The 142298-nt window shown below is 46.8% G+C and overlaps 3 protein-coding genes across 12 annotated transcripts; all 3 read left to right on the top strand.

Annotated features, from left to right (window-relative positions):
- Nucleotides 1–31442: 31442 nt before the first annotated feature.
- Nucleotides 31443–46456, top strand: CNBP (CCHC-type zinc finger nucleic acid binding protein). 7 transcript variants are annotated; one of them, XM_004036274.4, is made up of 5 exons: nucleotides 31443–31720; nucleotides 44170–44307; nucleotides 44403–44495; nucleotides 44664–44862; nucleotides 45371–46456. In XM_004036274.4, exons 2-5 carry the CDS (start codon nucleotides 44184–44186, stop codon nucleotides 45486–45488), a joined length of 534 nt encoding a protein of 177 aa, XP_004036322.1. In that variant the 5' UTR covers nucleotides 31443–31720; nucleotides 44170–44183; the 3' UTR covers nucleotides 45489–46456. The 7 variants fall into 7 exon arrangements, with proteins under 7 accessions (XP_004036322.1, XP_004036323.1, XP_018878844.1 ...); XM_004036275.4 differs by having other exon boundaries at nucleotides 31466–31720; nucleotides 44170–44286; XM_019023299.3 differs by having other exon boundaries at nucleotides 31526–31720; nucleotides 44170–44286; nucleotides 44661–44862.
- Nucleotides 46457–58431: 11975 nt separating this feature from the next.
- On the top strand, nucleotides 58432–90659 carry ISY1 (ISY1 splicing factor homolog). The gene is made up of 11 exons (XM_004036273.4): nucleotides 58432–58822; nucleotides 60620–60642; nucleotides 61235–61286; nucleotides 62873–62938; nucleotides 63118–63160; nucleotides 73934–74046; nucleotides 79316–79433; nucleotides 84874–84996; nucleotides 85633–85754; nucleotides 89197–89283; nucleotides 89636–90659. Exons 1-11 carry the CDS (start codon nucleotides 58820–58822, stop codon nucleotides 89741–89743), a joined length of 858 nt encoding a protein of 285 aa, XP_004036321.4. The 5' UTR covers nucleotides 58432–58819; the 3' UTR covers nucleotides 89744–90659.
- A 7324-nt stretch (nucleotides 90660–97983) lies between these two features.
- Nucleotides 97984–132206, top strand: RAB43 (RAB43, member RAS oncogene family). 4 transcript variants are annotated; one of them, XM_019023294.4, is made up of 3 exons: nucleotides 97984–98501; nucleotides 124600–124783; nucleotides 128426–132206. In XM_019023294.4, exons 1-3 carry the CDS (start codon nucleotides 98298–98300, stop codon nucleotides 128674–128676), a joined length of 639 nt encoding a protein of 212 aa, XP_018878839.1. In that variant the 5' UTR covers nucleotides 97984–98297; the 3' UTR covers nucleotides 128677–132206. The 4 variants fall into 4 exon arrangements, with proteins under 4 accessions (XP_018878839.1, XP_055237491.1, XP_063560212.1 ...); XM_055381516.2 differs by lacking the exon at nucleotides 128426–132206 and adding an exon at nucleotides 127173–127677; XM_063704142.1 differs by having other exon boundaries at nucleotides 98122–98501; nucleotides 124606–124783.
- The last annotated feature ends 10092 nt before the right edge of the window (nucleotides 132207–142298 follow it).

Genomic DNA, 142298 nt, shown 5'->3' with positions numbered 1-142298 from the left:
GCCCAGCTAATTTTTTTGTATTTTTTTTTAGTAGAGATGGGGTTTCACCACGTTGGCCAGACTGGTCTCAAACTCCTGACCTCCAGCAATCTGCCCGCCTCAGCCTCCCAAAGTGCTGGGATTACAGGCGTGAGCCACCATGCCCAGCCAAAAATACAAGTATCTTAATCACAAGGAGTATTGTCAGGATTAAATAAAATAATGTCTATAAAGCGCTTAATACAGGTCTAGTAAATTAAGTATTTTTAAATATTTTTCTCCAAAATTTTAAATGGCTGTAGAGCATTTCATTGTTCTGATATACTGGCATATGTATAAATAAACATACATTTACGTACTATAAATGTGTTTAAATATTATTTATGTTATATATTACTTATATATGATATATCTGACATGTATTGATATATTTATATACTGATATATGTATTAATCAAGATTTCATATACATTATATAGTTTATACACACACACACACACACACACACACACACAAACCGATTCCTTACCTTTAAGCATTTAGGTTGTTTGTTCTTTTTCAAGATTATTAAAAAATCCAGGCCAGGCACAGTGGCTCACACCTGTAATCTCAACACTTTGGGAGGCCAAGGCAGGTGGATCACGTGAGGCCAGGAATTTGAGGCCAGCCTGGGCAACATATGGAGACCCCCATCTCCACAAAACAATAAAATTAAAAAAAAAAATAGCTGGGTGTAGTGGTTTGCACCTGTAGTCCCAGCTACTCAAGAGGCCTAGGTGGGAAGATAGCTTGACCCCAGGAGCTCGAGGCTGCATTGTGCTATGGTCACACCACTATACCCCAGCCTGGGCAACACAACCAGAACACATCTCAAAATAAATAAATAAAATCATATCTTAAATATTTGTCCAGTTATATATTATATTTCATTTTATTATTTTTTTTAGAGACAGGGTGTCAGCTGTGTAATCCAGACTGGAATATAATGGTGCAATCATAGCTCATTGCAGCCTCCACCTCCTGGGCTCAAACGATCTTTCCACCTTGGCCTCCCAAAGTGCTGAGATTACAGGTGTGAGCCACAGTGCCCAGATTCATATTGTATTTTAAATACCAAAGTGTTGGCCAGGTGTGGTGGCTCCTGCCTGTAATCCCAGCACTTTGGGAGGCCAAGGTGGGTGGATCACCTGAGCTCCGAAGTTTGAGACCAGGCTGGCCAACATGGTGAGACCCTGTCTCTACTAAAAATACAAAAATTAGCAGGGCATTGTGGCATGTGCCTGTAATCCCAGCTACTCAGGAGGCTGAGGCAGGAGAATCACCTGAACCTGGGAGGCGGAGGTTGCAGTGAGCCGAGGTCGCACCACTGCACTCCAGCCTGGGCGACTGAGCGAGACGTTGTCTCAAAAAACAAAACAAAACAAAAAACTAAAGTGTTAACCCAAATTGAAATCAGGAAAAACATCATTGATTATATTTACCCATTTCTAAATGTTTTATAAAGGGAGTCATATAGCGTGTATGATTGTGAGACTCATTCATGTTGTTGCAGGCAGTTGTGCTTAGTTTGTTTTCCTTGCTGTATAGTATTCCATGATCCTACCTGTTTCACCACCTCCTTTTAGTTGCTTATAAAATTTTTAAAAATTGACATGTAGTTTCACTACATTGCCCAGGACAAATTCAAAGTCCTGGTCTCAAGTGGTCCTCATGCCTCAGCCTTCCAAGTAGCTGGGACTACAGGTGCATGCCACCAGGCCTAGCAGTTGCTTCTGCATTTAACTATGTGTTGCTAATATCCAGATTCTACTAAAAGTCCTAGACTTACATTGATGAGCTAAGGCCAACAAGAATAACCATCATTTTCCTTTGGGTAATTTATTTTGTGGAAATCCTAATAACGTAACAAACACTAAAATTCTTGACTAAGTCAATATTGAAACTCTTAATTTTGGTGAGTTAAAGATTTTTTTCAGCTGAATGCAGTGGCTCACGTCTATAATCCCAGCACTTTGGGAAGCCAAGGCAGGAGGATTTCTTGAATCCAGGAGTTCAGACTAGCCTGGGCAACATAGTGAGACTGCCCCCTATCAAAAAGAAAAAAAAAATTACCCAGGCGTGGTAGTGCACACCTGTGGTCCCAGCTACTCAGGTAGCTGAAGCTGGAAGATCTGGTCTTCCTGGGAGGTTGAGGCAGCAATGAGCCATGATCATGCCATTTGCACTCCAGCCTGGGTGACTCAAAGAGACTGTCTCAAAAAAAAAAAAAAAAAAGATTTTGTTTCCATTTTTCTCTCAAGAAACTTTAAAGACTGCCCCAATAAGAATAAAATCGTCAACTGAACATTTCAGGAAGGCTTTCTCCTCTGAAGAAGGTTACCTCTATCCTGCAGTTCTTTGCTACCCAATTTTAGTCACAAAACCCTGGAATGGGCCAGGCACGGTGGCTCACACCTGTAATCCCTGCACTTTGGGAGCCAAGGAGGGCGGATTGCCTGAGGTCAGGAGTTCGAGACCAGTTTGGCCAACATGGTGAAATCTCGTCTCTACCAAAAATACAAAAAAATTAGCCGGGGGTGGTGGCATGTGCCTGTAATCCCAGCTACTCAGGAGGCTGAGGCAGGGGAATTGTTTGAACCAGGGAGATGGAGGTTGCAGTGAGCCAAGATCGCGCCACTGCACTCCAGCCTGGGCAACAGAGAGAGAATCTGTCTCAAAAACAAACAAACAAAAAAAACCTGGAGTGAAAAACACCCTTGCAATCCCAGTCCAGTCTCTCATTTTGCAGAAGAGAAAGCAGACTCAGAGGGAGACAGGGCCTCTTCCAGGGCCACCAATGAACTGGAGGCAGAGACGCTAAGTTCTACCACCTTCCTGACTAATGCAACTCTAGTCCTAAGGCCTGGCCATGGCCAGCCCTGCCTCCACCTGCTTGGCTTCCTCTCCTGGTCCTTATGATAACTGAGCAGAAAGCCCTGGGCAAGCCCAGATGACTCAGAGCTGAGGGTTAGGAGGGTCAGGGTGGGGTAGTGGGTGGTGCAGGAGTGCCTGGTTACTCACAAGAGGGAGAAAGGCTCTTAGAACGGGAACCTGGGAAGACTTCATGGAGCAGGACCAGTCGGCTTTGGACTCAGGCCAAGAGCAGCCTAGAAGCTGCACCGGAAGGATCTGAGGAGGCAACTGGTGGGAAGAGAGGGCTGCAGAGGCCGAGCGGAGCCAGCATGGGGCCTCCCTGACAGTCATGGGGCTGTGGAGTTTTCATTCTGCAAAGCTACAGAGACACTGAAGGGCTGGTTGGTTTGTTTTCTTTTTTATTTTGGTGGCCAAATGTATATAATAAAATTTGCCATTTTAATCATTTTTAGGCAGCAATTCAGTGACATTAATTATATTATTGTGCAACTATCACTGATAACTATTTCCAAAACTTTTCCATCACCACAAACAGAAACTCTGTACCCATTAAGCAATAACTCTCACTTTCTGTCTCTATGAATTTGTCCCCTTTTATTTATTTTTTTAAGACAGGGTCTTGCTTAGTCGACTACCCAGGCTGGAATGCAGTGGTGCCATCACAGTTCACTGCAGCCTCAAATTCCCTGGATTTTGCCTATTACAGATGTTTCTTATAACTGGAATCATACAATATTTGTCCTTTTGTGCCTGACACATTTAACCTAGAAATGTTTTTAAGATTCATCCGTGTTGGCTGGGCGCGGTGGCTCACGCCTGTAATCCCAGCACTTTGGGAGGCCGAGGCAGGCGGATCACAAGCTCAGGAGATCGAGACCATCCCGGCTAACACGGTGAAACCCTGTCTCTACTAAAAATACAAAAAAATTAGCCAGGCGTGGTGGTGGGCGCCTGTAGTCCCAGCTACTTGGGAGGCTGAGGCAGGAGAATGGCGTGAACCCGGGAGGCGGAGCATGCAGTGAGCTGAGATGGTGCTACTGCACTCCAGCCAAAAAAAAAAAAAGATTCATCCGTGTTGTACCTACCATGTATCAGAATTTCATTCCTTTTGGTTTTTGGTGGGGCTGAATATATCATGCTTTTTTTTTTTTTTGAGACAGAGTCTAGCTCTGTCGCCCAGGCTGGAGTGCAGTGGCACAATCTTGGCCCACTGCAGCCTCTGCCTCCTGGGTTCAAGTGATTCTCCTGCCTCAGCCTCCTGAGTAGCTGGGACTACAGGCGCCCACCACCACGCTTGGCTAATTTCTGTATTTGTAGTAGAGATGGGGTTTCACCATGTTGGCTAGGATGGTCTCGGTCTCCTGACCTCCTGATCCGCCCACCTCGGCCTTCCAAAGTGCTGGGATTACAAGTGTGAGCCACCACAGCCAGCCAATATCATGCTTTTGTTTGTTTTTACTGTGGTAAAACATACATAACTTAGAATTTATCATTTTAACCATTTTTACATGTAAAATTCAGTGGCATTAAGTGCATTCACATTGTTGTGAGCCATCACAACTCTCCATTTCCGGAATTTTTCATCTTCCCAAACTGATACTCTGTACTCATTAAACACTAACTCCCCATTCTTTCTCACCCCAGCCACTGGCAACCAGTACTTTCTGTCTCAAGGAATTAGACTATTCCGCATACCTCATATAAGTGAAATCTCATTTGTCCATATGTAGTTGGTTTATTTCACTTAGCATACATTTCTCAAAGTTTACCCCTGTTGCAGCATGTGTCAGAATCTCATTCCTTTTCAAGGCTGGATAATATCTCATTGTGTGTGCAATAATACTCCATTCTGCATTTTGTTTATCCATTAATCCATTGTTGGATGTTTGGGTTACTTCTGCCTTTCAGCTATTGTAAATGATGCTGGTATGATGACTGGTATACACAAAACGTTAAAATCCTTGCTTTTGATTCCTTGCAATATATACGTAGAAATGAAATTGCTGGATCATATGGCGGTTTGGTTTAAATTTTTAAGGACTCATCAAACTGTTTTCCAGAGAGACCCACCAGCAATGCATGAGGGTTCCAATTCGTCCACATTCTTGCCACCACTTGTTATTTCCTATTTTCATTCCATTTTAAGGCCAAGTAATCTTCCATTGAAGAGTATATACCGTGTTTTGTGTACCTGTTCATCTATTGATGAACATGAGTTGTTTCTGCCTTTTGGCTGTTGTGAACAATGCTAATGCTTCAATGACCATTGGTGTTTGTGTCCCTGTGTTTAATTCTTTGGGGTATACACCTAGGAGTAGAATTGCTGGGTCATATGGTAAGTCTATGTTTAACTTTTTGTTTTGTTCTGTTTTGTTTTTGAGACAGAGTCTCGCTCTGTCGCCCAGGCTGGAGTGCAGTGGTATGATCTCGGCTCACTGCAACCTCTGCCTCCCGGGTTCAAGTGATTCTTCTGCTTCAGCCTCTCGAGTAGCTGGGATTACAGGCACCCACCACCACGCCCAGCTAACTTTTGTAATTTTAGCAGAGACGGGGTTTCACCATATTGGCCAGACTGGTCTCAAACTCCTGACCTCAAGTGATCCACCCACCTCGGCCTCCCAAAGTGTTGGGATTACAGGCATTAGCCACTGCGCCTGGCCTGGTTGGATTGTTTTCTAGAGACACCAGCAGTTATTTCTTTGACTTCGGTTTGATTAACTGACGACTAGAAGAGGTGATAAAATTACTGTACTTAGAAAATATTATATGAAATATATCTATATAGGAGGGCTGGGTGCGGTGGTTCACACCTGTAATCCCAGCACTTTGGGAGGCTGAGGTGGGCAATCACTTGAGGTCAGGAATTCAAGACCAGCCTGGACAATGTGGTGAAACCCTGTCTCTACTAAAAATACAAAAATTAGCCAGACGTGATGATGGGTGCCTGTAATCCCAGCTACTCAGGAGGCTGAGGCAAGAGAATAGCTTGAACCCAGGAAGCGGAGGTTGCAGTGAACGGAGATCGTGCCATTGCACTCCAGCCTGGGTGACAAGAGTGAAATTCTGTCTCAAAATAAAATAAAATAAAATAAAAATAAAAACAAAGCTTAGCTAGGCATGGTGGCGGATGCCTGTAGTACCAGCTATTTGGGAGGCTGAGGCAGGAGAATTGCCTGAACCCGGGAGGCAGAGGTTGCGGTGAGCAGAGATCGCGCCAATGCACTCCAGGCTGGATGACAAGAGCGAAATTCCATCTCAAAGAAAATAAAATAGGCTGGGCACGGTGGCTTACACCTGTAATCCTAACATTTTGGGAGGCTGAGGCGGGCAGATTGCCTGATCTCAGGAGTTCGAGACCAGCCTGAGCAACATGGTGAAACCCTGTTTCTACTAAAATAAAATAATAAAAAAATAAAATTAGCCAGGCATGGTGGCATGCGCCTGTAGTCCCACCTACTCGGGAGGCTGAGGCAGGAGAATTGCTTGAACCGGGAGGCAGAGGTAGCAGTGAGCCGAGATCGTGCCACTGCACTCCAGCCTGGAAACAGAGTGAGACTCCGTCTCAAAAATAAAATAAAATAAAATAAAATAAAATAAAATAAAATAAAATAAAATAAAATAAAAAAAATCAGCTGGCCAGGCATGGTGGCTCACACTTGTAATCCCAACACTTTGGGAGGCCAAGGCGGGCAGATCACCTGAGGTCAGGAGTTTGAGACCAGCCTGGCCAACATGGAGGAACCCTGTCTCTACCAAAAATACAAAAATTGGCCAGGCGTGGTGGCATGCGCCTGTAGTCCCAGCTACTCGGGAGGCTGAGGCAGGAGAATCGCTTGGACCCGGGAGGTGGAGGTTGCAGTAAGCTGAGGTCGCGCCACTGCACTCCAGCCTGGGTGACAGAGGGAGACTCCGTCTCAAAAAAAAAAAAAAAAATTAGCTAAGCGTGGTGACAGACGCCTGCAGTCCCAACTACTTGGGAGGCTGAGGTAGGATAATTGCCTGAACCCAGAAGGCGGAGGTTGCAGTGAGCCGAGATCACGCCACTGCACTCCATCCAGCCTGGGCAACAGAGCGAGACTCCATCTCAAAAAAAAAAAAAAAAAAAAATATATATATATATATATATATATATATAGTAGAATATTAAAGTATAAGAACAAAACATAAAATATTTTATGTATTGCTAGTTTCATATAGACTACAAATGTCCTTGAATCAATTAATGCATTCCTTTTATAAAGATTTATATAATGCTATAAAATCCATGATTTATATTTACTTGGCTTGTCCTAGGCTGGGACAGCCTGAGATATTTTGTACGTGGACTCTGCCAACTCATTTGTGTTTATTTCTCAGAAAGACAGTTCCAGAACACAAGCTGATTATCTGAAAGCCTGCTGGATAAAGTAAAATATTTAAAAGCAAACAATGTTTATAGTTGCTCTGATTCAGCACAATTTAGATTCCGTTTTGGCAAAGAAAACTTAACGTTCTGCTACTTCTCAGCCACCATCAATAGGGAGAGCTTCAAGCCCCTTATCCAAGTGACCATCCTTGCAAAGGCAGCCTCTGGAGACAGTGGCTGGCAGCCAGCATGGACAGGCCTCTCAGGCTGCATCGTGCCTTTATGTCACTTTGGCACATTTGTTTGCAAAATCAGGGCTGACTTGTGTTGTTTTAATTTGAAGCGAAATGAAGGGATAAGAATTCAACTAGAGACTTAAAAAGGAAATAAATTCTGAGCATGAGCTACAACATGGGTGAACCTTGAGGACATCATGCTAAGTGAATAAGCCTAAAATACTGTATGGTTCTACTTACATGAGGGCCCTAGAGTAGTCAAATTCATAAAGACAGAAGGCAGAATGACAGTTGCTAGGGGGTGGGGGAGGGAAAATGGGGAGTTAGTGTTTCATGGGGACAGAGTTTCAGTTGAGGAAGACAAAAAAGTTCTGAGATGGATGGTGGTGATGGTTGCCCAACAATGTGAATGTACTTAGTGCCATCGGACTCTTCACTTAAAGTGGTAAATTTTATGTTGTGTATATATATATATATATATACACACACATATATATACACGTATATATATATGTATATGTATGTGTGTATATATATATATATATATTTTTTTTTTTTTTTTTTGAGATGGAGTCTCACTCTGTCGCCCAGGCTGGAGTGCATTGGCGCCATCTCTGCTCACTGCAAGCTCCGCCTCGCGGGTTCACGCCATTCTCCTGCCTCAGCCTCTCCGAGTAGCTGGGACTACAGGTGCCTGCCACCACGCCCGGCTAATTTTTTTGTATTTTCAGTAGAGACGGGGTTTCACCTTGGTCTCGATCTCCTGACCTCGTGATCCGCCCACTTCAGCCTCCTAAAGTGCTGGGATTACAAGCGTGAGCCACCGCGCCCGGCCATTATGTATATTTTACCACAATAAAACATTCAGATAGAGAATCCACTCCAAAGCTGCAGAAGGCCTTGGCTTGTAAAACAGAAATCTGCTAGCCAAGCATGGTGGTATATACCTGTAGTCCTAGCCACTTGGGTAGCTGAGATGGGAGAATCGCTTGAACCCAAGAGTTCAAGGTTTCAGTGAGCTAGGATTGTGCCACTGCACTCCAGCCTGGGCAACAGAGGGAGACGCTGTCTCTAAAACAACAACAACAAAAACAACCAGAAATCTGTTTAGTCTTCCTTTAATGAACACTGACCCTTTTTAAAAAATCAACTTAAAATGTAGTGAGGTGGGCAGGGCACAGTGGCTCACATCTGTAATCCTAGCACTTAGGGAGGCTCAGGCTGGGGGATCACCTGAGGTCAGGAGTTTAAGACAAGCCTGGCCAACATGGTGAAACCCCTTCTTTACAAAAACACAAAAATTAGTTGGGCATGGTGGTACATGCCTGTAGTCCCAGCTACTCAGGAGGCTGAGGCAGGAGAATTGCTTGAATCCAGGAGGTGGAGGTTGCAGTGAGCTGAGATCATGCCACTGCACTCCAGCCTGGGCAACAAAGTGAGACTTGGTCTCAAAAAAAAAAAAAAAAAGTGGTGAGGTGGAGACTTAGAAATTAAAAAAAAAAAATCCTTCCAGATTAAAGTTCTAAGTCAGACTCGGTGTCAGATGCAGTGGGCGCAGGGGGTCAGTATCCAGGGCCATCATCCTGCCACATATACAATGTAGCCAGGCTGATGACGGGCTCAGCCTGCCTTTGTACACTTGTCCCTTTCAATTTAACAAATGGCTGTAAGCACCTACTCTAGGCCAGCACTGGGGAGACAGAAAATACTTGTGACCCAGTCCTGTCCTAGGAGCAGCCATCCTGGTGGGGAAGCCCCCATGTGTTTCTGCAGAACCTTTCAGCCCAGTACATAGTATACCTGATGGAGTGGGGGCGGGGCTCTGCCAGGGCATCTCCTCCTGAGGGTGTGTGGGTCACTGCCTGCAAAGACTGTGACCCAAGGATGCGTGGTTCACCTGGGAGTTGGCAGGAAGGGCAAGCACAAGAGTGGTCCAGGCAGAGTATGTGCAGGGCATGAAGGCAGGAAACTCCCGAAAACTCTCCACAGCCCGTGTGGCTGCAGGGAGAGGCAAACCTAGACCACAGAGGCCCACATGGCTTTAGTGTGTCCTGGCGTCACAGAATACTCTGCTTGTATGGTAGGCTCTTATCATTTGTAGGCTGAAGCAGTCTTAGTTTGGCCTGTTCTCTGGTGACCCTGAAGGCCCAGGACAGTGTTACTTGGTCATTCTGCTAAGGCATAGAGTTGGGCTTTTCTTGGCTGAGAGCGGGAGAACTTTGTTGTTGCTATTGTTTGCTTACCTCACTACGTGGCATTCTCCCGTTGGCAGTGTTTGTGTATTTATGTTTTGGCAAAGCTCTCTCTAAACACAACCCTGGTAAAGTAAACTCCATAATGCTGGGCACAGTGGCTCACACCTATCATCCCAGCATTTTGGGAGGCCAAGGTGGGTGGATTGCTTGAAGCCAGGAGTTCGAGACCAGCCTGGGCAACATAGGGAGACCCTATCTTTACAAAAAATACAGAAATTAGCTGGGATTCACACTTGTGGTCCCAGCTACTGGGGAGGCTGAGGTGGGAGGATCATTTGAGCTTGGGAGGCAGAGGTTGCAGTGAGCGGAGATCATGCCACTGCACTCCAGTCTGGGCAACAGAGAGAGACCCTGTGTCAAAAACAACAACAACAACAACAACTCCATAAGCCAGATGATCCTCTGTGTCATCGGCAGTGCCTGGAACATGCCTGTCACACAGTAGGTTCTCAATAAATGTTTGCTGAGTGTACTTTTTTTTTTGCAACCCTATTAACTGAAGAATGAATTATTGAATCATTTGCCAGAGTTCTACTGCATTTGGTTCTGTATTCTTCTCTATTGGAGTGTAGCCTGTGGGCAGGGACAGTGTCTCTTTAGTAGGAGCCGAGAATTAAATGAATCCTGTTAAATTACCATGTTACTTATAAGCAAATGCAGGTTCAGGGCTGATGCAGAAACAGAATTTTTGCTAATGTGATTTGGGCTATATGTTTTTTACATTCATTTACATACCAAAATTCGGGTAATATCTACTTTTTAATTCTAAATTTATTCAGTTATTTAGTTTATTTAATTAGTTTTTCTAAAGTTTCAACTAATTAAAATTTCCTAGCTTTATTTTATGATTTTGATCAGAATTTGTATATTATTCCTACCTATTCAAACTGTGTATAAAACCGTATAAAACAGCTTTTCACATGAAGAAATATGATGTCTATTTTAATGCCTCTTTTGTTTTTTGTATAATATAGGTACAGGGGGAATGAAACTAATAATTATTCAGTGGCCAGTAAATACTAAGCTCGAGCTGGGCACTTTTACATATGCAATCTCATTTCATTTAAGCCTCACAAAGTCATGTGAAGATGATCTATGTTTTGGAGACAAGAAAACTGAGCTCACAGAGGTTGAAGGACTTGCTCCAAGATAAAGTCCTGATTCAAACCCTGTTCTGACTGTTTTCAAAATGTATGCTTTTTTGGTATTTCTATAGCACTCAGTAATGGTTATTGGACTGTAAGCAACAGAAATTGTGTATTTAAGGTATGAGGACACTCTGGGCACAGTGGCTCCTGCCTGTAGTCCCAACTACTCAGGAGGCTGAGGCAGGAAGATTACCTGACTCCTGGAGTTTAAGGCTGTAGTGAGCCATGATTGTACCACTGCATTCCAGCCTGGGCAACAAAGCAAGATCCCATCTCTAAATAAATTAACAAAAATTTAAATATAAAGCAACTATTATCAATATGTTAAAGGTTACAACAGACATAATGAATGAAAAGATTAGTTATTGCTGGAGAGAAATGGAAACTTAAAAGTAGCCAGGCTGGGCATGGTGGCTCACACCTATAATCCCAGCAGTTTGGGAGGTCAACATAGGAGGATCACTTGAGGCCAGAAGTTCAAAACCAGCCTGGCCAACATGGTGAAACCCCGTCTTTATTAATAATACAAAAATTAGCTGGGCATGGTGGCATGCACCTGTAATCCCAGCTACTTGGGAGGCTGAGGCAGGAGAATCACTTGACCCTGGGAGGTGGAGGTTGCAGTGAGCCAACATTGCGCCACCACACTCCAGCCTGGACGACAGAGTGAGACTCCATCTCAAAAAAAAAAAAAAAAAAAGAAAAGAAATACCTGAGACTGGGTATTTTATTGAGAAAAGAGGTTTAATTTCTCACAGTTCTGTAGGCTGTACAAGCATGGCACCAGCATCTATCTTATCAGCTTCTGGGAGGCCTCGGGGAGCTTTCACTCATGATGGAAGGTGAAGCAGTAGCAGGCACATCATCACATGGTGAAGGCAGGAGCAAGACAGTGTAGGGGGAAGGTGCCACACGCTTAAACAACCAATCTCATGATAACTCACTCACCATTGCAAGGACAGCACCAAGCCATGAGGGATCTGCCCCATGACCCAAACCCCTCCACCAGGCCCCACCTCCAACATTAGGGATTACATTTCAACATGAGATTTGAGTGGTGACAAATATCCAAACTATATATCGTATGCCCTTAGGGAATTGCAAATTAAAACAAAAATGAGATAGTATTACACATCTATTAGAATGGCCAAAATCTAAAACACTGACAATATCAAATGCTGACAAGGATGTTGAGCAACAGGAACTCTCATTCATTGCTCAGGGGAAGGGCAAATGATACAAATTTGGAAGACAATTTGGCAGTTTCTTACAAAAATTAAATATACTCTTACCATATGAACCAGCAATTTGCTTTGTGGTTATTTAACCAAGTGAACTGAAAATATGTCCACAAAAAACCTGCACACAGATGCTTATACCAGCTTTATTCATGATTGTCAAAACTTGGAAGCCACCAAGATGTCCTTCAGCAGGTGAATGGATAAACTGTAGTACATTCAGACAATGGAATAGCATTCAGCACTAAAAAATGAACTATCAAGCCATGAAAAGACATGGAGGACCCATAAATGCGTATCACTAAGTGAAAGATGCCAATCTGAAAAGGCTACATACTGTGTGATTCCAAATACTGTACATAACAGTCTGGAAAGGCAAAAATACGGAGAAGTTCAGGTTGCCAAGGATTAGGAGAGAGTGATGAATAGGCAGAGCACAGAGATTTGGGGGGCAGTGACAACCACTCTGTATGATACTACAAAGGTGGATACGTATCGTTATACTTTTGTCCAAACCCATATAATGTATCGCACCAAGAGTGAACCCTAATGTAAATTATGAACTTTGGGGGGTAATGATGAATCAGTGAAAGTTCATCGATTGTAACAAATCTATCACTCTAGTGGAGATGCTGATCCTTGTTTATGCATGTGTGGGGGCAGGGAATGAATGGAAACTCTGTACTTTCTGCTCAATTTTGCTATGAACTTAAAACTGCTCAAAACAATGTTCTGGGCTGGGCACCATGGCTCACACCTGTAATCTCAGCACTTTGGGAGGCCAAGGCACTTTGCATCACTTTACTCAGGAGTTTGAGACCAGCCTGAGCAACACAGTGAAACTCCATTTCTATCAAAATTTTTTTAAAACCCAATGTTCTGGAATTAGTGATAACAACTAATTTGATGTCATGGCACTATGAATGTACTAAAACCTACTGAATTGTACATTTTAAAAGGGTGGCTTTTATGGTATGTCAATTATATCTCAATAAAGCTGTTATTAAAAAGACACTATTTCACAAGATTATTGTGTGGATTAAACAAGATCATGTGGCATTTTGTATATGTCTGTTATAATACTTGGTAAATATTGTTTTGTAAATACTTGTTGCCTTCTACCCATAGACATTAACACCTGCAGAGCCTGGCCTGGGCTGTCTTTTCAACTTTAGTTTTATTTTTATATTTTACTTTTTAGAGACAGGGTTTCACTCTGTTGTCCAGGCTGGAGTGCAGTGGCACGATCATGGGTCACTGCAGACTTGACCTGTTGGGCTCAAGCAATCCTCCTGCCTTGGCCTCCTAAGTAAGCTGGGAGTACAAGCACCCACCACCACCACTGGCTAAGCTTTGTATCCTCAGTGTCTAGCATAATACCTGGCATTTGGTGCTTAAGGAAGGAATTGCAGGTGAGAGACAAAGTAGAGAGAAGGACCACAGATGACTCCAAGGCTTCTAATCTGGACTAACAGATGAGTGGTGGCTGACACAGACTTTAAAATGATAAGCTGGTTTTGTTTGCTTGTTTGTATGTTTGGTAAAGTACATTGTAGTTTAAATGAGTTGTATTTGAACAGTGTGTGGAAATGCCCGGTTTAATCTATCCAAATTTGAAGTAAAGATACAAGTCCCAAATTCAAAAAGGAGGTGAGGGCTGGGTGTGGTGGCTCACACCTGTAATCCCAGCACTTTGGGAGGCCAAAGCGGGTGGATTATCTGAGGTCAGGAGTTAGAAACCAGCCTGGCCAACATGGTGAAACCCCATCTCTACTAAAAAAAAAAAAATACAAAATTAGCTGGGCGTGGTGGCATATGCCTGTAATCCCAGCTATTTGGGAGGCTGAGGCAGGAGAATTGCTTGATCCTGGGAGGCGGAGGTTGCAGTGACCCGAGATTGTGCCATTGCACTCCAGCCTGAGCAACAAGAGTGAAACTCCATCTCAAAAAAAAAAAAAAAAAGAGCGAGAGAGAAAGATGTGAGGGGTAAAGCTTGAAAATGTGTCATCAGTTACCAGCGGTCTGTGGGCAAAATCCATCCAGCTAATGGGTTTCATTTGGCCAGAACAATCTTTTAAATAAGTTGCCAACAGTTGAAAATTAGAAGATTCTCAAAAATATCAAGAATTTTAACTTCTGCCAAAAAGTCAGATATCTGGCAACGCTAATCTCGTGTTCCCTAAAGGCAATGACCAGCTGCCCTGAAGCGAGCTTAGTTGGCTCCTTTCATCTTAGATGGGAGTTGAAACGAAGATTCCGGAGAGCAAGGAGGGACACCACAAAGGACAGATCCTTCAGAATCACCAGCAAGTGGCCGGGCACGGTGGCTCATGCCTGTAATCCCAGCACTTTGGGAGGCCGAGGCGGGCGGATCACTTGAGGTCAGGAGTTCGAGACCAGCCTGGCCAACATGGTGAAACCCTGCCTCTACTAAAAGTACAAAAATTAGCCAGGCGTGGTGGCTCATGCCTGTAGTCCCAGCTACTCGGGAGGCTGAGGTAGGAGAATGGCGTGAACCCGGGAGGCGGAGCTTGCAGTGAGCCGAGATCACACCAGTGCACTTCAGCCTGGGCGACAGTGCGAGACTCCGTCTCAAAAAAAAAAAAAAAAAAAGAAACACCAGCAAGTACAGATGAGGAGGTGAAAGCAGGCACAGGGTGGCAGGTCTTGCATTCTCTGGCCTTTCTATCTCCTTTTCTGGGTCGCCAATGTTTAGCCTGGCTTCTTGTCTTGTTGCTTCACCATCAAGAATCTCAACATAGTTGACTTTGGAGGTCATGGACCCTTGTACTTGAAACTCTTTTCTACTCTATCTCTTTTCTCTTTCCCAGCAGAAGGCTAATGGAAACCAGAAATTAAAAGTAGCTCTACTCTTCCTATTTATTCTGGCAAAACTCTTGGACTGAGTAGTATGGGTAATTGAGATACGAAGTTTTGAGATATTTTGCCAAAGTGATTAACTGACCAAAAATGTTGAGAACCATTGCTTTGTCACATAGGATGAACGTGACTGGAATCATTATTATTTATAAGGTCCTGTGGGTTGTTTTCTGATATAATAATAACAACAAAACATTTGAGTAGCACATTACAGTGTAAAAAGTACTTCTTATATATACTTGATTCCAAACTCACAGACCACTTGTGGGTAAGTGATAACTTCCTCATTGTATGGCAGTTCCATTTAGAAACTATTCATATTGACATCGATTCCGGAGATTCCAGATTCCATTTGCTGTATCATTGCAAAGGCCAGCATAAAATACAAGCCAATTGCTGTTATCAGCAAATCAAGGTTGGAAGGTACTTAAAAAACAGGAAAAGCCTGTGGAAAATGCCTTGTCTTAGCGACTCTCAAATGCAATGTAATAAATGCTGACTCTGAGGACAACGTACAAATCAGGCAATCTGAGGTGTGATGCCAAGAGGGAAAATAAGGATTCATTCAATAATAGTTCATTGGCTGGGCGCGGTGGCTCACGTCTGTAATCCCAGCACTTTGGGAGGCCAAGGTGGGCGGATCACGAGGTCAGGAGATCGAAACAATCCTGGCTAACACGGTGAAATGCCGTCTCCACTGAAAAAAAAAATTAGCCAGGCGTGGTGGCGGGTGCCTGTAGTCCCAGCTACTCGGGAGGCTGAGGCAGGAGAATGGCGTGAACCCGGGAGGCGGAGCTTTTAGTGAGCCGAGATCGCGCTACTGTGCTCCAGCCTGGGCAACAGAGCGAGACTCCATCTAAAAAAAAAAAAATAGTTCATTGAAGGCCCATGTGCCAAGTACGCTATTAGATACCAGGACCTTGTCTACTCTGGGCCTGTAGAGTCTGCTCTTAATTTATTTTATTTTAGGGACAGAGTCTTGCTCTGTCACCCAGGCTAGAGTACTCTAGGTATGTGCCACCACACTCGGCTAATTTTTATTTTTCAATTTTTTTGTAGAGACAGGGGTCTCACTTTGTTGCCCAGTCTGGTCTCAAAACTCCTGGCCTCAAGTGATCTTACCTCAGCCTCCCAAAGTGCTGGGATTACAGGCGTGAGCCACTGCACCCAGCCTGCAATTTAGAAACATATAATGAAATGATGAGATTTGTTTTCATGAAATGATGAGATTTGTTTTCAAGACCTTCTATGATTTTAGTTGGCAGAGTTAGCTTTTTTTCCTCTCTACTGTGAATCCTAAGATATAATTTCACCTTTTATGCCCCTGTGTAACAACCCAGTGTATTCTCCTTCACATAGAAATATATTGCTTGGCACAGGGGCTCACTCCTGTAATCCCAGCACTTTGGGAGGCCGAGGCGGGCGGATCACTTGAGGTCAGGAGTTCGAGACCAGCCTGGCCAACATGGTGAAACCCTGCCTCTACTAAAAGTACAAAAATTAGCCAGGCGTGGTGGCGGGCACCTGTAGTTCCAGCTACTCAGGAGGCTGAGGCAGGAGAATCACTTGAACCTGGGAGGCAGAGGTTGCAGTGAGCTGTGATCATGCCGCTGCATTCCAGCCTGGGCGACAGAGCGAAACTCTGTCTCAAAACAACAACAACAACAAAATTAGCTGGGCATGGTTGTGGGTGCCTGTAATTCCAGCTACTTGGGAGGCTGAGGCGGGAGAATTACTTAAACCCAGGAGGTAGAGGTTGCAGTGAGTCAAGATCGTACCACTGCACCACTCCAGCCTGGGTGATAAAGTGAGACCCTGTCTCAAAAAGAAAAAAGAAAAAAAGAAATATATCAAAGTAGGTATTAGGAGAAAGTGAGTAAGGGTCTATAGGTCTGATGTGAGGAAACTCAAGGAGACTGCTCCTTGGCTTCTCTAGGAAATCTACCACAAGAGATTTAATGCGGCCTTCAAGAAAGACCCTTGGAAGAAACCCTGGAAATGCTAAGACCTTGGCCAATGTCCCCTAACTTCTCAATGGGAAGTTATTTACTGGTTCTTATTCAGCTGAGACCACAACCTATGAGTACTGGAAAGGTAACAGGAAGGAAGGGGAAAGGGAGATGTGAAAAAAGAGACAGAAATTAAAGAAAAATTCCACGCTTTAGTTGTGCCTTAGGTCTCCCCGAGTCCCAGTCAATACCCTGGGGCTTAATCCTGCTGCATCATTCTTCCAGTTTTCTATTAATAAAGGAAGTGCAAGGTGCTGTGTGCAGCTGTGAACATGCGGTGCGTACACACACACACACACACACACACACACAGTTGGATTGTTGTTCAAAACTTGGGATGTTGCCTGTGTCTATCCTGAATTTTTCAGACATACACACCTTCCTCACCTGCTGCCAAGCAGCCCTATAGACAGTCTCCTGGGAATAGCAGGCCAACAGGAAAAGCTTGCTGAACTGCCAATGTGCAGACATTCACATGTCCCAGGCCCCAGCCCTGCACTCCCTAGGGTTCTTCTGCTCTAACACCACACAGAAGGAATATGAAACAGAAACTTGCTTCTGTCCTCTTTTCTTCTCCCTGCAATCTAAAAAACATTAATTCTCAAGGATATCTGGCCAAAGCATTGATTACTCTACAGAGTTCTTGCTATATTCAAGGGAGGAAACAATCTTGTGTTTTACTTTTAATGGCAATAGTGTATTTCTTGAGAATCTTCTCTTCCAACAGAATTAGCACACAAATCATCCGACAAGTGACCCTCAAGCCTGTAAGATGCCAATATTTCATTACGTGAGAGGCCCTGAAAATGCTGCCCCATCTCCTGCGCTTCTCTTTTACCACCGTTAAGCATTCCTTTAGATTATTCCAAGTATGGATTCCCTCACTTGGCTACACTTGCATGCCATCAGCTCAGTTTTTGCCAAATCTATTGTTGTGCACCATCTTTCTAAATATTTACAACAAAATCATAGTCCCTGATGGATTGTGGCAGGTCAGTCTTGGAGAGAGAAGGAAATGACCCTTACTGCCCTAGGACGTCCCAAGGAAACTAGCTGTGTATTTGAAGTATCCAAAAGGAAAGAAAAGGGAGGCACAGAAAGGATCGTATTAGCCACCATTTCAGTTTTGTTCAGAGCTAGCTTTGAATTCTGTCACCCAAAGCAAACCTCACTTGGGATAAATCTTCAACATCAGTAACATTTAGTCCCTTGAGAATATTACCTCAAATGGGGAAGTCAAAATCTCAAAAAGAAAATTACTTTCAATCATTATTTGAATACAATAGAAATTCTATGATTGCCTATTCACATGTCAAAAATATTTCCTTATATGTAATAAATCAGTGTAGACTTGATTTCATGATTGGATGTATGAAACTGACAGAAACTGATTTTAAAAATCTTTTATCTTGGTAAAACATTTTGGAATTCACAAAACATTTTCATATATTATGCCTTATTTAATCCTCACCACAGGCCTTTGAAAATATCCAAAGCCCGTTTTCTTTAACATTGTTTGTGGGGCATAGATATAAATTCCATATTCCCAGAAATCCTAGTACTTCCCTTCATGTTTTTGTTATGGTTTGAAGGGAAATTATAAGAAACATTGTATATCAGTTTCTCCATGGCTAATTTGGGGTAACTGCAAAATTCATATAAATAAGCTACTCAAGGTAATCTTGGTCAGTGAGTGTTTTATAAGGTAATTTATTGAAATGAGAGCTGAAGTTTGAATTGTTAGCTCAGCTATGCAGACGGCTTCACTGTGAGCATTGCACCACAGCCCGGCTCTCTCAGTGTAGATCAGAAGGACAGTTCACTGAACTCAGTAGGGCAGTACTGGCTGTGCCAGCTAGTACAATTCACAGCTTTATGGCCAGGACTGTAGAATCATGGCTTCCACTTCCCATCAGGGGAGAAAGCAGCAGCATCTGAGCAGATGAGAAAGTTAGAAAAGAAAAGCTGGGCTATTATCTGAAATTGCACTGGCTTTGACTTGTCCAAAAGCTATTTCCCCTTTCAAAGTCACTTCGTGAGCACTGACTGTACCAGAATAATCAGCATTCTCTGTGGCTGGCTGAAGGGTGAGTCAGGATTCTAAATTCTAGCTGCAGTGCTGGGGAAAATGGAAACACCAGGCAAGGAGTACATCATGATGTCAGCAGTTTCCGAGGGCTGGTCAAAATGCCAGAAAACATGGCTGGTTTTACAATGCAATAAATGTATCTGAATGTTCCAAAAAAATGAGGCAAAGGATCTGTGCTCGTGACATCTGCCCTCAAGCAGGTAGATGTTTTGATATGGTGCGCCTAGAACCTAACATGCCACCAATTAAAGTATATCGCTGGCATGCAAGGATGCAAAGAAAACACTGCTACATGTAAGGTGCAGCAGGCCCAAAGCTCCACAAGGTGGGCAGCCCCAAATGAAACCCCTTGGTCACTTCATCAGTGATCCAAATTCAAGTTTCAGAAATCATTCATCTATTCCTAAACTTTACGGCACGTTGAGAAACAATGACCACCAAAATGTCAACACAATTTCACGTAACTGACAAAAGATTGCTATGCAGAACATATAAAGAACTTTTAGGCTGGGCACGGTGGCTCACGCCTGCAATCCCAACACTTTGGGAGGCTGAGGCAGGTGGATCACCTGAGGTCAGGAGTTCAAGACCAGCCTGACCAACATGGAGAAACCCTGTCTCCACTAAAAATACAAAATTAGCCGGGCATGGTAGTGCATGCCTGTAATCCCAGATACTCAGGAGGCTGAGGCAGGAGAATCGCTTGAACCCGGGAGGCGGAGGTTGCAGTGAGCCGAGATTGCACAAAACTCCGTCTTAAAAAAAAAAAGAACTCTTACAAAGTAGTAAGAAAAAGACAACCCAACAGAAGAAATAAGCAAAATAGCAAAGAGGAAACCTGAATAGTCTACAAATATATGAAGAGATATTCAACCCCACTGGTAATCTGGGAAACGCTAATTGAAAAAAATGAGACACCAAATGGAAATTAATGTTCGCACAAAAAACCTATACATAAATGTTAACAGCAGCTTTATTTGTAATAGCCCAAACTTGGAAATAAACATAGGTCCTTCAGTGAGTGATGGTTGAACAGACTGTGGTCCATCCATACCATAGAATACCAACAATAAAAGGGATTTTTTTTTGTTTTTCTTGGTTTTTTTTTTTTGAGATGGAGTCTCGCTCTATCACCAAGGCTAGAGTGCACTGGTGCAGTCTTGGCTCACTGCAACCTCTGCCTCCTAGGTTCAAGCAATGCGCCTGCCTCAGCCTTCCAAGTAGCTGGGACTACAGGCATGCACCATCACGTCCAGCTAATTTTTGTATATATATATTTTTTGAGATGGAGTCTCGCTCTGTCACCCAGGCTGGAGTGCAGTAGTGCAATCTCAGCTCACTGAAACCTCCGCCTCCCAGGTTTAAGCAGTTCTTTGCCTTAGCTTCCCAAGTAGCTGGGATTATAGGCGTGTGCCACCACGCCCGGCTAATTTTTATATTTTTAGTAGAGACGGGGGTTTCACCATCTTGGCCAGCCTGGTCTTGAACTCCTGACCCCGTAATCCACCCGCCTCTGCTTCCCAAAGTGCTGGGATTATAGGCGTGAGCCACCGCGCACGGCCTACTTCTTGTATTTTTTTTTTTTTTTTACTTCTTGTATTTTTAGTAGAGACAGGGTTTCACCATGTTGTACAGGCTAGTCTCAAACTCCTGGCCTCAGTGATCTGCCTGCCTCGGCCTCCCAAAGGGCTAGGATTAAAAGTGTGAGCCACTGTGCCCGGCCTTGGATTACTGATACATGCAACAACTTGGATGCTGAATATGCTGAGTGAAAAAAGCCAATCTCTAACGGTTACATACTACATGGTTCCTTTTATACAACATTTTGTTTAATTTTTATTTTTTTTCTTTTTAAGTTTCCACACACAATATTGAATACAACATTTTTGAAAGGACAAAATCTTTTTTTTTTTTTTTTTTTTTTGAGATGAAGTCTTGCTCTGTCACCCAGGCAGGGGTGCAGTGGTGCGATATCAGCTCACTGAAACCTCTGCCTCCTGGGTTCAAGCGATTCTCCTGCCTCAGCATCCCAAGTAGCTGGGATTACAGGTGCCCACCACCACGCCTGGCTAATTTTTTTTTTTTTTTTAGATGGAGTCTCTCCCTGTCATCCAGGCAGGAGTGTGGTGGTGCAATCTCGGCTCACTGTAACCTCTACCTCCTGGGTTCAAACAATTCTCCTGCCTCAGCCTCCCTAGTATCTGGGACTACAGGCACGCGCCACTGTACCTGGCTAATTTTTGTATTTTTAGTTGAGATGGGGTTTCACCACATTGGCCAGGCTGGTCTCGAACTCCTGACCTCGTGATCTGCCCACCTTGGCCTCCCAAAGTGCTGGGATTACAGGCGTGAGCCACCGCGCCTGGCCTAATTTTTTATATTTCTTTTTTTTTTTTTTTTTTTTTTTAGTAGAGACGCGGTTTCACCATGTTGGCCAGGCTGGTTTCAAACTCCTGACCTCAAGTGATCTGCCTGCCTTAGCCTCCCAAAGTGCTAGGATTACAGGCATGAGCCACCTTGCCCAGCCTGAAAGGATAAAATCTTGCAAATGAAGAACAGAGGTTAAAAAGAAGGGGGAGGCCAGGTGCAGTGGCTCACACCAGTAATCCCAGTACTTTGGGAGGTCGAGGCAGGCTGATCACTTGAGGCCAGGAGTTCCAGACCAGCCTGGCCAACATGGTAAAAACCCGTCTTTACTAAAAATACAAAAATTAGCCAGGTATGGTGATGCATCCCTGTAGTCCCAGCTACTTGGGAGGCTGAGGCACAAGAATCGCTTGAACCCAGCAGGTGGAGGTTGCAGTGAGCTGAGATTTTGCACAACAGGAAGATCCTTGTGTTTTAACTGTTCTGTATCTTGAGTGTGGAGGTGGATACATGGACCTACATATGACATAAAATTATATATAATTAAATGCATTCACATACACATAAAATGAGTCTGAGTAAAACTAGGGAAACTTGTACAAAATTGGTGGACTGTGCCAATTTTGATATTCTGGTTGTGACTATACTTTTGCAAAGTATTATCATTAGTAGGATCTGGGTTAACGGTATGCAAGTTCTCCTTATTATTTCTTTCGACTACATATGAAATCTACAGTTATCTGAATAAAATCTTTTTTTTTTTTTTTGAGACAGAGTCTCGCTCAGGGTGGAGTGCAGTGGCACAATCTTGGCTCACTGCAACCTCCGCTCCCAGGTTCAAGCGATTCTCCTGCCTCAGCCTCCTGAGTAGCTGGGACTACAGGTGCTCACCACCATGCCCAGCTAATTTTTTGTATTTTTAGTAGAGATGGGGTTTCGCCACGTCGGCCAGGATGGTCTCAATCTCCTGACCTCGTGATCCACTCGCTTTGGCCTCCCAAAGTGGTGGGATTACAGGCATGAGCCACTGCGCCTGGCCTGAATAAAAATTTAAATAAAAAGAGACACCATGTTTCACCCATGAGATTGGCAAACAAATTTTAAAATCTCACAGTATAAAGTTCTGGCAAGGGTGTAAGAAACATGAAGCCTTCATCCACTGCTACTGAGAGTATAATTAGCTATGGCCACTTTTGAGAGTAATATGACAAGCAACCAGTGGAATTTAAAATATCACCCTTCATTGCTCAACATTCACCTTCTGGGGCATATATACTCTAGAGAAATGATTCTGCATGGGCCTGAAAAAATTTGCAAATTTGCATGTAAGGGTTTATGATAGCAAAGGAGTGAAAATAATGTAAATATCCTCTAATAGGTGAATGAACAAATAGAACATAGTTTATTTATAATATAAAGCAGCATAAAGTAATGAACTAGATGAGAATGAACATATATATATATATATACACACACACACACACACGCAGATAGATCTTAGAGACACAATATCAAATTTAAAAAGCAAGTTACGGACTGATATTTACTTATTCAACAAATACTTGGGTGCTTACCATGTGTCAGGAGCTGTTCTAGGAGCTAGCAGTACGGCAGAAAACAGACAAAGCAAGATAAAGTCTCTGCTTCACATATCTTACATTCTTGTACAGGAACACAAGCAAATAGACACAATACTATTTATGTAAAAATGTTAAGGGTGCATGTATGGTTTGGAATATATATCACATGTATACACATACACATACATATGTTAATGTATACATACATTTTTTAACTGCTCCTTGTGGAGCAGGGGTACTCTAAAAGCAGTGTGCCTAGGGAAGCCATACTTTTAAAAAAATAATATTTAAGGCTGGGCATGGTGGGTCAGGCCTGTAATGACAGCACTTTGGGAGGCCAAGGCAGGTGGATCACCTGAGGTCAGGAGTTCAAGCCCAGCCTGACCAACAAGGTGAAACCCCATCTCTACTAAAACTACAAAAATTAGCTGGGCGTGGTGGTGTGCACCTGTAATCCCAGCTACTTGGGAGGCTGAGGCAGGAGAATCACTTGAACCCAGAAGGCGGAGGTTGCATTGAGCCAAGATGGCACCATTGCACTCCAGCCTGGGCAACAGAGCAGGACTCCATCTCAAAATAAATAAATAAATAAATAAAATCTTAAAAATAATATTTTAAAATGGACTAGAACGATATACTTAATTTTTTTGAGACAGGGTCTTGCTATGTTGCCCAAGCTGCTCTTAAACTCCTGAGTTCAAGGGTCCTTCCACCTCAGCCTTCTGAGTAGCTGGGACTACAGGCACATACCTGTGCCCAGTTTATACCATTTTTATGCTATTGGGAGGAAGGAAAATAAGTAGGACTTGGGGTAAGGGTGGTTGAAGGGAACGTTAACTATATCTGCAATATTTTAATTATCTAAAAGCCATTCTTTGGCCAAGTATAAACACAAATGTTTTCTTTTGTAGTTACAATTAATGCTTGAAAGATATATATATATATATATTTAGATGGAGTCTCACTCTGTTGCCCAGGCTGGAGTGCAATGGCAATATATCGGCTCACTGCAAACTCCGCCTCCTGGGTTCACGCCATTCTCCTGCCTCAGCCTCCTGAGTAGCTGGGACTACAGGCGCCCGCCACCACGCCCGGCTAATTTTTTGTATTTTTAGTAGAGACGGGGTTTCACCGTGTTAGCCAGGATGGTCTCAATCTCCTGACCTCGTGATCCGCCCGCCTCGGCCTCCCAAAGTGCTGGGATTACAGGTGTGAGCCACCGTGCCCGGCCATGAAAGATATTTTTATAGTATAAAAATTTAGAGTCTAAGTTAATATTTCATAAATTGAGGTCTGAGCACATTTCTCAAGATTGAAAACTACTGACGTATTTATTGATTCATCCTTGCCAAACTCACGAGTGACTAATTTATAAACTAGAACGGCCATTTGTGTTAATTTTTTTTTTTTTTTTTTTTTTTTTTTGAGACGGAGTCTCGCTCTGTCACCCAGCCTGGAGTGCAGTGGCGCGATCTCCGCTCACTGCAAGCTCCGCCTCCCGGGTTCACGCCATTCTCCTGCCTCAGCCTCCCGAGTAGCTGGGACTACAGGCGCCCGCCACCACGCCCGGCTAATTTTTTTGTATTTTTAGTAGAGACGGGGTTTCACCATGTTAGCCAGGATGGTCTCGATCTCCTGACCTCGTGATCCGCCCACCTCGGCCTCCCAAAGTGCTGGGATTACAGGCGTGAGCCACCGCGCCCGGCCTTGTGTTAATTTTTAAAGGGGCTAGAGACTCAATGAACAAATGGGTAGTATTAAAACCTAGGCTCTCCTTTTCTTATCATCACTGCAATTAATTGCATTAATCAGGCATTAAGCCCCTTATGAGATGTGGCTGGCACCCTAGTTTAGATCACGTTCAAAACATTTGCTCTTTTTGGGATTTGTAGGAACTCTTTGCAACTCCGTAAGTCTCCTTTTTTCATTTAAAATGAATGGATTAGGCTAAATATCTGAGATTAGACTAAATACTTTTCTGGATCTTAGCTTCTAATTCACTCAATTATATAGTAGTTCTTTTTCAACTTAATCTTTACAAATTTGTTATTATTATTATTATTACTATTTTTGAGATGGAGTCTCACTCTTGTCTCCCAGGCTGGAGTGCAATGGAGCGATCTCAGCTCACTGCAACCTCCCACTCTGATTCTCCTGCCTCAGCCTCCTGAGTAGCTGGGATTACAGGCGCCAGCCACACCCGGCTAATTTTTGTATTTTTAATAGAGACGGGGTTTCCCCATGTTGGCCAGGCTGGTCTCCAACTCTAGACAAATGGCTAGAAAGTACTAGAATCAGGATTTCTTTTTTGTGTGTGTGTGAGTCATCAGCGCCAGGCCACAGAGGCTTTTGTTAAGAGTTAAATGAGGCTGGGCGCGGTGTCTTACGCCTATAATCCCAGCACTTTGGAAGGTGGAGGAGGATGGATCACCTGAGGTCAGGAGTTTAAGACCAGCCTGGCCAACATGGTGAAACCCTGTCTTTACTAAAAATACAAAAATTATGGCCGGATGCGGTGGCTCACGCCTGTAATCCCAGCACTTTGGGAGGCCGAGGTGGGCAGATCACCTGAGGTCAGGAGTTTGAGAGCAGCCTGGCCAACATAGTGAAACCCTGTCTCTACTAAAATACAAAAACCTACATGGTGAAACCCCATCTCTACTAAAAATACAAAAATTAGGTGGGCGTGGTGGCATGTGCCTGTAATCCCAGCTACTTGGGAGGGAGGCTGAGGCAGGAGAACTGCTTGAATCAGGGAGTCAGAGGTTGCAGTGAGTCGAGATGGCGCCACTGCACTCCAGCCTGGCAAGAGAGTGAGACTCCTTCTCAAAAAAAAAAAAAAAAGAAATAGAAAAAGAAAAAAATTATATGGGGGTGGTGGAGCATGCCTGTAATCCCAGATACTCGGGAGGCTGAGGCAGGAGAATCGCTTGAACCCGGGAGGTGGAGGTTGCAGTGAGCCAAGATCGTGTCATTGCACTCCAGTCTGGGCAACAACGCGAGACCTTGTCTCAAAAAAACAAAAAGTTAGCCAGGTGTGGTGGTGGGCGCCTGTAATCCCAGCTACTCAGGAGGCTAAGGCAGGAGAATCACTTTAGCAGGCAGCAGAGGTTGCAGTGAGCCGAGGTTGCACCAGTGCACTCCAGCCTGGGTAACAGAGCGAGACTACATCTCAAAAAAATAAATAAATAAACCATACCAAAAAAACCTCATTATTTTGATATCCATTGTTTAGTTCCAAGTTTAAAATTACGTAGAAACTTAATATAAAATTACTTTTTAAAAAAATTAATGCAGCTTTTTTTTTTTTTTTGAGATGGAATCTCACTCTGTCACCCAGTTTGGAGTTCAGTGGTGCTATCTGGGCTCACTGTAACCTCCACCCTGGGCTCAGGTGATTCTCCCACCTCAGCTTCCTGAGTAGCTGGGACTGCAGGCAGGTGCCACTACGTCTGGCTAATTTTCTGTATTTTTGGTAGAGACAGGGTTTCACTATGTTGCCGAGGCTGGTCTGAAACTCCCGAGCTCAGGCAATCCACCTGCCGCAGCCTCTCAAAGAGCTGGAATTACAGGCATGAGCCACTGCACCTGGCCAGCTATTTCTCTTTTAAGGAAAAAAAGAGGATGCTCTGCTTATGGAGTAGCCCTTCTTTATTCCTTTACTTTATACAAAGAAAAAGAAAAAAAATGGGTGGTTTTACTTTCAAACTTTTTTTTTTTTTTTTTTTTGAGACAGAGTCTCGCTCTGTCGCCCAGGCTGGAGTGCAGCTGCACAGCCTCAGCTCGCTGCAAGCTCCACCTCCCAGGTTCACGCCGTTCTCCTGCCTCAGCCTCCCGAGTAGCTGGGACTACAGGCACCTGCCACCACGCGGGTAATTTTTTTGTATTTTTAGTAGAGATGGGGTTTCACCTTGTTAGCCAGGATGGTCTCGATCTCCTGACCTTGTGATCCGCCTGCCTCAGCCTCCCAAAGTGCTGGGATTACAGGCGTGAGCCACTGCGCCCGGCCTACTTTGAAACTTTTAAAACTATTTGCAAATAAAATTTTTCTCTAACCAGTTAGTTTGCAGTAGAGAGTTTCAATTCAAGGTCACAGAAGAGGAAGCCAACTAACTAATGAAATGCTCACTAAATGATTTGTCAGTGTTTCATATTTTCTTTATCATCAGTTAGCATTCCCTACACCATCACTTTAGGGAGTCAATAGAATTTTATAGGAGTAGGCCTCAGTAAGTACTGGGAGGCCAGTAGCACTGTTCAAGCACATGGGCTGTCTGTGTTTGAAGCCTGACCTGTCATTTGTTCACTTTCTGACCTTGAGCAGATTACTTAAACTCTCTCGACCTGTTTCTTCATGGGGATAATACAAGTACTTCTAGGGGGTTTGTGAAAACTCATAAAGAGGTTAAAAACATTGCCTGGCATACAGTAAGCATCCAATAAGAATAAGAAATAATATTTGTATAGTAATTATGCCAGAAACTGTTATAAGAGCTGTATATATATTAACAATTAGCTATTACTAGTATTACTAATTCCTAGTTCAGGATTTAGCTTAGTAAACTTTCTGCTTCAGAAGCAAATACAAGAGGTGAAAACGTCAATTTATTCTCCTCAGTCTTAGTTACATACTTTCCAAGTCAAGTCACAGAGCACAATTTCCTTGCTGGCAGGGACAAGACATGGGTTTACACGATATCACCTATCCCCTCAATTTAACAGCATGTACTATGCAGTTGGGCATTTAAGCAGAAATTAAGAGTTGGCAGGTATTGCTCAACTGGTACCCATTTTAGGAATAATGCTGAATCATAGCATTTTATCTGGTCTTCTCTCAGGATACTTAATGCTAATTTTTTGTATTTTTAGTAGAGACGGGATTTCACCTTGTTAGCCAGGATGGTCTCGATCTCCTGACCTCATGACCCACCTGCCTCGGCCCCCCAAAGTGCTGGGATCATAGGCGTGATCCACCGTGCCCGGACTTTTTTTTTTTTTTTTTTTTTTTTGAGACAGAGTCTCCCTCTGTTGTGCAGTGGCCCAATCTCTTGCTCCCAGGTGCAAGCGATTCTCCTGCCTCAGCTTCCCGAGTAGCTGGGATTACAGGTGCCCACCACCACACTCGGCTAATTTTTGTGTTATTAGTAGAGACAAGTTTTCACCATGTTGCCCAGGCTGCTCTCAAACTCCTGACCTCAGGTGATCCACCTACCTCGGCCTCCCAAGTGCTGGGAAGTTGTTTTTTTTTTCTTTTCTTTTTTTTGAGACTGAGTCTTGCTCCGTCACCCAGGCTGGAGTGCAGTGGCGTGATCTCGGCTCACTGCAAGCTCTGCCTCTCAGGTTCAAACGATTCTCCTGCCTCAACCTCTCGAGTAGCTTGGACTATAGGTCCCCGCCACCACGACCAGCTAATTTTTTGTATTTTTAGTACAGACAGGATTTCACCATGTTAGCCAGGATGGTCTTGATCAGCTGACCTCGTGATCCGCCCGCCTCGGCCTCCCGAAGTGCTGGGATTACAGCCGTGAGCCACCGCGCCGGGCCAGTGCTGGGAAGTTTTTCTGTGTTTTTAATAGAGACGGGGTTTCACCGTGTTAGCCAGGATGGTCTCGATCTCCTGACCTCGTGATCCGCCCACCTCGGTCTCCCAAAGTGCTGGATTACAGGCGTGAGCCACCGAACCCGGCCGACACTTAACACTTTCTTATGGCCCTTGTTATCCTGCAAGTTCTTCAAGGGCAAACTCTGTGTCTTAAGTAGTCACCTTTGTAACCCTTGCAATGCTGAGCATGAGACTGAACACTGGAGGAGAGGAGGGGAATAAAACATTTCCAGGGAAGAGGAATGTAATGGGAGCCTCTTCAAGTCCCACTGGCAGCTTATCTTTTGAGTGAGCTTTTTCCTATTTTCAAACATCTCTAGTAAAATAGGCATACCAAAGGGTATATCCAGGCAATACAAGCCATTGTAGTTAAATTCCACCATACACCTTTTCTGGCGCCTCACGATCAGCCTGGCTCTATTAATAATAGTCCTTACAGGAAGCTGCATGCCAGGTAGAAAGAGCCATTAGCTGTTACTACTCCACTGCCAAGAAGTAAAGACATTGTTTCCATTTCTTCTACTTAAGTCTTTTAAAACCTATAGAACATTATGTCCAGTATCTCTCACACTCACTTTCGTTTTCTATAGCTGTTAAAATTTGTTTTAAATATTAGGAATATTCCATTCCTGGGTCTATAATGAATAGCAAACATTTTATACAGTACTATGGTTGGAATGGTAAACAAAAATAAGTCAGAAAATATTAATTTTTGGCCGTATGGTAATTTTAACTTGTCCTCTTGGTGTGGTGTGGACGCACCCAGGTTGGACTTCATACATAGCCTCTTGCATTATATTGACTCATTGTCAGAGCTCACGAAGTCACTACCTAAGTGTCTGATTGCTACACTATACATTACTTCAAGATACTATGAAGGTTAATCAGATTACAGAGGGGAAATCTATAAAGCTGAGTAAGCTTCTTGGTAATAAAACTTTATAAATACAAAATACTGTTTTTTATTGGCAGATAATATATCATGTTTTAGCACAACACATAAGCTGCTAGGCATTTATTCAATCTGATTGGGAATGAGTTAAATTTGGTTAAAAAATTTTACCTTAGGTTGCTTTAATTAAAAAAATGTTTAAGGCTGAGTGCAGTGGCTCACACCTGTAATCCTAGCACTTTGGGAGCACTGGGTGCAGTGGCTCACACCTGTAATCCTAGCACTTTGGCCTAGCACCGCTTGAGGCCAGGAGTTCAAGAGCAGCCTGGCCAACATGATGAAACCCCATCTCTACTAAAAATACAAAAATTAGCCAGGCGTTGTGGTGGGCGCCTGCAGTCCCAGCTACTCAGGAGGCTGAAGCAGAATTGGTCAAACATGGGAGGCGGAGGTTGCAGTGAGCTGAGACAGCACTCCAGCCTGGGCAACAGAGGGAGACCCTGTCTCAAAAAATAGTAATAAATAAATTTAAAAAGTTCGGCCAGGCGCGGTGGCTCATGCCTGTAATCCCAGTGCTTTGGGAGGCCGATCACCACTTTGGGTGGGCGGATCACCTGAGGTAGGGAGTTTGAGACCAGCCTGACCAACATGGAGAAACCCCGCCTCTACTAAAAATACAAAATTAGCCGGGCGTGGTGGCGCATGCCTGTAATCCCAGCTACTGGGGAGGCTGAGGCAGGAGAATCACTTGAATCCAGGAGGCGGAGGTTGCAGTGAGCTGAGATCGTGCCATTGCACTCCAGCCTGGGCAACGGAGTGAGACTCCGTTCTCAAAAAAAAAAAAAAAAAAAGTTTAAAATATCATTGGTCCTTAAAGTTATACATTCATTCTTTGATAATTGCTATGTTGAACGCAACCTCCTAACTGCTTTACAATGATTAAGCACTAATGATTTGAACCCAGGTTTAAAGTCTGACTCTCAACACATGTGCTCTGCCTTCTCACGAACATGATTTCAAAAATCATAGCCCCCGGGATTTGGGATTGGCGGCTCATGCCTGTAATCCCAGCGACAGAGCAAGACCCTACTCTTAAAAAAAAAAAAAAAAAAGAAAAGAAAAAAAGAAAAATAAATCATAGTATTGAACTGGGAGGTTTCACTGAGACGAAACTTGGGACTCTTCCTTTTTTTTTTTTGTTTCTAATAAAGCCATTCTAGAATGAGACAAAATTCTAAAATATTTTATAGTTAACCGTTTAAATTGAGTTTAATCTTGACAAGACTATCCAGGGCTATATACAAAATCTCTTTTGGAGAAAATACCACAACTAAACTGAAGTCTATTCCTGAATATGACAGACCAGGTCAAATGGTTATCCTGGCCCTCCCGGGGGATGTCACTCATAAACGTGCTAAAAGTCACAGTCTAGGCCCCATTACCTTACATGCTCATGACCTTCCCAGGGAGGCCCCTCGCCCTTACCAGGCACTTTCATCTTGGGAAGATACATCAGTCCTGGCGGAGAAAGCAGCAAGGCCTTTCCCCGGCTCACAAAAATTAATACAAATCTCAGAGGCTGCATCCCACAGCCGTGACCAGCGTGACCTGGCATCCCCTTTTCTGCAAACTTAAATGTTATCTAGAAATCGGGCCTGGCTCTGAAAGCTAAGGGCCTGGCAGGAGCCCGAGAAAGGGGAGAAACTTTCTGCGGCCCCAAGCTAATGGCAGTCACTGCACCGAGACCGGTCCCCTGGCATCCCTTTGCTCCAGCTGGCCAAGACAGACCACCAAGGTCAGCCAGATTTCCCCCCAGTCTGGCCGGCCCCGGACCCAGCTGGGAAGGGACCGAGAAGCACCGGGACCCGGATCCCGGCGTGAAAGGCCGCGCGCGGGGCACGGCGGGAATAGACGCTGCGCACAGAAACACTCGCCCCGCCCCGCGCCGCGCTCTAGTGGGCGGCCCTCCCGCGGGCGGCTCTGATTGGACTGCCGAACCCCGCGCGCTGATTGGCCGCGTGGGCGAGGCGGAGGAGAGCCGTGCGCAGCGGCGTATGTGGGGCCGTGTGCAGACCCGCGTGTGGCGCAGGCAAGGACCCTCAAAATAAACAGCCTCTACCTTGCGAGCCGTCTTCCCCAGGCCTGCGTCCGAGTCTCCGCCGCTGCGGGCCCGCTCCGACGCGGAAGGTGAGGGCTGGGGGAGGGGCCCGGCGCTGACGGAGCCGCAGTGCGGGTCGGGTCTGTGGCGGACAGAGAGGGTAGGGAGCGGCGAGGTGGCGATGGCGGCCGCACTTTGGCCTGCGCCGCTGCTGCGTCAGGCGGGAAGCTCGGCTGCTGCCGCCGCCTCGTACCCGGGTTTCTGGCGCACCGCTGTCGGACGACACTTCTGTCCTTTCTTCGTCCTGGAAAGCTGGGTCGCCGAGTATGCAGGTCTTTCGGCGCCACGGCCGCACCCCAGGCCGCAGGCTTAGGGCAGAGGAGGCCCGCCCGTGCGCCCTTGGGGCCGAGGCCCTGACGCTTCGAGGGTCGCGGAATGAGGGACCGAGGGTGGATTTGGCGGGAACTCACTTGAAGGAGTCCGTGTGGTGGGGAAAGGCTCCCGGCTGCGGATGAAGGGGGGATGGGGTGGGTATAGTCGTGCCGGCCATGTGCTGGGGTCGTGCGCCTGGCGGGCCATGTGCCAAGGGTTTTGGGGGCCTTAGAAAAGGGTTCTTAGGCCGGGCGCGGTGGCTCACGCCTGTAATCCCAGCACTTTGAGAGGCCCAGGCGGGCGGATCACGAGGTCAGGAGTTCGAGACCAGCCTGACCAATATGGTGAAACCTTGTCTGTACTAAAAATAAAAAATTAGCCGGGCATGGTGGCGGGCGCATGTAGTCCCAGCAGCTCGGGAGGCTGGACAGGAGAATCGCGTGAACCCGGGAGGCCGAGGTTGTGAGCCGAGATCGCGCCACTACACTCCAGCATGGGCAACAGAGAGAGACTCCGTCTTAAAAAAAAACAACAAAAAAAACACAAAGGGTTCTTGAAGAAGCCTTTGTGTTTGGAGTGGCGAGACTCTGCGGGAAGACTTGGGAGCCTTTAGAGTTTATACTCCCTATCCTTGATAGTTTTCCGATTCTTGAATTTTTATCGTCATTTAAATACTAAGTTGCTTGTGTTACATTACCATTCCAAAAGGGGCTGATGGGGCTCACATTCCCTGAGTCAACACTATTTAAGTTGCTGGGATCCTTTAAAAGCGCCATTACCAGAAAAAAACACGAATTTGTCAAACCTCCAAAACCACAGCAGCGGGCGGTAGTCTGCATCATTTCTTGGATTAATGAAACAGATGTAATTACAAACGAGACACGAAATTCAACTAGCTCTCCTCCATCTAGATTTTTCCATATCGTGAGAACCTATTTTAGAATGGCATAATGGTCCACATTTGGCTTTAGGTGTTGATTTTATTATGGGTAAGGCTTGTGCTTGTTCCCACATGTTAACCACATGGCCTCAGCCACAGGGCACTTCCAAAGGAAGTGACTGTTTCTGGTCTTGGGGGTCTTGTAAAAAGAGAACATTGCTCAGTAATCGTCTGTGATTTTAGCTAGTGTGTTTCAGGCATTATTCAGAAGGACTCAGAAGAGGTAAGATAAGCCAAAACTGAATTTGTTTTTTGTCTTTTTCAAAGTGAAGGAAGTCTAATGAATATCCCCATCTTGCTTTTAAATTACATTTTTAAAAGTAGATTTTTCCCCCTTTCCTATTGTTTGACCCAATTTTGGAGTGAAACGTAACCAGTTACTATTTCCATTCGAATTTAAATTAGCAATTTTATGTTATTTGTTTGCTCAAGCAGTATAACTGGAGTGTAGAGCTTTGAGGGTTTCAAAAAGGTAAGAGATGTAGTCCTTATCTCCTGGGCTTCCCCTTCCCCCCTCCTAAATAGTTTTAAATGCTTCTAATGAGTTACTCTGGTTAAGGATAATCAAACACCTGTAAACTGCCAGGATCCTAGGTACATGCTGTTTTTAGTTTGTTGAGCCTGATTCTTGTCTACAAGAGTTCTTTGTGTATTGGAATATAAAAGGAATAATTTATTACATTCCCAAGGGCAGAATTAAAGACTTAAGTTTTTCCGATTTCATCTCTTGATAAGTTTTTCTTTAAAAAAATAACAGTTTGTGTTTTTGTGAGGAACCAAAGGTCCTCTTTTTTTTCATATTGGTAACAGGAGAGGTAATGTATTTCAGATGGTGCAGTCTGTAAAATATTTTGAACCAAATCGGTGGAAGACCAGGGGTTTTTCTTTTTTTTTTTTTTTGAGACGGAGTTTCACTCTGTCGCCCAAGCTGGAGTGCAGTGGCGCGATCTCGGCTCACTGCGACCTCCGCCTCCCGGATTAAGCGATTCTCCTGCCTCAGCCTCCGAAGTAGCTGGGATTACAGGCGCCCGCCGCCACACCCAGCTAGTTTTTGTATTTTAGTAGAGACGGGGTTTCACCATGTTGGCCAGGCTGGTCTCGAACTCCTGACCTTGTGATCCGACTCCCTCGGCCTCTCAAAGTGCTAGGATTACAGGCATGAGCCACCGCGCCTGGCCAGGTTTTTCTTAAACTGGCATTTGAACATCTGGAACAGGCAGGGAGATGTCTTTTTTAAAGTATGAATGTGTTTTGTTACATGATTTATGACAATTCTACTTGTCTTTTTTTTTTTTTTTTTTTTTTTGAGACAGAGTCTTTTTCAGTCGGCCAGGCTGGAATGCAGTGGCACAGTCTCGGCTCACTGCAACCTCCATCTCCCGGGCTCAAGCAATTCTCCCGCCTCAGCCTCCCAAGTAGCTGGGATTACAGGCGTGTGCCACCACGCCCGGCTAATTTTTGTATTTTTTATATAGACGGGGTTTCACCATGTTGGCCAGGCTTGTCTTGATCTCCTGACCTCAGGTAATTCACCCGCCTCGGCCTCCCAAAGTGCTGGGATTACAGGCCTGAGCCACCGTGCCTTGCCAACAATTCTACTTGTCTTTTAAAGTTCAATAAAAATATGTGGCATGTATATGGGATAGTACCAAACTGGTGCCTAAAAGCAGTGAAACCACCATTGGACTAATTGGAATGATTTGTCTATTGGCTGAAGATTTGACCACAGAGAGATTCTGCTTTTTTTTCCTTGCAGGGATGAAAAATTAAAAAAAAAAAAAATTGGTTCCTTTTTCTCTTCCTAGCCTCCTGACAGTAAGTAGAGAGCCAGAAGAATGATGCCAAGGCATCCTGGCCTGCTATGTGGAGAATGCTCTTTCCTTACTGTCTCACTTAATAGAACTCCTGTTCTGGCAGTGTCAGATGCTGCAGCAGCAAGGGAATGCCATTGAGTGATTGCAGTAAGCTATGCAGCATTTTCATGTTTAAAACTACTGAGATAATAAAGTGAGAACTTGAGGCCACCAAATTTTAAGTTGTAATTAGAAGGATTTTGTTAATTAGGAATATGAGAGTGCTACAGTGATCACCTGGAATGGCTCCATAAATACAAATGAGGTGTTAACTAGTGAAGCAAGTTGCCAGTGTTTGTGTGTTTGGTGAGACTCCTAAGTTCTGCCATGAAGTTAAAGAAAATATCTTTTAAGATTCAAGAAAGGTGTGTGAATGAATTCAAAATTATTATGACTGTAGATTTTTTAAAAAGCTATCAGTATTTTACTTTGATTTTTATCTAAAGAGAAATACAGAATGAATACTTAAACAGCATTACAATTCAAATGTGTGTGGCTTTTTTTTTCTTAGTTACTAGATATATAGTAGTAATACCTTTATGTAATATTTTGAAGTAGAGATTGAATTGGTATAATTCCCTACCTTAAAAATATTACACAATAGCATTTTTGTCATATATTACGATAGCATTTTTGTGTACTTTACCACTTAACTTTTTTTTTTTCTTTTCTTTTTTTTTTTTGGAGACAAAGTCTTGCTCTGTCCCCAGGCGGGAGTGCAATGGCAGGATCTCAGCTCACTGCAACCTCTGCCTCTTGGGTTTAAGCCATTCTCCTGCCTCAGCCTCCTGAGTAGCTGGGACTATAGGCGTGTGCCACCACGCCCGGCTAATTTTTGTTTTTTTAGTTTTTTTTGGAGACGGAGTCTCGCTTTGTCACCCACACTGGAGTGCAAATGGCATGATCTCGGCTCACTGCAGCCTCCACCTCCTGGGTTCAAGCGATTCTCTTGCCTCAGTTTCCTGAATAGCTGAGATTATAGGCATGTACCACCACACCCAGTTAATTTTTGTATATTTAGTAGAGATGGGGTGTCACTGTGTTGGCCAGGCTGCCGACCTCAAGTGATCTTCCCGCCTCAGCCTCCCAAAGTGCTGGGATTACAGGCATGAGCCACTGTGCCCGGCCTCAATTCTTAACAAAAGCCTTTGCAGAGGATTGAGAGCCAGACTCTTGAAATTCTGATTGTAGTACTTTCTAGCTGTGTGGCTTTGGGTAGGTCACTTGGTGTCAGATTTTTTTATTTGTTTTTTTGAGACGGAGTCTCACACTGTCGCCCAGGCAACCTCCACCTCCGAGGTTCATGCCGTTCTCCTGCCTCAGCCTCCCGAGTAGCTGGGACTACAGGCGCCTGCCACCATGCCCGGCTAATTTTTTATATTTTTAGTAGAGATGGGGGTTTCACCGTGTTAGCCAGGATGGTCTTGATCTCCTGACCTTGTGATCCACCCGCCTTGGCCTCCCAAAGTGCTGGGATTACAGGCATGAGCCATTGCCCCTGGCCAATGTCAGATGTTTAGTTTGTCATTAAAATGGAGCAAGAATACATAACTCTTGAGGTTGTAAGATTATAGATACGTTTACTAATGACTGACTCATAGATATCCAGCTGTTAAAACTCTTCAAGAAGTAATCAGGGCAGGCGGAAATGGATGTAATTAACCAAGGTCAAGCAGTAAGTTCAGGAACCAGGATAAAAATACAGAATTGCTCCCGAGTAAGTACTCTGTTTTCCATTATTCTGGCTGGAATGCAGGTAATACAGAAAGTATATTGCTTCCTTTCATTGCTTTTTTTTTTCTTTTTTTTTTCCTTTGAGGTGGAGTTTCGCTCTTGTTGCCCAGGCTGGAGTGTGATGGCGTGATCTCGGCTCACCGCAACCTCTGCCTCCCGGGTTCAAGCGATTCTCCTGCCTCAGCCTCCTGAGTATCTGGAACTACAGGCACGCGCCACCGCACCCGGCCAATTTTGTGTTTTTAGTAGGGACGGGATTTCTCCATGTTGGTCAGGCTGGTCCTGAGCTCCCGACCTCCGGTGATCCACCCACCTCTGCCTCCCAAAGTGCTGGGATTACAGGTGTGAGCCAGCGCACCCGGCCCCCATAGTTTGTTTTTATTAAAAGAATCTGGGCCATCCTGGCTAACACGGTGAAACCCCCGTCTCTACTAAAAATACAAAAAAAAAAAAGTAGCCAGGCGTCGTGGTGGGCACCTGTAGTCCCAGCTACTCGAGAGGTTGAGGCAGGAGAATGGGGTGAACCTGGGAGGTGGAGCTTGCAGTGAGCCGAGATCGTGCCACTGCACTCCAGCCTGGGCGACAGCAAGACTCCGTCTCAAAAAAAAAAAAAAAAAAAAAAAATCTGAAGTGTTTCAGTACCATGTTGGGACAGTAAACTGACTTAATGGAGCATAATAATGTGCATACTTATATACATTCAGAGGGCAAAAGCTCCAGTATGGTCTAAATGCAGTTAAGTGAACAACATGAATGAGTCAGGGATAACCCTGAGCTTGCGAAAAGTAAGCATATATGCAAATGTGAATGTGTACAGCTGTGTTAGAAAACCATATAAAGTAATAAAGATAGCCAGAATCATACCCTACTTTGCTAGTGTCATTTTTATCTCCAACTTGCCTGTTGCTACTTTATTTTAAATGTATTTTCTAGGACAGAGTTATGAACATTCTATTTGTTAGAACCCTAGTTGTTAGTCTTGACCACATACTGTTAGATTTTAGTAGTTTACTATATTTGTTTTTAGTATCAATAGTATGGTACAAGTACTGACATTAAGGAAGACAAATTTAGTATACTAACCATTTGTGGTTTCTTTAATTCCAAGATAAGTTCAAAATGTGTAAAATAGTTACACCTCTTAGTTTAGCATACATGGCTCCTCACAGTGAATCTTAAGTCTTGTCAGACCTTATCTTTTTTTTTTTTTTTTTTTTTTTGAGACAGAGTCTTGCTCTGTTGCCCAGGCTGGAGTGCAGTGGTGCGATCTTGGCTCACTGCAACCTCTGCCTCCTGGGTTCAAGCAATTCTTGTGCCTCAGCCTCCTGAGTAGCTGGGATTACAGGCACGCACCACCATGTCCAGCTAATTTTTGTATTTTTAGTAGAGACAGGGTTTCACCATGTTGGCCAGCTGGTCTCGAACTCCTGACCTCAGGTGATCCATCTGCCTCGGCCTCCCAAAATGCTGGGATTAGAGGTGTGGGCCACCCCGCCCGGCCCAGACCTTATCTTGACTGTCTTAGTCATTTCTTCTCTTGCCTGACATGCCCTGTGCTCCTACCACCCTTTAAAGTGGTTTGTGTCATAAACATTTGATACACAAAAATTGAAACTTAGGACAAATATCTTGATGTCTGGTGGTTGAAAATGTGAACTGATTCGGAAATCACCGGTGTTTCTCCTCTTAATCTCTTCTCCATTCCATTCAGGAAATAGACTGTAAGGTGGGAAACAAGTATAAGCAGTTAGCCTCACTCTAAACCTGCTATGTAATAGACATTGGACTGAGTTCTGTCTACTCTCTGTAAGCAATCCAAGGTAATTGGCGAAAGTGGAAAGAATATGTACTCAGAAGACCAAAACTTTGGTTTTTAAATTGAATATCTATTAAGCACAAGGTAACAATTCTTACCACACACATCAGTTTTATTATTTCCCTTTTACAAATAAGACAGAGATGGGCAGTCAGATGTCTTTGAGGTAACACAGCAAGTAGTTAAACTGGGTTAAGTGATTAACCCAGGTTGAGTATGGTTCCAAAATCTCTTACAGTGTCAGGCAGGCTACATCAGTGCAGTATACATATATCAGTTTTCATGAAAAATTTTTTCCAGAGAAAACACAAACCCGAGGAACCTTCAGTAAGTGGTGCCTTATATTAGTGGTTTTTAACAAAAGGAAGAAACTTAAGTGTTTTCCTGCTGCCTGACAAAAGTGAAAAACAGTATTTTGGTTTTTATTGAAGTTAGCATGTATGTCTTGTAGCTTGCATAAAATAGTATTGAAATCCAATTGATTATGAATTCTTGGACTAAGAGAACCTGGATGACAAATTAGAGGTTCTGGCCTGGTTGCTGGCTTTTTTAGTTGTCTTGGGTGTAAATTTCTCAGCCACACGTGGGGATTGTGTTAGATAATCTGAAAAAAATCTAATTTTCATGGTTTTATGATTCAGCAGCTTTCTTCCTTTGATATTTTCTAGTATTTGCTTTATTATAGATTGGAATCCTCAAAATAACATTTACAAGTAGAAGATACTTCTGTTACTGGATTTTAAAAAAAATTACATTGGGAATGTCCTTTGAGTGGTTAGCCCTAATCCCTGTCAGAAGCTGAAAGTTGTGGATCCTAAATTCATCTGGGCAGAATCTTACCTATGATTTCAGAAAGCTGAGAGTTTCAGAGTGACTGTAGTCAGTCCTTAGTGAGTACAACATTGAGAATACATCATTACTTTAAATTAATGGTGCAGTAACTCTTGTGACTGATAGCAATAATTTAGGTGCTTTGTTGTTAGTACTTGATTAGATTGGATTGGGTCAGTTAGTTTCACCAAATTGCTAAAGACACCTGCCCCCCTAGAATTAAAATACTGAGTTACATAATGGCTACTAAAAGGATAACTATATGGGGTGTTCAATGATTCAAAGGTGAATTACTTGGTCTCTACCTTCAAGGAATATGATACAAGGCAATATGGTACTGCCATTAGACAGATATTAACAAAGTGTCTTGGGACTTAATAGGAAGGGTAGTTCCAGGCTGGGAGATGTAGTCAGATTCTTTTATAGAGTTGGCATTTGAGTTGGCCCGTGAAGGTTGGAAAAAGTTGTGACAGGTGGAAAAGGAGCAGGGGAGACCAGGACAGTGCAGTGAAATTCCAGCCAGGAGCAGTCATAGGCAATGAGACAGCCTCATGGAGCCATGATTCTCAGCTGTCTTACCTTACCTTAGTTTTCCTAAGGAATATCATGGAATTCTGTAAAGACCTTTAAACTAAATAATGTTCATATGAGATGAGTGCTAGGATGGGGACCTGCTGCCTAATATAAGTAGTGTGAGTCTAAAACACTGTGGAAAGTGGTTAGTTTAATAATGTTATTAAAGAGACAAGTCTATCACAAGGGACCAGTTACCAGTGAAACTGTAGACCACCTGATTCACTGCGATAGGGTTAGCCAAAGGGAGGAGAAGGCAGATTGCATACATAGTACCTAAGGCCACTCAAAGACCTCTTTTAAAATCACGTGTCATGTTGATGACATTTGGAGGCTATTAATGTTTTTCTTCCCTTTTAAGACTTAGTGTTTTCTTTATTAGCATTAATTTACTCTAGTAAACAAAATTATGTGTGACTAAAAATGGCAAAACAGGCTGGGCGCAGTGGCTCACGCCTGTAATCCCAACACTTTGGGAGGCCAAGGCGGGTGGATCACTAGGTCAGGAGATCGAGACCATCCTGGCCAACATGGTGAAACCCCGTCTCTACTAAAATACAAAAAAATTACCTGGGCGTGGTGGTGCACGCCTGTAGTCCCAGCTATGTGGGAGGCTGAGGCAGGGGAATCGCTTGAACCCAGGAGGTGAAGGTTGCAGTGAGCCAAGATGGCGCCACCACACTCCAGCCTGGTGACAGAGCGAGACTGTCTCAAAAAAAAAAAAAAAAAAAAAAAGCAAAACATCTAAAACTTCTGTTATATTCTAGTGTGTAAAGTTCTGCCTTTGCCACTGAGATGCACATCTGTTTTACAGAATAGTTTTCTTTCTTTCTTTCTTTCTTTCTTTCTTTCTTTGAAGACGGAGTCTTGCTCTGTCACCCAGGCTGGAGTGTGGTGGCCCAGTCTGAGCTCACTGCAACCTCCGCCTCCCGGGTTCAAGCAATTCTCCTGCCTCAGCCTCTCGAGTAGCTGGGACTACAGGCGCGTTACCACCACGCCTGGGTAATTTTTTTATTTTAGTAGAGTTGGGGTTTCACCATGTTGGCCAGGATGGTCTTGATTTCCTGACCTCATGATCCGCCTGCCTCCCAAAGTGCTGAGATTACAGGCGTGAGCCACCACGCCTGCCCTAATTTTGTGTTTTTAGTAGAGATGGAGTTTCACTGTGTTGGTCAGGCTGATGTCCAACTCCTGACCTCAGGTGATCCTCCTGCCTTGGCGTCCCAAAGTGCTGGGATTACAGGTGTGAGCCACTGTGCCCATCCTTGTTTTGTATTTTCTAAAAGAGATGTATCTTGTTTAAATATTAAATTATAAGATATTCAGGCCTTGCAAATAGTCTGGATTACACTGTAAAAGTAATCATTTATGTGCAAATAATTCCTTGAGATCAATAGTTAAATGAGCTCAAGCTGATCTGACTAAACTGGAGAAGATACAGAATGAAGATGGGGAGGAAGTGGTGCCATAAGCAGCTTTTTTTCTTTGACCGTTTTATATGCCTTTTTTTTTTTTTTTGGAGATGGAGTTTCACTCTTGTAACACAGGTTGGAGTGCAATTGCTTGGCTTGCAACATCCTCCACCTCCCGGGTTCAAGAGATTATCCTGCCTCCGCCTCCTGAGTAGCTGGGATTATAGGCATGAGCCACCAAGCCTGGCTAATTTTGCATTTTTAGTAGAGACGGGGTTTCTCCTTGTTGGTGAGGCTGGTCTCGAACTCCCAACCTCAGGTAAACCATCCTCCTCGGCCTCCCAAAGTGCTGGGATTACAGGTGTGAGCCACCGTGCCCTGCCTGCCATTCTTTTTTTTTTTTTTTTTTTTAATTCTGACTCTTCTGTTGTGGAAACCAGCAAATACTTCACATAATTTAGGATGCTAATAGTAGTACAGTTAAAAGAATGATTACAAAGCAGATACTATTTCAAATTCTGTAAAAATCTGTTTTTAATATCCTTCACTGGCTGTTTCTTCTGACTAGAAATGTTTTGTACATCTGAAAGCACCAGTAACTCATAGCCAAATAATTTTTTTGGTAATATGTTCATAGGCAAGTGGCAAGAGTTAGTAGAAAGATTTCTCTAAGAATTTATCCTAAATCAGATTACACAGAGTTGGGGTAAGTGAGTATTGTGTTATTTTCTTTTGTGTATTTGACAATGGGAACTTTTTGAAACTCAACTTCAAGGTAATTTTAAGTCACTAAATTTGTCCACAAGTTAATGATTAAACAGTTACTGAAAGTGGAGAACCTTGCCATTTTTCGGACTGCGTTTTGGGTCTTTGGCACTGTGGTTAGGTTAGCTAATTCGATTATCCACTCAAGTTTTACTCAGTTGGAAATATGTTTTTTTAGATGATGGTGCCTGTGCTTAGGTTTGAGAGGATATTTAAAATACGACTTTGTGTGCTCTTGTTTGACAATGGAATTAAGGGTAAAAATATTTAGATATGGAAGTGTGAAAATATAGTTGCATTGTTTTCATTCTGTTCTATTCCATTTCATTCTATTTTAAGAGTAGCCTCATTTTTAGATTGTTACATAAGTACAAAATCCATTTGCTTTAGTGGGAGTTTTATTTTTATTTTAAAATGATAACCAATTAAAGGAGTTTATTATGAAATTCTAAGTAGCATTGTTTAAAATGTAAAATTACATTACAGAAACATTTGGAAAGGGGAGAATAAAAGAAAACAAAACACAAATGTTGCCTGTGCTGTAGGTGCTATTATTAGCGCTTTGGTGTAACTCATGGTCGTTTTCCTACTATTTTTATCATACAGTCATCTCTTGGTATCTGTGAAGTGGTTCCACGAACTCCCTCAGATACCAAAATCCTCCTATGCTCAAGTTCCCAATATAAAATAGTGTAGTACTTGCATTACAACCTTTGCACATCTTCCCATATACTTTAAAATCATCTTTAGATTACTTATAATACCTAACACAATGTAAATGCTGAATAAGTAGTTGTTAACATTGTATTGTTTAGGGAATAATGGCAAGAGAAGTCTGCATGTGCAATACAGATGCAACTTTTTCCCACTGAATATTTTTATTCCAAGGTTGGTTGAAGCCATGGATGCAGAACCCATGGATATAGAGGGCCTACTGTACTTGTACCATCTAGAGATAAGATTTGTATCTTGCATTTGTTTTAACATATCTGTTGTAAGGAATATCTCAGTCACCAGGCAAGTGCTGCAGTATAACTAGGTACTATGTCAGGTGCTAAGGTTAAGAGAGTATTTTCCTTCACTGACTCCTCACTCCGAGAATCCATTTTACAGCTTCATTGGTTTGGGTTATTCCAATTTTTTGATGTGAGTAAATAAATGACTTCTATTTGCCCAAAATAAAGCTTATATAGGCCTTATAACCATGCAAATGTGTCCATTAAGTTGGACCTGGAATGAGTGAATGAGTATTACTGCCAGTGTGTGTGTGTGTGTGTGTGTCTGCCTGCCTGCCTGCCTGCCTGCCTGCCTGTCTGCCTGTCTGTCTGTCTGTCTGTCTGTCTCACTTTGTCCCCTAGGCTGGAGTGCAGTGGTATGATCTGTCTGTCTGTCTGTCTGCCTGCCTGCCTGCCTGCCTGCCTGTCTGCCTGTCTGTCTGTCTCACTTTGTCCCCTAGGCTGGAGTGCAGTGGTATGATCTCGGCTCACTGCAACCTCCACCTCCCGGGTTCAAGCGATTCTTCTGCCTCAGCCTCCTGAGTAGCTGGGATTACAGGCGCATGCCGCCATGCCCGGCTGTTTTTTGTATTTTTAGTAGAGACGGGGTTTCGCCATGTTGGCCAGACTGGTCTCAAACTCCTGACCTCAGATGGTCCACCCGCTTCAGCCTCCCAAAGTGCTAGGATTACAGGCATGAGCCACCGTGCCCAGCCACTACCAATTATTTCTCGTAATGGATTTTCATTGACCCTAACCCTGTAAATTCCATCACTTTTATCAACGTGTATATTATGATAGGTCTATAATACCCAAGCATGTAGTTGTGTGATTATTTTATTTTTTTGAGATGGAGTCTCAATGTTGCCCAGGCTGGAGTACAGTGGCACCATCTCAGCTCACTGTAAGCTCCGCCTCCTGGGTTCACACCATTCTCCTGCCTCAGCCTCCCAAGTAGCTGGGATTACAGGCGCCCACTACTTCACCTGGCTAATTTTTTTGTATTTTTCGTAGAGACGGGGTTTCACCATGTTAGCCAAGATGGTCTCGATCTCATGATCCACCCACCTCGGCCTCCCAAAGTGCTGGGATTACTGGCGTGAGCCACCATGCCTAGCTATTTTTTTAACCAATATATATTAGCTAGCTTTTTTACCCAGAATAATTTTCCAAAAATACATTTAATAGAGAATAAAAGTTAAAAGAACTTTCAGTGGTTTAATGCTGTTACTTTTAATATTTCAAAGATCTGACTGCAGCCATGAGCAGCAATGAGTGCTTCAAGTGTGGACGATCTGGCCACTGGGCCCGGGAATGTCCTACTGGTGGAGGCCGTGGTCGTGGAATGAGAAGCCGTGGCAGAGGTGGTTTTACCTCGGATAGAGGTATTTTGTCGAATAGAAAAATTTGAAGTACTTCAGTATTTGTTAGTATCAAGACTGGTCTGACTAGCCGAATTCTTTGTCTTTGCTCAAAACAGGTTTCCAGTTTGTTTCCTCGTCTCTTCCAGACATCTGTTATCGCTGTGGTGAGTCTGGTCATCTTGCCAAGGATTGTGATCTTCAGGAGGATGGTAAGTATTTAACACTTCCTTTTCATACCCCTCTAGAGCTTGGAGAGGTGAGCACATGCAACTGTGTATAGCATTTCCACCTTTGAGGTTTTGTATTGTATAATTTAAAACGTAACACTTTGTAAAGGTTTTATAGTCTTGGCCTGTTTCTTTTCCTTATTGTTGAAGCCTGCTATAACTGCGGTAGAGGTGGCCACATTGCCAAGGACTGCAAGGAGCCCAAGAGAGAGCGAGAGCAATGCTGCTACAACTGTGGCAAACCAGGCCATCTGGCTCGTGACTGCGACCATGCAGATGAGCAGAAATGCTATTCTTGTGGAGAATTCGGACACATTCAAAAAGACTGCACCAAAGTGAAGTGCTATAGGTAAGGTGTCAGAATGTTGTTAGAAGAAAACTCATTGCAGAGATTCTTCCAGAGATGAATTAGCTATAAATGGAAGGGCCTTAGTAAATTCAGTGAAACTTAGCTGTGACCAGATAAGACCAATTTTCAGCATATGTAACTGGCAGTCTATCTGTATATAATTCTGTATTCTGCCCTGATACCCTGTGGCTTATGGTGCCTGGGCAGTTTTCACAACTGGACTTTTTTAATATATAAAAGTAAGAGTGTTATAATTTGAAACTTCCAGAGACTTCATAGAAAGCTCTGTAATATGCATAAATCTTTTATCATGTAACCAGAAATCTTTGCCTGTTTGTGACATGTAAGTGTATAATTTGATAAATGTTGTTGTGTACATATCTGTGAAACCTTAGGGGTTAATTGCATGAAAACAAAGATCAGGCGTTTTGTTCTGCATGGTGACTGTTGCTTTGGTAGACAGTTTTTTACTGAGGCCCATTGTGAAAACTTTTAATTTCTTTTTTAGGTGTGGTGAAACTGGTCATGTAGCCATCAACTGCAGCAAGACAAGTGAAGTCAACTGTTACCGCTGTGGCGAGTCAGGGCACCTTGCACGGGAATGCACAATTGAGGCTACAGCCTAATTATTTTCCTTTGTCGCCCCTCCTTTTTCTGATTGATGGTTGTATTATTTTCTCTGAATCCTCTTCACTGGCCAAAGGTTGGCAGATAGAGGCAACTCCCAGGCCAGTGAGCTTTACTTGCCGTGTAAAAGGAGGAAAGGGGTGGAAAAAAACCGACTTTCTGCATTTAACTACAAAAAAAAGTTTATGTTTAGTTTGGTAGAGGTGTTATGTATAATGCTTTGTTAAAGAACCCCCTTTCCGTGCCACTGGTGAATAGGGATTGATGAATGGGAAGAGTTGAGTCAGACCAGTAAGCCCGTCCTGGGTTCCTTGAACATGTTCCCATGTAGGAGGTAAAACCAATTCTGGAAGTGTCTATGAACTTCCATAAATAACTTTAATTTTAGTATAATGATGGTCTTGGATTGTCTGACCTCAGTAGCTATTAAATAACATCAAGTAACATCTGTATCAGGCCCTACATAGAACATACAGTTGAGTGGGAGTAAACAAAAAGATAAACGTGTGTTAATGGCTGTTCGAGAGAAATCGGAATAAAAGCCTAAACAGGAACAACTTCATCACAGTGTTGATGTTGGACACATAGATGGTGATGGCAAAGGTTTAGAACACATTATTTTCAAAGACTAAATCTAAAACCCAGAGTAAACATCAATGCTCAGAGTTAGCATAATTTGGAGCTATTCAGGAATTGCAGAGAAATGCATTTTCACAGAAATCAAGATGTTATTTTTGTATACTATATCACTTAGACAACTGTGTTTCATTTGCTGTAATCAGTTTTTAAAAGTCAGATGGAAAGAGCAACTGAAGTCCTAGAAAATAGAAATGTAATTTTAAACTATTCCAATAAAGCTGGAGGAGGAAGGGGAGTTTGACTAAAGTTCTTTTTGTTTGTTTCAAATTTTCATTAATGTATATAGTGCAAAATACCATATTAAAGAGGGGAATGTGGAGGACTGAAAGCTGACAGTTTGGACTTTTCTTTTTGTACTTAAGTCATGTCTTCAATAATGAAAATTGCTGTCAAAAGGATGTATGGGATTTAGATACTTTTGCAAAGCTATAGAAAATTCACTTTGTAATCTGTTATAATAATGCCCTTGAGTTCTGTGTTCAGTCTGAACAGGTTTTTTGGTGGTGGTGGTTTTGTTTTGTTTTGGAGACGGAGTCTCACTCTTGTCGCCCAGGCTGGAGTGCAGTGACGTGATCTTGGCACACTGCAACCTCCACCTCCCGGGTTCAAGCAATTCTCCTGCCTCAGCCTCCTGAGTAGCTGGGATTACAGGCACCCGCCACCACTCCCTGCTAATTTTTTGTATTTTTATTTTTATTTTTTTATTTTTATTTTTTGAGACGGAGTCTTGCTCTGTTGCCCAGGCTGGAGTGTAGTGGCGCGATCTCGGCTCACTGCAAGCTCCGCCTCCTGGGTTTGTGCCATTCTCCTGCCTCAGCCTCCTGAGTAGCTGGGGCTACAGGTACCCGCCACCGCACCCGGCTAATTTTTTTTTTTTTTTGTATTTTTAGTAGAGACGGGGTTTCATGGTGTTAGCCAGGATGGTCTCAATCTCCTGACCTCGTGATCCGCCCGCCTCGGCCTCCCAAAGTGCTGGGATTACAGGCGTGAGCCACCGCGCCCGGCCTATTTTTTGTATTTTTAGTAGAGACTGGGTTTCATCATGTTGGTCGGGCTGGTCTCCAACTCCTGACCTCAGGTGATCCACCTGCCCCGCCCCCCAAAGTGCTAGTGTTACAGGTGCGAGCCACCGTGTCCGGCCGATTCTGAACAGTTTTAATACCATTGCTGTTCTAGTGTTTTGTGTTTTTCCTGGGCCTTTTTTTTTTTTTTTTTTTTTTTTTTTGAGACAGTCTCGCTCTGTTGCCCAGGCTAGAGTGCAATGGTGCAATCTCAGCTCACTGCAGCCTCCACCCCCCACCCGCACACCCCGTTCAAGTAATTCTCCTGCCTCAGCCTCCCAAATAGCTGGGATTACAGGTGTCCACTACCACACCCAGCTAATTTTTGTTATTTTTAGTAGAGATGGGGTTTCACTGTGTTGGTCAGGCTGGTCTCCAACTGTTGCCCTCAGGTGAGCCACTGTGCCCCACCTTTTCCTGGGTTTCATAAGGATCTGAAGTGGTGGATTCCTTGTTTTTGCTAGTATCTCATTTAGAGTTGAGATGGACCTTAAAACTCATCTGTTTTAACTCACTTTTTAATAGATGAGTTAAACTTAATTTACTTAAGGATGTACAGTTAGAGCCTGGAACTTCAACCATTATTCACTCTCCATGCCCTGTTTCCCCCCACTTCGAAATTAAATGCAGTTAGCATCATATAGTTCATTTTCCCCCTCCATGCTGCTGTGTGATTCTTGACTTTGGGTATGAGTTTTTCATCCTTCATGCAGGGTTCTGTCAGTTCATGGTATAGTGATTCAGTGTTAAAATGATGGTGTCTCAGCTGTGCTGTGCACATTCCAACCTTGTCAAATTAATAGTCCCGAGCAAGCAAGAAAAAGAGGTAATAACATACCCATTTCTTTATGAATATAAGCTTATAATATTTTTTCATGTGCTATTTTTACTGAGCAAATTGTTTGTCTCACATGTTAACACAATAAATATCTTGACAATTTTATTTTCTACCATATGTATGAAACAGCATAAGGAAAGACTTTTTCGAAGGCATCACTGTTAGGTTGGGGGAAAGACTTATTTTTGAAGGCATCAGTGTTAAATGAGGTTTGGGGGCTGGTGTGCACATGGAGTTATTTCCCCCAAAATTCTGGGCCTCATGTAGGAAAACCTAAAACATAGCAAATGGGATATGTTGTTATGGCTCTTATGGCTCTTCAGGTCAGCTTAGTTCTCGTTAATAGTACTTTCTCCTGCGTTAATCACAGCTTTGTGTGTTGGGAAGGGAAAAAGTAAAGTGGGTTGGTTAAAATTTAGAACTCCTTTGCTTCATGCACCCATTCCTTGTGCTGAATTTGTAGTACTTTAGTTGCCTTTTGAGACCTTTTGAAACAACATAATTAAGGACCTATTCACAGGAGACCACAAAGTGTTCCTTTATAAGATAAAATTTATTTGCATTGACCTTGATGACTGGAAAGCAAATGCAACATGAAAATGTGTATTTTACAGAGAAATCCAGCTAACTAAAAGGAGTCACACTGGGCGTGGTGGCTTATTCCTGTGATCCCAGCACCTTGGGAACCCAAGATGGGTGGATCATGAGGTCAGGAGTTCGAGACCATCCTGGCTGACATGGGGAAACCGTCTCTACTGAAAATGCAAAAATTAGCCAGGTGTGGTGTCACACGCCTTGATTCTCAGCTACTCAGGAGGCTGAGGCAGGAGAATACCTCGAACCGGGAGGCAGAGGTTGCAGTGAGCCAAGATTGGCGCCATTGCACTCCATTCTGGGGAACAGACAGACTCTGTCTCAAAAAAAAAAAAAAACAACAGTACAATGAACCCCCCCCATGTGTTCTCGATCTAGAGTTAACAATAGTTTGAAAGTAAGTTATAGACGTGACACTTCACTTTATCATTGCATCTTATAATATGTTCTCATTACCACAGTACCATTATCATACTTAATGTATCTAAACATTATTCCCTAGTATCTGATATCTAATACTATATTCAAATAGCATAATTGTGTCTAAGAAGTGTTATGTAGCTACTTTTTCCAAACCAGGATCCAGTCAGCATTTATGAGTTGCATTAGGTTAATGTGTTTCTTTTTCTTATTTTGAGAAGGAGTCTTGCTCTGGAGCTCAGTGGCATGATCTTGGCCCACTGCAACATCCGCCTCCTGGGTTCAAGCAATTCTCGTGCCTCAGCCTTCTGAGTAGCTGAGATTACAGGTGCCTGCCACCAAGCCCAGCTAATTTTTTTTAGTAGAGACGGGGTTTCACACTGTTGGCCAGGTTGGTCTCTTAACTCCTGACCTCAAGTGATCCGCCCACCTCAGCCCCCCAAAGTGCTGGGATTACAGGCGTGAGCCACTGTGCCCGGCCAGGTTAATCGGTTTCTTTAGTTTGTCTTACTCTCCTAACTTAACTGTTAGGAGGCTACAACAGTTTTTTTGAATGTCCTCTATTTACTGGTTTTCCTATGGTACCGTTTAACTTGTTTTTCTATATCTCTGTATTTCCTGGTCTGGAGGCTAAATTATTAGGTTCAGCTTAAAGTTTTTGCCTTTTTTTTTTTTTTTTTTTTTTTTTTTGGGACAGAGTCTTGCTATGGGCACCCAGGCTGGAGTGCAGTGGCTCAACCATAGCTCCCTGTAGCCTTCAACTCCTGGGCTCAAGGGATCCTCCCACTTTCAGCCTCCATAGTAGCTGGGACTAGGGGCGTGTGCCACCAAGCCCGGCTAATTTTTTAATTTTTTGTAGAGACAAGGTCTTGCAGCCAGGCACCGTGGCTCACGCTTGTAATCCCAGCACTGGGAGGCTGAGGCGGACGGATCACCTGAGGTCAGGAGTTCAACACCAGCCTGGCCAACATGGCGAAACGCCATCTCTACCAAAAATACAAAAATTAGTGGGGTATGGTGGCAGTTGCCTGTAATCCCAGCTACTCAGGAGGCTGAGGCAGAAGAATCACTTGAACCCGGGAGGTGGAGGTTGCAGTGAGCCAAGATGGTGTCACTGCACTCTAGCTTGGGGGATAGTGCGAGACTGCCTCCAAAAAAATGAGGTCTTGTTATGTTGCCTGGGCTGCTCTCAAACTACTGGCTTGAAGTGATCCTCCTGCCTTGGCCTCCTAAAGCGCAGGAATTATACACAAGAGCCACTGTGTCCAGCCTAGTAATTCTTCAGTGGCATGCATAACTCTGTTTAATTTTCTTCACTTAAAATTAGCCGGGTGTGGTGGCGGGCACCTGTAGTCCCAGCTACTGGGGAGGCTGAGGCAGGAGAATGGCGTGAACCCGGGAGGTGGAGCTTGCAGTGAGCCGAGGTCCTGCCACTGCACTCCAGCCTGGGCCACAGAGCAAGACTCCGTCTCAAAAAAAAATTTTTTTTTCTTCACTTGATGAAAATATTTTTTCTAATTTGTTTTTTTGAATCAAGATCCAGATGTTCTCTATACATGTGTTTCGTAATGTCTCTTAAGTGTCTAAGTCTCTAATAGTTTCCTGTCTTTACTGAAGAAAACCTGAGGTTGATCCTATGACCTATATTTGGCTGATTGGTATCATTGTGATATTGTTTCACATGATTTTTAACCCCCGTGGTTTTTGTAAAATGGTAGATTCAGAAGGTTGATTTTACATATATATAAACCTATATACATAGGTTCTGTTTTTTTTTTTCTTTCTTTTTTGAGACAGAGTCTTGCCCTCTTGCCCAGGTTGGAGTGCAGTGGCGCTATCTCGGCTCATTACAACCTCTGATTCCCAGGTGATTCTCCTGCCTCAGCCTCCCAAGTAGCTGGGATTATAGGTGCCTTGCCACCATGGCAGCCTGGTTTTTTTTTCCTTTGTGTTGGAGTCTCGCTCTGTCGCCAAGGCTGGAATGCTGTGGGAGCGTGATCTTGGCTCACTGCAACCTCCACCTCGCAGGTTCAAGCGATATACCTGGCTAACTTTTGTATTTTTAGTAGAGGTAGGGTTTCCCCATGTTGGCCAGGCTGGTCTCGAACCCCGGACTTCAAATGATCCGCCTGCTTCGGCCTCCCAGAGTGCTGGGATTACAGGCATGAGCCACTGCACCCGACCTCTTTTTCTTTCTTTTAGACAAGAATATATCATAGGAGATGCAGTGTGCTTCCTGTTGCATCATCAAGAGGTGCAAAATGTCAGGTTTTAGTTTTGGTGATCATAAACATCATCAGTTGGTTCAGTGATTTCAGTTTTGTCCATTCATCTTGAATTTCCCCATTAATCTTGTACTAAGTGGTTTTTACGGTTTGAGAGCCATGGATGATAGATATCCTGGAAGACTTCAGTTATAAGGAACAATTAATGGAAGAATTCTAAATCATTTAAAATGCAAGACTCCCAGGAATTAATGTGTGCTCATTCTTTTCTTTTTTCCTTCCGTCCGTCTGCCCATCCGTCCCTCCCTCCCTCCCTTCTTTTTTTTTTTTTTTTTTTTTTTTTGACAGAGTCTTGCCCTGTTTCTCAGGCTGGAGTGCAGTGGCACAGTCTCTGTTCACTGCAACCTCTGCCTCCCAGGTTCATGCAATCCTCCTGCCTCAACCCCCCTAGTAGCTGGGATTACAGGTGCCCACCACCAAGCCTGGCTTTTTTTTTTTTTTTGAGATGGAATCTCACTCAGTTGCCCAGGGTGGAGTGTAGTGGTGCTATCTCGGCTCACTGCAACCTCCGCCTCCCGCGTTCAAGTGATTCTCCCACCTTAGCCTCCCAAGTAGCTGGGATTAACAGGTGTGCACCACCACGCCCAGCTAATTTTTGTATTTTCAGTGGAGGCAGGGTTTCACCGTGTTGGCCAGGCTGGTCTTGAACTCCTGACCTCAGGTGATCCACCCACCTTGGCTTCCCAAAGTGCTGGGATTACAGGCATGAGCCACCACGCCCGGCCTATTTTTTTTATTTTTTTTATTCTGAGATGGAGTTTCACTCTTGTTGCCCAGGCTGGAGTGCAATGGCGCCATCTCGGCTCACTGCAACCTCCGCCTCCTGGGTTCACGCGATTCTCCTACCTCAGCCTCCGTAGTAGCTGGGATTACAGGTGCCCGCCACCATACCTGGCTAATTCTTACATTTTTAGTAGAGACAGGGTTTCACCATGTTGGCCAGGCTGGTCTTGAACTCCTGATCTCAGGTGATCCGCCCGCCTTGGCCTCCCAAAGTGGTAGGATTACAGGCATGAGCCACCTTGCCCGGCCCGCCTGTTATATATATATATTTTTCAAGGCAGAGTCTTGTTCTTTTGCCCAGGCTGGTCTCATACTCCTGGGCTCAAGCAGTCCTGCTGCCTTGGCCTCCCACAGTGCTGGGTAGAATACTATCTCAGATCATCATGGTGGTAGTTTCTGGTTGTTTGGCTGCTAGTGTTTGGGGGGTTAGAAAATTTACATCTTCGGGAGGGTACTATTCTGTCTGGCTTCTGGCCCCCAAAGTTTCACATCCATTTCACATATAAGATGCATGTATTCTATTCCAAATTACCCAAAGTATCAGCCCATCGATACTTTCGTAAAATCTTTGATAATTGGGGTGGGGGGTGTGGAGTAAAATCTCATCTACATCTCATCAGTTCCACCTGAGGATATCCTCAGGCTCAAGCCTTTTCTTACATTTTGTCCTTTTTCTCACAGTCCAAGCTGGCAGTGTTTCTGCTGGTATAAAATTCTCAAGAACCTTGTGAGTCTCGTTTGTGTGTTGTGGGAATTCATTCCATTAGACAAACAGGAGGCTCCTCCACAAACAGATGGGATAATCTCATCTCTATTTCTGGTTTCTGCTGAGATGGTTGTGTCAGTTGCCTGGTCTCTTCAAAGAGCCCTCAGTATGAATGAATATTCTGATCTTTTGATTCTTCTGAGGCGGCAGAAAAAGGTTGTACAACTGCACCCTTGGCTTTTTCTCCAGAGCACACATTCCTTGCAGTGAATCCCCTAATTTTAGCATCTTTTGCTATATGGAAGACAGAATTTCCCAAATCAAGTACTGGTTCCTTTTGGCTTAATAGTTCTTCCCTCAATCTCTCTCTCTTTTTTTTTTTTTTTTGCATTTTATATAAGCAGTAGGAAGAAACCAGAAAACCTCCCCAGCTAAATATCCAAGTTCATTGTTTACAAGTTCTGCTTTCCTTACAACTGTAGGACACAATTCAGCTAAGTTTCTCCTACTATTTGAGGACCCCCTTTCCTCCCATTTCCAGTAGCATGCTCCTCACTTCCTTCTGAGCCTTCACTATGAGGATTTTTTTTTTTTTTCCCTCGAGATGGAGTCTTGCTGTGTCACCCAGGCTGGAGTGCAATGGCGCAATCTTGGCTCACTGCCACCCCCGCCTCCCGGGTTCAAGCAATTCTCCTGCCTCAGCCTCCCGAGTAGCTGGGATTACAGGCATCCATTACCACACCCGGCTAATTTTTGTATTTTTAGTAGAGACCGGGTTTCACCATGTTGGCTAAGCTGGTCTCGAACTCCTGACCTCATGATCTGCCTGTCTTGGCTTCCCAAAGTGCTGGCATAGGTGTGACCACCGCGCCTGGGCCCCAGCAGGATTTTTAATGTCCATATTTCTATTAACAGTCTTTATGATGATTTACATATTCTTTAACACTGTATGTTCTATTACATTTTTCCTTTTTTTAGACAGGGTCTCTCTAGCCCAGACTGGAGTGCAGTGGTGCAATCACGGGTCACTGCAGCCTTGACCTGTGCTCAAGTAACTTCCCAGTTCAGCCTCCCGAGAAGTTGGGACCACAGGCAAGCCACCATGCCTGGTAACTTTTAAATTTTTGTAGAGATAGGGTCTCCCTATGTCGCTCAGGCTGGTCTTCAACTCCTGGGCTCAAGCCATCCTCCCACCTCAGCCACCCAAAGTGCTGGGATTACAGGTGTGAGCCACCACGCACTTCTTCTGTTGTGCTTTTCATTTCCTTCAGAGTCCTCACTAGCAGAGTTGCTAACCCATACTTCTACTAATAATTAAGGCATTCTAGGCTTTTCCTGTCATCTTCAGAATTCTTCAGCCTCTGCCCATTGCCCAATTCCAAAGCCACTTCCACACTGTTAGGTATTTGTTAGAGAAGCATCCCACTTGGAGGTACCAAAATCTGTATTTCGTATTGTTGCTTTAACAACCTAACACAAACTTTGTGGTTTAGAACAATACCAGTTCTTTATAGTTCTGGAAGTCAGAAATACGTCTTATGGGACTAAAAGTGTCAGCAGGGCTATTTTCCTTCTGGAGCGCTAGGGAAGAATCTTTATCCTTGCATTTTCCAGCTTCTAGAGGCTTTCTGGATTCTTTGGCTCATGTCCATGTCACTCCAGCATCAACTTCATCACATCTCCTCTGATTCTGAACTTTGGACCCTGTCTTGTGTTTTTTTTTTTAGACAAAGTTTCACTCTTGTTGCCCAGGCTGGAATGCAATGGTGTGATCTTGGCTCACTGCAACCTCCACCTCCTGGGTTCAAGCGATTCTCCTGCCTCAGCCTCCCGAGTAGCTGGGATTACAGGTGCATGCCACTGCACCCAGCTGATTTTTGTATTTTTAGTAGGGACAGGGTTTCATCATATTGGTCAGGCTGGTCTCGAACTCCTGATCTCAGGTGATCCACCTGCCTTGGCCTCCCAAAGTGCTGGGATTACAGGTGTCAGCCACCGCGCCCAGCCTGGCCCCCCTCTTATAAGGTTACTTGTGATTGGCCGGGTGCGGTGGCTCACGCCTGTAATCCCAGCTCTTTAGGAGGGTGAGGGGGGTGATCTTCAGGAGTTTGAGACCAGCCTGGCCAACATGGTGAAACCCCATCTCAAAATACAAAAATTAGCTGGGCATGGTGGCGGGCACCTGTAATCCCAGCTACTTGGGAGGCTGAGGCAGGAGAATCACTTGAACATGGGAGGCGGATGTTGCAGTGAGCTGAGATTGCACCATTGCACTCCAGCCCGGGCAACAGTGTGAGACTCCGTCTCAAAAAAAAAAAAAAAAAAGAATACTTGTGATACTTGTGGTTGCACTGGGGCTGTCGGATAATCTGGGGTAATCTTTCCGTCTCAAATCTTTTTTGTCTTGTTTTTTATTTTGTTTTCTCGAGACAGAGTTTTGCTCTGTTGCCCAGGCTGGAGTGCGGCGGTGCAATCTCGGCTCACTGCAAGCTCTGCCTCCCGGGTTCACGCCATTCTGCTGCCTCAGCCTCCCGAGTAGCTGGGACTACAGTCACCCGCCACCACGGCCGGCTAATTTTTTATATTTTTAGTAGAGATGCGGTTTCACCGTGTTAGCCAGGATGGTCTCGATCTCCTGACCTCGTGATCCACCCGCCTCGGCCTTCCAAAATGCTGGGATTACAGGCATGAGTCATGGCGCCCGGCCTCAAAATTTTTTTTTGTTTTTTTGAGGCAGAGTCTCACTCTATTGCCCAGGCTGGAATGCAGTGGCGTGATCCGGCTCACTGCAACCTCCACCTCCTGGGTTCAAGCGATTCTCCTGCCTTAGCCTCTTGAGTAGCTGGGATTACAGGCATTCACCGCTGTGTCCAGCTGATTTTTGTATTTTTAGTAGAGATGAGGTGTCACCATGTTGGACAGGCTGGTCTTGAACTAATGACCTCAGGTGATCCACCTGCCTCAGCCTCCCAAAGTGCTGGGATTACAGGCATGAGCCACCGCACACGGCCCTATCTCAAGCTTCTTAACTGCACCTGCTAAATCCCGTTTGCCATGTAAGGTAACGTACCAACAGGTTTCAGAGATTAGGATGTGGACATTTTGGGGGGCTGTTTTTCTGCCTGCAATACCTGCTCTCCAGTGAATTCATGTTTAGTGGAGGACAACATTTGAGGCACTTACATGGATGCTAGGGGACATATATGTGAATGTTAGGCAAAAGTGCTGCCTGAAGCCGGAAAATACCTTTTTAATATTAGTTTTTTTCACCCAATTTGATGTGTTATTCTATCCCACTTAAAATACATGAACTAATAAAACCAGATTTTTTTCACCTGTGTGGTTGCTGTTCAGGAATGTAGGCTCAATGTTGTCTCACTTTAGCATCTGTATGTGAGATTTTCTAATTTTTGTAACCCGATGTAAATCATAGCAGCTTTGTTGGCCAAATCCAGCCTGCTGGCCAGTTTACAACTGCTGCTTTAGGATTAGTGATGTGATCCAATGACAGCTCATAGTTGGGATTGGAATCCCGGATGTTTAAACTGTCTCAAATGGTAAGTAGGCATCATCCAGTCAGATTAGTCAAGTGGCAGGGGGCATAAAGGACGGGGTGCTGCAGGCAAAAGGAGCATCATGAAGAAAGGCAAGATCAGTGTGAGCAGAGAAAAGAAGGCCATTTAGCAGACTGGCAAGATAGGTCTGACTCTTATTGGTTACAACCCTAAAGAATTTTACATAAATCTTCACATAACTAAAGATTTAAGTGGGCTGGAGGCAAGGCCTTATTCTCATCCACCCAATGATGTCACCAAACACTAAATCTTGTCTCCTGAGCTCTAAAGGGGCTGACAGTTGGTATTGCCTTTTGTCTGACATCCAGCAGGATCTATTTTCTCCAGCATTGCAAGCAGATCTCAAGACTCATTCTGACTAGGTCATCTTGGGTCTTAAACCCACCAGTCACTATGCCTAGGGAGATTGGATGGATGGATTAGCTTAATCTAGCGCTTGATCCATACTTAAAGCTGGGGATGCAGTTCCCTTCCCCACAACCAGAGGGCTCCCCAAATGGAACTGAGATAAGTGGGTAGGGGGAGCAGATGCTAGGACAACATAGCTAACACCTCTTGAATCCTGCTAATATGTGATCTCTGCATCCTAGAGTCAGGGACGTAATGGATAAAGGTGGTATGGACATGTTGAGAAGGCCTCATTTGAGTGAGGAATGACCCTGCTTGTTTCAGATCAGCTATTTAAGGTAAAAGTGAAGCTGCTTGAACAAAAGACCCCCAAATACAGAGGCCTTAACAAGACATGTTTTAATTTTTCTCATTTTGCAGAGCTCAGTTTTCCAGAGCTGGGAGGGGGGAACTCTGGCATCTTCACAATACTTCCATTTCTGAATTCAGGTTGGCTGATCCCATGGACACCTCTCAGTCAGCAGAGAAAGGAAAAGGGCAAGGGATGTATATTTTTGTCATGGCTTCATCTAAGTGACACACATTCCTTTGACTCGATTCTCATTGGCCATAATCATAAACCAGACAGGTGGGAGGATGGGGTCTGTAGTGGGTGGTCATATGCCCACTTAAAACTTGTCACATTTCAGGTATGATATTCTGGTGACTATTCTAAGTACTTTTCCTGTCCTGTCTGATCCTCAACCACATGTCAGCTGCTTCTCTCTTTGGCTTGTGCCTCCTGGCTGCTGCTAGGGTGCTCATCACTAGTTAGGTCCCGTGGTGGAGGGAGTCCCTGCAGCTGAGGCACCATGCTTGAAAGGGGAAAGCGGCTGTAACCGAATTTGCTGCGGGCCCTCACCTGAATTCCCCACCCCAGTTCCCCTCATTGCTGACACCATGCGGGAGTAACCATCAGAACGTCTCCTACCAGGGACCTCTCCTGTCTTCCTGGTCCTTGTCTAACGATCTTCTGGTCCCAGCGATGTGCTCAGGACAGTGACCGCACTTCTCCAGCCACCCTCCTCCCCTAAGTGGCACTTTTTGCCTGGAACTTAAATTTTTATTTTAAAAGAGGATGACCTCAAGCATTGTCCAGCTCTGAAAGGCCCCGCGATTCCAACAGACCAGCTCAGAAAAACTAGAAATGGCCCTAAGAAGTGACAAGGAAAAGTGAAGGAGTTTACGAAGCCCGGCCAGCTCCAACTCCTGCAGGACGCACACTCCAGCTCCCACTAGGGGAGCTGTCGGGGCCGTAGATCCCTCGTCGCAGAGATGAGGTCGAGTAATTTCCAAAAGGGGATATTTGCTCTAACAGAAGAACCAAGAAGGAAGCCGGTGGGATTAGAGGAGCGACAATCACTCAGCCTTCCACATAACGCGCCCAGCGCCGCCTGCTTCCGCAGTACCGATAGTGAACGCAAGACATTTAGTACTCCTGTTTCTAGAGCTAAGACCCGCCGCCTGGGCTGAGTCCGAAAACCGCCAGTCCCTCTGCGAAAGCCCGATCACACGTCTGCGTGTGATGATGATGCCTGCCGGCGCTACCGGAAGACCGCCTGACGCAGCGCCAGAATTTTCTCTCCCAATCTCCGGCCGGATCTCCCTTTCACTTCCGGTCCTCCCTTTCACTTCCGGTCCTCCCTTTCACTTCCGGTCCTCCCTTTCACTTCCGGTCCCTTTCTTTTACGTTTCCGACAAAACATCAGGCTCTGTGGGCAGTTAGAATCCTCAGTTCCTGCGAGCGTCGGCTTCGTCCGGGCACTTCCGGTACTCTCGTTCACTTCCTGTCCCTTTGTTTTACGTTTCCGACAAAACAGTGTGGGCAGTTAGAATCTTCAGTTTCTGTGAGCGTCCGCTTCGTCTGGGCACTTCCGGTACTCCCATTCAGTTCCGGTGCCTGTCTTTTACGTTTCCGGCAAAACATCAGTGTCTGTGGGTGGTTAGAATCTTCAGGTCCTGTGAGCGTCGGCGTCTTCTGGGCCTGTGGAGTTTGTTGGACAGGGGCCGCGGGGCTCCAGGACGGCGCCCTTAGCGACACCATGGTGAGTAGGGTGGGCGGGTGAGGGAGCGAGTGGATGGGCGGGCAAGCGGGGGGGCGCCCAGTCCACCTGGGGCGCTCATTCGGTAGAGGCTCAGACGTGCAGTGCTGAGGGCTTCAAGTTCCTTGGTGTAACGAGGGGATTCTCTTCCTGCCTCCATTAGCTGTCACAAATTGGAAAACTGGAAACTCGGGAGCCGCGTTACCGTCCTGGACAGTGTCTTAATCCCGATGAAGCTCTTTAGGTTAACCTGAGGGAAATTAAGACACAGAGAAGCGCTAGGTCCCTCTCCGAGTTACGGTGCATAGTGTGGGCCGGCTGTTTGTCCCTAAATACCACAGAGAAGATTAAGAGCAGTTGTGACTATATGATTCTGGGATTATTTCATTTATGTCCGTTCTCAGTCTGCTCCATAATATACAAACATCACGAGGGTAGGGTCTTTTCCTTATTGCTTCCTTAATGTCTGACACAGAGTCGTTGCAGATGTTCAATAACTATTGAATAAATGAATGGCATAGACAAAGTGTTCTATGAGGGTGTGCTCTCTGTGGTCTGGCGTCATTTGTTGGTTTCTTCATTTCTTCAAGAAGCATTTACGACGTGTAAATTTAAGAATACACGTAGTGCCGGTACAAAGATGATTGGTACCGGCACTACGTAATATTGGCTACTGTATTATTTTCATTAAGTGAAGCCCCTATAAGAAACACTGGGCGTCATGGTTAGGTTATAAGAGATATATTGGAAGCCATTGTAGATTGATGAGCACAAGCTCCCAAGAAAAAGAGAGAAACCAGTGGAATAGAAGTAGCCGTTTCGCGGGAGGCTGAGGCAGGAGAATGGCGTGAACCCGGGAGGCGGAGTTTGCAGTGAGCCGAGATCGCGCCACTGCACTCCAGCCTGGGCGACAGAGTGAGACTCCGTCTCAAAGAAAAAAAAAAAAAAAAGTAGTAGCCGTTTCTGTGAGAAGGTATATCCCAAATTACTGCGGTGTTTGCCTATCTACCAAGCATTTGCCAAGTTTGTTTCTGTGTCAGTTGAAGGGGAGAATCTCAAAAGAGATTTAAATTGAACTCGATTTTGCTGAGTGTCTATAAATTGCATGCCTGGTGTATTTGTCTCATGAAGATATCGTGACAGCTCTGTAAGATGAGGTATGATCTCTATTGTAAAGATGGGGAAACTGAGTGATAGAGAGACTACTTCTCACAGATGGTAAGTGGAAGAACTGGGAATGTAAGTCCCTGACTTAGCCAGGACTCTTTCTACCTAGACTACAACCCAGAAAACTCGTTCTCTGTCGGACACTGTGTTTCAGGGATAGTTGAGTTGACATTTAGTGTGACAGAACTTACATAAAACTTTACGAAAGGCAGTCTTCAGACTTATTTTCCCCAAATACCACTGGCAGGGAACAGGCAATTGTGATGCTGGGTGTTAAATGCCATGGTAAGTATAATCCTTGATAGAGGACACCAGCCTAACTGGGAAGAAGGGGTCACAGAATAATGTTCTGGGTGGTCATGACACAAGTAAAATTTGAAGGAAGAATAATGCAAGTTAGCCAGATACAAGGTGTTAGGGTCAGTGGAGGAGTAAAGATTTTAAGTAGAGGGAGGAGCAGCCTTGGTCACAGGATTTGGACATCTTTTGATTTTTGTTTATTGTTGTTCATATAGTACTTCAAGTGGTTTGCTTGTGATTGTATTCTTGTAAAACTTTTCACTAAAAAGTAAATGGCAAGAAAAAAATATATTTTAAACATGGGCATTTTTCTTCTCTTTTCTCTCTTTCCAGGCCCGAAATGCAGAAAAGGCCATGTAAGTATCAACTTGTTTTTGGCTGTAAATTTTTTGTAACTTAAAAACCACCATGTAACTCTTTGTGTATTTCCTCTTTTTGGTATCTGAGCCTTTTGAGAAGCTGTTTCTTTCTTTACATATGTTATGTTCTTACATATGCAAAAACATTCCTGTTTTTGCCCATTTGTTTTCTCCATTTATGTGTTTTCTCACAGTTTCCAGAACTTAAACACTGGATGAACATTTGTTCACCTGTGGTTGGTGCAGGGGTTGTGAGAGTGACAGCCAGGGAACACCATGATGTTAGTCTTTTAACACCTGGATGTATTGCTTATCACAGTGGTCTGATAAGTAAAGTTTCCCACAGTCCTTATGTGTAGTGTAAGTAAAATAGATTCTTGGGTGTTCAGGAATACAAATTGCCTCATAATCCCTACTCCTGAGAACATGGAAATCCCTAACTATTCTGTGGTTTCTTAATTACAATATATGTATATGAATGACATTAAATATGGTCATAAGCAGATCTACCCCATACAGGAACATGGGTAATGAGAAGTCCGTATGAGCAGGATCTAATGGAGTCTTTTATCTTTTATATCGCTGGTAGGACGGCCTTAGCAAGATTTCGCCAGGCTCAGCTGGAAGAGGGAAAAGTGAAGGTTAGTGTAAATCTTCCTCATGAATTGTAAAGTATCAAGAATAAATGCAGGCTGGGCGCAGTGGCTCATGCCTGTAATCCCAATACTTCGGGAGGCTGAGGCGGGTGGATCACTTGAGTCTAGGAGTTTGAGACCAGTCTGGGCAACATGGCAAAATCCCTTCTTTACAAAAAATACAAAGATTAGCTTAACCAGGCATGGTGGCGCCTGCCTGTAGTCCCAGCTACTGGGGAGGCTGAGGCAGGAGAATCACTTGAATGCAGGAGTCTTACACTGCAGGGAGCCATCATCATGCCACTGCACTCCAGCCTGGGTGACACAGTGAGAACCTGTCAAAAAAAAAAAAAAAGTAGGGTGCAGTGACTCACGCCTGTAATCCCAGCACTTTGAGAGGCTGAGGGGGGTGGATCACTTGAGGACAGGAGTTTGAGGCCAGCCTGGCTAACATGGTGAAACCCCATCTCTACTAAAAATACAAAAATTAGCTGGGCATGGTGGCAGGCACCTGTAATCCCAGCTACTTGAGGCTGAGGCAGAAGAATCACTTGAGCCGTGGAGACGGAGTTTGCAGTGCACCGAGAGCGCGCTGCTGCACTCCAGGTCAACAGACTTCAAACTTCAAAATTTCCTATTTCTTATCTGTACCTGCTGACGCTCTTGAGAGTCTGTACACTTGAATTCCAATACCTCCCCATAGCTGAGGCAGGGTGATGGATCTGGCTGCTTGTTTTTCATTTTCTTCTGTATTATGATGACTGAGCCCGGCCCTTTTTTTTTTTTTTTTTTTTTTGAGATGGACACTCTGTCGCTCAGGCTGGAGTGCAGTGGCGTGATCTTGGCTCACTGCAACCTCCAACTCCCTGGTTCAAGCAATTCCCCTGCCTCAGCCTCCTGAGTAGCTGGAATTACAGGCACATATCACCACACCCAGCTAATTTTTTTGTATTTTTAGTAGAGATGGGGTTTCACCATGTTGGCCAGACTGGTCTCAAACTCCAGGCCTCAGGCAATCTGCCTGCCTTGACCTCCCAAAGTGGGAATTACAGGGATGAACCGCCGTGCCCAGCCTGATGACTGGGTCCTTTATTATTCCAGCTCTAATATTGAATAGGGACTGGAGTATGATGTGGAGAACAGCTGTAAGCTGAAACCGGTAAATTATTTCATTTCTTAGAGACTCACCCAAATTAGAGATAATATATACCATTCTTTGGATTTTTTTTTTTAATTTTATATACACACATGTGTATGAATACACCCATATTTATGTATGTTTGTTTTAAACACTGATAGACGTTGTTTCTTAAGGTACTATAAATATGCCATGAAATAGCTATAACCTAGTTTGGCTGTCTCTCTATTGCAGGACAGTTAAGTTCTTTCCAATATTAAATACAATGCAATCATGTTTTTCCTAAGGAGACATTGTAGAATGAGGTTTAAGGCTTGATGAGGATCATCTGGAATGAAAACTTCAAATGTTTTTGGGCCATTAAATGATTTAGGCTTAAGGCCTGAATCAGTTCTGAATGTTGTATGAAACTTGTAAATAGTATAATGGAAATGTGTTATTTTTTTCTCCTTAGGAACGAAGACCCTTTCTGGCCTCAGAATGTACTGAACTGCCTAAAGCTGAGAAGTGGAGACGACAGGTATGTTCTGGGTAAATCTGATTTCAGTAGAAGTAACAAGTCTCTCATTTCTTCTTATTATCTAAATGACTGTTAGACCAAAAGTCTAAGTATTTTTAAATACTAATTTTGAATTACAGTTTTTCTGTGCTTTCTAACATATTCAAAAATTATTAAAATGTATTACTTTTTTTTAATAGATCATTGGAGAGATCTCTAAAAAAGTGGCTCAGATTCAGAATGGTAAGCAAACTTATTCCTTTAAAGTGCTTGATTCTCAAATCCACAATTAGACTTGAGGACTTCAGTACTCCTTTCAAAATAATCAATAGAGCAGGTAGATAGTAAATCAGTAAGGACATAGAAGAGCCAATCAATACGATCAGTCAGTTTGATGTAGTTGAAAGTTGTAGAATACTCTATCTCACAACACTGTACCTAACAATAAAGAATACGTCTTTTTTTTTTTTTTTTTTTGAGACAGAGTCTCACTCTGTCACCCAGGCTGGAGTGCAGTGGTGCGATCTCGGTTCACTGCAGGCTCAGCCTCCTGGGTTCGTTCACGCCATTCTCCTGCCTCAGCCTCCCGAATAGCTGGGACTACAGGTGCCCACCACCACGCTCGGCTAATTTTTTTGTACTTTCAGTAGAGACAGGGTTTCACCATGTCAGCCAGGATGGTCTTGATCTCCTGACCTTGCAATTCGCCCGCCTCAGCCTCCCAAAGTGCTGGGATTATAGGTATGAGCCACTGTGCCCGGCCTAATACATGGTCTTTTTTAAGAGCACATGGAACATTCACCAAAATAAAACATATTCTGGGCTGCAGAACAAATGTTAGCAAATTTAAAATATTTGAGGCCGGGCACAGTAGCTCACGCCTGTAATCCCAGCATTTTGGGAGGCCGAGGAGGGAGGATCACCTAAGGTCTGGGGTTTGAGACCAGCCTGACCAACATGGAGAAACCCCATCTCTACTGAAAATGCAAAATTAGCTGGACGTGGTAGTGCATGCTTGTAATCCCAGCTACTTGGGAGGCTGAGGCAGGAGAATCGCTTGAACCTGATGGGCGGAGGTTACAGTGAGCCAAGATCACACTATTGCATTCCAGCTTCAGCAACAAGAGTGAAACTCCATCTCAAAAAAAAAAAAAAAAAAAAATTGAAATTACACAGAGTATTTTCTCTGATTATAACAACAGATTCATATCTGAAAAATTCCTAAATATTTGGAAATTAAACAACGTATTTGTAAATAATTCATGTGTCTTGAGAGGAAACGGCAAAGAAATTAGAAGATATTTTGAATTTAATTAGAGTGAAAACGTAATGTCAAAATTTAGGGGATGAAAAAATTTATGGGATATAGTGCTTTAGATAAAAATGTATAGCACTGACCTGGAGCGGTGGCTCACACCTGTAATCCCAGCACTTTGGGAGGCCGAGGCTGGTGGATCACGAGGTTAGGAGATAAGAGACTATCCTGGCCAACATGGTGAAACCCTGTCTCTACTAAAAATACAAATATTAGCTGGATGTGGTGTCGTGTGCCTGTAATCCCAGCTACTCAGGAGGCTGAAGCAGGAGAATCGCTTGAACCCAGGAGGTGGAGGTTGTAGTGAGCCAAGATCGTGCCACTGCACTCCATGACTCCATCTCAAAACAAACAAACAAACAAACAAAAAATACATATATAGCACTGAAATAATAGAAAATTATGAAAGTTTTCAAATCAGTGATCTAAGCTTCTACCCTGTGAAATTAGAAAAGAAGAGCAAATTAAACCCAAAGCAAGCAGAAGGAAGGAAATAGTAAAGATAAGAAATCAATAGCATTGAAAACAAGATGAATAGAGAAAACAGACCAACAGCTGGTTCTTTGAAAAGATCAATAAAATTGCCGGTCGTGGTGGCTCACGACTGTAATCCCAGCACTTTGGGAGGCCGAGGCGGGCGGATGACGAGGTCGTCAGGAGATCGAGACCATCCTGGCTAACACGGTGAAACCCCATCTTTACTAAAAATACAAAAAATTAGCTGGATGTGGTGGCAGGCGCCTGTAATCCCAGCTACTTGGGAGGCTGAGGCAGGAGAATGGCGTGAACCCGAGAGGTGGAGCTTGCAGTGAGCTGAGATCGTGCCACTGCACTCCAGCCTGGGAGACAGAGCAAGACTCTGTCTCAAAAAAAAAAAAAAAGATCAATAAAATTGATAAACTTCTAGTCAGACTGAGCAAGAAAAAATATACACAAATTAAGAATATTAGGAACCAAATTGGGAATATTACTATAGAATCTATATACATTAAAATGATAATAAGAAAATATTACAGACAATGTTATGCCCATAAATTCTACAACTTAGATGAAATAGGTCAATTCCTTACAAGACACAAACTGCCAAAGCTCACTTAAGAGAAGTGGTCCTTTTTTTTTTTTTTTTTTTTTTTTTGAGATGGAGTCTCACTCTGTCACCCAGGCTAGAGTGCAGTGGCGAGTTCTCGGCTCACTGCACTGGGTTCAAGCAATTTCTCCCTGGGTTCACCTCCCTGGGTTCAAGCAATTTCTCCTGCCTCAGCCTCCCAAGTAGCTGGGATTACAGGCACCCTCCATCATACCTGGCTAATTTTTTTTTTTTGAGACGGAGTCTCACTCTGTCACCCAGGCTGGAGTGCAGTGGCGCCATCTCAGCTCACTGCAGGCTCCGCCCCCCGGGGTTCACGCCATTCTCCTGCCTCAGCCTCCTGCGTAGCTGGGACTACAGGCGCCCACCACCTCGCCTGGCTAACTTTTTGTATTTTTAGTAGAGACGGGGTTTCACCGTGTTAGCCAGGATGGTCTCGATCTCCTGACCTCGTGATCCTCCCGCCTCGGCCTCCCAAAGTGCTGGGATTACAGGCCACTGTGCCCGGCCAAATTTTTGTAATTTTTTAGTAGAGACAGGGTTTCACCATGTTGAACAGGCTGGTCTTCAATTCCTGACCTCAGGTGATCCACCTTCCTCGGCCTTCCAAAGTGCTAGGATTACAGGTGTAAGCCACGGTGCATGGCCGAGAAATAGTTCATTTTTGTTTTGTTTTGTTTTGTTTTGAGACAGAGTCTCGCTCTGTTGCCCAGGCTGGAGTGCAGTGGCATGATCTTGGCTCACCGCAGCGTCTGCCTTCCGGGTTCAAGCGAATCTCCTGCCTCAGCCTCCTGAGTAGCTGGGCCTACAGGCGCCCACCACCATGCCCAGCTAATTTTTTTTTGTGTTTTTAGTAGAGACAGGGTTTCACCATGTTAGCCAGGATGGTCTCGATCTCCTGACCTCATGACCTGCCCACCTCACCCTCCCGTAGTGCTGGGATTACAGGCGTGAGCCACTGCGCCCGGCCCTGAAGAAATTTTTGATTGTTACAACTGGAAGGGTGCTACTGGCACATAGTGGGTAGAGGCCAGGGATGTGCTAAGCCTCCTACAAATAATTATCCTAAATAAACTACAGTGTCAGTAATTCTACTGTTTAGAGACACAGTTCAAAAAGAAATGGTAAACCTGAGTAGTCCTATATCTGTTAAAGAAATTGGGGCTGTGCACCGTGGCTCATGTCTGTAACTGCAGCACTTTGGGAAGCGGAGGTGGGTGGATCACCTGAGGTTAGGAGTTCAAGACCAGGCTGGCCAACATGGTGAAACCCTGTCTCTATGAAAAATACAAAAATTAGCCAGGCATGGTGACGCATGCGTGTAATCCTAGCTACTTGGGAGGCTGAGGCAGGAGAATCACTTTAACCCAGGAGGCAGAGGTTGCAGTGAGCCAAGATTGGGCCACTGCACTCCAGCCTGGGCGACAGAGCGACAGTCCATCTCAAAAAAAAAAAAAAAAAAAAAAGATGGAAAGAAATTGAATTCATTTCTAAATACCTTTCTAAAAGAAAATTCCAGACCCAGATGGCTTCACTGGTCAGTTCTACTAAATATTTAAGGAAGAAATAATACCAACTCCACATAGTTTCCTCAAGAAAATGGAAGAAGAGTGAACACTTTGTAACTCATTTTATGAATTTTAGTATCAGCATTACCCTGATGCTAAAATCAGAAAAAGATATTATGAGAAATAACTACTGACAATATTTCCTATGAATATAGACAAAAATCTTTAATGAAACATTAGCATATCAAACCTAGCAATGTATGGCCGGGCGCGGTGGCTCACACCTGTAATTCCAGCACTTTGGGAGGCCGAGGTGGGTGGATCGTGAGATCAGGAGATCGAAACCATCCTGGCTAACACACGGTGAAACCCCGTCTCTACTAAAAATACAAAAAAATTAGCTGGGCGTGGTGGCAGGTGCCTGTAGTCCCAGCTTCCTGGGAGGCTGAGGCAGGCGAATCGCTGGAACCCGGGAGGCGGAGCTTGCAGTGAGCCGAGATTGCACCATTGCACTCCAGCCTGGGCGACAGAGCGAGATTCCGTCTCAAAAAAAAAAAAAAACCTAGCAATGTATAAAAAGGATAATACATCACAACTAAGGAGGATTTATTCTGGAAAAGCATAGTAGATTCAGCATTCAAAAATAAGTTAATTCATTGTGTCATTCTAAAGAAGAAAAACTGTATGATCTAAGTAGATGCAGAAAAAGTATTTGACAAAATTAGACGTTTATTCATGATAAGAACTCAGCAAACTGGGAATAAAAGGGAACTTTTTACCCTGATAAAGCACTTTTTTTTTTCTGAGACGGAGTTTTGCTCTTGTCACCCATGCTGGAGTGCAGTGGTGCAATTTCAGCTCAATGTAACCTCCGCCTCTCAGGTTCAAGTGATTCTCCTGCCTCAGCCTCCCGAGTAGCTGGGATTACAGGTGCCAGCCACCACACCTAGCTAATTTTTGTATTTTCAGTAGAGACAGGGTTTTACCATGTTGGCAAGGCTGGTCTCGAATTCCCAACCTCAGGTGATCCACCCACCTTGGCCTCCCTAAGAGCTGGGATTACAGGCATGAGCCACCACACCTGGCCCTGATAAAGTACTTATAAGAAACCCATAGCCAATAAACTATTTAATGGTGAAGGATTGAATGCTTTCCTCTTAAGATCAGGAATGAGGCAAAGACATCCATTCTCACCACTATATTCAGCGTGATGCTGGAAATCCTAGCCAGTGCAGTAAAGTAAAAAAAGGAAATAAAAGGCATAAAGATTAGAAAGTAATAAGTAAAACTGTCTTTATTGTTAACATAGAAAATCCTATATAATTTTCTTTTTTTTGAGATGGAGTCTCGCTCTGTCACCCAGGCTGAAGTGCAGTGGTGCAGTCTCGGCTCACTGCAACCTCTGTCCCCTGGGTTCAAGCGATTCTCCTGCCTCAGCCTCCTGAGTAGCTGGGACTACAGGCATGTGCCACCATGCCCGGCCAATTTTTGTATTTTTAGTCGAGACAGAGTTTCGCCATGTTGGCCAGCCTGGTCTCGAACTCCCAACCTCAGGTGATCCACCCGCCTCTGCCTCCCAAAGTACTGGGATTACAGGCATGAGCCACCACGCCCAGCCTAAAATCCTACATAATTTTCTATGTAGAAAATCCCAAGGAACCTACAGAAAGACTTCTAAAATGGATAAGTGAATTTATCAAGATCACAGAAAAGAAGTTCAATATACAGAATTGTATATATACACACACACCCCCATATATATTCATATATGTTTTTTATATATTTATATTTATATATATTTATATATATATATATATTTTTTTTTTTTTTTGAGACAGAGTCGTCCTCTGTCACCCACGCTGGAGTGCAGTGGCCCAGTCTCGGCTCACTGCAACCTCTGCCTCCCAGGTTCAAGCTATTCTGCCTCAGCCTCTCGAGTAGCTGGGACTACAGGCATCCACCACCACACCTGGCTGATTTTTGTATTTTTAGTAGAGACAGAGTTTCACCATGTTGGCTAGGCTGGTCTGGAACTTCTGGGCTCAAGTGATATCTGCCTGCTTCAGCCTCCCAAAGTACTGGGATTACAGGTGTGAGCCACCATGCTCAGCTTCAAAATTATATTTTTGTATACTAACATTGAACAGCTGGAAATACATTTTTTTAAAGTGCTATTTACAAAAGCACCAAAACACAAGAAATAACTTAGGTATAAATCTTTTTTATTTTAATTTTATTTATTTATTTTTTTGAGACGGAGTTTTGCTCGGTCGTCCAGGCTGGAGTGCAGCTCACTGCAAGCTCCGCCCCCCGGGTTCATGCCATTCTCCTGTCTCAGCCTCCCGAGTAGCTGGGACTACAGGCGCCCACCACCACGTCTGGCTAATTTTTTTTGTATTTTTAGTAGAGACGAGGTCTCACCATGTTAGCCAGGATGGTCTCGATCTCCTGACCTCGTGATCCACCCACCTTGGCCTCCCAAAGTGCTGGGATTACAGGCATGAGCCACCGCGCCTGGCCATACTTAGGTATAAACCTAACAAAATACAGTCAGGATCTGTATGCTGAAAACTAGGATGCGATGACTAAGGAAACCAAAGAAGACCCGAATGAATGGGGAGATACACTGTGCTGTTGTATGGGAAGACTTAACACAGTACAGATGTTAATTCTTTCTCTCTTCCAATATATCACAATCAAAATTCTAACAGGATTTTTTGTTTACATTGACATTCTATGTCTGAAATTTAATTGGAAAGGCAAAGGAACTAGAATAGCCAAAACAATTTTGAAAAGGAACAAAATTGGAGCGTTCATTCCACCTGATTTCAAGATGTAATAGAAAGCTCCAGCTTCCAGATAATGTGGTATTGGTGAAAGGACAGGGCACATAGACCAAAGAAACAGAATTAGAAGTCCAGAAATAGAGCCACACATAAATGGTCAGTTGACTTTTTCTTTCTTTTTTTTTTTTTTTGGAGACAGAGCCTTTCTCTGTCACCCAGTCTGGAGTACAGTGGTGCAGTCATAGCTCACTGCAGCATCCACCTCTTGGGCTCAAGTGATCCTTTTGCCTCAAACTCTCATGTAGCTGAGACTGCAGACGCATGCCACCATGCCTGGCTAATTTTTTTCTTTCTTTCTTTCTTTTTTTTTTTTTTTGAGATGGAGTCTTGCTCTTTCGCCCAGGCTGGAGTGCAGTGGTACGATCTCGGCTCACTGCCTCCAGGGTTTAAGCGATTCGCCTGCCTCAGCCTCCCAAGTAGCTGGGACTACAAGTGTGTGCCACCATGCATGGCTGATTTTTTGTATATATACATATACGTATGTATATATACGTACGTATATATACATACGTATATGTATATATATATATATATTTTTTTTTTTTTTTAGTAGAGACGGGGTTTCACTGTGTTAGCCAGGATGGTCTCCATCTCCTGACCTCCTGATCCACACACCTTGGCCTCCCAAAGTGCTGGGACTACAGGCGTGAGCTGCTGTGCCCAGCATGCCTGGCTAATTTTTTTTTTTTTTTTTTTGAGATGGAGTTTTGTTCTTGTCGCCAGGCTGGAGTGCAGTGGCGTGATCTCAACTCACCTCACCTCCACCTCCCGGGTACAAGTGATTCTCCTGCCTCAGCCTCCCAAGTAGCTGGGATTACATGCATGTGTCACCATGCCCAGCTAATTGTATTTTTAGTAGAGATAGGGTTTATCCTTGTTTGTCAAACTGGTCTCGAACTCCCAACCTCAGGTGATCTGCCTGCCTCGGCCTCCCAAAGTGCTGGGATTACAGGTGTGAGCCACTGTGCCCAGCCCTGCCTGGCTAATTTTTAAGTTTTTGGTAAAGATGGGCTCTTGTTATGTTGCCCAGGCTGGACTTGAGCAGTCTTCCTGTCTGTGTCTCCCAAAGTGTTGGGATTACAGGCATAAGCCACTATGTCTGGTTTGGTCAGTTGACTTTTGACAAAGTTATGAAAACAATTCAGTGGAGAAAGGGATGACAAATAACTCTTAAAAATTCATCGATTAGAAAATATAATTTGTTTTAAGAAGTGGGCAAAATTTTGAACAGATACTTTACCAAAGAAAATATGTAGGGTGGGCATGGTGGCTCACGCCTGTAATCCCAGCAGTTTGGGAGGCCGAGATGGGTGGATCACTTGAGGCCAGGAGTTTGAGACCAGCCTGGCCAACATGGCAAAATCCCATCTCTACTAAAAATACAAAAATTAGCTGGGTGTGGTGGCTCACGCCTGTAATCCCAACTACTTGGGAGGCTGAGGCATGAGGATAGCTTGAACCTGAGAGGCAGAGGTCGCAGTGAGGTGAGATTGTACCACTGCACTCCAGCCTGGGCAACAGAGCGAGACTCTGTCTCAAAACATAAAATAAAATAAAATGTAGATGCAAATGAGCATCTTTTCATGTGTTTAACATAATAGTCATAAAGGATATGCAGATTAAAACAACAGTGGGCTACTACACACTTAATAGAATGACTTACACAAATAGTGACCATGCCAAGTGCTGGTGAATATGTGAAGTAATGAACTCTCATAGACTGCTAGTGAGGAGGCAAAATGGAACAGTTACTTTAGAATGGGGTTTGGTGGTTTCTTATAAAGTTAAACATACACTTAACCTGTGATCCATCAATTCCACTCCTAGGTATTTCTCCAAGAGAAATGTGATACTTTTCTGTTACACAAAAACTCATACATAATGTTTATAGTAGCCCCAAAACTGGAAGCAACCCAAAGGTCCTTCTGGTGAATGGATAAACAAACTGAGGTGTGTCTATAAAATAAAATAATACTCAGTAGTAAAAACAAACATATAGGCTAGGCACTGTGGCTTATGCCTGTAATCCCCAGCACTTTGGGAGACCAAGGTGGGAGGATCGCTTTGAGTCCAGGAGTTGGAGACCAGCTTGGGCAACATAGTAAGGCCTCATCTCTGTAAATAATAATAATAATTAAAGTAAATAAATAAAATTAAAACATATGGATGAATAAATAAAAATAAAACAAAAATAAATAAAACATTTCAACTCAGCCTAATGCTGAGTGAAAGAAACAAAACTCAAAATACTGCATAATTTATGATCCCATTTATATGATGTTCTGGAAAAGCAAAATTATAGGAACAAAATAAATTGTGTTTACTGGTGGCCAAAAGTTGGGTAGGGGGAGGGGTTGACTATAGTGATGCATAAGGGAATGTTTCGGGGCGATGGAACTTTTCTGTGTCTTAATTGTGGTGATGATTACATGATTATATGCATTTGTGAAAACTCACATAATTGTGTACCAAAAAGTAATGTTTTTATATGTAGATTTTGGAAAGTCAATAAAAAAAATAAAACTTGTGATTCTTGTTTTCTCCAAGATGCCTTGGCTTTGCTTTGGGAGAGGCTTCTGGAATCCTCTCCCTTTGCTTTGGTTGAGGCCCTCAGAGGATTGGTCTGCCTTGAATTCTCTGTGTCTTTAGCACTGGAAAGTCTCACCATGGTGGTGGCAGGTCTTTTTTCTTTCTTAATAGAACAGAACGTGGGAGTGGGAGGTTCTAAAATGTATTTTTTTTATTTTTTTATTTTTTGTGAGACAGTCTTGCCCTGTCACCCAGGCTGGAGTGCAGTGGCGTGATCTTGGCTCAGTGCAACCTCTGCCTCCCAGGCTCAAGCTATTCTGCTACCTCAGCTTCCTGAGTAGCTGGGGTTACAAGCGTGCACCATCACTCCCGGCTGATTTTTGTATTTTTAGTAGAGACAAGGACTCCCCCATGTTGGCCAAGGCTGGTCTCGAACTCCTGACCTCAAGTGATCTGCCCTCCTCTGCCTCCCGAAAGGCTGGGATTACAGGTGTGAGCCACCGCACCCAGTTACAATATATTCTTACTTGACTTTTTTTTTTTTGAATGGCGGTCTCACTCTGTCACCCAGGCTGGAGTGCAGTGGTGCTATTACAGCTCACTGCAGTCTCCACCTCCTGGGCTCAAGCGATTCTCCCACCTAAGTTTCCCAAGTAGCTGGAACCACAGGCATGTGCCACCACACCCAGTTAATTTTTCATATTTTTGGTGGAGATGGGATTTCACTATGTTGCCCAGGCTAGTCTTGAACTCCTGAGCTCAAGCAGTCCACCCACTTCTGCTTCCCAGAGTGCTGGGATTACAGGCGTGAGCCACTGCACCTGGCCTGTTTGACTTTTTAAAAAAAATAGACTTTATCCAGGCAAGAATTACATGTAATAAAATTCCCCCGTTTTTAATGTAGAGTTGGATGAGTTGCAGCAGATTTTTATACCTGTGAAAGCCACCACCTCCACAAGCAGTATCCATCACCTCTAGAAGTCCTCTCATGCCCATCTTCTAGAGCATCAGTCTTAGCCGTAACCCAGGTGTAAGAGCCCTTCTGGACTTGCTGTTGTCATCCAGCATTACCTCATAAAGGCCTTGCTGTGTCTCCACTGTGTGCAAATTGTCCCTTTCAAAAGTTATATGATGTTTCATTTCAACATATTAGGGTTCATTAACCATTTTCCTACCTTCTCTGTGGTGTGATGCCCCAGCTGCACCACAGTGAAATTTGTTGTGCACATCCCTTTCAATTAATCCCTTAGGCATAATTCTTAGCCCTATAGTCCTTGCCAAAAATTTTTCCCATATAGCAATACATTGCTTTCCTGAAAACACTAAACCATCATAGAATGCTGCCATCCCTGGGTGCGTATCCCAGCCTCATTGTATCTTTGCTGGCCTTGGTTGCTGTTTCCCCATCTCTCTTAAGAGCTTATTATTTCAGTAGTTGTATAAATGGAACTGCTGGGTTGTTTGAGGGTTGTTTATATTTTTTTGGTTCCTAATGAGGATGAAGTTATTTTCAAGGATTTTTTTTTTCTTACAGTAGTGGGAACTCTGTTTATAATTCTTGTCCTTTCATTTATTTGGGTGGTTTTTCTTATCAATTTAGATGAGTATTTTTATGTAGTATACCTTTGTAGGTGTTGACATTCATTTTAAGGATATGATACTAAGTGTACGTGTTAGAGGTGTTGACATTCATTTTTATGGAATGATATTGTTAACCTTTTTGTTTTCTAGCTGGTTTAGGTGAATTTCGAATTCGTGACCTGAATGATGAAATTAACAAGCTGCTAAGGGAGAAAGGACACTGGGAGGTCCGGATAAAGGAGCTGGGAGGTCCTGATTATGGAGTGAGTACATGGCAGCCCCAGTGGTGGGTCTTGTCTAGTTTTCCAACCACAGCAGTTCCCAGCCCATTCTTGCCATAGTAGTCCCTTGATACAGGAAAGCTATGAACAGGATGGGTAGGATGATGCTGGAAGACCTCACAGCACATGCATCACAGCAGACAGGGCATCTGTATGTACCAGCCAGAAGGCCTTGTGGAAGCTGCTTCATCTCTCAGCCTCGTGTTTAAAATGACCATGAGCCCGGGCATGGTAGCTCACTCCTATAATCCCAGCACTTTGAGAGGCCGAGGCGGGCAGATCACTTGAGGTCAGGAGTTCAAGTCAAGCCTGGCCAGTATGGCAAAAGCCCATCTTTTCTAAAAATACAAAAATTAGCTGTGTGTGGTGGTGCACGCCTGTCATCCCAGCTACTTGGGAGGCTGAGGCAGGAGAATCACTCGAACCTGGAAGATGGAGGTTGCAGTGAGCCAAGATCGCCACTGCACTCCAGCCTGGGCGACAGAGTAAGATTCTGTCTTCAAAAAAAAAAAAAAAAATGACTATGGTCCTTCACTGGGTGCAGTGGCGCACACCTGCAATCCTAGCACTTTGGGAGGCTGAGACAGGATGAGCCCTTGAGCACAGAAGTTTGAGACCAGCCTGGGCAGTGCTGTGGGACCCTGAATCTACAAAATATTTAAAAATCAGCTAGGCATAGTAGCACATGCTTATAGTCCCAGCTGCTCAGAAGGATGAGGTGGGAGGATGGCTTGAGCCTGGGAGGTGGAGGCTGCAGTGAGCTGTCATCATGCCGTTGCACCTCAGCCTGGGTGCCAGAGCAAGATGCTGTCTCAAAAAAAAGATAAAATGACCATGGTTCCTCACATTCTTTGAGTGCCTTAGGAACTGGAGACAGCCATTTGTTGGCTTTGTTATCTGAGAGCCATAGAGACACTACATTCTGTCCTTTTTTTGGACTTCTATAAATGCAATACTCTAGAACCATAGCTTTCAAACTTTTAAGAACATGGCCCATTGTAAAACACACACAGAAACACACACACACAATCACAAGCCAGCACACAAAGGTGCTGAAAAAAACAATAAGTATGGTATATTTTTTATTCTCTTCTATTTTGGTTTTTAAAAATTTGATGTTTGTGACCTGCTTAAATGATTTCATGATGCACTAATGGGTCTTGGTTTTGAAAACTCCTGCCCCAGAGCCTAATTCGTTCACACTTTTGTGATGAGACCTACCTCAGATCACTGGAAACAGCATGTAATCAATGGACTATAATGTGTTATATAAGAAACACATGCAGTTTTTCTACGTGTTGATCTTTTCACCTTGTGAAAGTCTAACACATAACCATAATTCTTACCCTAGTACATACAAATGGAGTATTCAGCCTTCCCACTGCAGAAGAGGAAAGGCACTCCCATTTCTGAAGCACCTTTTGTGTCCGGGCACTGCACTAGGAGACTTCTCTTGGGTGTCTTGCCTAACTTCTTTTTTTCTTTTCATTTATTTTATTTTTGTTGTTTTTTATTTTTATATGCCAGTCTTCTCTGTATCATTCCGATTTTAGTATATGTCCTGCCAGAGTGAGCCCTTGCCTGATCTCTTCAGTAGTTGTGTGGTGGAGATTTTATTTTTCCTGTGAGGCAGCTTAAAAGCAGCTCATTAATCCACCTAGAAAAGTGGTCTCAGGTATGAAAAAATTCGTATGTGAAATGTTAAGTTCCACCACCCAAATTCAACACTATTAATATTTTTATATATTTTTTTCCAGAGATTTTTAATGCTTAATAATTTTATTTTTATTTTCTACATATAAAAGTAATATATTACCACTAAGTTCAGAAAAGTACAAAGAAGCAGAACAACAGTCAGTCACAATCCCATTACATAAGTGCAGCCACTTGAATATGCTCTTTATCTTTTTTCTCCTTCCGTTGTTTTTGTATGAATGTCATAATTGAAACCATACTCACTGTATGTACAATTTTGGTTCTGGATTTTGTTTTTCTTTTCAAAATGGTAGCTTTCATTATATAAACAGTACATATTTTTGTGCAGAGAAAAAATATAAATATAAAAATTATAAGATATAAAAAATACATGTTAGTATATACATTACAGAAATTCATTAATATTCTATGTGCTTTATTCTCTAAACTGTATAAGGAATACAGTTTCGTGTCAATAAATAATCATATGATAGATATGTATATTAAATTGTTTTATTTTATTCTAGTTTAGTTTTTTTTTTTTTTTTTTGAGACAGAGTCTTGCTTCATCACCCAGGCTGGAGTGCAGTGGTGCAATGTTGGCTCACTGCAACCTCTGCCTCCTGGGTTCAAGCAATTCTTGTGCCCCAGCCTCCAGAGCAGCTGAGATTACAGGTGTGCGCCACCACACCTGGCTAATTTTTATATTTTAGTAGAGTTGGGGTTTGACCATGTTGGCCAGGCTGGTCTCAAACTCCTGACCTCTGGTGATCTGTCCGCCTTGGTCTCCCAAACTGCTGGAATTACAGATGTGAGCCACTGCACCCAGCCTCTTAGTTTTTGAGACAAGATCTTACTCTGTCACCCCAGGCTGGAGTGCAGTGGCACGATCATGGCTCACTGCAGCCTTGACTCCAGGTGCAAGTAATCCTTTTACCTCAGCCTCCCGAGCAGCTGAGATGACAGGTGTGTGCCACCATGCTCAGCTAATTTTTTTTTTTTGTGATGGAGTCTCGCTCTGTCACCCAGGCTGGAGTGCAGGAGTGTGATTTCGACTCACTGCAACCTCCCCCTCCTGGGTTCAAGCGATTCTCATGCCTCAGCCTCCAGAGTAGCTGGGATTACAGGTGCCCACCACCACACCCAGCTAATTTTTGTATTTTTAGTAGAGACAGGGTTTCACCATGTTGGCCAGGCTGGTCTCGAACTCCCTACCTCAGGTGATCCACCTGCCTTGGCTCCCCAAAGTGCTGGGATTATAGGCGTGAGCTACCGTGCCTGGCCATGCCCAGCTAATTTTTAAATTTTTTGTAGAAATGGTGTCCCATTATGTTGCCCAGGCTGGTCTTGAGCTCCTGGAGTCAATCAGTCATCCTGCCTCAGCCTCCCAAAGTACTGGGATTACAGGCATGAGCCGCTGTGCTCAGCCAAATTGTATGATTTAAAAAAATGTTTTTTAACTCAAAGAGCATTGCAAAAATATACAGAGAACTTTTATGTACCCTCTATACAGATTTACCAGTATTTAACATTTTGCTTGTATTTGCTTTATTTTCTTTGTGTACCTTGAGATTTATTTTTTGTGAACCACTTGAAAGGTAGATTACAATACATCGTGCTTCTTTACCCTTTAATATATGTGTATTTCCTAAGAAGAATATTCTCTTATGTAACCATGGTAGAGCTATCAAGTTTAAGAAATTTAACTTGGCTACAATAATTGAATCCATGTGGCATTTCATCAGTTTTCCCAATAATGTCCTTGGTAGCATTTCTCCTGCAGTACAGGACCTGATCCGGGGTCACATACTACATGTAGTTGTCAAATCGCCTTTTTTTTTTTTTTTTTCGAGACAGTCTCGCTCTGTCGTCCAGGCTGGAGTGCAGTGGCGCGCGATCTCAGCTCACCCTAACCTCCGCCTCCCAGGTTCAAGTGATTCTTGTGCTCCAGCCTCCCAAGTAGCTGGAATTACAGATGTGCGCCACCGTACCCTGCTAATTTTTGTATTTTTAGTAGAGATGGGATTTTACCATGTTGGCCGGGCTGGTCTTGAACTCCTGACCTCAGGTGATCTTCCCGCCTTGGTCTCCCAAAGTGCTGGGATTACAGATGTGAGCCACCGCACCCAGCAAATCATCAGTTTTAATAGATATAGTTGTATCTTCTGGATATATTTCATTTGTTTTCCACTAATTGTCATATAGGTTGTTTGTAATCTTTTTAAAGGTTTTGTCACTTAGCATCGTAAGTGTTTTTTATCTTTATTTATTTATTTATTTTTAAATTATTTTATTTTATTTTTTGAGACGGAGTCTTGCTCTGTCACCCAGGCTGGAGTGCAGTGGTGTGATCTCAGCTCACTGCAAGCTCCGCCTCCCAGGTTCATGCCGTTCTCCTGCCTTAGCCTCCTGAATAGCTGAGACTACAGGCGCCCACCACCATGCTTAGCTAATTTTTTGTATTTATGGTAGAGACGGGGTTTCACCATGTTAGCCAGGATGGTCTTGATCTCCTGACCTCGTGATCCGCCTGCCTCGGCCTCCCAAAGTGCTGAGATTACAGGCGTGAGCCACTGCGCCCGGCCTAGTTTTATTTATTTTTTTTGAGACAGGGTCTTGCTCTGTCACCCAGGCTGGAATGCAGTGGCACGATAGGTGTGTGTCACCATGCCTGGCTAATTTTTGCATTTTTTTGTAGAGACAGGGTTTTGCCATGTTGCCCATGCTGGTCGTGAACTCCTGGCCTCAAGTGATCTTCCCACCTTGGTGTCCCAGAGTGCTGGGATTACAGGTGTGAGCCACCGTTCCCAGCCCATAAGTGTTTTTTATTTATTTATTTATTTATTTATTTAATTTACTCCAGCCCTGGCTGGAGTACAGTGGCACGATCTTGGCTCACTGCAATCTCCACCTCCCAGGTTCAAGCAATTCTTCCTGCCCCAGTCTCCTGAGTAGCTGGGATTACAGGCGTGTCTCACCACACCCAGCTAATTTTTGTATATTTAGTAGAGATAGGGTTTTGCCATGTTGCCCAGGCTGGTCTTGAACTCCTAAGCTGAAGTGATTGCCTACCTTGGCCTCCCAAAGTGCTAGGATTACAGGTGTGAGCCACTGCATCCGGCTATTATCTTAAAATATATTTGCAAACATGGAAATAGTGGGTTTAAAGATCAGATCTGCCAGGCGCAGTGGCTCACGCCTGTAATCCCAGCACTTTGGGAGGCCGAGGTGGGCGGATCATGAGGTCAGGAGTTCAAGACCATCCTGACCAACATGGTGAAACCCCGTCTCTACTAAAAATACAAAAATTAGCCAGGCGTGGTGTCACGCACCTGTAATCCCAGCTACTCAGGAGGCTGAGGCAGGAGAATCACTTGAACCCAGGAGGTGGAGGTTGCAGTGAGATTGTGCTACTGCACTCCAGCCTGGGCAACAGAGCGAGACTCCACCTCAAATAAATAAATGGGCAACAGAGCGAGACTCCGCCTCAAATAAATAAATAAATAATAACTAACTAACTAACAGATCCATTTTCTCTTTTTTTCTTCCCAATAAGAAAGTCGGCCCTAAGATGCTGGATCATGAAGGAAAAGAAGTCCCAGGAAACCGAGGTTACAAGTACTTCGGAGCAGCAAAAGATTTGCCTGGTGTTAGAGAGCTGTTTGAAAAAGAACGTAAGTAACTAAGTTTGTGACAGTTTTAGCCTTTCATTGGTAATAATCCTAAGAGTAGATATGCTATATGCTAACTGCTCTTACTTTTTTTTCTTAGTTGCATAACAGCCTTATAGTGTAGGAATTATTGTTCCCAGATTTTAACTGAGAATTCTTAAGAACTGGGATAGAATCATAGGCCCATGCCATACAATTGGGGCTGGAAAGTGTGCCCAGGATTGGCTGGTGCAGGATTCTGCCTTTGGCAGGTGCTAATCTGTCAGTCTGGACAAGGAGTTTCCCTATTTGAAGTTTCCCAGAACGATTGGGGCAGACTCTGAAGTTCATTGAATCAGGTCATGTTTCAGTTACTTATTAGTTGAACAAATGATAACCAAAGAACAAATACAATCTTGGGCCAAACCCTAACATGTAAAAATGGAGAAAAGTGAGGCCCAGCACTGTGGCTCATGCCTGTAATCCCAGCACTTTGGGAGGCTGAGGTGGGCGGATCACCTGAGGTAGGGAGTTAGAGACCAGCTTGACCAACATGGAGAAACCCCGTCTCCACTAAACATACAAAATTAGCTGGGCATGGTGGTGCATGCCTGTACTCCCAGCTACTCAGGAGACTGAGACAGGAGAATTGCTTGAATCTGAGGGATGGTGGTTGCAGTGAGCCGAGATCGTGCCATTGCACTCCAGCCTGGACAGCAAGAGCGAAACTCCATCTCAAAAAAAAAAAAAAAGGAGAAAAGTGGAGCTACTTTGTGTGAATCCAAATAGGGCACACCCACCTTTCCTCCTTCTTTCAGCCAAACCTCCTGAATATAATTTGAAACTGTTAGTCTGGAGTTTTAGTCGGTTTTGATTTTGTGTTTTAGAAAGGTAGTCAACACTTCATAGGAAAAAGTACGAGAGGCAGAGAAGAATGATGCCAGTATTTTCACCATTATTAGCGTTTTGTTATATCTCCTTCTAGTTGGCTTTTCTATTTTAAAAAAATATAGTTCTATTTTTATTAAACGCTGATTATTTTAAAATTCATTATTCCACAACTAGTTTTGCATAGGCCACTACCATCCCTTAAAAATAATTCAGAGTTTAAATATTGTGCCATTAATTATGAAGGAATATATTTTTTACTACAGAGGAGTTATAGCCAGGCACAGTGGCTCATGCCTGTAATCCCAGCACTTTGGGAGCCTGAGGAGGGAGAATCACAAGGTCAGGAGTTCGAGACCAGCCTGGCCAACATGGTGAAACCCTGTCTCTACTAAAAATACAAAAAAAATTAGCTGGGCATATGGCAGGCACCTGTAATCCCAGCTACTCAGGAGGCTGAGGCAGGAGAATCACTTGAACCTGGGAGGCAGAGGTTGCAGTGAGCCGAGATCGTCCCACTGCGCTCCAGCCTGGGCAGCAGAGCAGGACTCCATCTCAAACAAAAAAAAGAAGTTATAAAATACAGAAAATCAGAAAAAAACCACTCACATTTTCACACCTCATATGTGATGATTGTTAGTACATTAGGGCATTGTTCCCTCCAGTTTCTTTCTTTCTTTCTTTCTTTCTTTTTTTTGAGATGGAGTCTTGCTCTGTTGCACAGGCTGGAGTGTAGTTGTGCAATCTCGGCTCACTGCAACCTCTGCCTCCCGGGTTCAAGTAATTCTCCTGCCTCAGCCTCCCAAGTAGCTGGGACTACAGGCGCATGCCACCATGCCCAGCTAATTTGTATCTTTTTTTTTTTTTTTGAGATGGAGTCTCGCTCTGTCACCAAGGCTGGAGTACAGTGGCCCAGTCTTGGCTCACTGCAAGCTCCACCTCCCGGGTTCACACCATTCTCCTGCCTCAGCCTCCTGAGTAGCTGGGACTACAGGCATCTGCCACCATGCCCAGCTAATTTTATTTTATTTTTTTGTATTTTTAGTAGAGACGGAGTTTCACCGTGTTAGCCAGGATGGTCTCGATCTCCTGACCTCGTGATCCACCTGCCTCAGCTTCCCAACGTGCTGGGATTACAGGCGTGAGCCACCGTGACCAGTACTAATTTGTATTTTTAGTAGAGACAGGGTTTCACTGTGTTGGCGCCAGGGTGGTCTCGAGCTCTTTTTTTTTGAGATGGAGTTTTGCTCTGTTGCCCAGGCTGGAGTACAGTGACGCAATCTCGGCTCACTGCTGCAAGCTCTGCCTCCTAGGTTCACGCCATTCTCCTGCCTCAGCCTCCTGAGTAGCTGGTACTATAGGCGCCCGCCACCACGCCCTGCAAAGTTTTTGTGTTTTTTTAGTAGAGACGGGGTTTCACCATGTTAACCAGGATGGTCTCAATCTCCTGACCTTGTGATCCGCCCGCCTTGGCCTCCCAAAGTGCTGGGATTACAGGCGTCAGCCACTGTGCCCAGTACTAATTTGTATTTTTAGTGGAGACAGGGTTTCACTATGTTGGCCAGGGTGGTCTCGAGCTTTTTTTTTGTTTTTTTGTTTTTTTTTTGACATGGAGTCTTGCTGTGTTGCCCAAGCTGGAGTGCAATGATGCGATCTCAGCACACTGGTGTAAGCTCTGCCTCCCGGGTTTACGCCATTCTCCTGCCTCAGCCTCCCGAGTAGCTGGGACTATAGGCGCCCGCCACCACGCCCGGCAAAGTTTTTGTATTTTTTTTAGTAGAGACGGGGTTTCACCGTGTTAGCCAGGATGGTCTCTATCTCCTGACCTCGTGATCCGCCCGCCTCGGCCTCCCAAAATGCTGGGATAACACCCCACTGCTCCTGGCCGGTCTCAAACGCTTGATGTCATGATCTGCCCACCTCGGCCTCCCAAAGTGCTAGGATTACAGGAGTGAGCCACCTCGCCTGGCTGTTCCTTCCAGTTTCTAAAGGGTTGTATTGGGGTGGCTCCTATGTTGTGATTATGCTCTATATGTTAGGTTTTTTGCATTTACATTTTTCTAAATGTATTTTTGCTTATTCCAGTGATAGATTTTGGGGTTTTTAAATTTATTTTTCCTTTTTTGTCATCTATTGAAAAGATTTTTGTTTTAGAAAGAAAATGCATAAGTGAATTTTACTGGTTATAATTCAAATAGTACAGATAGAGTTAAAGTCCTCTTACCTCTACACTCATCCCAGTGCCCCTCCTACAGGTAACTGATAACCATTATTATCTGTTTGGTATGTTCCTTTCCAGCCTTAAAAAATTTTTTTAGGCCAGGCGCGGTGGCTCATGCCTGTAATCCCAGCACTTTGGGAGGCTGAGGCGGGTGGATCACAAGGTCAGGAGATCAAGACCATCCTGGCTAACATGGTGAAACCCCGTCTCTGCTAAAAAAAAATACAAAAAATTAGCTGGGCATGGTGGCGGGCACCTGTAATCCCAGCTACTTGGGAGGCTGAGGCAGGAGAATGGCGTGAACCCAGGAGGCGGAGCTTGCAGTGAGCTGAGATCGCGCCATTGCACTCCAGCCTGGGCAACAGAGCGAGGCTCTGTCTAAAAAAATAAAATTAAAAAATAAAAAGTAAAAAAAAAAGAAGAAGAAAATACAAAATTAGCTGGGCATGGTGGCAGGTGCCTATAATTCCAGCTACTCGGGAGACTAAGGCAGGAGAATGGCGTGAACCCAGGAGGTGGAGCTTGCAGTGAGCTGAGATCACGCCATTGCACTCCAGCCTGGGTGACAGAGCAAGGCTCTGTCTTTAAAAAAAAAAAAAAAAAAGAAGAAGAAGAAAATACAAAATTAGCCGGGCGTGGTGGTGCCTGCCTGTAATCCCAGCTACTTGGGAGGCTGAGGAAGGAGAATTGCTTGAACCCAGGAGGCAGAGGTTGCGGTGAGCTGAGATTGCGCCATTGCACTCCAGCCTGAGCAACAAGAGCGAGACTCCGTCTCAAAAAAAAAAAAAAAAAAAAAAAACATGCTGGGATTACAGGCATGAGTCACTGCGCCTGGCCAGCTTTTATTCTTTGACCAATCTGGTTGGTTGTCATTTTGTTTTTCATTTTTAATAATTACTTAGCCGGGTGCAGTGGCTCACACCTATAATCTTAGCACTTTGCACTTTGAGAAGCCTAAGCGGGTGGATCACCTGAGGTCAGGAGTTTGAGACTTGCCTGGCCAACATGGTGAAACCCCATCTCTACTAAAAATACAAAAATTAGCTGGGTGTGGTGGCGGGTGCTTGTAATCCCAGCTACTCGGGAGGCTGACGCAGGAGAATCGCTTGAACCCGGGATGCAGAGGTTGCAGTGAGCCAAGATCATGCCATTGCACTCCAGCCTGGACAAGAGCGAAATTCCATCTCAAAAAAAAAAAAGAATTACTTAAATATTCTGGATTGTAGTCCTAGTCTGAAAATATCTTCTTTAGGGCTTTCTCATGTATCTTTTTTGTTTGTTTCTAGTTTCTTTTGTCTTTTTTATTTACTTATGTTTCCTGTCATGCTTTTTCATTAAACATTATGACAGTTCCTGTGTTATTAAAATACTTTGTGAAATAGCATTACAGGGGCTGCAGGATATCCCATCCCATACATATTCTGCAATTTACAATCCTAGGTTATTCCCAAGTTTTCTCTATTATATAAATAATACTGTGATGCATATTTCTGTACATGAAGCTTTTTGCTATCTCGTGTTTGGTTTTTGTTTTTTTTTTTTTTGAAATGGAGTCTCGCTCTGTTGCCCAGGCTGGAGTGCAGTGGTGCAGTCTTGGCTCACTGCAACCTCTGTCCCCTGGGTTCAAGCGATTCTCCTGCCTCAGCCTCTGGAGTAGCTGGGATTACAGGGGCCCCCACCACCATGCCTGGCTAATTTTTGTATTTTTAGTAGAGATGGGGTTTCACCATGTTGGCCACGCTGGTCTTGAACTGCTGACCTCGTGATTCTCCCGCCTCGGCCTCCCAAAGTGCTGGGATTACAGGCATGAGCCACCACACCCGGCCTGGTTTTGTTTTTTACTTAGGTAGATTGCTTTTAAATGGACTAATGGGTCCAAGTACTGATTTTAAAAAGGGCTCTACCACTTAAATAATTCCATGAATAGTATAGAAAAGTGTCTATCCATGGTATTTTCTTTTTCTGTGTGATGGAGTCTTGTTTTGTCACCCAGGCTGGAGTGCAGTGGCGTGATCTCGGCTCACTGCAAACTCTGCCTCCTAGGTTCAAGCGATTCTCCTGCCACAGCCTGAGTAGCTGGGATTACAGGTGCGCACCACCACGCCCAGCTAATTTTTGTATTTTCAGTAGAGACGAGGTTTCACCATGTTGGTCAGGCTGGTCTCGAACTCCTAACCTCGTGAGCCACCTGTCTGGGCCTCCCAAAGCGCTAGGATTACAGGCATGAGCCACTGCGCCCACCTGGTATTTTCATGAACATAAATGCCACGTGTGTGTATAGCGTTGCATCAGGAGACAGCTTCGCTGGAGTGTGATTATGACTTGGAAACTCAGCTCCATTTCTGTTTCTTATAGCTCTTCCTCCTCCCAGAAAGACACGTGCTGAGCTCATGAAGGCAATCGATTTTGAGTACTATGGTTACCTAGATGAAGATGATGGTGTTATTGTGCCTTTGGAACAGGAATATGAGAAGAAACGTAGGTCTCTGGGCATTTCATTTCATAATAGATGGCATCTGTTTTCTGTTGTCTCCTTTGAAAACAGGATTTTCAATAGTGCTTTATGCCAGAAGGGAGTTTTCTTTGTTGCTAATGATCTTCAGGCGTGATGGTCTGCTAATTCCCTGACCCCTGTGAGGCAGTCAAAGCTGTGTGGGCCAGAGGTAACAGGTTGAGGAAGCCATGAGAGCCACGTCTGACCGGTCCCTGTCTGCTAGGAGGTCACCATGTGGATTCGTGCTAATACCAGTGCCCATGTGACACATCAGGCCAGGACTTTGGAAGCAAGTGGTCTGGAGCTGGAGCTGCTTTCTAGCATGCTCTGCCCCTGCCTTCTCTGTTTTCATGTGGACATGTTGGGAAGCCACTCAGGTTGTGGAAGTGGGGAGGATTTGGGAATGTTCCCTAAAAAGCTGCTTTGTAGTGACTGAAGGCCAGAGCTGTTGTAGGACTACCATGCCTCACATCCATTTCCACCCACGGGGGCAGAATGAAGGGTGTCCCTTTCTAGAGGGGATGTCTGGACTTTCCCTGCATAGTGTTGGCCTTTCCCTGAATAGTGTTGAAAGCTCATTTAGAGACAAATAAATAGCACCTACCCTCTCTTGTGTTCAGTCAGAGCCGAGTTAGTGGAAAAGTGGAAAGCAGAGAGAGAGGCTCGGCTGGCAAGAGGAGAAAAGGAAGAGGAGGAGGAAGAGGAGGAAGAGATCAACATCTATGCAGTCACCGAGGAGGAGGTATTGGGGTTGGCCCCCTCTGGCACTCACTGCCATCTGCTCCAAGCCATGAAGTGTGGCAGGGAGGAAGCTTGGCTCCCAAATACAGAGTCAGGGTTCACAGCCCAGCTTGCTCACCTGCAGGATGGCTGTGAAAACACTTGCGAGATTACAGGAGGGTTTCAGGAGGCAGCAGCCATGAGAGTGCCCTGCCGGCCGTGCTTTACACCAAGGCTTCCTTCTTTCCTTCTTAAAGACAGGCCCTTCTGCATACACTAGAATTAGACTGATAAACACAGAGGAAGCCATGAGCTTTAGCCCATGACCTCATCACTTCTGTTCACGTGTCAGTGGCAGTTGCTCTTCTGTAGTCTAACACCCCCATCTTTTTTATTTTTTTTGAGACGGCATCTGGCTCTGTTGCCCAGGCTGGAGTGCAGTGGCACAATCTTGGCTCACTGCAACCTCTGCCTCCGGGGTTCAAGCAATTCTTCTGCCTCAACCTCCCAAGTAGCTGGGACTACAGGCGAGTGCCACCACGCCTGGCTAATTTTTGTATTTTTAGTAGAGACGGGGTTTCACCATATTGGCCAGGCTGGTCTCGAACTCCTGACCTCGTGATCCACCTGCCTTGGCCTCCCAAAGTGCTGGGATGACAGGCGTGAACCATTGCGCCCAGCCCTAACACCCCCGTCTTACACATGGAAAGAAACGCAGAGCAGAGAAGAAACTTTCTTAGAGGGTCATGGTTGGGGAATCTTTGCATATTTTCAGACCTTTTGCATATTTTCTGATCTTTTGCATATTTTCTGATTTATAGGAAATACTCATTATATATCTTAGTTATTACTTTTTATTATAGCCACCATATAAGTAATCTTGACATATCTGTCTGTGCTACACCTTTTATTTTTTCTATGAAACATTACCAAAACTTCACTGCATTAAAGGAGGTATTCTGAAACAAGGAAAACTCAACATTTGAAATCTCTGCCTCCCAGGCAGAGCTCTTCTGCGGGGCCCTATATTTGGAGTCCTTGCTGCCTGCACAGGTCTAGGTGGATCTGATTTGCTCAACTGAGAGAAGGGAGGGGATCACCCACACATGGATGATGGCTCAGGTTCCACATGAGGAGCTTGCTGAGACATCACTGGTGAAGAAGCAGGCTCAGGTTTAGTGACTTAATGTCACATGGGATATAACAGGCCTGATGTTGCTGCTCATGTCCAGCTGGGCCAGCACTGGGGTTCAGTGCAGGTCTGAAGCAGGATGGCAGCATGCCTTAGGAGGATTTCCTCTAGGTACAAATATTCATTTGCTCTCTCAGCAGGTGTTTAATTCATGGCTCCTGTGAGCCAGCCCCATTCCAGGTGCAGGGGCATGGTGGTACAGAGGCTTGGAGTGTAGCTCATAGTCCAGGGGGAGGCAGTCCAGTAAGAGAGACAGTGAGCAACAGTCCCTCAATAGAGCCTGGTGCAGAGACAGCCTGCAGACGCTCTGCTGGGAAGCTAACCCCTCAGCTGAGATTAGGATGATCCAGCGAACTTAACCAAGGAAGGAGGAGATGAGGAGAGAGGGCTCCCAGCGGGGCGCATCATGTGCTGAGAGATCCTGTGATGAGTGTGAGAGACAAAGGACAGCCCAGTGTGCTGGAGTGCAGAGAGTGGGTGCTGGGTGTGAGTGGAGGCTGATGGGGAGCTGGCGTTGTGGGGAAGAGCAGTGGAAACCCACAGCAGAATTTTTTTTTCTTTTCAAATAATTATAGAGATACAGGAAGTTGCAAAGAGTACAGAGAGCTCTTGTGTATGCTTCACCCAGTTCCCCCCAATGGTTGTATCTCATGTAGTTCTAGCACAGTAGTAAAACTGGGAGGTTGACATTGGCATAATGAGTGTGTGGAGTTCTGTGTCATTTGTCTTCATGTGTGGAGATCCATGTGGCCATCATGACAATCCAGATACAGAACTGGCCGGGGGTGGTGGTCACACCTGTAATCCTAATACTTTGGGAGGCTGAGGTGGGAGGATTGCTTGAACTCAGGAATTCAAGACCAGTCTGGCAACACAATGAGGCCCTGTTTCTACCAAAAATAAAAACAATTAGCTAGGTGTGGTTGGACATGCCTATAGTCCCAGCTACTCAGGAGGCTGAGGTGTGAGAATTGCTTGAGCTCAGGGGGTTCAGATTACAGTGAGCTGTGATTGCACCACTGCACTCCAGCCTGGAAACTGTCCCTTTACTACAAAGATCCCTGGTGCCACCCCTTCACAGTACACACCTCCCTGTCCTCACCATCTCTTCTCCTAGCTGAACCCTAACCTGTTCTCCATCTCTGATTTTGTCATTTCAGAATGTTTTATAAATGGGATCATGCTGTGGAGTCACCTTTCACGATGGCCTTGACACTCAACATGATGCCCTTGCCATCCCTCTGGTTGTTGAGTTCAATAGTTCATTCCTTTTCACTGCTGAGTGTTGTTCCATATACAGAAAAGTACACACCTGCTAAATGTGTAGGTCACTGGATTTTCACAGGGTGAACACACACACACACATAGCAAATACCAGTGAAGAAACAGAACAGGACCACAGCGCCAGAAGCTCACTACTGCCTCAGGGGTCACCCTCCTGACCTCTCGTGACCCATATATTTCACTTGTGTCTGAACTTTACATATGTGAGTCGTGTGTACTCTTTTGTGTCTAATGTTTGTGGGTATTTGTGTTGTGTCCAGCTTGGGGTTTTGGCAGATAGGGTTGCTGGGAATTTTCTTGTTCCCGTGCAGTGTTTCTCTTGAGTACATGCTGAGGAGTGGAACCACCAGATCAGGGTAGGTATGTGTTTAGTGTTAGATACAACCAGTTTCTCCAAGTGCCAGCAGTGGATGAGAGGTTCCTCAAGAGGCTTTTGAAGCCATCCCCACTGGGAGCCAGTCAGGGAATGGGTTGTGCACGGTGTCTGGCAGAGCCCAGCAAACAGTGGACTCCCGACTCGCCACAAGACCCCTTCTCTCTTTCCAAGTCCGTGGTGTTTTCTTTGTTATTAGAAATTTGTATTGACTCATAGGCAACCTCTGAGTTGATTATTTTTCTATGCATGGTACATTCTTTTACATTTAAATTTTTTAAAATAGTGATACATTCACAAGGTTCAAAAGTGAAAAAGTATATAAAGATATTCCACAAAGATTCTCTTTCCTCACCCTGTCTCTCATCTACCTTGGTCTCACTGCCGTCAGTAATTTCTATTCTTATTTCCTCCTTAGACAAAAGGTAGCATTATATACACCGTGTTCTATGGCTTTTTTTACTTAATCTTGTGGGTCAAGTGTCTTTCTATAAGTATAGAACTTTCTTAGTTTTTTTTTCTTTTAAATAGTTGCAGAGTAGTGTGTTTTATAGAGTTGCCAGCATTTATCTAGCTGGGCGCCTACTGATGGACTTTCGCTTGTTCTGTTTGTAGTCGGATGAGGAAGGCAGCCAGGAGAAAGGAGGGGACGACAGCCAGCAGAAGTTCATTGCTCACGTCCCTGTTCCCTCGCAGCAAGAGGTAGGACCACAGCTAAGAGCTGCCTGGGCGCCGGGGGCTTCTCTAAAGCAGACTGCACAGAGCACTGTAGTGGGTTTTCGTTGTCCTTCCTACCCATCAGGGCAGCTCAGGGTCCTGACCACATGACACCTGTCATTGTGTTCAGGGTGTGGGGTCCAAAAAGGGCAGGACCCTCTGCTCTAGGCCATTCTGTTGTTCCAATGGGAGGGAGTTAGGACTCTTGGAGACTATTCTGCGTATTTAAATCAGACTCCTTGATGGACTTCTCCCGCGGGGACTTCCTCCTGGCTGGGTCTGGCAGGGGTTGAGGGGCTTTGCTGAGGAGTGAGCCCTGCACTCTTAATTTCCACAGATTGAGGAGGCACTGGTGCGAAGGAAGAAAATGGAACTCCTCCAGAAGTATGCAAGCGAGACCCTGCAGGCCCAAAGTGAAGAAGCCAGAAGGCTCCTGGGGTATTAGGACCCAGCTGGGCTCTCCTTGGAGTTCTTCCATCCCCCAGTGGTACCTCAGGACCCAGGGCTGCAGACACAGGCTGGTGCTGCAAGGGCTCCTGCCCCATTCTCAGCCTTCCTTCCCTCTCCTTGTCTTATGTTGACCGGAGGGTAGGGGTCTGTCCCTGGTCTTCCTGGTAGGTTTTGTACACATATTTTGCTACTGTGTGGATCCATTTATTTTTATTGTGTAGTGTATACAACAGGTTGCGAACTGGCTGCCTGTGTCTTATTTTGACTTGTACTGCGATTTTGAGGGGAGAAGAATCAATTAGTGGCAAACATTTAAAAATGCAATTTTTTGCAGACCAAAGTATAATTTTAAAAAATGCAAATTTTCTAAAAGACACATCTCTTGAAAAATGAGATGATGTGGCCAGGCGCAGTGGCTCACGCCTGTAACCCCAGCACTTTGGGAGGCCGAGGCGGGCGGGTCATGAGGTCAAGAGATGGAGACCATCCTGGCCAACATGGTGAAACCCCATGTCTACTAAAAATACAAAAAAATTAGCTGGGCGTAGTGGCATGCACCTGTAGTCCCAGCTGCTTGGGAGGCTGAGGCAGGAGAATCACTTGAACTCGAGAGGTGGAGATTGAAGTGAGCCAAGATCGTGCCATTGCACTCCAGCCTGGTGACAGAGTGAGACTCTGTCCCAAAAAAAAAAAAAAAAAAAAAAGATGGTATGTCAGCCCTGAGCACGCAACCCACAAGTCAATGACCAGGTCCCTCTGTGTTGGTCGCTGCTCTGGGCTCTCTGTTAGCCCCCCTCCACCTGCTCCACTCGCTCCTGCCTGGGTGGCAGGAATTTGAGTTTGCTATTCCTGTTTTATAACCTGTTCTGCAGAAACCTATTTTTATTAAAGATTTTTATAAGAAAGGGAAACCTCCATGTCTTCAGCTTGTTCCCTGGGCCGACAGCTCTGAGGTGACAGGGGCATTAGGATGTGACCAGTCACTGAGGGGCACTGCCTTCCTGCAGGGGAGTCCCTGAAGCCCCAGCCCCAAGTGTGGCAAAGACAGGACCAGATCCCAGGAGTCTAGGTGGGAGTGAGCCGACCCACCATGGCGTCCGTGGCCACAGCTGTAGACAGGGCTCCTTGCAGTGGGCCGCACTGTGGCCTGCTGAAAGCACACAGTGGACATGAGCTGAGTCCAGAGCTTCCTCTGAACTGGGGCTTAGCTCTCCAGTGGGGAACCATGGTCAGCGGCTGTAGCCCCTGGGCAAGATGGTGCCTGGCCTCCTGCCCTCTGCAGGGTCATGGGAGTGTCTGGGAACTCAGGGTCAGGGCCAGATGGCTGTTCCTGGGGCCTGGGGCTCCAGCTCAGGCTGTTTGGGAATAGGAGGAACTCTTGGCTTGGAGAAGCCCATCACACAGCGGGAGGCCTGGGATGGTTGGTCTGCGGGGAGCAGCTTAGACTGGGGGTGGCAGAGCCGTGTGTGGCCAAGTCGGGAGAGTGGCCAGTGCTGGGCCCTCTCTAAGGAGCCCGAGGGCCACAAGGACTGTGGAAAAGGTCTGAGTGAGGGAGTCGGGAGCTAGTGGCTAAGGGACTTGCTTGAGGACGCTCCGTGTGGCCACAAGGAGAGGCCCAGGCAGGACCAGGTCAGGAGGAGGCTGGGGCAGAGGCCCTGGCAGGAGGTAGGTGGGCTTGGTGGGGATGGGAGTAGCCAGGGTATAGGTGAGGATGGGGAAGGGGCCCCCCTGCCTCCTGGCTTCCCTGAGGGCTGGGCTGGCCAATCCCAGCCCTCAGTCAAGCCCGGAGGCAAATGTGTGCAGGGAGGAGAGATGTCCAGGTTGAAGCTTTGGGAGCCCTTGGAGGCAGCAAGGCAGACTCGCCTCTGGGACCCAGCACCCGGCTTGGGCCTGCAGGTGGGGACTCAGGAGTGAATATTGTGGGGGCTTTGAGCAAGACCCTCTGGGCCCAGCCTCACCTTCCATACTTTGAAGTCAAGGAGTGGACCTGTGCTGTCTCAGTTTGCTCTGGGGTCTGGGCAGTCCTGTGGTTTGGGCAGAGGCCTCAGAGGGCCCTAGGGACAGACTGACCCAGGTCTGAGCCTCTGGGGAGCGTGCGGATGGCCGGGCTCAGAAAGGCCTGGTTGTGGGTTTGTCTTCCAAGGGGCACACGCGCACTCTGGTGCTTCCTGGCATTCAGAAGAGAATGGGGAATCCAGACATCAGGCCTTCCTTCTCCCTGGGAAGGATGGTAGGTGCTTGGAGCCAGACCTGTCTTGAGAGCCAGGGCTCTGGGCCTTTCTCCTCCAGTGCCCTGTTCCACGCCTTCAGTGCACAAAGCACTCCCCTCTTGGGATCTCTTCAGGGATCCCCGGGATGCAAACTGGCCAGGGATTAGGATTCCACATTTGAGCAAACAGACTGAGAGTGGAGAAGCACCCAGCTGGACATCCTCTAGGTGTTCCTGGCAGAGGCCCTTGCTACTTGTCTGTGCCCAAAGGCCCTAGAGGGTCCTAGATGTGGGACAAGGTCTCAGCAGGGCTCCAGTCCCAGGCCTGGAAACAGCTGGGGGTGGGGGAAGCTGGCTGGGTGGGTGTGGTTATCTTTTCCCAGCTTGTGGCTCCGAGGTGACAGAACCAATCTCAGGAGGCTTTGTTTGGTTAATAAAATCTACTGAATGGTTTATTTTAGTTTTGGCTCTGCCTGTGGTTTCCCGAAAAGCTACTTTTTCATAGTCATGTTTCCATCAACTTCCTTCTTCCCTCACACTGCCTGTCCTCCAGTGTCTAAAACACACCACCTCCCTCCTGTTTTGCTTTAAGACTGGTCACAGCATCCCCACCCAGGCCTCCTGGACCTCCTCCCGCTGCATCCCCAACTGGCTGACCCCACCTGCCCTTGGGCAATTTATAAACAAGGAAGAAATGAAAACCTTTCTCCTCTTGCCCTGCACTTGCTCTGCAGTCCTGCGCATGCACACCCCATTCCCTGAAACGCTGGCAGGATCTGGACCCGAGCTGGGGCTCCTCACCCTGCTCACTGCGCAGCACTGAAAGCAGGAACCCGCCTGAATGGACATCAGGCCTGGCCCAGCACCCAGCTGACTAGCAAGCAGAGGGATCCAGGGGGACGGGCAGCGGCACCCAGCTCCTTCTGGCATCTCACTTGCTGCCCGCCTGCTCCACCAGAAAGGATGCAGAAGGCAGTGTCCGTGGAGGGCTGGCCTGGCACTCTGAGTCCTGCTTCTCTGCCGCGACTCCTGGGGCTTTTAGCAGGTCGTGCAGTTCCTGAGCCGGGGTTCCCTTTCCCACAAAATGAGCCGTGGAGAGGGCAGAGTTGTTCACAGTTCTCTAGCTGGGCCAGGGTAGAAGTCTGTAAAAAACTGGTGTGTTTGAGGGGCTGGGAAGTCAGGTGAGGGGCTGAGGGGAGATGATGTTGGGAGAAGAGGAACCTTAAATGTGTGCGTGTTCCTGAGGGTCTGGGACTTGGCACTGAACTTGCTTGAGCAGAGGATACCTCTGTAAGGTCCCTTCTAGCAGCAGATGGGGTGAGGGTAGGGGTTGTGCTGGGGGCACTAGAAACAGACCAGGGAGGAAGCCAATCTGATCCTCTAGGGGATGGCTGGGTCTGGTCGGGGGCTAGCAGTAGAGGTGTGAGTTGGGGTGCTGAGGTGCTGACCCCTATATTTTGAGTCAGATCCTCAAGTGTGAGACCAGTGCCATCAACAGAAGCAGCGAGAGTGGAGGTGCTCATTTGCCCGTGTTTATGACATTTTGGGATTCTGGGAGGAGAGAGTGGGTGCCTGCGTTTTCTCTGGTCACCAGGTGAGTGCAGAGGGCTGTTTATGGAGGAGCCTTTCCAGCCAGCAGTCAGCACCAGCCAGAGCACTGAAGTTTATGACTGCTGTAGCCGATTCTGCTTTATTCCTACTTTTAATTTTCAGAGTCCAGAGTGCTCACCATTACAACACGGAACCTCACAATCCTACTTTTAATTTTGTAATATTTTGTAGCAAGCACCCCTCTGTATGAAAGACACAGGGTATTGTGGTTGGCATCTGTCCTTCATGGTGTTTTTTCACTTGGGGGCACATTTTCAGCACTAGCCTTGGCATCACCATATAAAGAAAATTTGGGGCCGAGCGTGGTGGCGCACACCTGTAATCCCAGCACTTTGGGAGGCCAAGGCAGGAGTATCATTTGCTTGAGCCCAGGAGTTCAAGACCAGCCTGGGCAACATAATAAGACCTCTACAAAAAATTAAAAAATTAGCTGGATGTAGTAACGCACGTCTGTGGTCCCAGGCCTGTGGTCGAGTACAAGAGGCTGAGTTGGGAGTATGGCTTGAGCCCTGGAGATTTGAGGTGGCAGTGAGCCGTGATTGTACCGCTGCACTCCAGCCTGGGCAACAGAGGAAGACGCTGTCTCCCCCACACCCCTTCCCCCCCCCAAAAAAGAAAACTTGTCTGATAGTGTTGTAGGTTTATATTTTAATAATGGCAAGTGTAGAAAGAAAAAGATGAAAGGAGAAAGAAGGAAGGAGAAAACCAGGTACGAATGTCCCTTTAGCCACTTGGAGGAGGTCTGATCCAGGGAACATTGCCATTATGGGATACCCTCTTTATCATCTGAGATGGTGCCACTGCATGGCAATGACACAAACAGTTAAAATGCATTCAGCTCACCCAGCACTAGCTTTAAGAATGTTAAATTCTTGGCCGGGTGCGGTGGCTCATGCCTGTAATCCCAGCAGTTTGGGAGGCTGAGGTGGGCGGATCACAAAGTCAGAAGATCGAGACCATCCTAGCTAACACAGTGAAACCCCGTCTCTACTAAAAATATAAAAAATTAGCCAGGCATGGTGGCTGGCGCCTGTAGTCCCAGCTACTCGGGAGGCTGAGGCAGGAGAATGGTGTGAACCCGGGAGGCGGAGGTTGCAGTGTGCAGAGATCGCGCCACTGCACTCCAGCCTGGGCAACAGAGTGAGACTCTGTCTCAAAAATAAAATAAAATAAAATAAAATATGTTTCTTGGCCGGGCATGGTGGCTCATGCCTGTAATCCCAGCACTTTGGGAGGCCGAGGTGGGCGGGTCACCTGAGGTCAGGAGTTCAAGACCAGCCTGGCCAACACAGCGAAACCCTGTCTCTACTAAAAATACAAAAATTAGTTGGGTGTGGTGGCACACGCCTGTAATCCCAGTTACTGGGGAGGCTGAGGCAGGAGAATTGCTTGAGGTTGCAGTGAGCCAAGATCAGGTCATTGCACTCCATCCTGGGCAACAAGAGTGAAACTGTCTCAAAAAAAAAGTTAAATTCTTGACCAATTTTTTTTTTTCTTTTTTTTTTTTGAGACGGAGTCTCGCTCTGTTGCCCAGGCTGGACTGCAGTGGCGTCATCTTGGCTCACTGCAAGCTCCACCTCCTGGGTTCACGCCATTCTCCTGCCTCAGCCTCTGAGTAGCTGGGACTACAGGCGCTGGCCAACACACCCGGCTAATTTTTTGTATTTTTAGTAGAGACGGAGTTTCACCACGTTAGCCAGGGTGGTCACGATCTACTGACCTCGTGATCCGCCCATCTTAGCCTCCCAAAGTGCTGGGATTACAGGCGTGAGCCACCGTGCCCGGCGACTAAATTCTTGACCTATTTTAAAAAATTTGCAATATAGGCCGGGTGCGGTGGTTCACGACTGTAATCTCAGCACTTTGGGAGGCCGAGGTGGGCGGATCACGAGGTCAGGAGATCGAGACCATCCTGGCTAACACGGTGAAACCCCGTCTCTACTAAAAATACAAAAAATTAGCTGGGCATGGTGGCGGGTGCCTGTAGTCCCAGCTACTCGGGAGGCTGAGGCGGGAGAATGGCGTGAATCCGGGAGGCGGAGCTTGCAGTGAGCCCAGATCGCGCCACTGTACTCCAGCCTGGGTGACAGAGCGAGACTCTGTCTCAAAAAAAAAAAAAAAAAAAAGTGCAATATACATTTTTTCAAATTTGGTGTATTAAATGAAACATAAATATTTTTTAATTGCTGCATTTCAAATTAGCATGATTCCATTTCAAATAAAATGCCACTGTGCTACTCAGGAATTTACCACCAAAAGAGGAAATGCAGATATTAGACACCTTTACTGAGGTATAATTTACATACCATAAAACCCACAGGTTGTAAGTTTACATTTTAATGATTTTAATAAACTTGAGTTGTGCAATCCTTACCACAGTCCAATTTTAGAATCACCCCACAAAGGCAAGGGAGTGGTGCCTGGGTTTTCTGACAAAATCTATACTCAAACCAACATGTCCCCTGCCCCAGCCCAACCAGTTCCAGGCTAGAGCAGTGGAAAGGCCAGTTAGCTATCCAACCACCGTCTACCCCTACGCTTCATCCTGGCTCCTGGATTCCACACCATTTTGTGCTGTGGTAGCTGCTCTGAGCTGGGGGCAGGCCTTGTTTTCTGGAGTTCTGGACTTTGACCTGAGCTAGTCCCAGCATGCAGAAACCTTCCATCCCATCTCCTGTCTACTTCTACCCTGGAGTGGAGGTTATTTCCTGCCACTCTAACTCTCCGCTCCCATCAGGTGTACCAAAGTGGGGCTCTCAATTGCTTTTCAGTGGCACTTTGGGGTTTCCTGTCTGATTCTGTTGGGTATTTCCCATGGGAGTGGAGTTCAAACTTTCAGAAGAAACAACTCTTCTGCCTTCTCCACGGGGTCTGCCTTTGCAGACTGCTCATTCAGTCCCTTTCTATCTTGACCTGAAAGGTTGGCTGGGATCCTCATAGTGGCACTGGGGGACTTGCTCTCTGCGAAGTCTCCTTCAGCTTGAAGACTTTCCCCTTTTCTCCTGGATTTTTGTCTGCTTTGTCCACAGGTGCATTACAAGGCCCCAGGACAGTGCCCGCCTGTAGTAGGCATTCATTAAATATGTTGAATACCTGGAATTGGAGTGCCACAAGGGAGCTGTCTGGAGGGATAAGGGGTGCTGTCAATTCCTTCCCATCTTCGGAGGTGGGAAGCCCAGTCCTGTTGGATCTAGTATAAGCTTCTTACAGATGTTTGGGTCTCCTTTCTCTGAGGCGCCCTGGTTCACTGGGCCAACTCAGGAGTTGGTCTGCCCTTCCTCAGAAATCCCTTCAAGTTTTTCTGTTCCTCTTCCTAGACTGGTGCTTTTTGGCTGGGTCAGTTTTCCAAATGGATCTGTAGCTGCTCTGAGCTGGGTCATCCAGCCGTTTAGCAGCTGCTTCAACCACTGCTAGGCTGCCTTTGGGAGACAAGAGCTCCCAGCTCCTCCTTCTGGCCTAGCTTCCCATCAAATGGGGCCCTGGGTCCTCTCCTCACAAGGATTTTGGCCTCCTCCGCAGTTTTGTAGCCAGCCTGGATTCTGGCCTTCTGCAGCCTGCTCCCTCCCTTCCCTTCCGCCCCTGGGAAGAGCGACCCCCACCACTCTACCACTCTCGGAGACTGCACTGCCCGCCCGTCAGAGTGGGCACTCAGGTGACACTGCTGTGGTCGTCCCCTTCCCCCGTGATCCATTCCGGAGGGGGTCATTCTTAGTCTAGGCCTGCAGGCCCGGAGCTCCCGCCATGGTCTCCGCCTGTCCCTGACCGGCGGTCTGGGAGGCAGCAGATAGGGGATCCCGGGCAGGCGGACCAGGCCTGGGTGGGGGGCGAGCAGGAGGCGCGGGACAGCACCTGGGGGTCCCAGCTGATGAAGGGTCGGGGTGGGCAGTGGTTTGGGGGCCAGACGGATCCGCGGTGTGGGCGCGCCGGAGTGTTGATGGAGGAGGGGCCGAGGTGCTGAGGGCGGGGTCGGGCTGGGGGCGGGGCTGAGGGCGGAGTCGGGTCGGGCGGAGTCAGAGCTGAGGTGAGCCTGAGGGCGGAGTCGGGGCGGGCTGAGGTGGGCCTGTGGGCGGAGTCCGGGCGGTGTGCTGAGGTGGGCCTGAGGGCGGAGTCGAGGTCGGGCTGAAGGCGGAGTCGGGGCGGGCTGAGGTGGGCCTGAAGGCAGAGTCGAGGTCGGAGCTGGGGACGGAGTGGAGTTCGGGCTGAGGGCGGAGTCGGGGCGGGCTGAGGTGGTCCTGTGGGCGGAGTCGAGGTCGGAGCTGAGGGCGGAGTCGGGGGCGGGGACGTAGGCGGAACCGGGATCGGGCTGAGGTGGGCCCGAGGGTTGGGCTGGGGGCGGAGTGGGTGCCAGCCTGAGGGCGGAGCCCAGGTGGGGCGGAGTCGGGGGCGGGCGGAGTCGGGGGCGGGCCTACAGGCCGGACTGGTGTGGCACGGAGCTGAGGACCGGCCGGAGCTTTGCGGAGGGCCCGGCTTGGCGGGTCCGGGGCGGAGCCGAACCCGCGGGGCTCCGGGTCCGGGCGGGGCCGAGCCGGGCCGGGGCGGGACCCAGCCGGGGTGGGGCGGGGCCGAGGCCGAGGCAGGCGGTCGGCAGTGCTGGGGGTTCAGGTGTTGCGGCGGCTCCACGTAGCCAGGCGGCCCGTGGGCTGGAGCGGGCGGAGCTCGGCCCGCGGTTTGCGTGAGCTCAGGCTGGTCCCAGCGTCCAGAGCGCCGGCCCTTCGGCTTCCTCTAGGCCATGGCAGGGCCGGGCCCAGGCCCGGGGGACCCGGACGAGCAGTACGATTTCCTGTTCAAGCTGGTGCTGGTGGGCGACGCAAGCGTGGGCAAGACGTGCGTGGTGCAGCGCTTCAAGACCGGCGCCTTCTCGGAGCGCCAGGGAAGCACCATCGGCGTCGACTTCACCATGAAGACGCTGGAGATCCAGGGCAAGCGGGTCAAGGTGGGAGGCCGGCCAGGGCCCCTGGAAGGCGCTCCCTCGGAGGGTGGGGCGGGGGCAGCGGAGCCCCTGGCCGCGGCGAGCGCACCCCGCGTCCGTCTGAAGTTTCCTTTGGCTTCCCCTTTTTCCTTCGTCGGGTCGGAGCAGGCCTGGGCCCCGGAGTCTGGGCCGGGTTCAAGTCCTCAAAGCGCCGGCCATGGGTTGCGGGGAGGGGCGAGGGAGTGTGGAGGAGGCGGCCCTGCCCTCCGGAGCTCACACCCTAGGAGGGGACTGTGCTCCAAAATAACTTTAGCCATTGGAAGGCAGGGGGTTAGACTCCTCTGTTCCAGGTGCTAGCGGAGCGCCTTGGAGTACGGAGATCAGACCCCCCACCTCCATCCACCGCGATGGCAGCCCCCAGCTCAGCCCACCGGCGGGGCACTCAGCCAGAGAACTGCATCCCCACCCCAGGACTAGGAGCGATCAGGAAGTAGTTGCTTTTAGGACCGGAGGGCCAAAACTTTTTGTCAGAATTTCCGGCCTGGCCACGCCTCCCTGCAGTCTCTTTGTGGACCTGGTGGTGGAACTTTACTCGACTAGGGCCAGCCCCGGTTCCCTCCCCCAGCTGGAGTTTGATAGAAACTGAAAACTGCACAGATACCGGAAGGTGGGGGAGAGAACCAAGCTTTGGCAATGGATCCGAATAAAAACAGCAGGATGTGGTTGCCACAATGTCCTGGCAATGGTTTGATAAATATTTGTGATGAATGAAACCAGAGTTTCTTAACCTAGGTGTTAGTACTCCCTAATCAACTAGGAGACCCTGGGCTGAAGGCACTCAGTAACTTTTCTGAACCGCACTGTACAGAAATCTTTGCTTGCTTTCATGGTTTCGAGCCCCCATGATCTTCAGGACACCCTCAGGGCACAGGGCTGGGACGGTCTCTGCCAGGGAGATGGGAGTCACTGGAGCCTTGCTGCTGCTGGGCTCTGCCTCTCCGGGTGGCTCTAGGCCTGCTCCTTGTTGCCTTTGGCTAGGATATGTAGCTCTTTGTCTTTGTTTCTATAAAATTGGGATAATTTCTGGGTGTTGCCTCCCTCCTGCCCCAAGTTGGAGAAAAAAGTAAGTCAACAGTCTTTATGTGTCCACAGTGCCTCTCAGTAGATGTGACGGGGAAGCGGAAACTCCTGCCTGAGGGGTTTTATTATTATTATATTTTAATCGTCTTCTGGGGGTCTGTGTTTTGGTCTCCGTGGATGGAAAAGAGCAAGGTGCAGAAGGCAGCTTTGAGTCACTCGGGACCACCCTTTTGGAGCAGGTAGCCAGGGAAGGGCTGGAGTGGGTGGAGTGTCCGTTAATGAGTGTGCCCAGTGATGATGCCAGCAGCTGCAGGGAAAGGGGAGTGTGAAAATACAGGCTAAAGAGCAGTGGTGTCCTCCTCATGAGCTATCGGTCTGTGTCTGGAGTGTCTGTGGTGGCCCAGTGCTGACGGTGGTCAGGGAGGGGGCAGGGTTCCTGTTTACCTGTTGAGATAACAGACTGTGTCCCAGCAGAGCTCCGGGTTTTCTGCGCACGGGTTATGCAATGCAGGGCCAGGCAGTTCGTTATTTTCTTTCCTTATGGTTGCCTCCAGATTGTCCTTCCTAGGAAGCAGCCCGGAGCCCAGGGAGCAGAAGAGCTGTGTAGCTGTGGTAAACACCTCTCCAAGTTATAGCCGCTGACCTTGAGAGGCTGTTGGGAATCAGCTGGGTTACAGGTGCATTCTCTGCTGACTGGAGGGAATTCTTACCCCCGCTCACACAGGATGGAGCCTGGGCACACAGCTAAGAAGTGATAGAGGTGGGAATATTTTTCCCAGTTTTTCTGACTCCAAAGCAGATTTCTCCCCCATAGTGGACAGCTTTTCAGAATCCCGTTGTCTGTGGTGGGGAAGCCTCTGGCAATTGTTTACCACCTCATTTTGCTGGCAGGAAAACCTGAAGTCTAACTCACTGCAGAGGCTCCAAATTAAAGCTGGGCAGCCGTGAACTTGAGGGAACACTGTCCTTCGAGTCAGGCTTCCTGGGGTCCGCTGCCGCAGCAGGAGCAAGCCATTCTCCCTCCTCCATCTGTAAAGTGCCTCTGAGTAGTCTTTTGGCAATGTGATTTTAAGTCAAGTTTTTTGAGGTCTAATTTACACACGGTAAACCTTCACCACTTGAGGTGTTACAGGTCTATGAACTTCACAAACTTACACAGACAAGCAGCCACATCGCTATCAAGATGGAGAATTTTTCCACCAACCCAGAAAGTTCTTTTGTTCTTCTGTAGTCAGTTCCTTTCACCTCATCCTGTGGCAATCCCCGATCTGTTTTTTGTCTCTGTAGTTTCAGCAGTGTGATTTTAACCTAAAGCCTTGATGAACCAGAGCTTATTGTTGTTTTTTCTGTGGAAAGCAAGTGCACATCAGGGATTCAGTGTAAAACCTTTCCAGGGGCCGGGTGCAGTGGCTCATGCCTGTAATCCCAGCACTTTGGGAGGCCGAGGCAGGAAGATTGCTTGATGTCAAGTGTTCGAGATGAGCCTGGCCAGCATAGTGAGACGTGGTATCTATTTAAAATAAAATAAAATAAACCTTCTCAGGGCCTGTGTTGGGAAGCCCAAGATGCTTGTCCAGCAAGCATCCAGTCTTATATCCTAAAGCTTTCCCTGTGATTCTTTACAATGATGCTGGGTTTTATTAGAGCTTGAGGAAGCTTAGAGATGGATCACCTGGTGGTTTTCTAGCTCCTCTGAGCTTGGAGGTACTGAAAGGTAAGGAGAAAGGCCAAGAGGGCAGAGAGAGGGTCAGAAGGGCTTTAACTAGCTTCCCAACCAGTCAGAGCAATACCTTTATCTAGTTGTAGGTTGAAATTCTTGTTATTTGACTAAAGAATTCTCCTGCTAAAAAAAACGAAACATTTGAGAATCACAGATTTAATCAAATTACTTTATTTCTGTAGCCACTTCGCATTACAACCAGAATAACCTCCAAACACCTTCCCCAAAGAGATGGACCTCTGGAAGGAGACAAAGTTGGAGAGGCAGACAGAGGCCCATCTCTACCCTTCACTGCCTGCTCTCCAGCTTCACTAACCCTTCAACATGGCGGGCTTACCCCTGCCTCAGGACCTTTGCATCTCTTCCCCTGCCCATCATACTCTGCCCCTAGATCCCCCCGTAACTGCTACTTCATCATTCAGGTCCCAACGCAAATGCCACATCTTCAGAGAGGCCTTGCCTGATCTCCCAGGTCCTCTATTCTGTAACTCTATTGTATCTGGTCATAACACTTACCACAGCTTCAAATTAACTGTTTTTTTCTGTCTCCCCCTATAGAAGGTAAGCTCCTTGAAGACACAGGGATCCAGTGGGCCAGTGTCAAACACATGGTGTCCAATATGTGCCTGTTAGTTGGTTCCTTTATAGAGAGAAAGCTGAGGCCAAGATCACTTACAACTCTGTGGCAAAACCAAGGGTTTGGCTGGCTCCTAAGCCCAGTCTTCATTTTTACTTGACCACCCTTCTGATTTGCTCTGAGTTCATAAAGATGACCGTGAGATTCTGAAAGTGAATGGATCTAATAAAAATGCAGTTGTGGCCATTGCATTCACTGAGAGAAGAATGTGGAATGGGGCATTTTAGAAAGATTGGGGTTGACAGTTAAAGCGTTTTAGGGTGTTTGGTTTATTATTAACCAAAACGTGTAGATATACCCAAATGGCTCAGAGACACTGCTGTACGAGTCAGTAAGGCTTTGTATATGGTGATCATTTCCAGTGTTCTTGTGGATGCATTTGGCTGTAGCTATGAGAACTGGACTTATAAAGTGAATCTGAGTGCTGCTTATCTTGTATACTGTGGAGTCTCTGACAGAGAGCACTGGACTAGGAGTCTCAAGTTCTGAGTCTTGCTTCAACCCTGCCACAGACTTGGGCAATTCATTTTTTTTCTCCTTGGAGCCTCAGGCTTCCTCATCTGTGAAATGGGACTAATGGTCTTTGCTCTGCCTCTTTCTTAGGGTTGTCAGAAAACTTTGAACATGCTTAAAATAGTTTAAAGTTTCCATGACTTACTTTTGAATAGATAAACCATTCACATGGTTCAAATTTCAAAATTTTAGAAACTTCAAAGGGTATATAGTGAAAAGTCTCCCTTCCATGTTTGTCCCGTAAGCCGCCCAGTGTCCTCTAAGAAGAAGCCATCAGTGTTACTCATTTCTTATTTAAAAACAAGGATTTATAAATATATATTTTATTATTGCTGCAGTTACTGTTTTCCTCCCTAGATGAGACAGATTAGGTCTGAATTTGCCCCTCCCCCACCCCTCCCTCCTCCCCACCTCAGTGTCCTCAGGAAATCTCAGCTGGCTCTAAATCCTTAAAACATTCTGAAGCTCCTCTACTCACTCTTATCTGGGACAACACAAAGGCCTGTTATGTAAACTCGTTTTTGCAGATCACTAGGCACACCGGCCTCAAGTCCAGCGCAGAGGTCAGCCTTGTGGAACTGTACCCCTCTATTCAGCTCTCTCTCAGGCTCACTGTCTGCTCGCTAGGGATGCTGCCAGATCTCTCCTTCATAGAGGTAAAGTCTGTGCCCTTGGGCCTGGACCTCCAGATTTCAGGACCTTTGGCCTTGACTCTCAAGCTTCCCCTTGCCCTAGGAGTCAAATTTGTTTTTGTAGCTGCTCCTGGCACTTCAAAAAGAGGGGGCAGGGCGGGATAAGAGGAAATGGTTTCTGGTTAAAGTTTGCATTCACAATCCTTCCAATCAAGAGTCTAGTTCTGCTCATCTGTTCTTTTCCTATTTGGATAAAGTTTGTTTGACTTTTTCAGTTTTCATTAGAAATAGCAAAAGGACTGTTAGATAAGAAAGAAGTTCTAGGTCATGCTGATTTTCTGAAGAAATCTGTTCTTGATACCAGGGACAGCCATCCTAATTGCAAAATAAACCTTGCCTCTCGAGGTTTCTTAGAATCCTGAGACAGCATGTCTGGTGGAGAGATAGTGGAAAGAGGGCCAGCTTTAGAACTGCACAGCACCAGGTTAAATCTTATCCTCAATGGATATGTTCTAAGACCCCCAGTGGATGCCTGAAACCTCAGATGGTACTGAACGCTATATAGACTATGTTTTGTGTTATACATACATCCCCATGATAAAGTTTAATTTATGAATTAGGCACAGTACGAAATTAACAACAATAATTAATAACAAAATAGAACAGTTATAACAATATGCCAGCATCGCTATTCCTGCGCTTTGGGGCCATTATTAAGTAAAATAAGGATTCTTTGAACACAAGCACTGTGATACAGTACATGCTGGACAAAGGGATGATTCACATCCCAGGTGGGACGGAGCAGGATGGTGTGAGATTTCATCATGCTACTCAGAATGATGTGCAATCGACTTATGTATTATTTCTAGAATCTACCATTTAACATTTTTATTTGTTTTTTTGAGACAGAATCTCGCTCTGTCGTCCAGCTCTGGAGTGGAGTGGTGTGATCTCGGCTCACTGGAACCTCCACCTCCCAGGTTCAAGCGATTCTCCTGCCTCAGCCTCCCAAGTAGCTGGGATTACAGGTGCCCACTACCACACCCAGCTAATTTTTGTATTTTTTGGTAGAGATGGGGTTTCACCATGTTGGCCAGGCTGGTCTCAAACTCCTGACCTCAAGTGATCCACCCACCTGGGTCTCCCAAAGTGCTGTGATTACAGGTGTGAGCCACCGTGCCTGGCCTACTTAATATTTTTATTTTTTATTTTATTTTTTGAGACGGGGTTTCGCTCTTGTTGCCCAGGCTGGAGTGCAATGGCATGACCTCGGCTCACTGCAACCTCCGCCTCCTGGGCTCAAGTGATTCTCCTGCCTCAGCCTCCTTAGTAGCTGGGATTACAGGCATGCACCGCTGTGCCTGGCTGATTTTGTTTTTTGTTTTTTGTTTTTTTTTTAGTAGAGACAACGTTTCACCATGTTGGCCAGGCTGGTTTCGAACTCCCGACCTCAGGTGATCTACCCACCTCGGCCTCCCAAAGTGCTGGAATTACAGGCATGAGCCACCACGCCTGGCCCTACTTAATATATTTAGAGCAAAGTTGATGGCAGGTAGCTGAAACCTTGGAAAGTGAAACCATGGATAAGTGGGGGGGATACTGTACCATAGGCATGTGACTTTACCTCTTCAAATCTGTCTTACCTGCAAAACCCCTACCCTTAAGGACCTGGCCCATAGTGGATCATCCACAGATGGGAACTGATGTTGGTGTGTAACCACCTGATGAGAGAGAGTAGATTGCCGGGGGTGGGGGTCAGGAAGCTTGGTTTCTCAGCCTAGTTGCCCAGCTGACCGTAAACAAGTCACTTCATTGACCTGTTGTCCTATCAGTAAAGTGAAGACAATAAAGGCAAGAGACTGGCCCCTGCGGCTATGCTCGTACTGGAAATAGAGCTATACAGTGACCCCAAACTGATCAGGGATTGCGGGAAGTAGAGGCACACAAGGCCTTTACCACCTTTTGTCTCCATGCTGTGACTCAGGATATCCACATGTCTGCTTTCCTTGCTTTCCTCTTGTTCGTTGTTTAGCCCTTGTAGGTTTCTTTACCTTGCACTGGCCTTTGTGTAGTGCTCGGGCTGTGATTGGCCTTTGCTGAGACCTCATGCTAGGCGGTTTTCCTGGGTGCTTTGGGTATGAGGAATTCTCAGAGTTCAGTAATAAGAGGAGCAACTCTCCCTCAAATGTGCATGCGTTTTATAAGTTTCCATCGCTTTTCTCATGAGTTGTTGCATTTGATCCTCATAGCCACCCTGTGGGAGACTATCCCCATCTTACAGAAGAGGAAATGAAGGCCCATTTGTGGCAAAGTCCGAACCAGAGCCAAGCTTTTCAGCTCCTAGTCTGGTACTTTTCTCCTCATTGCTGTCTTGTGCCCTCTCCTACTACCGCAAACACACACAAACCCACAAATGAAAAAAGTTGGGACTGATTTAAAATCTAGGCCATCCTGTATTGCTTGCATTTTACACATTGATTAGCAGTGTCATGTCAACATTCTAATGCCCAGTACTTATTAAATAAATGTTTATTAATTCAGATGAACTGGGGGTAGTGTTCGGAATGGCCAGTGTGAATGACAGAAAAATCCCACTTTCTAGACTGGCCTGTGAAATGCTGTTTTATTGTTGATGTGGCAGCAGAAGCTAACCAAATGCTGTTACATACTGGATCTTTCTCTTTTTTTCTTTCGAGACGGAGTCTCGCTCTGTCACCAGGTGGAGTGCAGTGGCGCGAGGCGCGATCCTGGCTCACTGCAACCTCCACCTCCCTGGTTCAAGCAGTTCTCCTGCCTCAGCCTCCCAAGTAGCTGGGACTACAGGCACACACCACCACGCCTAGCTAATTTTTGTATTTTTAGTAGAGACGGGGTGTCACCATGTTAGCCAGGATGGTCTCGATCCCTTGACCTCGTGATCTGCCTGCCTCAGCCTCCCAAAGTGCTGGGATTACAGGCGTGAGCCACTGCGCCTGGCCACATATCAGATTTTTCTAACCTGCTTTGGGTTCGTGAATAAGGACCGTTTGCCATTAATAGCTCCTATCCAGATACCATTAAAATCAGCTCTCCTCTACTTGCACCAGTTTGCCTCGCAAATCTCCCTTTTCTGGATTGGAAGAAGGCAAACTTAATCCCAGAAGCGGTGTGTGAGCATTACTTGTTAGAGGTTTTCACCTGTGCTCGTGAATGACCACTCTGAAATCCCAAAAACAGAGTGTGGCTAGAGAGTAATGTGACTGGTGTTCAAAAATAACCTAGGGCCGAGTGTAGTGGCTCATGCCTGTAATCCCAGCACTTTGGGAGGCCGAGGCCAGCCGATCATGTGGTCAAGAGTTCAAGACCAGCCTGGCCAACATGGTGAAACCCCATCTCTACTAAGAATACAAAAATTAGATGGGCATGGTGGCGCATGCCTGTAATCCTAGCTACTCGGGAGGCTGAGGCAGGAGAACCACTTGAACCTGGGAGGTGGAGGTTGCAGTGAGCCAAGATCATGCCACTGCACTCCAGCCTGGGCGACAGAGCAAGACTCCATCTCGAAAAAAAAAATATATATATAATAAAAATAACCTAAAACTCAAACGTGTATATGAGTGCTATCCCTTTCAGAGTCATCTCTTTGAGTAATTGTATATGCATTTCCCAAAGGTTTCATCCGCTGTGATGCTGTGTTCAGAAACTTCCCTAGAACCTGCACCTGCTTTGGTGGGTATTCCAGGGGTGGGTTTGATAAATAAAAACAGTCAAAAGAAGCCTGGACAACATAGGAAGACCTCATCTCTACAAAAAAATTAATAATTAGCCAGGTATGGTGATGCATGTCTGTAGTCCCAGCTACTGAGGAGGCTGAGGCGGGAGGATTGCTTAAGTCCCAGAGATCAAGTCTGCAGGTTACTATGACCATACCACTGCACTCCAGCCTGGGTGACAGAGTGAGACCCTGTCTCAAAAAAAAAAAAAAGCAACAAAAACTAGCCTGCCTACCATAATGTTAGCAGTTCTTCTGTCCAAAATGAGGTCTGGCTATAAAATAATTCTGGTTCATGTTAGGCAATTCCTGTATGTGCTGGGCACTGGCAGCTGTTGGAGTAAGTGTACTGCCTTCTGAGGTGACGTCTCTTAAAGGGGACAAGGTGCATTTTGATTTGAGAGACCTAAAAGCCTGGCCTTCAGCTAACAGCATGAGGGCTGGGAGTCATTTCCCCTCCTTGCATCAGTTTCCTCACTGTTGCTTGATGAAGTGAGACTGGGTGATCTCAGAAGCCTCTCTAGGCTCTGTTATTATTTGAAAAAAGGCCCTTGTCATTTCAAGCCAGATAACCTCCATGCCCACCATTTTTATGGCCATGGAGTATAAAAGTTGGATATTTTTAAAATTAAAAAATTCTGTTTACCATTTCCAATTAAAAACTTTGATTTCGGGGGTTTTTTATTCTTGACTTTTTTTTTTTTTTTTTAAAAACAGGGTCTCAAGGTCTCACTCTAGTTGCCCAGAATGGAGTGCAGTGGCATGATCTCAGCTCACTGCAACCTCTGCCTCTTGGGCTCAGGTGATTCTCCCACCTCAGCCTCCTGAGTAGCTGGAACTACAGGGCATGCGCCACCACGCCCGGCTAATTTTTTGTATTTTTAGTAGAGATAGATGGGGTTTCACATTGTTGCCCAGGCTGATCTTGAACTCCTGGACTCAAGAAATCCAGCTGCCTCAGCCTCCCAGGAGTGCTAGGATTACAGGTGTGAGCTGCTGTGCCTGGCCTTATTCTTGGCTTTTAACTGTGTGTAGGTCCATAAATAGTGGGTGATTTCGTGACCAAAAAAATGGATCTTAGTGTCAGAGTAAACTTCAGTTTGCTGGTTAGGAATTGTTAATATCTGTCATGTTTATATTTTTTTTCAATATTCCCAATAAGAATAGGACTCTCATGTTTATATAGAACAGAATCAGTTTTATGAAATACATGAAAATTCTATGAAATATGTAGAAAAATCTCTTAGAAAAAAATCAGTTTTATTATTGAAATCTCAAGGCCAATACTTCAGTGTAAACTCTGACCCTACAGTTTTCTTTGGGTTTCTCCCCCAGAATAAGCCCTCAACATGTGTTGGCTGCATGAGTGGGAGAGTGAGGAGCAGGATCACCATCTGATGGGAGGGTGCTGCTGGATCCCACGGCTGGCAGCACAGGTCTCTTTTTTTTTTGAGACAGTCTCTATCACCCAGGCGGAGTGCAGTGGTGCCATCTCAGCTCATTGCAACTTCGGCCTCCCAGGTTCAAGCGATTCTTCTGCCTCAGCCTCCTGAGTAGCTGGGACCACAGGTGCACACCACTACGCCCGGCTAATTTTTATATTTTTAGTAGAGATGAGGTTTCACCATGTTGGCCAGGCTGGTCTCAAACTCCTGACCTTAAGCGATCTGCCCACCTCGGCCTCCCAAAGTGTTGGGATTACAGGCATGAGCCACTGCGCTCAGCCAGGGACTCTTGAAGCTCTACTAGAAGAGTTCAGGAAAGGGCTGGAGGGCACCCTCCACATTTTAACAGAACACACGGAGGGAGAAATGCATGTGAAGTGAAAAAAGGAGACCACCTAGGAATTCGAGGAGTCCCCTACCCTTGGGAAGGCGCATGGTGATGGGTGGAAGGTGAGGTGTGTCCAGATAGGCTTGGGGCCAGTTTGCTGTCCATTTGTGGTACAAGTGCATACGTCAACAGATTGATATTTTGCTTTCCCTGAATTATCTTACCTTACTATCCTGTCTAAAGTAGCACTCTCCCAAGTTCCTTTAAAAAAAAAAAATCTTTATGGAGATATAATCCACATATGATAAAAATTCCCCCACTTAAAGTGCGTGATTCAGTGTTTTTTGTTTGTTTGTTTGTTTGTTTGTTTTTAATATACTCAAAGAGTTGTGCAGTCATCACCACAGTTGATTTTAGGATATTTTCATCACTGCAAAAGAAACCTCATCACCATAAGCAGCCACTCTCACTTCTCAATCCCCACCAACCCCTGGCATTTTTAGTAGAGACGGGGTTTCACCATGTTAGTCAGGATCGTCTTGATCTTCTGACCTCGTGATCTGCCCGCCTCAGCCTCCCAAAGTGCTGGGATTACAGGCGTGAGCCACCTCGCCCAGCCACAGAATGTTTTCAACATTATGCCCTTACTTGCCTTGTTTTGTTTTTTTGTCCTAGTACTTTGCATTGCCCCAAGTCATACTTCACTTGTTCGTTACTGTTTGCTTCCTTTCACCCTCAGGCACTCAGCGCTGCTGGGCATGGACTTTGTCTTAGGTATCAAAGCACTTGGCACAGTGTACTTGACCTTTTGGTTATTGAATGAATGAAGGCAGGCAAGAAGGAAGCACACTCTTTCCCCATTTATCCAGCTACCTCTTGGCTTGCTTTTGTTGAATTGATCAGTTCTCTTCCACGTTGCCTTCTAGTAAGTTGGAAATATAGTGCTGTTTCTATTGATTTTATTAAGTTTTAAATTCATGTTTAAATTTATCTACCAGGATCTGTTTTTTTCACCTAAAGAAGACAAGAACCACCATAATCCCAAAACTTTGGGAGGCAGAAGCGGGCGGATTGCTACAGCCCAGGAATTTGAGATTAGCCTGGGCAACATGGGGAGACCCTGTCTCTGCAAAAAATAAAAAAATTAGCCAGGTATGGTGTTGTGTGTCTGTAGTCCCAGCTACTCAGGAGACTGAGGTGGGAGGATCACTTGAGCCCAGGAGGTCGAGGCTGCAGTGAGCCAGGATCGCACCACTGCACTCCAGCCTAAGTGACAGAGTGAGAGCCTGTCTCACAAAAAAAAAAAGAAAAGACAAAACCAAGCACACTTTTACTTTCTCCTCATTGCCCATTCCAAAATTTTTTTTACATTATGTACCAAGTTACTTAGACTTAATTCTAACTTTTAATATTATTATTATTATTATTATTTTTTTTTTTTTAGATGGAGTCTCTCACTGTCGCCTGGGCTGGAGTGCAGTGGTGCGATCTCGGCTCACTGCAACCTCCACCTCCCAGGTTCAAGCACTTTTCCTTGCCTCAGCCTCCCAAGGAGCTGGGATTACAGGTGCCCGCCACCATGCCTGGCTAATTTTTTTTTGTATTTTTAGTAGAGACGGGGTTTCACTGTGTTGGCCAGGCTGGTGTTGAACTCCTGACTTCAGGTGGTCCACCTGCCTCAGCCTCCCAAAGTGTTGGGATTACAGGCATGAGCCACTGCATCCGGCAACACCTCCTTTTTTTTTAAATGACATTGATTTTTTTTTTTTTTTTGAGACGGAGTCTCGCTCTGTCGCCCAGGCTGGAGTGTAGTGGCGCAACCTCGGCTCACTGCAAGCTCCGCCTCCCGGGTTCACGCCATTCTCCTGCCTCAGCCTCCGGAGTAGCTGGAAGTACAGGCACCCACCACCACGCCCGGCTAATTTTTTGTATTTTTAGTAGAGATGGGGTTTCACCATGTTAGCCAGGATGGTCTCGATCTCCTGACCTCGGGATCCGCCCGCCTTGGCCTCCCAAAGTGCTGGGATTACAGGTGTGAGCCACCGCACCCAGCCAAATGACATTGATTTTTTAAATTAATTTACAGATCAGTACAAGCCATGATTTTTTTTTTTTGTAGGAGTCACCTTCTAGTTTTTTCTCATGGTTTCCTTATGTTGTCTTTTCACTTGTTTCTTTATTCCTTGTATTTCCTGTAAGCTAGAAATGTGGGGACTCGATGAGCCTAAAGTTAAACCATTCTGGCAAGAATGCATCCTAGGGGATGTTGTGGGCTTCATCCTGCAGCACAGGAGGCAGCCCCCGGTGCCACGTTCCACACTAGTAATGGGGCCTGTTTGATCACCTGGTTAGGGTGGTGTTTACCAGCTTTCTCCATTTCTGTTGATTTCTAAAGATTTCTCTTTGTTCTTTGGACTTGTTTCTTGATCGCTTAAGAGCCACGGCCTTCCATTTGGAGCACCAGACCAGTTGAAATAGGGCTAAAAGGGAAGAACCCTTGGAACCTGGAAGGTGGTACTCTGTCGAGCTTAGTTATGGTTGTTGGCTGAGAATTACCCATCTGACACCCTGTATGTAAATTACATAGCATGGCAACTTGTGCATGGTTTATTTGTTCATTCATTCCTTAGGTACCTGCTCTCTCCCAGGCACTGTTCTAGGTACCAGAGAGAGAAAGGTAAGTAAGAGGCAGTCTCTGTTTGGGGACTCACCTCTGGTGGAGAAAATATATGTAGACAGGTAATTAGCATGCAATGCTATTAATGCTGTGGCTGTGGTAACTGAGGCTTCTGAACCAAGAGTTGGACTGCATGGCCTGACAAGTACTCATCTTTCACCTCCACACATTGTGGCGACAGCCAGCCAAACATGGACAGTTAGGGCTGTTCCTGGAAGGCAGGGCCATGTGGCTGCCGTGGCTGTCCTAGGGAAGCGTGCTGAGTTCTGTGGAGCTTGGTGGGGGGCTTTAATCCACACTCCTCAGGGCCACAGAGGCGTGAAGGGGAGGGAGGCCCTGGAAGATTGATGAGAGATTCCTAGGGAAGTGAGATGGGCAGGGCTTTGAACGCCATGGCTGCCTCTGTGCAGAGCTGTGGCCCTGGGAGGGAGGAGTGTGATGTTTGTCTAAGCTGCATGCAGCTGGAGAATGGGGGCAGATGAGAGCATGGCAAATACGAGGGCCAGACTGGTGGCACTGGCAGGCTGTGGGCCTGGGGGCCATAGGCAGCGAAACAGCCAGCTGTGCCTGGGAGCCCAGGGAGGAGGGTTTGCTCTAGAGAGTTGATGAGGTGACCGAGTGGCTTGGAGGGTGAGAGTGAGGGACTCGTGAGGCCAGTCTGGGCCATCGTTGATGACCAAAGTAGCAGGGAACTGGAGGGATGGTTTGAGGGTTGGGGTTGTTCAGTGTGGGCCATAGGACATCTGAATCCCTTGTGCCTGGGCCCTTGCAGCGGAGGAATTTGGGGAAAAGAGGTGTGGGGTTTACGGGAATTCTTGTGGAGGCTGTGAGGGCTCCAAGAGGCTGTCTACCAGGGACACTGGCACTTGCAGCCCTGACTCTGAGGATGCTGTCAGTGTTTGCTGAAAACCCTTCCTGATGGGTCCCCCAGCTGAGCGGTGCCCACCGCGAGCTCCTGCACGCTGCCTTGGTTTCCTCATTACCCCAAATGTTTCCCTGGTGCCGAAAGGAGCCTGCAAGCAAGCAAGGTGTTTGGGTGGCAGCAGGCTGGTCGTGGATACCCTTAGCTTCCTGCGAGGAAGAGGAATACCCGGAAGAGGTGGCACTTGGCAAGCAGATGAGGCAGGACTTGTTGGCCAGAGGCCAGGGTCGTTTCCCTCAGTGCACCTTTTTCTCATCCAAGCTGTTCAGGAATGGGTTTGATTCCTGCAGGAGGTGCCAGTGGCAGTGAGATTTCTTGGAAGCAGTTTCTATGTGCTTGTGGAGGAGCCGCGTCCATGGTAAAGGACACCAGGCTTCGGAGTCAGACAGACCTCTGCTGATGCTTCATTCCTGTGACCCCTCAGACATAAGGAGTAATGAGACCGACCTTCTAGGGTTGTCACGGGATGAAGTGGCCTGACACACAGGGAGCACTGACAGACAGTGCCAGGTGCCCACAGAACTCTGCCTTCCTGGCTTTCAGGGCCTCTGGCCCCTTGCTTTCACCCGGCCTACAAAACGTCGTGGGTTACTGTGCTTCCTGGGTGACTGGGGAGGAAACTTGAACTGCGAGAAGCTGACAGGGCCATCCCTCATCACGTGCTGGTGGAGTACAGGAACAGGAACGCACATCCTGGATTTTTCTTCACTCTGCATTGCCACCAAGCCTCCCAAGGAGAGCTGCATTGTAACAAGGGACAAAGAAAGCCACTTCTCATGCTGGGCCTTCAGGCACTCATTTTTAAGAGGCGGGAGGAATTTTGGGCATGAGAGTCTGTCCTGGTCCTCTACTCCCCTATTGCAGAGGAGAATTTGTGCCCCCGACACCAGACTGCATGCATTGCAGTCTGCTCTGCCTGCCGCCAGCCTGTGTCGCTGGTCCAGCCTGGTCTTACCTTTCTTGTCCTTGCTTTGGTCTCTCTCCACCTGTCTGGCCAGATGGTGGCAGGCTGTGTCCTTAGCCGGTTAATATGCTAGAGGTTTTGCTGTCTTACCATGGTGCTTCACAGTGCTTCACTCCCTGGCCTGTGGCCTGCTTGCGAGCCCAGGGCCAAACCTTTCCCTGGAGGACCACAGCATGGTGGGAGGAGGGACAGCGGCAGTCAGGAGCTCGCGTGGCCCACAAACTCCACCTCCTGGTTTGACTTACCACATCCCAAGACACAACGAAAAATAGCTCAGGAACTTGTATTTGGGTCAGTCTGACCAGTTTTCAGAGTTTGTCCTGAGAACTAACTTTTCCAAGGTCCCTCTCTAATATGAAGAAGCAAGGAACTTTCCACTGCCTGCTTCGTTACTCAGGAGAAAGTCTTGTCAAGTAAAACCTTCCTCTGTTTCCACTGGGAGGGACAGATGCTGGACACAGGTCCGAGAGCCGAACTTCAGTGGTGCTTTTAACCTAGTAAGCAGGATTGATTTCCCACTGGGGCACATCTGAACTCACTCAGTGGGAACGTGAACTAGGAATCCCTGGAAAGCAGCTTTCAGCCCTGCTGCACGGGCCTGACTACTGGGACCTGCCCACAGTGGACTGCTGATGTGTTGAGGCCCTTCTCTGTGCAGGCACTGTGCAAGTATTGATGGTGCCAAGGGGAATAAGACAGGGTCTTTCTCCTCAGGGAACCCATTCCTGATGGCAAGAGAGGGACATAGGAACCAGGAGCCAAGTGGTAGCCCGAGGTCAATTTCCACTACAAAGCCCGCTTTTTGTTTGTTTTTTAATGTTAACTTTTTTTTTTTTTTGAGATGGAGTTTCACTCTTGTTGCCTAGGCTAGAGTGCAATGGCATGGTCTCGGCTCACTGCAACCTCCATCTCCCAGGTTCAAGTGATTCTCCTGCCTCAGCCTCCTGAGTAGATGGGATTATAGGCATCCACCACCATGCACGGCTAATTTTTGTATTTTTAGTAGAAACAGCATTTCACTATGTTGGCCAGGCTGGTCTCGAACTCTTGACCTTAGGTGATTTGCCTGCCTTGGCCTCCCAAAGTGCTGGGATTACAGGCATGAGCCACTGCGCCTGGCCCTGTTTTTTTTGTTTTGTTTTGTTTTGTTGTTGTTTGTTTTTTGAGATGAAGTTTCACTCTGTTGCCCAGGCTGGAGTGCAGTGGCACGATCTCGGCTCACTGCAACCTCCATCTCCCAGGTTCAAGCAGTTCTCGTGCTTCAGCCTCCTGAGTAACCAGGCTGACAGACATGTACCACCATGCCCAGCTAATTTTTGTATTTTTAGTAGAGACAAGGTTTCGTCACGTTGGCCAGGCTGGTCTTGAACTGCTGGCCTGAGGTAATCTGCCCACCTCAGCCTCCCACCCTGGCCTAAAGCCTGTTTTGTTTGGCCGGCAGAAGGGTGGTTGGCTGGTTTGTTACTATTGAACTTGTTTTAGATAGCATATCCTTTTCTGATTGCCAGCGGGTCCCACAAGTCCTGTCTCCTTACTGCCTTTTATGTCCCTTGTCTGGCCCCAAAGCCCAATACTGCGGGACATTTTGACTTAGATGGATAACTCATTCTGTGATGTATGTTGTTGTAGGGGCAAGAGTAAAGAGCTATGGGAACATGAAGGAAAGAAGAGTTAATTCTGCTCAGGGTTGGACCACAGGCCCATGGTGTCAGGGAAAATGAGAGACTTTTGAACTGGGGTCCTGAAGGGTAGGTAGGAGTGCACCAAAAGGTTAAGATGAATGCAGTTTATCCCAGAAAAGATAATGGTGAGAACAGCACTGCCTTGTCATGAGTGTGGAGACTCAGAGCGTAGTATAAGCTGGGAGTTGTGTTTGGAGATTAGAAGAGGAAAGAAGCCTTATCCCTCACCCAACATGTGCTTCCCGACTGAGGCAGCGATGGGCAGGACTGAGCCCTTCTGTCACCAAGGTGAAAGAAGGGCCTGAAGCCCAGGACTGAAACCCTTGCAGCCTTGAAATCCTCACCCCATATGAAACTTACCTGCCAACCCTTGCTGAGTGGGAGAGGAGGGGGAGTGCTGCTTTTCTGAGCATACACACTCTGGGAGCCCTTTTCCTTCCTAATTAGGCCTTACCCATACCCTCTGGGTCCAGTAGATGCTTCTGGACTTCACCTTTCCCCGAAAGTCAATTATAAGACAAGCCTGCTGGGAAAAGTTCAAATAGCTGGTGATATGCTAGGTGAGAGGGCTTGGAGCTCATTCACAGTTTAGAGTCCCTGTTGGCTGGTCAGGTTAGTGGCTGGTCAGGTGAGTGTGCAGGAGGAGAGCTTGGGGGTGGGGGATAGAGAAAGTGCGGTTTCCGCTCTCAACTTGGCAGATGTTTTCAGCAGTTTAAGGTTGTTTATGTCCCCTGGGCAGTGAAAAACACTCTTAGCCATAACAATGTGCAGCTCACTCAGCTGACAGTGTAAAAGGTTCACGGGGCAAAATGGTCCTCAGTACTCTCCTCCAGATTATGTTTCTGTCGGGCACCTTCTACATGCCAGGCACTGTGCTAGGTGCTGTGCAGATTGCAGAAAACTAGCCTGATGCAGCCCGTGCCCTTGTGGAACTCATGAGGCAGAGAAAGTAAACCTTTAAAAAGTGTGTGTGCATGTGTGTGTGTGCATGTCAGGCAGTGACGTGCACTAAAGAAAAAAACTGGGGTTGGGACAGGATGGGACTGCTCTTTTAAGAAAGGCCTCTTGGCCAGGTGCGGTGGCTCGTGCCTGTAATCCCAGCACTTTGGGAGGCCAAGGCGGGCAGATCACCTGAGGTCAGGAGTTCGAGACCAGCCTGACAAACATGGTGAAACCCTGTCTCTACTAAAAATAAAAGTATTAGCTGGGTGTGGTGGCACACACCTGTAATCCCAGCTACTTGGGAGGCTGAGGCAGGAGAATTGCTTTAAGCTGGGAGGCGGAGGTTGCAGCGAGCAGAGATCGTGCCACTGCACTCCAGCCTGAGTGACAGAGTGAGACTTCATCTAAAAAAAAAAAAGCATAGATGGGAATGAATGAGGAGGCCAGTCACATGGGCATCTGGGAGAGCTTTTCAGGCAGGGAACACCAAGGACAAGGGCCTCGGTGCAGAGGCCTTGGAGTACTCCAGGAATGGCCAGCAGGCAGCTAGAGGCAGATCCTGGGGTTGCCACCTAAGGGTTGACGGCAGAGGAGTTACAAGGTCCTAGCACTGTTTCAGAAGCTGCATTGTTCTGTGTGCAGAAAATGGACTGGGTGAATTGGAGGTGTGGAGACAGGCCTGAGGCCGTTAGTGTAGACCCTGGTAAGAGGCTGGAGTGGCGGTAGGGAGGTGGGGATAAGTGGGTAGGAGGAGGGCACAGCTAGGGCAGATGCAGTGGGGACTTGGAGCCCACGTGTCCCTGCTGGTCCCAGCCTCTCCCAAGGCACAGAGACAGCCAGCCTGGAGTCCAGGACTCTGCGTTGGGATGCCTTAGCCGAGTCCCAGTGCCCCTCAGAGCCTCCCTCTTTTCTCTATAATGTCGGCTCCTGGTCTCTGCCTGCAGGCAGTGGCAAGGACGAGTGAGATGGCCGGGACCCCCAGGAGTCCACAGGGTGGGTCTACTTGCCTTCTGAGACACTGAGCCTAGGCCTGGCCTCTCCAATAGATGGTAAGATGGTTCCTGGTTGCTGTGTCTTGTCACGTGCCTGTTTCAAAAGTAACGTAGTTAAAGTGACAGATCAGAGGCATTCAACTCTCATCCAGCCTCCCTTGGGTGCTGCCTAATGCCAGCTGGCTTGGTTGGGGTGGGGAGGGGTCTGGTCTGGGGAAGGGGCTCTCCTGGCTTGGCTTCCCCCTCCTCTTTTGGAATATAGTAGGCATGGGTGAAGTGATCAAGCTGCCTGTTACACTAATTCCTCTCTGTGATCCCACGACATGACTGCTCCACCCAGTGACCTGAGTGATTTTTTTTTTTTTTTTTTGAGATGGAGTCTCGCTCTGTCACCCAGGCCTGGAGTGCAGTGGCACTATCTCGGCTCACTGCAAGCTCTGCCTCCTGGGTTCACACCATTCTCCTGCCTCAGCCTCCTGAGTAGCTGGGACTACAGGCGACCGCCACCACGCCCAGCTAATTTTTTGTATTTTTAGTAGAGACGGGGTTTCACCATGTTAGCCAGGACGGTCTTGATCTCCTGACCTCGTGATCTGCCCGCCTCGGCCTTCCAAAGTGCTGGGATTACAGGTGTGAGCCACTGTGCCTGGCTGTGATATTTTAAAAACAAACCAGAGCACATCTTGTCTTAGCCCGGGCTTCCCGTGGAAAACAGAGCCAGAGAGAAGGGCTCACATGCTTGGCTTTTGTTTTGGAGACTGACCTGGAGAAGGAGGCAAGGCTTAGATAGAGCTGCATCTTTCATTTAGCTGCCATGGGCAGTGGTCTTGACCCTGAGGACTTTACAAGGTGCATGAGGAATGTGTCTCACAGTGGTCCCTCTGAGAGGTGGGAGAGAAGAGCTTTATCCCTGTTCCCTGTTGGTCACAGGTGATCCCTAGGGTGCGGAGGCCTCTCCCTTCTGGGTCATGGAGGCATGAGCACACAGTGCTTTCCGGCAGGCCTCCCTGGCCAGACTCAGAGATGCTCCCAGGCAGGGAGTGAGGGGCGCGGTGTGGGCAGGCCTTTGTGTGTGTGCAAAGCTGGTTGCTGCAGCAGTGGCTGGAGTGCAGGGTGCACTGATAAGATATGTGAGTGGGAGAAAAGAGGAGACTGGCTCATATTTCCCTGCCTGAGACAATCTCCAGTGGCTTTACGTTGCAAGAAAAGTGAAATCCACACTCTTGACTTTGGCCTGCAAGATCCTATATGCTCTGGCTCTGGCCCATGTCTCTGAACATGTCTCCTCCCAGTTTCCTTCTTCACGGCCATCTGGCCACACTGCCCTTTCCATGTCTCTAACACGGTAAGCATTCTCCTGCCTCTGAGCCTTTGTCCTGTTCCCCTGCCTGAACACTGTCCATGTGGTTGGCTCTTCATCACTCAGGCCTCAGCTCAGACACTTGCTCAGATCATCAAATAGGCTGGCACCCACACCCTGTGCTGTCTGCCTGGCTTTCACATTCTGTAGCGTGCTCATGATCACCTTCTAAAAGGATCTGTGGCACATTCTGTCTCCTCTTACTAGGATGGAGCTGGTTTTGCTCCATTCCCTGCTATATCCCCAGTTGCCAGAGCAGAGGCTGGGACAAGGCAGGAGCTCAGCGCATGTTGAATGAAAAATGAACGACTCATGTACACAGCCCAATATGTTTTTCTTTTGGTACTTTATGTATTCTCCTTTGCATTTAAGTTCCTTTGTGTATATTAAAAATGTTTGCCACAAAATTATAATAGCTCAGTAAATATTGTTAAATGGATGCACTTATCAGCACCTTCTCCATGCTAGCACTTGGGCACATGGGTTTGGTCATTTGACTCTGACATCACCTTTTTGTACGGATGAAAAACAGAATGGCCGGGCGCAGTGGCTCACACCTGCAATCCCAGCACTTTGGGAGGCCACGGCGGGCGGATCACCTGAGGTCAGAAGTTCGAGACCAGCCAGGCCAACATGGCGAAACCCTGTTTCTACTAAAAATACAAAAATTAGCTGGGTGTGGTGGCACACGCCTGTAATCCCAGCTACTCGGGAGGCTGAGGCAGGAGAATCGCTTCAACCTGGGAGACAGAGGTTGCGGTGAGCAGAGATCACGCTACTGCACTCCAGCCTGGGCGACAGAGCGAGACTCGTCTCAAAAAAAAAGAAAAACAGAATGAAGTTTTAGCCTAGAGACACAAAGCTGGTGACAGAGCATCAGGTCATGAGCTCAGGCTTGTTGGTCCCAGAGTACCGCCGCTGCCCTGTATCCTTCCCTTCCTCTAATTTGGGGGAATAGGATGGGAATACTACCAGCCATGGGAAGGGTCTACTTTCCCAAAATATCTTCTCCATTACTGCCCACAGTTCACCAGCTGGTTGGCCTACATACCTTAATCAGTAGTTATTTTGTTGGTTTTTCATTTAGTTTTTATTTTAAGCAAACTTAACTTGTGTATGGTTTGAGGAGTCATTTGGTTCTACAAGGATTGGTAGCAGAAGGTCTTAGGATATTGCCAACCCCCTGCCCTAGAGCAGCCACTACCACCTCTTCTTTTGAAATAGGGTCTCAGTCTGTTGCTCAGGCTTGAGTGCAGTGGTACCATCTGGCATTTCTTGCAGGGCAGCTTTTTTCCAAGGAGCTTCTCTCTACTTCCATTTATCTGCAAACGTCTTGATTTCACCCTGTCTTATGAGGGAAAATTTTGTTTGACAAGTACTTCAGCATTGAGAGTTTTTTCTTTCCGCACTTGGTTTTTTCTTTTTAGCACTTCTCAGCATTGTCTTCTGGCCTCCATTATTCTGAGAAGTGGTTATTTGTCATTTGTATTGTTGTTCCCATGTATGGAATATTCTTTTATCAGACTGCTTTTCATATTTCCCCTTTATTCTTGTTTTTTGTCATTTTGACTGTGATCTGCTTTGGTGTATTTTGTATTTTTTCTGCTTGGGATTTGCTGAGCTTCTTGGATCTTTAAGCCAGGTATGTTTCATCAGATTTGGAGATTTTTCAGTCATTAGTTCTTTGAGTATTTTTCCCCCATTATCACTATCTTTTCCTGGAACTGCAATTATGTGAGTATGAGACAGTTTGGTATTATCTCACATATCCTTCCGATTTTATTCATTTTCTTCAATCTTTTTTCCCCTTCCTCATATTCACTCTTTATTGATTTTTCTTCAGGTTCACTGATTTTTTTTTTCTGCCATCTATAATCTGCTATTAAGCTCATCCAGTGAATTTTCCACTTACTATAATTTTTAGTTCTAGAATTTCCACTAATTTAAAAATTAAGTTTAGGCTGGGCGCAGTGGCTCACGCCTGTAATCCCAGCACTTTGGGAGGCCGAGGCGAGTGGATCACCTGAGGTCGGGAGTACGAGACCAGCCTGACCAACATGGAGAAACCCTGTCTCTACCAAAAATACAAAATTAGCAGGGTGTGATGGCACATGCCCATAATTCCAGCTACTCAGGAGACTGAGGCAGGAGAATCACTTGAACTCAGGAGGCGGAGGTTGCGGTGAGCCAAGATCGTGCCATTGCACTCCAGCCTGGACAACAGAGCAAAACTCCGTCTCAAAAAAAAAAATTAAGGCCAGGCGCGGTGGCTCACGCCTGTAATCCCAGCACTTTGGGAGGCTGAGGTGGGCAGATCACAAGGTCAGGAGATCAAGACCATCCTGGCTAACACAGTGAAACCCTGTCTCTATTAAAAATACAACAAATTAGCTGGGCATGGTGGTGGACGCCTATAGTCCCAGCTGCTTGGGAGACTGAGGCAGGAGAATGGCATGAACCTGGGAGGCGGAGGTTGCAGTGAGCCGAGACCACGCCACTGCACTCCAGCCTGGGCGACAGAGTGAGACTCCGTCTCAAAAAAAAAAAAAAAAAAAATTAAGTTTAACATATATATATTTTTTGAGACAGTTTTGCTCTGTTGTCCAGGCTGGAGTGCAGTAGCGTGATCTGGGCTCACTGCAACCTCTGCCTCCGAGGTTCAAGGGATTCTCATGCCTCAGCCTCCCGAGTAGTTGGGATTACAGGAGCATACCACGATGCCTGGCTAATTTTTGTACTTTTGGTAGAGATGGGGTTTTACCATGTTGGCCAGGCTGGTCTTCAACTCCTGACCTCAAGTGATTCACCCGCCTTGGCCTCCCAAAGTGCTGGGATTATGGGCATGAAGCACTGCACCCAGCCCGTAATTTTAATAATAATAAATAGTTTAATAAAACATTTATGTTTTAAGAAATAATTTTTCATTTATTTCCTTAAATCCCCTATTCGTCCACTCATTATGGCGATGTTTTTCTTTAACTCTTTGAACATACTTTCCTTGTAATTTTCTGAACATATTTAAAATCGCTGCTTTAAAGTCTCCCTACTAAATGCAATATCTGGGCCATTTTGGCATCAGTGTCAATAGATTGCTTTTTCCCTTATCTGTGGTTCATATTTTCCTATTTCTTTGCATGTTTAGCAATTTTCAGTAGTATATGGAAATTGTGGTTGATAACTTAACGAGACTCTGGATTCTGTTATCTTCTTTAGAAGAGTGTTGATTCTTGTCCTAGTAGTCAATTCAGTTACTGGCTGATCACCTTGAAGTTGTTCGTTTAGGCTTGTTTTTTATGTTTTGTTAGGGTGGATATGTGGAAAGACTAAGGTGTTTCTGAGCCTCGCTAATGTGGCAGAACTCAACCTCCAAACCCAAGGCTTATGTTGGTGAGGGCAGGTCTATGGAGGCCTATTCTTTAGGCATGGTCCTCACCCATAGTGACGTTCTGATAGCTCATATATGGGGCGCTAATGAGACACTAATGAGGCCTCTTCACTGTGTCTGGCTTGGAACTTCAGCATCCCCTAGCACTCCTGAACCTCTATCTCTGGTCTGTTCTCAACTCTGGAAGGGGCACTCTCTGGTCAAGAGCTCACTGGGACACCTCACATAGACTTTTGGGCTCCCCCTACTTATGTCTTCTCATTTCATCACATCATCTGCTCCAGACCCTGATCTCTGCCTCCTTAGCTCAGTGGGACCACTGTGCTCTGCTTGGATTCTAGCCCCATGGTCAGGAAACTCCCAGGTAGAGCGTCACGATGATCATGAGGCGCCTTTCATGAGTTTTTCCTTTTTTAGGGGTTATGGTCTCAGGCCGCTTGTTACCTACATTCCAAAAACGACAGCCTCATATATTTTCTCCAGTCCTGTGGTGTGTGTGGAGGGAGGGCTACTCTGCCACCAGCGATGCTGCCATGGCTGGAAGCTGCTCCAGGAGCCCTCTGACCGGCTCCAAGTTGGCTGATGTCTAGGCTGCTGCTCAGGTATTATCCTGGGATTTATCTCTTTCCATCATCCTGGCATCTCCCTTTGCCTCCCTTTTGAGTTGAACTCTCTGTTTTCTGGATCCCACATTTTCTTATTTTTTGTTGATTTCTTTAGGTAGAGGAACTTTCAGTCACTCCCTGAGGAAGGGTAGCAGGAAGGTGAATTTTTCGAGGACTGTATGTCTGGGAATGCCTTTATTAAACCCTCACACTTGACTACTGGTTGGTTGGGTAGAGAATTCTAGGTTGGAAATAATTTTTCTCCTCATTTTAAGGCATTGTTTTATTGGCTGTCTAATGCCACATGGGTCTTTTGTGTTCTTTCTTCTTGCCTGTTGTTCTGGAATTTCTGCCTATGGATGCAGTGTGGTCTGCTCTGCTCCATTGTGTGTGTGCCTGGTGGGCCCCTCAGTCAATTCTGGATACTTTTCTTGAAATACTTGATTTCCTCTCCTTGATTGTATTGTTCTCTTTTTCTGAAACTCTGATTATCCTGCTCTCCTAGGCTGCTTCTTAATTTTCTTTTCTTTTCTTTTTTTTTTGAGACAGTCTCACTCACTCTGTCATCCAGGCTGGAGTGCAGTGGCGCGATCTCAGCTCACTGGAACCTCTGCCTCCCAGGTTCAAGCGATTCTCCTGCCTCAGCCTTCCCAGTAGCTGGGATTACAGGCGTGCACCACCACACCTGGTTAATTTTTGTATTTTTAGTAGAGATGGAGTTTCACCATGTTGGCCAGCCTGGTCTCGAACTCTTGATCTCAGGTGATCCTTCTGCCTTGGCCTCCCAAAGTACTGGGATTACAGGCTTGAGCCACCGCACCTGGCTTTCAATTTTATTTTCTCTCTTTTCCATTTCTTTGTATTTTTTCTCTACTTTGGAGGGATTTCTTCAACTTTATCTTCCAACCCTGATGTTGCATTTTTCATGTATGTTAATCATATTTTTAATTGAGCTTTTTTCTTTCTGAATGCGCCTCACCAAAAAAGATACTATTCTTTCCTTGTTCCATGAGTCTTTCCCTATTTCTGAAACATTGACGATTGTTTGAGTACTTTGCCTCTGTGTTGTTTCTTCTGTGTTGTGTTTTTGCTGTTGTTTGGCCGGTGTCTTTCGTGTTATGTGTGGAGATGAGTTATCTCCACACCAGAGGTTATCTGGATCCCAGGCTTGTGTGGTACACACATAAACCTTGCACTTCACCCCATGCTGCCATGCTTGAGCTGCAAGACGCATGAACTATGGAACATAGGCCTGGTTTTCTTAGAGCCACTCACTGAGGAGTAAATGGGACAACTCGGGAAAGAGGAGTCTTATTTGGCACATTGTGGCCCAGAGCTTTCACTCTCAGACTTCTCTGTGTTGGGGCTGGGGCAATGGTGGTCACCTCCACAGTGCCAGGGGCAGAGGCCCTGCCTTCAGGAACTGTCTGGGCCTCTGTGGCTTTTCCCCACCCCAGACAGACCTTGAGAGAAAGACCTTTCTCACATACCTTGAGAACTAGGTAAAGAGACACCCCGAGTGTTTGTGCCTGCAAAGGGGGCTGATGGACCTGCAGCTTGACACACGCCACAAGCTGGGTGTCAGTCTTCAGAGAGCCATGAGAACCTGTGATTGGTGGGGCAGAGAAGGCACGCCCGATCCCCAAGGTGTTTGGTCACCAAGATCCCTGGCATATGCCCCTTGGCTGGTGATCTCTGCCCAGAGTGGGCGGCCTCCTGGCCCCGCACAGACCTCTGCCCCTACCTGGCCTGGTATCCATCCTGCCAGACTCTGCTTCTAAAAGATGCTAGGGAAGCTCCTCCCACCCATGGGCACCTCTTCTCCACAGCCCACATCTGGTGGGAGATGGGGCAGAGTAGGTGTTAAATGAAGACATGGGTGGCCAAAGCTCCTTGCTTTGGCCAAGCTGGGTCAGCTGATGGAAACTGCCTTGTACTCAAAGGCCCCATGGGAGGACTCTGCCCATTGCCACCACCAGTCACCCTTCCCACAGTCCTCATCACCAAGCTGTAGAGTCCTGAGGGAACCCTAATGCTGGAGGAGCCTCACACACAGCTGGGTACGTGATGCTCTTGTAGGGGAGGGTACCTGGCCGTGCCTACTGCTGGCCGCGCAGTGCACCTGGAGCCAGCTTTCCAGCCGCCGGCCGCTTGAGCACTGGTGGTTCTGTTTTCGCAGCAGTGGGCCCAGTCCTGAGGGGAGAGGGGCACACGGAGGGGCACACGGAGGACCTGGGCCAGCTCAGAGTGTACCCCTTCCTCCATCTTTCCCTGGGGACCCTAGAGGGCCAGGACAGGGGCTGCTCACCTTCCCTTTGCTTCCCCATTTTTCCAACAAGGTTGAGCCATTGAGTTGCTTTCTAAGGACTCAGAAGGCCTCCTAGCCCAGTGGAACCACAGCTCTGGGTGTGGGTCTGTGGGGTCACTCTGCCTGTCCCCATGTTCAGCCTGTGCCACTGGGTTCACTGAGGAACCTTATTTCTTTAGCTGCAGATCTGGGACACGGCTGGCCAGGAGCGGTTCCGCACCATCACCCAGAGCTACTACCGCAGTGCCAATGGGGCCATCCTTGCCTACGACATCACCAAGAGGAGCTCCTTCCTGTCGGTGCCTCACTGGATTGAGGATGTGAGGAAGTATGCGGGCTCCAACATTGTGCAGCTGCTGATCGGTGAGTTGGGGATTCCTCGGGACCACAAATCCCATCACTCTGCCTGTCCATGCCTCCCTCTGCTTTTTAAACACAGTGTAACCCTGAGTTCAGAGGGAGTCCCAGCCAGAGTTTGAGCCATGGTTTTGCAAATCCTGATCCTGCTAATCACTTAGAAAGTTACATTCAAGGCCGGGCGCAGTGGCTCATGCCTGTAGTCCCAGCACTTTGGGAGGCTGAGGCGGGCGGATCACGAGGTCAGGAGATCGAGATCATCCTGGCTAACACAGTGAAACCCCGTCTCTACTAAAAAAATACAAAAAAATTAGCCGGTTGTGGTGGCAGGCGCCTGTAGTCCCAGCTGCTGGGGAGGCTGAGGCAGGGGAATGGCATGAACCCGGGAGGCGGAGCTTGCAGTGAGCTGAGATCGCGCCACTGCACTCCAACCTGGGTGACAGAGCAAGACTTGTCTCAAAAAAAAAAAAAAAAAAGAAAAAAAAAGGAAGTTATATTCAAAATTGGAATTAGAGGAAAGAAGAAAGAGAGCTGAAGTTTGCTCTGCAGTTCTTCACATGTGTCAAGATTTAGCTCTTGTACCCCGGCTTCTCCTCATTTGACAGGGGCTGGGGCTAGGCTCAGAAAAGTGGAGTGATTTATCCGGGTCCACATGGCCTGTGAGCATACACATGTAGGCTTTGAGTTTGCTTGGGCTGACCTCAAGTCTGTGGCTTTCTCTGTTGTGCCGCACACAGAGCAGGGACACTTGATGGCTTCCGTGCCTCAGAATCCCACAGAAGTCTTCTTCAAGTGCAGCTGCAGGGCCTCAACCTCCAGAGCATCTGATCCAGGCGGGCTGGGTGGGGCCCATGAATGTGCGTTTCTAACAAATTCTCAAGTGACACCCACCTTGCTGGTCCAAGGACCCCACTTTGAGAACTGCTGCTGTGGAAGGATGCTGTTTACCTTTGTTTTCCTTCTATATAACCTTCCCAGACCTGGACTGGAGAAGCTCTTTAGCTCTTATGTTATCCCTGGGGTCCTCACCCCAACAGGTTGATTCTTTTTTTTGAGACAGAGTCTCACTCAGTCACCCAGGCTGGAGTGCCGTGGCGTGATCTTGGTTCTGCAAGATCTGCAAAACCACTGCAACTTCTGTCTCCCCAGTTCAAGCGATTCTCCTGCTTCAGCCTCCCGAGTAGCTGGGCCAACAGGTTGATTCTTCTGACTCAAATGTACAGACAGGGCCTGGATCTGACTCCAGCCAGGAAGAGGGTGGTGCCTGGTTCCATGTGGCCTGCCTTCCACAGCCTGTTCAGACTAGGACATGGAGTGCTTGGCATGAACAGAGCTTTCCTCACCTAGCCTAACCATTTCCCCCCCTTTTCTTGCTGGGGGTAGGGGACGGAGTCTCGCTCTGTCGCCAGGCTGGAGTGCAGTGGCACGATCTTGGCTTACTGCAACCTCCGCCTCCCGGGTTCAAGCGATTCTCCTGCCTCAGCCTCCTGAGTAGCTGGGACTACAGGCACGCACCACCACACCTGGCTAACTTTTGTATTTTTAGTAGAGACGGGGTTTCACCATGTTGACCAGGATGGTCTTGATCTCCTGACCTCGTGATCCACCCGTCTCGACCTCTAAAAGTGCTGGGATTACAGGTGTGAGCCACCACACCCGGCCACCAATTCCCATTTATCCAGGACATTTCTGAAAAACATTCCAGCCTGGCATGGTGGCTCACACCTGTAATCCTAACACTGAGAGGCTGAGGTGGGTGGATTGCCTGAGTTCAGGAGTTCAAGACCAGCCTGGGCAACATGGTGAAACCCCATCTCTACTAAAAATACAAAAATTAGACAGGCATGGTGGCACACACCTGTAATCCCAGCTACTGGGGAGGCCAAGGTAGGAGAATCGCTTGAACCTGGGAGGCGGAGATTGTAGTGAACCCAGATCGTGCCACTGTCCTCCAGCCTATGCGACAGAGTAAGACTCTGTCTTCCAAAAAATAATTAATTAAAAAACATTCTATTATAGAACTTTTTTTTTTTTTGAGACAGTCTCACCCTGTCGCCCAGACTGGAGTGCAGTGGCGTGATCTCGGCTCATGGCAAGCTCTGCCTCCTGGGTTCACACCATTCTCCTGCCTCAGCCTCCCGAGTAGCTGGGACCACAGGCGCCCGCCACCATGCCCGGCTAATTTTTTGTATTTTTAGTAGAGACGGGGTTTCACCATGTTAGCCAGGATGGTCTCGATATCCTGACCTCGTGATCCACCCGCCTCAGCCTCCCAAAGTGCTGGGATTACAGGCGTGAGCCACCGCGCCCGGCCTATAGAACATTTTATACAGCTATGAAAATAGTATTTTATCTATTTATTTATACATACTTATATACATACATATATTTTTAGAGATGCAGTCCTGCTATGTTGCCCAGGCTGATCTTGAACTCCTGGCCTCAAGCAATCCTCCTGCCTCAACCTCCAAGTAGTTGGAATTACAGGTGTGAGCCACTATATCTGGCTTAGAATAGTATAATAATGAGCCCCCAGGTACCCATTACCCTGCTTCAGCAATTAGCAACTGAAGTCCAACCTCCTCTCATCTGTACCATGTCACCTCCCCTCCCTCGGATTATTGAGACAAATTCACATCAAACCATTTCACCTGGCAGTATTCCAGCATGAACCTACAAAATATTTAAACACTTAAAAACAGCAATATTATTTTCTCATCTAAAAATACTGACATTTCCTTAATAATATCAAATAGCCAGTCTGTATTCAGATTTATAATTGCCCATAAAATTCATATGTGTTTTATTTTTTCCAGTTTGTTGAGATCAGGATCCAAATAAGTTTCACACTTTGAAATTGGTTGCTACATCAATTAAGGTTACCAAGGAAATTTTAGATCTTTACAGACTTTTTTTTTTTTTTTTTTTTAGACGGAGTTTCGCTCTTGTTGCCCAGGCTGGAATACAGTGGCACAATCTCGGCTCACTGCAACCTCCGCTTGCCACTCCTGCCTCAGGCACCCGAGTAGCTGGGATTACAGGCCCCTGCCACCACGCCTAGCTAATTTTTTGTATTTTTTTTAAGTAGAGACGGGGTTTCATCATGTTGGCCAGGCTGGTCTTGAACTTCCAGCCTCAGGTGATCCACCCACCTCGGCCTTCCCAAATGCTGGGATTACAAGCATGAGCCACTGCGCCTGGCCCAGACTCTTTTTTTTTTTTTTTTTTGTCTTCCTTATAACCACATTACAAAAGTCAACCATGTAGAGACTTTTAAAAAATTATTCTAGAAATTGGGTCAAGGAGCAATTTAACAGATTGTTTGGAATGTAATGAAGTCATCTCATACCATCTAGGAGGATCTGGGTAAATTGAGACGGGGTCTCACTGTGTTGCCCAGGCTGGTCTTGAATTCCTGGGCTCAAGCAGTCTTCCTGCCTTAGCTTCCCAAAGTGTTGGGATTACAGGCGTGAGCCACTGCACCCGGCCTAAAAAAGGTTTTTTAAAGAAAGACAGATGACCATGCCAGGGGTGTCCATTTATAGTGGTGGAAGGGAGTGGCATGGGGCTGTCAGCGTGACCCTCCCAGGTGGGACTGGGCTTGCCCAGCCCCCATGGCCTCATGCTGCCCCTGGCTTTCCTCCGCAGGGAACAAGTCAGACCTCAGCGAGCTTCGGGAGGTCTCCTTGGCTGAGGCACAGAGCCTGGCTGAGCACTATGACATCCTGTGTGCCATTGAGACGTCTGCCAAGGACTCGAGCAACGTGGAGGAGGCCTTCCTGAGGGTGGCCACGGAGCTCATCATGCGGCACGGGGGCCCCCTGTTCAGCGAGAAGAGCCCCGACCACATCCAGCTGAACAGCAAGGACATCGGAGAAGGCTGGGGCTGCGGGTGCTGACCAGGGGCCGGGCCGGCAGACTAGGGGCTCCCCACCTCCTTGCTCTCCCCAGCCTGCCAAGCCCAGCCCTCCAGAGCCAGCCCTCCTGGGTACCAGCGACTACAGCAGCCGGGTGAAGCTCTGGAGCTCTGCATCCTGTGGCCTGGCTGCGGGATGGAGGCTCTCCTTGAGGAAGGGGAAGCAGGATACCCTGGCGGGCCACCCTGCCAGCCAGCAGCTGGCCCTCCACCATCTTCACATTCCAAGACTGGCCTGAACCCACCGGTGTGGGCCACAGTAGGAGGGGCCAGCGGTCCTCCCTGTCCCATGCCTGCTGGCCCTGACCGTTTCCTCTCATGGGTTTGCTTTACCTGTGGCAGCAGGTTGCTGCTTTCCAGGGATGTGGCCAGTGCCCTGGGTTCTTCCCGGTCATCCTGGGGCTCTGCACAGAGCAGCAGAGCTAGAGCCATGAGACCCACAGACTTGGTGCCTGAGCGCAACTCCAGGGAAGCCCCAGCCCCTTCCAGGCGGGGAACCTGCTTCCTGCCTTCACTGCCCCTGCAGCACTCACAGACATCTCCCTGGGGTCTGGCTCACTGCCTTATCAGGACCTCTGAGTTTTCTGACTTTCCGTGTAGCTTCTCATTTTCATCAGCACAGCCTGGGGTCACGGCCCACAGCTAGGTGTGGTCACGCCCCACAGCTAGGTGGGGACTGTCTGCTGGCTCAGGGCCCAGTGTTTTGCCACTCAGGTTGCAAAATTAGCTAATCCTTCAGTGCCAGCACTCAGAAGTCTGGCAGGTGGGGGAATGAGATGGGAAAGTGGACATTTAAGGTCCAAGTAGAAGCTTGCATCCTTGAGGCTCAGGGATGAGAGGGCACTGCAAGGCACCCAGCCTTACCCCACAAGCAGGAATCCTGCCAGCCGAGCGTGGGTCCCAGTCTAGTTTATGGAATCGAGTCTCCCAGACAAAAAAGGAGAGGCCCTGGCGGTCCTTGGCCTGGCCCATTTTATTCCCTGGACCCTTAACTGCCTCACCCTGAGCTGGGCACCAAGGTTAGAAGGCAAAAGTGGGGTAGGGGGATGTGGGAAGCAGCATTGTCCTCTGGGCATGTGGCTCAGAGGTATCACAGTGACAAAAGAGCCAGGGCTAGGGCTGGAGGGGCCAGGTGATCTTCCTTAGCCAATCCCAGTCCGTCTGTGTCAGCCCAGCTCTGCCTCGCAGCCCCCTCAGCATGGGTGCCCCCAGAAGTAAGCAGCTCTTGGACCCACGAGCAGGGCTGCGTCGGTTTGTGGTCTAGCTCCCAGGGCCAGGCCAGGCATGGCTCAGTGCAGTCCCTGGGCCAGTGAGAGGCCTCCCCCATGCCTCCCTGCCCTCTGCACTAAGCACTTTCCAGGCAGGCCTGGCCATAGGGCAAGAGCAGGCCTTACAGCAGTGCCGCGGTGACCCAAGAGGCAGGGTTGGGGCCTGGACAGGGGTTCCTCTGCTGAGACTGAGACAAGCAGGGCTTGATGCTGGTGGTGGAGCCAGCATCTCACCTGCCAGGCTTCCTTTTGGGCAGGGAGGCTACCTGTGGAATGGCCGAGCCTGGTTCTGCAGGGGAGGAAGGCTGCCAGGAGCTGGGGGGCTGGCACCTGCATTGAGGGGAGTCTGGGTGCATCAGATTGGGGGGCGCCAGAGGCGAGGCTGCCTGGCTTCCTTTCTCAGCAGCTTTGCTTGTGGCAGGGGTGAGAGTGGAGCTGAGTGGGGTCTGGGCTCTGCCCCTGCGCCTCCACTGCAGTGCCTGGGCTCCCCTTGCAGGGCAGACAGTGCCTGGCACTGAGGGGTGCCCCCAGACCCTGCTGGGACTGGATGTGCCGTGGGCAGTGCCTTCCTCCAGCCTCACAACCTTTCTGCTGGGGCTGAAGTTTCTGGGGTCACATGGTCAGAAGGGGCTGAGCTGGTCTTTCACTGCAGGCCCACTCTGAAAGAGAAATCCCATGAAGCCTGTCCTTGCAGAGCCCCTCTGTTTTGGGGGGAACAGGGAGCATGCACAGGGTCTTGGGAACAAAGGCCTGGGCCTCCCCGTTTGAATTTCAGCCCCAGTTCCAGGGCAAGTCCCAGCCACCCAAGCATACTTACCAGTACTGCCCACCACCACCCACTGCCCACCTCTAAGAAGCCCGGCTCTCCTACTCTGCTTCCAGGCTGGGGCCTCACAGGTGGGGCTGTTACCTTCCTCAGGGCTTAGGGAGGGAGGGAGGACATGGACAGTGCCCTCCACCCTGGCTCCTTCACAGGGATGGTAGCTGACCGGTGATGGGTTCATTTGTCACCTTGGACTGTGAGCCACTTCCACTTCTCGCCCCCCAGGCAGGAGCACCCTCACTCCAAGGGCTTGGCCTGGAAAGGCAGGCTCACCTGGGACTCAACGTTCCTTCCCCTGCCGCCACTGTGCCCCCCCGTCCCTCCACCCCAGAAGCCCTGACCTCATTTGGGCACCTTGCTGTCCTCTGGGCTTCTCCTCTGCCCAGGTCACCCTGTGGCAGGCCTGGGCCCTCAGGATATTTCAAAGGCTCCACAGCTCCACCGCTCCACCTGGCTTCACTCCAGCACCCTGTCCCTGGAGCACCTCTGTCCTGTCTGGGCCAACCTGGTCTCCCTGCCCCATGCCCTCCCCTGGCTCTTAGCAACCCGCCCTTTTATTCATGCCATTTGGGGTCACAGATGCCTAGCTGGACACAGCTCCCAGAACTGGCTCCACCCTGGGGCCTTGCCCCTAGTACCCCCTGGCAGGAGCAACCCACCCCATGGTCGAGGTTCCCCTACCCCTGGATCCTGGACTGAAGCCATTTCCTACAGAGAAGCGTTCCCACCCCCTCTCAGGCACAAAAGCCAGTGTCCAGCGACTCAAGACCTGTACCTGGGGGTTGCAGGGGCTCCTGCCCTGCTGTCTCCCACCAGGAGGGGGCCCCACTGCCCTTCCGGCCCTTAAAACTGGGCTGGGAGAGAAGATGGGGAAGTGTGTGAGACAAAACAAAGCCGGCTTGTTTCCTCCCCTTGGCAGGCTGAGCTCTCCCGGCAGCCCGGGCTCTGGGGCGGAAGGAGAACAGTGTCATCTCTTCCTTTGTTGATAAATTGCCAAAGAGTGGGAGCAGGTGGGGTCAGGGGCCAGAGTGCAAGGGAGGGGGCAATGGTGGAGGTGGCAGGGGGAAGCAGAGGGAGGTGGGCTGAGGCCTCGGTGGGGCCAGTGCGACACTGGCTTAAGGAGCTGGAGGGGTTCCTAATACACATTTAATTCAGTTTCTCTTCCCTAAGAGGCTGCCGGAGTTGGGGCCTCCTCCAGCAGAGACCCTCGGACCCCTGCAGGGCCTGGACTTGGGGTGAACAGGGCTTCAGTCAGCGCAAGTATTCCATTTGCATTTGGTAATTTTTCATGTCACCTATTTATGAATATATAAATCTTTATACCAAATCTATTTTTTAAAACATGGAAAAGTTGCCTTTATGGAAACTTGGCAGAGCCAGAGTGTACACATTCCTAAACCATTAAACAGATTTCTATAACAAGCCACTGCGCCCAGGACTGGTTCTCTGATCTTTGAGCCCAGAGGCGGCCCAGGTGGCCACGTGCCTCAACTAGTCTCCAGGCCCGGGGTGGTAGACATGCTGCCCCCTGCCAGTCTGCCACCCAGAGCACTGTGAGACCTTCCCTCTGTCCCTAAACCCTTGGGGGACCCCCCTGAGCAAGAAGGAGTTGCTGCCTGAGGGGCAGAGGAAGCTTGGGCTGGGTCCCTTCTCTGGGACACCCCAGGTTCCTCCCATTGGGTTTGTGTTGGAGAGGGCTCTTTGGTGATTGGCAGGGGCACCCTCACCCCGACCTTCCCATGAGGGAAGCGTCACTCTCCTGAGCACACAGGCCTGGATGAGGAATCCCTTGCCCGGGTCTTGTAGCCACATTGATCCCACAATGGCAGGAACAACCCACCCCATGGTCGAGGTTCCCCCCACCCCTGGATCCTGGGCTGAAGACATTTCCTACAGAGAAGTGTTCTCACCCCCTCTCAGACACAAACGCCAGTGTCCAGGGGCTCAGGGCCTGTGCCTGGGCTTTGGGGGGCTCTGACCTGTTGTTATTCCGAGTTAGGACTTAAGAACACCACGAGGGGCTCTTGCTTCTGTGATGTGACCAGCACAGAGATGTTACCAGGCACACAGTAGATGCTCAGCTTAGAGAAGTGCCTGAATCAGGTCTCTGGCACTGGGAAGCCCATGAAATCCATAGCCCGCCCACCAATATAATCAGGGGTCTATTCCTGGTCACTCAAATAAGGGGTTTTCTGCTGAAAGGGACTCTTAAACAGCAGGGCTGCTGGTTGGTCACCCTGAGGAAGAAGAGGGGGGCCTAGCAGTGCTGCACCACCTTGCCAAGCCTGAGACAAACTGACATGATGGGGCTCATAGCAGCCTGCCGTTGAAACCTAGGTGTGCCCTGACTGTCCTGTGGTTCTGGGCAGGTCACTTCTCCTCTCTGGGCCTTGGTTTCCTCAAACCTGGGATCCTATTCCCTGTCCCATTTGCATCCCGGGGAGCCCTGAAGAGACCCCAGGAGGGGAGTGCTTTATGCACTGAAGGCCTGGAACAGGGCACTGGAGGAGGAAGACCCAGAGCCCTGGCTCTCAAGACAGGCCTGGCTCCAGGCACCTGCCATCCTTCCCAGGGAGAAGGAAGGCCTGATGTCTGGATTCCCCCTTCTCTTCTGAATGCCAGGAAGCACCAGAGTGTGCGTGTGCCCCTTGTAAGTCAAACCCATAACCAGGCCTGTCTGAGCCCTGCCATCCCCACGCTCCCCAGAGGCTCAGGCCTGGGTCAGTCTGTCCCTAGGGCCCTCTGAGGCCTCTACCCAAACCACAGGACTGCCCAGACCCCAGAGCAAACTGAGACAGCACAGGTCCACTCCTTGACTTCAAAGTATGGAAGCTGAGACTGGATCCCAGAGAGTCTTGCTCAAAGCCCCCACGATGTTCACTCCTGAGCCCCCACCTGCACGCCCACGCTGGATGCTGGGTCCCAGAGGCGAGTCTGCCTTGCTGCCTCCAAGGGCTCCCAAAGCTCCAACCTGGACCCCACTCCTCCCTGCACACATTTGCCGCTGGGATTGGCCAGCCCCGCCCTCAGGGAAGCCAGGAGGCGGGGGGCCCCTTCCATGTCCTCACCTTCACCCTGGCTACTCCCATCCCCACCCAGCCCACCCACCTCCTGCCTGGTCCTCTGCCCCAGCCTCTTCCTGACCTAGTCCTGCCTGGGCATCTCCTTGTGGCTGCAGAGAGCATCCTCAAGCAAGACCCCTAGCCACAAGGTCCCGACTCCCTCACTCAAGACCTCTTCCACGGTCCTTGTGGCCCTCGGGCTCCTTAGAGAGGGCCCAGCATTGGCCACTCTCCCCTGACCTGGCCACACACAGCCACACGCTGCTCTGCCACCCCCAGTCTGAGCTGCTCCCCGCAGACCGACCGTCTCAGGCCTCCTGTGGTGTAATGGGCTTCTCCAAGCCAAGAGTTCCTGTTCCCAAACATCCTGAGCTGGAGCCCCAGGCCCCAGGAACAGCCATCTGGCCCTGACCCTGAGCTCCCAGACACTCCTATGACCCTGCAGAGGGCAGGAGGCCAGGCCCCGTCTTGCCCAGGGGTTGCAGCCGCTGACCATGGTTCCCCACTGGAGGGCTAAGTCCCAGCTCAGAGAAAGCTCTGGACTCAGCTCGTGTCCACTGTGTGCTTTCAGCAGGCCACAGTGCGGCCCACTGCAAGCAACCCTGTCTACAGCCCTGGCTACGGAGGCCGTGGTGGGTTGGGCTCATCCCCACCTGGGCTCCTGGGATCTGGTCCTGTCCTTGCCACACTTGGGCAAGGAGGTTTCCCTTTCATATCAGATTTTAAAAGATTTGTTTCGGCTGGGCGAGGTGGCTCACCCCTGTAATCCCAGCACTTTGGGAGGCCGAGGTGGGCGGATCACAAGGTCAGGAGATTGAGACCATCCTGGCTAACACGGTGAAACCCCGTCTCTACTAAAAACACAAAAAATTAGCTGGGCGTGGTGGCGGGCGCCTGTAGTCCCAGCTACTCGGGAGGCTGAGGCAGGAGAATGGCGTGAACCCGGAAGGCGGAGCTTGTAGTGAGCCAAGATGGCGCCACTGCTCTCCAGCCCGGGCGACAGAGTGAGACTCTGTCTCAAAGAAAAAAAAAAAAGAAAAGATTTATTTCTTAGCACAACAGTTGGGTCTGCTGTATTCTGGCCCTTCACTCTGCCAGGAAGCTCCATGGTCTGTGCTGGTTGGTGGCAAGCAGGAGAGGTGTGGCCCATTGAGAAGCCAGCACATGGCAGAGGAGGCCGGGAGAGGGAAGTGTGTGGCCAGGTGGCCCCGAGGGAGCTCCCTGGAGCCGAGTGAGTAGGGCCTGCCTGCTCTTGCCTTGCTCCACTTGTGGTCCGTGGGCCAGCAGCATGGGCATCACCCAGGAGCCTATACAAAAATGCAGAACCTCAGCCTCTACCCCAGACCTCCTGAGTCAGAATCTGAATTTTAAGAAGATCCCCAGGGGGATCCTCATTGTGTGCACATGACCGAGGAACTCTGGTCAACACAGCCTGCTCACTGCACAAGCATGGCCCAGGGTCAGGCCCTGACATCCTAGAATTTTCGGTTTCTTCCATTGGCCTGAAGGATCTTACCCATTTATGTCTTGGTCAAGTGTCTTTTCCTTCCTTTCTACAAGTGCCAACTTCATCTGCAGACTTCAAGGTCAATGGGCTCACAGCGGCCGGGCACAGTGGCTCACGCCTGTAATCCCAGCACTTTGGAAGGCTGAGGCGGGCAGATCACGAGGTCAGGAGATCAAGACCATCCTGGCTAACATGGTGAAACCCCGTCTCTACTAAAAAAAATACAAAAAAATTAGCCAGGCCTGGTGGCGGGCACCTGTAGTCCCAGCTACTTGGGAGGCTGAGGCAAGAGAATGGTGTAAATCCAGGGGACGGAGCTTGCAGTGAGCCAAGATCGTACCACTGCACTTTAGCCTGGGCGACAGAGCGAGACTCCGTCTCAAAAAAAAAAAAAGGCTCATGGCTTGCTCCTCAGCAAGGCTCAGACTCCATCCCATAGCCAGAGACAGCGCCATGAATGGAGTCAGCCATGAATGGAGTCAGCAGGACCCCTGCATCACCCTGACACCCAGACACTCTCCCCAGGGGAACTTTCATCATCGAAGCGCTACTCTGCCTGGAAACACGCAAGCTTGTCATCCCTAATCATGTTTTTGTTGTTGTTGTTGTTGATTTTCTTCATGTTACCTTGTCTAAGACCTAATATGGTCCTTGATCTCTTCTTGATCCTTGACCAACTTGACGCTGTAGACTCTCTGGGCAGAAAAGACATAAATTCACATATAGATGCCAAATATGGTGCATTGTCAGGTGTGAGTAGATGTACGGCTGAAGGCTGCTCAATTTCCATGTCTAGAATCTTCAAACTTCTATCAGATCGGCGGCTACAGCCACCCAAGGTGATGGGGGCTGGTATTTATTGCGAGGTTTCTGTAAACTTGTATTGTTCTCAGCATTGTACAAGAATTCATAAGACAGTTTAGGTGCTTTGCCTCAAATTGCACATCTAGTCAGTGGCAGAGGTAAGATTAGAACCCTGTGCATCTGGGCTCCAGGGACTGGGCCTTAACCCTGGAAATCCTGAGAGTGGACATTGGGTATTTGAGGGTGAGACGGTGGCTGCAGCAACAGCTACCACATAATCAGGATTAGATTCAACAACATGGACATAATTCTAAATGAACATTTCTGAAAATAACACCCCTTATAGGGATCTCCCTGAAGGAAATTTTTTTTTTTTTTGAAACAGGGTCTAGCTCTGTCACCCAAACCGGAGTGCAGTGGCACCATCTCAGCTCACTGCCACCGCCGCCTCCTGGGATCAAGCCATCCTCCCACCTCAGCCTCCCGAGTAGCTGGGGCCACAGGTGTGCGCCACCACACCTGGCTAATTTTTATATTTTCTGTAGAGATGGGGTCTTGCTATGTTGCCAAGGCTGGTCTTGAACTCCAGGGGTCAAGTGATCCTTTCACCTCAGTCTCCCACAGTGCTGGGTTCCAGCCATGAGTCACCGGGCCTGGTCTAAACTTTACAGTTTTCTGTAAGAAGTATATATTATGTTAACTCTGAAAGAAACTCTGAAAGAGTCATGAAAACAATATAACATTTAAAAATGCTTATGATGCAGTATTCACTGAACGACTCAGAACACCAAAATATAGAAATTCGAAATGTTATGACTGATGTAAAAACTAGAGTCTGGGCCTGGCGTGGTGGCTCATGCCTGTAATCCCAGCACTTTGGGAGGCCGAGGCAGGTGGATCACCTGAGGTCAGGAGTTCGAGACCAGTCTGACCAACATGGTGAAACCCCGTCTCTACTAAAAATACAAAATTAGCTGGTGTGGTGGCGGGTGGCTATAATCCCCGCTACTTGGGAAGCTGAGGCAGGAGAATTGCTTGAATCCAGGAGGCAGAGGTTGCAGTGAGCCTAAATCGTGCCACTGCACTCCAGCCTGGGCAACAGAGTAAGACTCCATTTCAAAAAACAAACAAACAAAAAAACTAGAGTCTGGATATGAGACGGTTAAGGGACCCTTAAGGTGGTTAAAGGACCCTTAATGTGGTTAAGGTAAGGAGGATTTAAACCCCAACAGGCAGAAACTTTCTTCCCTTTCTTCTTTCTCTCCTCTTCCTCTTCCTCCTCTCTTTTCTTCTCCTCCTCCCACCTTCCTCCTTCCTGGGCGGGGTGTGGGTCATCGTGGATTTCTACATGTCCACTGAAGCTGTTACCTGTGTGATGCCAGTGAGCCCGCTGGACTCTGGCCGCTGAGTCCTTTCCAGATGGCACCGAGTCCCTGGACGAGACCCTCGAGTCCCGCACACCCCTCTGCTTCCTGGCACATGTCATACGTTCTCCGCTGCAGACCTGGAGTCAGTCATTACTCCAAGGAGCCCTTGAGGGTTGTGTTGTTCTTAAAACAAACTTCTAAGTTCTCTGCTGTTCTTTGCCTGGTGTTCCTTTCTCCTGTTGTTTTAAACATTGTCTTCCATGTGAGGGCTGTTCCTCAGGTCTGGGGATTCCTGGAAGCCTGAGTGCCCAGATAGGGCTTATCAATGGGTGGACTTCTCCCTGTTGGGTGATTTTGGGCCAAGCTGCTCTTCCACTGGGGAGGGGTCCCCTAATGTCTGTAGCCAGAGAGAAGAGATCTTTTCCCTGAAGCATTTCCATTTCTCTAGCACAGGATCTTCTAATCTCCTTCCTGGGGGTGGTGGGGATGGGAGAAACCCCATTGCGTGCGCTGGGTAGCCAGTCAGGAAGGAAGCCAGGGTCCTGCGGCAGGAACTGTGGACGTTCCCGTCTATTTTTGGCCCTGTACCAAATTTTTGCCCTCCACTCTGCCTGCTTTCCCAAGGCTGGGGTTCTCTTTTCAATTTCTTAAAAAATGAACCCCTGCCCCTCAAATTTCCATTTGGACGGGGTGAAGCGGTGGTCCCTAGATGCAGAAATCAGGGAGGGGCCTGAGGGTTACAAATGCTGGGAGCTAGACTTCCAGGCAAGCCCTGATTTTCAGGCCTCTCTCGTGATCTGTGGCGATCTGCAGCATCTGAGTGCTGACCCCTGGGGATCCTGGGGGCACAGTGGCTGCTTCTCCTCAGGTTTCCCCCTGCCAGCCACACTGTGATCTGTGGAAGTGGCCACTGCCTCCATCCACTCTCCGCTCCTCAGAAGCATGTTGGCCTCTCTTCCCTACAGTCACCTCCCCTCATTCCCTTTGTCCTTGTGGATTTATCCCTTTTTAAAAATAGGCTGGATGCGGTGGCTCATGCCTGTAATCCCAGCACTTTGGAAGGCCAAGGTGGGCAGGTCACCTGAAGTCAGGAGTTCGAGACCAGCCTGGCCAACACGGCGAAACCCTGACTCTACTAGAAATACAGAAATTAGCCAGGCATGGTGGTGCACAGCTGTAATCCTAGCTACTCGGGGGACTAAGGCAGGAGAATCGCTTGAACCTGGGAATCAGAGGTTGCAGTGAGCCCAGATCGTGCCACTGCACTCTAGCCTGGGTGACAGAATGAGACTGTGTCTCAAAAATAAATAAATAAATAAATAGAAATTAAATTGAATTAAATTTAAAAAATAAAAATAACTGCCAAGGAATTCTGGTGGGGTGTGGGTAGGGAGAGGATACCCCCTCTCCCCCGCATGGTCAATATGCCAAGTGTAGCTGGAAGCCTGGGGCAGGCTCCAGAGGCGTCCCCACAGCACAGGTTGTCTGTGATGGTTGTCTCTTGTGACAGTTGACCATATGAATTGGGTCACTCTTGTCACACCCAAATAAAACAGAGTCCAGAGGTGGGGGGCAGGAGGGTGGCACATAACACGGCTCCAGGAATGTCATTCTCTGCAGCCTGGCTGCTGAGGCTGTCTGCTCCAACCTGAAACCAGTTTTTTGTTTTGTTTTGTTTTTTTGAGATGGAGTTTTTGCTCTTGTTGCCCAGGCTGGAGCGCAACGGCGCGACCTCAGCTCACTGCAACCTCCGTCTCCTGGGTTCAAGCAATTCTCCTGCCTCAGCCACCCAAGTAGCTGGGAGATTACAGGCATGAGCCACCACGCCCGCCTAATTTTTTGTATTTAGTAGAGATGGGGTTTCACCATGTTAGTCAGGCTGGTCTTGAACTCCTGACCTCAGGTGATCCATCCGCCTTGGCCTCCCAAAGTGCTGGGATTACAGGCGTGAGCCACCGCACTCAGCCAAAGCCAGTCTTATCTGATAGGTACTGATACCACCCGTTGCAACTCTAAGATGAGTTTCACTCGCTGTCACTCACCAGTCAGAGCTGGCCAGCGTCCCCAGATTTTACTGGTGCCAATGAACTTTCCGAAAAACAGTATGTACCATTTCTCCTTTTTGTAACACCTCCAACCTCCTCTTTGTTCTTCAGACATATTGAAGACCACTTACTTGGTCTGTGTGTAAGACCCAAATCGCTTCCCACATAAAATGTTAAATTTAGAGATTTGTCTCTATATTTTAATCCTTGATTTTTACACTCTGGAAGGTGCTCTTCTGGCTATACCCAGCCTTCTGCTGAAATCGCCCATGAGGCCTTTCAGGTGGTGTCAGCCTCATCTCTTCCTTTGTTAAGTTCCTCAGAAGGAAATTTGCCAAGATATTCATAGGATGAACTGAATTTAGAGTTCATCTGGGAGACTTGAATCTTGCTATCATGAATGGGTACATTTTTTGTTTATTCAAACCTTCTTTCTGTTCTCAACAATATTTTGCTATCATTGTTTTTTAACAAACCAAATTTAAAAAACTTCTTTTAGAGATGGAGTCTCACTGTGTCACCCAGGCCGCTCTCAAACTCCTGGCCTCAAGAGATCCTCCCGCCTCAGCCTCCCAAAGTGCTGGGATTACAGGCGTGAGCCACCGCACCCGGCCAATTCAACTTTCTAAACTCAATGGAAGGAATGATTCTTCAGGTTATGATGGGAGTCCATGGAGCTTTTCTGAAATGGAGGACATCAGGTGAAGAGTGTATTCCAGGCTCTGGCCTTGGTTGTATTGACTGACAGGTAGGTACAAACCCAGCAGGCTGGGTGAACCGCAGAGCCTGCCTTCCCTTTTTATTATGGAATCTTTGTAAACAGAAAGCCTCAAAGTTGCCTCCCATCCCCTCCCCTCCTGTCCCCTCCCCTCCCCTCCTCTGCCCTCCCCTCCCTTCCTTTCCCTTCTCTCTTTTCTCTTTTCTTCGCTTTTCTTTTTCTTTTCTTTTTTTGAGACAGGATCTCACTCTCTTGCTCAGGCTGGAGTGCAGTGGTGCAATCTTGGCTCTCAGCAACCTTCGCCTCCCGGGTTCAAGCGATTCTCCTGCCTCAGCCTCCTGTGTAGGTGGGACTACAAGTGTGCACCACCATGCCCAGCTAATTTTTGGATTTTTTTGTAGAGATGAGGTTTTGTGTTGTTGCCCAGGCTGGTCTTGAACTCCTGACCTCAAGTGATCCACCGGCCTTGGCCTCTCAAAGTGCTGGGATTACAGGCATGAGTCACTGCACTAGGCCTCAAAGTTGTTTTCTAATTAGCAGGGATACAAAGACCCCAAATAGCAGCGTAAAATTCTATCTATATCCCTATAAAAGTCTGAACAAAAACAGAATAGGATAGGATATCTGTGCGGTTGCACTGACGCCCTGAGGTGCTGCCTGGCTCCAGTCTTTGCTTCCCACCCCACGGGAAGGGGAAAGGGAGGACCAGTCACCCCTTTCCTTAAGGGCATGGCCCGAAGCACCTGCCTGCATCGCCTTGGCTAGGACTTGGTCACGTGGGCGCAGCTCACTGAGGGCATCTGGGAAATGTCTGTATTCTGCACGGCCCTGTGCCTGGCTAAAATTCCATTCCTGTGGAAGAAGGGGAGTACAATTCAGAGGCCAAGCAAGCAATCCTTGCCACATTGAGTGATCCCTGCCCAGCTTGACGGGGTGGCTGGAAAAGGCCTGGTGCTTTGGGTTAACTAAAGATGCCTTTCAGTTCCATCTCCCTCAAATGCAGCTGTGTTGCCTTTGAAGCCTTTCTTCCTCTGACCATAAGTTTTCTCATTTGAAAAAATGAGGATAATTCTTCCTATCTTGCAGGGTTTTCTGAAGATTAGAAATTATATATATGGCTGAGTGCGGTGGCTCATGCCTGTAATCCCAGCACTTGGGGAGGCTGAGGAAGGAGGGTTGCTTGAGTCCAGGAGTTCAAGACCAGTCAGGGCAACACTGTGAGATCCCATCTCTACCAAAAAAAAAAAAATTAGCTGGGCATGGTGGCATGTGCCTGTGGTTCCAGCTACTCGGGAGGCTGAGGTGGGAGGATTGCTTGAGTAGGAGAGGTAGAGGCTGCAGTGAGCCATGATTGTGGCATTGCACTCCAGCCTGGGCAACAGAGTAGGAACTTGTCTCCAAAAAAAAAAAAAAAAAAAAGGAACCGAAGAGGTGTTTCCACTGTAATCAGTACTGCCAAGTATATGATGTTTTTTTTTTTTTGAGACAAAGTCTTGCTCTTTCATCAAGGCTGGAGTGCAGTGGCGTGATCTCAGCTCACAGCAAGCTCTGCCTCCTGGGTTCAAACGATTCTCCTGTCTCAGCCTCCCAAGTAGCTGGGACCACAGGCGTGCACCACCACACCAAGCTAATTTTTGTATTTTTAGTAGAGATGGAGTTTCACCCTCTTGGCCAGGCTGGTCTCGAACTCCTGACCCTCAAGCCTCCCAAAGAGCTGGGATTACATGAGAGAGCCACTGCACCCAGCCATGCCAAGTATATGATTAAGCAAACAAACATTACAGACTGTGATGGTTATTTTATGTGCCAACTTTGCTGGGCCCTGGTATTGAGATATGTGGTCAAATATTATTCTGGGTGTTTCTGTGAGGGTTTTTGGATGAGATTAGCATTTCGACAGTGGACTTTGAGAAAAGCAGATTGCCCTCTGTAATTGGGTGGGCCTCATCCAGTCAGTTGAAGGCCTGAAAAGAACAAAAAGACTGACCTCCCCTGAGCAAGAGGGGATCTG

Source organism: Gorilla gorilla, chromosome 2 (genome assembly GCF_029281585.2).
Source record: "Gorilla gorilla gorilla isolate KB3781 chromosome 2, NHGRI_mGorGor1-v2.1_pri, whole genome shotgun sequence".
Taxonomy (NCBI): domain Eukaryota; kingdom Metazoa; phylum Chordata; class Mammalia; order Primates; family Hominidae; genus Gorilla; species Gorilla gorilla.
Note: the sequence above shows the minus strand (reverse complement) of the source record. Positions and strands in the feature narration are given on the sequence as shown.

Excerpts from the sequence above, each read along its gene's own strand:
- CNBP (XM_019023297.3), top strand. The coding sequence starts at position 44,184 with ATGAGCAGCAATGAGTGCTTCAAGTGTGGACGATCTGGCCACTGGGCC. Across the intron at positions 44,308-44,402 it reads TGGTTTTACCTCGGATAGAG|GTTTCCAGTTTGTTTCCTCG; the intron begins GTATTTTGTCGA and ends TGCTCAAAACAG. Across the intron at positions 44,863-45,370 it reads ACCAAAGTGAAGTGCTATAG|GTGTGGTGAAACTGGTCATG; the intron begins GTAAGGTGTCAG and ends TTTCTTTTTTAG.
- ISY1 (XM_004036273.4), top strand. Across the intron at positions 60,643-61,234 it reads CGAAATGCAGAAAAGGCCAT|GACGGCCTTAGCAAGATTTC; the intron begins GTAAGTATCAAC and ends TATCGCTGGTAG. Across the intron at positions 79,434-84,873 it reads AGAGCTGTTTGAAAAAGAAC|CTCTTCCTCCTCCCAGAAAG; the intron begins GTAAGTAACTAA and ends TGTTTCTTATAG.
- RAB43 (XM_019023294.4), top strand. The coding sequence starts at position 98,298 with ATGGCAGGGCCGGGCCCAGGCCCGGGGGACCCGGACGAGCAGTACGAT. Across the intron at positions 98,502-124,599 it reads TCCAGGGCAAGCGGGTCAAG|CTGCAGATCTGGGACACGGC; the intron begins GTGGGAGGCCGG and ends TTATTTCTTTAG. Across the intron at positions 124,784-128,425 it reads CATTGTGCAGCTGCTGATCG|GGAACAAGTCAGACCTCAGC; the intron begins GTGAGTTGGGGA and ends TTTCCTCCGCAG.